Source organism: Perna viridis, chromosome 15 (genome assembly GCF_037379345.1).
Source record: "Perna viridis isolate PV_CMFRI_1.1 ecotype Kerala chromosome 15, ASM3737934v1, whole genome shotgun sequence".
Taxonomy (NCBI): Eukaryota; Metazoa; Mollusca; class Bivalvia; order Mytilida; family Mytilidae; genus Perna; species Perna viridis.
Window position 1 is genome coordinate 2,628,913 of NC_142459.1, and position 108,753 is coordinate 2,737,665.

Genomic DNA, 108,753 nt, shown 5'->3' on the forward strand with positions numbered 1-108,753 from the left:
TTCTGACCCCAACTCATCATTATACAGACTTGTTGCCATCATTTTGGATATTGGTTTCCACAGACTCTTTAAACCAGTTTGTGTGAAAAGTCAAGATGAAGAAAAACGATCATTTCTTCCAATACCGTTTGTCAACAAAGGTATAGATGCAATTAATTTGGCTAACATCCTCCATCACAAAAACGTTACCTAATTCCCCCATATTTCAAAGACAAATCCATACCAATTATTTCATATTCCTATACTTCACCCATTGCATCCAAAATTTCAATTATAAAAGGCTATTACAGAACCTCGAGATTGAGGACTTCAAGGCTAAACCACCTGACTGTTCTGGCAAAAGCTCTGCATTCAAATATGGTCCTTCTGGTCACGTCGTTACGGGAGATTTAACCATTGTCGAAAACGAACTATTCTAATTTTAAATATGTACCATGCCACGCTTAACAATTTTTTGTGACTTTGCAAAAAATGAAAGAAAATATATTGGTGTAATGATAAGCTTTGGTTAAAGAAATGGACGAAATTGTTACAAATGGGGTACCTTGATAATCAAATTAAATTGTCTCCTTATAAATAAAAGAGTGAAATATAATTTCAAACATATTTTATAAACGAACATAAACAAATTATACTAATTTATTTTCAACAAAATCCAACTTAATGACAAAGTAAATTGACGCATACACTAATAAGGGTGTATATTAAATTTGATAAATAGGTCAGAATCCATACCAGTGCCAAAACACTTGTACCGAAGGACAGTATCGATGCTCTGACTGTTCATGTGAGACAGGAGAACTGTCCCTCACAAACCAGCACTGTAAATTCCATTCAGACTACTACTGGAAAAATCAACCCACAATCAAGCACCGCACCATATGAATTAAAAAATGTTTGTCATTAGTCACCGTAACTTTAAGCTTTTATTAATTCAAAGCAAGTTTAACACATTATTTAGTAAATTTTAGAGCCCACTTGAATACTCCATATACTTTGTGAGTTGAATATCCCTATAACTTACACGAGTTCGAGTCCCGCGGAGGGAACGACAAAAATCTGCAGTTCTAACATGGTTGGGAATTAATCAAAATGCTTTTTCCGACAAGTCTAGGTGCTATCACTATAGTTCTCATAGTAATTGGTTGCTTAATAATTGTCTTGGTGATCATTATTATCATTGTTGCTTGCAACAATGAAAAGAACAAGAATATAAAAGAAAGGTTAGAAGTCTAAGGTATGAACATAGACTGATTACGGAACTTGCTTGTTTTAAATGGTAGTTTTATGGCACTGTCCGATGACGTTGAAAGTGTTTAAGATACATGTTTTTACAACTAATGTGGCAGCCATCAACCACAAAACATTTTTATTTTCGCTTTTTGTATACAGTCTGTTATTGGATTCCTTTCCTTGTTGAACTATTATTAAAAATTAATACGCATGATACCAAGAAGACTGTGCTCGGTCTGTTTGAAATGTCAGCGACCAACAAGTAAATTCTACTTTATGGTTAATATTGTGGTAAGGAGAAATCGCAGCAACTATGGAGTGTTTGAGTAAATATTTAGCACGTTATTAAATAACGTGGATATCAAGGTTTGTGGATTAGGGAAGAAATACAAATTCGTGGTTTTAAGGCTTTCATTATACACATCAGTGGGAATATCCTTTTCGTTGGCAACTAAATTTCGTGATTTAACCAACCCACGAAAATCACGAAAATTGGTACCCAACGAACAATAGTACTCTCACAGTAATAAATAATTGGATATAGGTTTTAACGAAAGTAATATACAACAGGCAGTATATATCTTGCGTTATTGTTAAACTGATAATAAATGGATGTAACGTTCATAGTTTTTTTTTTCAGTTTCAGGTACACTGATAGTTGTTTCTAGTGTTTCTTCTCGCTATTTCAGGGAGATAATACATTTAAATCTAGGGATAAACAGGACATTGTGTCGTTTTTTGTGCTAGCTGTTTTATTTGTTTTGTCTAATTAACATTTCCGTCTACTGAACTAAATGCTATCGTTATTATCATTTGTTTCAGAAATAGAGACAAAAAAGAGTGAAAGCAAGAAATCATCGATAAGAAAAATACAATAGATAGTCACAAATCTTTAAAACCAACGAATGCATTACAACTTAAAAAAAAATTCACCACTCCCTCCAATTATATTAGGCGGTCAGTAGGAGTAGACCTAAATATATTTGTTTATTTGTGAAAATAGATACGAACAAAATACAAATTTGTAGAAGGTAAATGTATCAAAATAAGGAGCAAAGAAAATGCATACTTAGTATATTTTATTGCATATCTAGAAACAATATATGAACGTATTTGCCCCTTTAATAATTCCGTAAATTGCAAGCTGGTATCAGTTCACAGCTGCTAACTGCTAATGATTCAAATAATGTTATTTAAGAGTATTCAATTCGTCCCTTGCATCAAACCTCAACCCATTTCAGTCATCGAGCAAAGCTCTAGGTCTTCATATGAATGACTCGTGTAAATACATATACACGGATCGATATGAAAAATGCAAGGTAATACTCTAAAACATCATTTTAACGTAAATAGTATAGCTACATGTGTGTCATGAGTACATCCTCCTTGAATTTCTTGTCTCAATCTGAACTAACTGTTTGACAGAAGCCAAATTTGAAAATTATAGTAACAGTACATGTTTGTGTTAAACCTCACTAAATGGGCTTTCTTCGTATTGTCAATTATTCCATTACAAAACTTCAGTAGTTTTGAAGTACCCTCTAAACTTATGTGTATTTGTTTTCACCTAATGGTGTGCCGGCTTTACTAGTGAAGCATTTAATGTAAAATGTACATTCCCGAGTATAAGTGTTTAGCACATACCATATTAGATAAAAGTTTACTTCTAACTTCCGTATTTAAAATGGGATTATGTGATTCACCTTGAACTGATATGACTGCGTTGTCCTCCATTGAGAACAAATTTCTACATGTAATAATAAATAAATTATACAATTCATTACCACTCATCACTTTTAATGAAATTGATAGTGTCGAATGGACTTTTCGATAAATATCACTGCCGTACAAATATGGAAACTTTACCAATACAAAGATTGAATATCAGGAGCGTGTCAAACTACAGGTTTGGAGGGAAGGGAATGACATTGTAGTAAATACTTTCACTTAACGATATTAACGCTTTAAACATTTCAATATTGAAAAAGCAACATATGTCACTAAATAGTTGACACGACGACACTATAACTTTTGACAAGTTTACTTTTAAATATTAATTCATAGTTGACTGTTTCAACTTTACCAAACTCCTCAAATTGAGAGTTGTGCAGGGAAGACATAAGATAAACCATATATTTCCCTTAGTAGACCACACATTGTATCTTCACATTACATTGCAAAGATACCTCGAATAAAAAATGACCGGCTATATCTGAAAAAAAAAGTAATTCATTTATAATGATAAAACTTGTGTTTATCTGGTGGTTAAATAAACCAGTGATTTTTATCAGTTATGTCTATAAAGAAATTTGATATCTTTCCACATGTAAACTAACGTATTGAAATAGATATCAGACGCGTGCCACAACAGTCATAACAAACTTTCACATTCAATGACTTGAGAACGTACATGTTTTCTGACGGAGAACAATTATCGTAGCTCGTCAAAAATATAGTATGAAAAAGACCTACTTTGATAGTTTATCTTGTGATAAGTATTGGATCATGGTTCTTTTCTTACTAGTTGTGCAGTTTGATCTAAAATCTAACATCTACCTATTTATAGCTGTTAAGAGTGATACTTTCAACTTTGTCTACTGAATGAGTAATCAAGGGAACCAAGGTTATAGCGGTAATCAAAAGAATGTAATCCAGTGACAAAGACCCGACATGGAAAACATACATACACAACAAAGAACATAAAGTAACTAAAATCACACATACAAAGTAACAAAAGTAAATGAGCAACTCGGACTCCACTAAAAACTGGGAGCATGGACCAGGTGCACCGGTAGTGTAAGCGTCCTCTGCTTTTCTAGAAACACCCGCCGAGTTGCTCATAAAAAGTCAAGTCCGGGGTAGACAAACGAGGAAAGGAAAACTCTGACCCGTTGAAAAATCAGTTTTCACGGTGCAGATGGATACACCATAACGATCCACGAATTCATGATGACGACCATAGAACTTCTGTAGTGATGACTTCAATCTTGTAGCAACACAACCCTGTTCCAGAAGCCTATTTGTTAGAGTTCTAGTGCGATATAAAAAGTCTGCGTAGTTTCGGCAAGCTCTGACATAACGTATGAGATGTGATATGAACACTCCATACGCAGGTGCTGAAGGGATGTTGCCACAGAGGAAAGGAAAGTTGACAATTCTGAATGAAAAGTCATCACGTTTGTCGTAAAGTTTGGTTAATAGTTTTCCTTTACCATCGATTTCTAAGTGTAGGTCAAGATAAGAGGCTGACTTCACAGTGTCTGTAGTATCCTTTATCTCAATTTCTTTTGGGTAGATGCGATGTATCAAATCCCCGAAATTAGGATTGTTTAAAGATAATACGTCATCTGTATAGCGGAAACTGAGATTGAAGGATCTAGCCTAACGATATTCTTTCTTTCTGATCAGATCAGCTATAAAGTCAGCCTCATAAGAGTGAAGGAATAGGTCAGCAAGTAAAGGAGCAGAATTTGTTCCCATTGGAATGCCGACCGTTTGTTGAAAAACACGTCCACCACACTGGACAAATATGTTGTCGATTAAAAATTCCAGCATTTTGTAAACAACTTCCTCTATATATTTGCAAGATGATTTTGAATTATTTCTTACAAAGTATGAGGAATCTCTACCCAGAACTATATATTTATATCTAGGTTTACCATCTTTTATGGAAAAACAACGATGTATGATCTTTTTAAGTCGGGGTTTTAACTGAGTATGGGGAATAGAAGTATACAGTGTTGAAAAATCATAGGTTTTAATGTTATTATATTCAGATAATAGTCTTGAACTAATTGTTTCTTTCGAATTTTTCAGGATCCACATTGAATTAATACCACTACGGGAGTAACAAGTGTTGTGATAGCACTGCAGACCCTCTTTGACAGTTGTGAGTATAGAAGTTAAAAGTTTTGAAAGAGGTTTGGTGGTACATTTTGCAGATGTCAAGCTAAAAGTAGAAAAGCTAAGTTTATAGTAGCCAACCCGTAGACATTGTAAGAGTTGTTTCCACCAAATCTTGTTGGACATTTTTTTAACTTCTGTTTGGGTAAATTATATGTGATTATCAGTTGCGTTCGGATGTTCATCTAGCTTACAGAAGAAACGAGAACTTTTTCGAGTCAGAATAAAAGTTATACCCAAAGGTACAATGGTCAATGATTTACTAAGGTATAAGACTTCAAATGTAAATATCGCAAAGTATCGCAAGGTTCACATATACACATAAACATAAACGCATAATCCATAATACACAGACGTATATTAATGATCAATCTTGAAAACCTTTGACGTATAAACCATGGTTGTTAAAACCATTGACCCACAAACTGCAATTTCATTGGAGCATCAATAAATAGAACGATTGGCACATAAATCATAAAACCATTGACGTGAAAACTACAAGAAAAAAACATAAAATATATGTCAGTCACAATTTCAACCTAAAATAAACCTAAAACAATATTTCGTAATGAAAAAGTATTTTAACACTAATCAATCGAAAAGAAACGGGAGCCTTTTGTTTATTTTACACTTATATGAGCCATTTGTTTGTTCATGTTCTAAAACTAAAATTTAACTGTCAAATAAAAACATTACACATGGAAAAATTAAACGTTTGAAAATCAATTTAAACGGTTTTTACGCTGAAGGTGATGAAAACAATGTATTGAGAAACAATCGTGTAGAAAACACACACAATTACACAAAGAACATATTGGTTTCTGATCGGCACAATCAATCAAACACATTCACAAAAAAAACCTTTACGATATAACTGAAGGTTTATCAAAGATGAAATTTATTACGAAAAATATGAATTACATAACTATTTTGGCTCACTAACGGCGCATAAACAAATAATTTCCCAGCACAGACATTCGCGCCAGCAGACAAGCTATAAAGTAATACTAAATTAAGTGCGACATTTCGATCAATTTCCGATAATAAATAATAAAACTTACAATTTACAATATTTCTAAAGTCTCGTTTTATTGTTGAGTTTTCCATCACCATTCTAGAGTAGGGGAGGGTTGAGGGCTCACAAACATGTTAAACGTCGCCTCATACTTATGTGCCTATTCCAAGCCAGGAATCTGTAGTGTATTGGGTGTCGTTTGTTGTTATGTTCATTATGTTCATTTTAATACGTTTTACATATTTCTTACAGATTAGGTCGATTTTCGTCTTTTATGAATAGTTTCATTTATTCTTTTTTTTGTTTTTTACAGGTTTCTTTGTGGTATGAGTTTTCAGACCGTGGCTTGTAGAAATTTAATTGTTTATTGCTTGACTTTTGGTGGATTACTGTTTCGTTGCAATCATACCACGTCTCATATTTTTTAAGATTTAGATTATTCACAAACTTTGATTTAATTTGGTCATAAAGATTTTGAATTAGTTGTCGCCATAAAGTTCTTGCGACAAAAATACTATGAATAACGCCCCATAAAATGGAATTAAGTTTGTAGTAGATATTGCATTGAGAGAGATAAGAAAAGAACAGGAAGACATCGATTCATTGAGAAGCTGATTCAATTGTTGATGTCGTTTATCTTGAACGTATGTGTATAATGTGTAAATGAAGGGAAAAGCCGAAAAAAAAATTCTGATTTTGAAATAAGGCAATATTCTGTCATTCATATTGTCGTTCTCCCGTCATAGTTTTCATTTTTACGTTTGCAAGTTAAGTATCGGAGAGAGTTGAATGTAACATGCTAATAACCCGACTTATAGGTACCAGTATCGTATTGCATATCCCTGAGCAGGTGTACGTCAAAACATGGATGCTATGAAAATATAGTGCATTTTCTTTTTGCCTCTCTACAAACTAATATTTTGTCAAAAGATATGAACAATGACTTATAAAATAGAGCAAACATCACACTGTAAGATGAAGAACTTTTTTAAAAGAAAATCTAACATAATATCATAAAAATGTTCCACTGAAAAGGTTGGTTTGGTGAGTGCAAAACGAAAGTGAAAGTAGGGAAAATGGCTATTTATAGTTCGAGACTACTTTTCTGTCCGATCTTCGTGGACTCACCCTATTTTCTTTGCGGGAAATTATTTTTTCACATGTCCTTAGAAATGCTACATAAGTGAAAGTTTTATTGAATCAATTTACATATTTTTTAAAAAATCCTAAAAATATGCACTTCACTATAGAAGTCTATGGGAAAATTAATACGATACTGAGACCTAGTAAGCCAGTTTTTCAAGTAAAGTTGGATATTCAGCAAGTGGTCTTTACCAGCTAAAAAAGTAGTACCCCAATGCAGGTAACACTTTTAAGATGAATTAGCCAACTTTTGAACCTGATTTTTTATGGTAGCTCTGGTTTTTTGCATTTATGGTTAATCTTTACCAAATTTGGAAATGCATTTTGTTTTCATGAATTTGTATAATATCAGTTCAATAAAATTATTATCTTGACTGTTTATGATGAGCATATCTATATTCATGTAACCTAAAGCAAGTAATACTCCTGCATAAAGGATAGTTTTCAAGTTACAACACATTTTAAGTATGTGGTTAGGACTTGAAAATAGTCATTTTCCATACATTGCCTCTTATATATGAAAAAATGAATATTTTTTTTATTTTTTGTTTTTCTTTCAAATAAATAGCTAAAATGAGTTGCCATATAACTGTGTGGTTGATTTAAACACAGAAATGTCACAAAAGTCAACAGCCAATTTTTTAGTGGACTTTTTTTAGTGGTTCAAATGGACAGATTCTAATGCGGCAAGAAAAATAAAGTTGTTTTTTCATATAAAAACTGAATTTTTTCAAACAGTATCTAAAGCAGACAGTTGTTATTATAATATTTATACCAATAAACTATTTTTCTTGCATCATAGCTATCTGTTTTAAAGAAAAAGTCCTTTTCCTGTCATATTGAGGTCCTTTTGTATCTGCCTGGGATACCAAAATGGCTTAAAATCTGTATTTTCTGCATATGAAAAGCTATATATTTTTTTAAAACTATGATATTGGTATAATTTTTTTTTGATTTATTATAATTGAAATGACCATATCTATAGTTTAAAACAGTTGGTTGTACCAGTCATTATACTTTACTTTAAACAAGAGGCTCCCTTGAGTTAAAGAGAAAATAGGAGGTTCGAATATTAATATTTTCATATATGGAAGTCACAAGTGGGGATTAAATAATGATTTGGAACTCATAGTACAGCTCATGTATCTACCATGTAAGAATAAACCCCAAATTTGCTTAGCTTGACTAATGCAGCAGCTTTTTATCAAAAGTAATATTTTCTGGCTAACACTGAGATATTAGTCTCATGCCTGGAATAGGGTTCCTATATAAAAATTTTAATAGAAAACTCATGTTTATAGCAGGGCAATGATGTTCTGAATTTTCAGTATGAAAATGAATACTCTAGCAGAAAAACAACAAATTTTATGATTATATTGAAATGTTTATTAGTAATAGGTACCAGTATCGTATTGCATATCCCTGAGCAGGTGTACGTCAAAACATGGATACTATAAAAATATAGTGCATTTTCTTTTTGCCTCTCTACAAACTAATATTTTGTCAAAAGATATGAACAATTACTTATAAAATAGAGTAAACATCACACTGTAAGATGAAGAACTTTTTAAAAAGAAAATCTAACATAATATCATAAAAATGTTCCACTGAAAAGGTTGGTTTGGTGAGTGCAAAACGAAAGTGAAAGTAGGGAAAATGGCTATTTATAGTTCGAGACTACTTTTCTGTCCGATCTTCGTGGACTCACCCTATTTTTTTGCGGGAAATTATTTTTTTACATGTCCTTAGAAATGCTACATAAGTGAAAGTTTTATTGAATCAATTTACATATTTTTTAAAAAATCCTAAAAATATGCACTTCACTATAGAAGTCTATGGGAAAATTAATACGATACTGAGACCTAGTCTGATACTAAGATATCAAAGTTAAGTCGATTATAATTTTTATCGGAATCTACCTTTTGACCTCGGAGCATTATTACCCTGTGTCGTGTTCTAATCATCGTCCTTTTTAACCTATATTCATAGAATGAGGATTATTTTGCATTTCTAATTTAAATGTATTGACATAAAAGGTGTTTTGTGTCGATGTTCAAACAAGTTTTTATAAATAGAATTATTTAAGCGAATTTTATTTTTGATATTATGTTTTCCATGTAATGATATATAAACTTCCTGATCAGTTACTTCCTTGACAACAATTGATTTTACTGTATTTACTTGATTCGCTTATTTAAAATTATGTCTACGTAATTGAAAGTTTAATGGTATTTCGAAAATTTTCTGTTACATCATATATAAAATGAGATTCTCTTTACCAAATTCTGTAGATACTACGGTTACAATTTGAACCTAGACTTCAATAACGTAAGTTACTTTTTTGTATTATTATGCAGTTATGTATATTCATAATCATTCGAATGCACAGTTCCAAAACGCTGAATGATATAAATAAGTATATAGATTTCTTTCAACTTGAAGTAGCGAAATTTATGCATTCTTTCATTAAAAAATCAAACTTAAACAAGTTCTAGCTTAAAACAAAAATATCCCAACCGATCAATTTATAAAAGATTATTTAATATATTAAAGTTATTGAAAATATGCCGGACACTAATGCCCCATATGCAGCCGTAAATTTTACGGTTGCTATCACATTTGTCCAATGAAATGCAAAGTTGTAATTTATATCTGTTAGCTCGCCATGGATAAGCATCATTGATGTCACTTGATATCAAAGTGTTCTCAACTTCGACTTGGTCGGAATAAATAAAAGATGTTTTCTACAACAACATCATAAAAATGACAAACAACAAACAAACAAACAAACGAGGATATCTAAGAACCTAAACAAAAATCAGTTGTACAAAAAGAACACTATTGTCTTTTTATAAATATTAGTCAGAGGATATTCAACAAGATAGAAATTATTACATTCCCGTATAATCTTCATATTTATTTTGTATTAACAGTTAATGAAAATGGAACACTTAGTTTTCTATCCTTTAATCACAGTGACGGTGATGGGTTATTGTCTTAAAGAAGTAAGTTTTGTTTGTATTCATCAGTTTTTCAATTATTTTGTTCATAAGTTAAAAACTATTTCTACTGAATCTATAGAATGAAAAAAATATCATATTGAGGTTTCGAGCATATCTGATTATAGTTATTCTACTTTTTTTATACCAAGCAATTATAGAATACGATACTGATAAGATATCCATGAACAATATGACCTATTCTTTATGTTCAGTAACCCGTCGTATACTTATTCCCTTAAGTATAGCAGATATATTGCAGTGTTAAGAGATGCTGTACGGTAGACGCGATGCTTGTTAACAAATAAGTCATACTTCTTTTAAACCAATATGTAGCTGTATTACCTTTGTTTAAGAAAATTAATGAATTGTTCTTCTTATCCAAATCATTTCTTTTTAACTACAAAAAAAAAATTTCCAAAATATAAAAACACTATCCCCCCCCCAAAAAAAAAAAAAAAAAAAAAAAACAAACAAACAAACAAACAAACAAAATACAATGTATTTCGTCTGATTTCAGTGTGTATACGTTTTTTTTTATTCATTTGTTCCCCTGGTCTTTAAGATGTTACACGACTCTCTATAGTTTTTGTCAGTTTACATGATTAAATTTGTCCACATTTCTGCAAAAATACCGAAATGTCAGCATTGGAAAACTTGAAATACCTCAAAATTAAAAACAAAGCAGGGTCTGTACTTGAAAGAGTAATCAAGGGAACTAAGGTTATAGCGGTATTCAAAAGACTGTAATCCAGGGACAAAGACCAGACATGGAAAACAGACACACACAACAAAGAACACAAACTAACTAAAATCATACATACAAAGTTACAAACGTAAATGAGCAACTCGGACTCCACCAAAAATGGAAAAATGGAACCAAAGATGGCCTTCATTTACAGTGTAGCAAATTGAATAAAACAATTTTCTTGAAAAACAGAAGATAAGGAAAACAAGACAAAATAAAGGTAGTACCTAAACACTAGTAATGTGAAATATGTCCTGCTCCATTATATTGCAAGTGAGTATAATCTGGTTATAGTCTAGTGTCAATAATGCAGCCCCATTCACGATTCACAAAGGGTATTTCGTTTACACTGTTAAAGGTACAATTATTTCTTTCATTTTTTTTTATTTTACTAGATTTCATTTTAACAAGTTCGTACTGTGCTAAAAAGTTATTTTTTATTCTGTTAAGGGTTGTTTAAATCATGGAGTGCGGACATATCCATGTCAATTACGTCATATGCATGGTACAAAACTTCATCGTTCGTTAAAAATGAAGTAACCAAACAGAAAACAAAATTGCCGAACACTTATTCGTTCCATAAAAGTAAAAACAAATCGGACAAAATTGATATTAAATCACATATAAGTAGTATAATGACAATGCTGTACATACTCGTCTAAAAAACTTTCTGAAAAATTAGTTGAGTATTTTGGTTCGAAATTTTTTATTGAAGCATAAGAAAGCGAGTATATATGCTACGGAAGATATATATACTAACGTCCTGTTATTAAGTATTTAACGCTAGTGCAGTAAATATATACATTGGATGGTGATTTGTGTAACATATATGGTTCTATACAGGCTGTTTAATATGTCATTGTTAAGTATAATCATGAAATATCATAATGCGCATGTTCATATTGACGTTGCTGCAATAAAAATAATTTTCAAAATTGTCTAAGATAATAAATTCTCAAATTATTTATAATTAAAATGTTCGTATTTCTGTTTCAAAAATTGCTTTTACATAGTACACCAATGTACACCATATCGCAGGTATATTTTGTTTTATGTGAGAAATAAAAACAATATAGGAAATCTGCATACGGTTTTCATGTCGTTTCATTACGATAAATTTGTGCTTGAAAATGCATTATCAATATCCTGCACACCTTAACAGAATGTTTGATTTGGTTCTTGACACACGGAACATGCACCGTTAACCAAAGGGAATGCACGAATGGTGAATGTATTCCGAGCAGTCAATGGTGTGACAGCACCACTGACTGTGGGGATTTATCTGACGAAGATTCATGTAAGAAATTCAAGTGATAAGAATTTATATACTCAATATATATCACAGTCTTAACCTATTAACAATCATCATAATGAAATTTCAAAATCACAGGGCGTCCAACAAAGAGGAAGTGGTAAAGACATCCTGACATTAGCTTTGTGTATAGCATATTTATAATACGACTTTATGTTCTTATCTCCATTAAAGTGTGATTGATAGCCATTTTATTCAACAACAACACAAAAAGTAATTATGCATAAGTAAATAAGAGTTCAAAAGTAATGCGGTGCAATTTTAGAGATTCCTGCTTTGCTATAAAACTTTAAAATATTAAAGTTGCTGTCCCATCAGTTAAAGAAACAACGACGTTATTATCGATAGAAATTGTTGCATAGATTATGTTATATATAAAGATCGGATCATTTTCTTTCATATTGCAAGGTTAATTCCAACACATATCAAAGATTGAATTATATACAATTACAATTCGGTTTGTCACTCTCCTTAACAAAATAATCAATTACTGATTTGACCATTATCTTTCCTTTTATTACTGTTATGAACAAAGGATATTTCACAAAATTCATAGTATGTCAATTTCAATGCAAAATACATTTAATCTACTACAAAACTGTTAAAACACTTTTAAAGACGGTATTAATGTGTGTTTACTTACTTAGTACATTTATAAAGCTTCCAATCATCTTGTGAGTGTAACAGTATATTGCATTTAATTTAATTCTATCCAAAGTTATATTTACACTTCATAAACATTAATTTTTTTTATCATACAGCAAAAGATCGTTTTTTTCTTCATTTTTTCAGCAGAAAAAACTGATAGAGTTTAAATGCGTTTGATAGCGTATCGTATAACAAAGATTTTGACTGAAAAAGAACATTCTTTAAGACACTATCACTGTGACTTAGGGTAGAATAATATCGAGTCGAATATAGTATGGCTTTGAAATTATAGGTTTGGTGACCTCTAATTGTCCTGAAGGTCAACAAAGATGTCATGGAGTCTGCGTTGCTGACAGTAGTGCTTGTACTACACAAAATAATAATCAAACAGACACTAGCTCTACAGATTCTAATAAAACAATTATAGGTATTTACTATAAAATGATTATAAAACATTAATGGTTGTATGTTTTACCTTACCTGACAGGATAAAATAATGAATATGTCTTTGATTTCCTTCTATGAGTTTACAGCTTTGAGGTGTTCAATGATGTACCCAGGTTTGACAATGAGGTGTTACTAATTTTGTTTAAACAGACACGTTCTCCAATGCATATATCAAAACTAAAAGTAAACTTGAAAATTAAAGTAAAACATAATGCTGCACAATGGTTTTAAGTATCGTTTCAAATTTGAAAGTAAAACAACCTCTACCTGTCAAAGATATTTTATTCAGTTCATTATATTGTAAGATTTGTTGGTTTTATAGTATCCAAGGTATTCTATATAAGCATGATAATCCCTTTATTGTTTTAAGTACTCACGGTTTGGTATAGTCCCATGATTTCTCATTTGTTCTGTTATACTCACGGTAATAGATATTCCCATGACTACTCCATTTTATTGTAGGACTCACGTGTTTGTATATTCCCATGTTTACCCCTTCGTTTTTGTAGTACTTATGGTATTTGATATTCCCAAGACTGCCCCTTTATTTCATTAAATAAAAAATAATAATTGTGTTAATTGAATATAAAACACTTATCGACGATATTGTATATTCCAAAGATTACCACCAACTTTGTTTTGTAGTTCTCACGATTACCCCTTTTCTTGTACTACTCACGGCATATTATATACCCATTATTTCCCATTATATTGTAGTATGCAGGGTAATGCATATTCCCAGAATAACCCCCTTTTATTGTAGTATTCACGGTGTTTTATATTTCCATGACTGTCCTTTCCTTTTTGTAATATTTACTGTATTTTGTATTTCCAGGATTTCCCCCTTTTATTGAAGTAATCACGGTATTGTTATTTTCCATGGATTACCTCTTTGCTTTTGTAGTATTCGTGATATTTTATATTTCTATGATTACCCATTTTCATTGTTATACTCACGGTATTTTATATTCCCATTACAGCCCCTATGCTTTGTAGTATTATTTATTGTTTATTCCCTTGATTACCCCAAGTTCCTTTTTTATTGTTGTATTCGCGGTATTTTGTATTCCTAGAAAAAACCCCGTTTTATTGTAGTACTAACGCTGTTTTATATTTCTATGACTGTCGTTTTGTTTTGTAGTACTCACGGTATTTATTATTCCCAAGGATTCCCCCTTTTTATTGTAGAACGGTATTTTATATTTCCAAAATTACCTCCTTTGATTTGTAGTACTCACAGTACAATAAATTTCAATTACTGCCTCTTTGTTTTTAGAACTCACTTTATATTTTTATTCCCCATTTTTTAAAGTACTCACCATTCTGAATATTCCCAAGATAACCTCCATTTTATTGTAGTTATCACGGTATTGTATACTTCATGGATTACCCCTTTCATTATAATGTTCACGGTATTTTATATTCCAAGGATAGTCCCCTGTTATCGTTGCGCTTACGGTAGTTTATATTCTCAGGATTAACACTTTGCTTTTTTTAGTACTCATGGTATTTTATATTCTCATGACTACCTCTTTGTTTTGTAGTACTCAAGGTATTATATATTCCCAGGATTACCACCCTTGCTTTTGTAGTACTCATGGTATTGTATATTCCCATGATTGTCCTCTTTTTGTAGTGCTTACGGTATTGAATATTCCCAGGATAACCCCTTTTATTGTAGTACTCACGGTATTCTAAATGCCCTGAATCTATTTTGTACGCACGGTATTGGATATTCCCAAGATTATTCTTTCGTTTTTTTGTAGTACTCACGGTATTTTATATTTCCAGGATTTCCCCCTTTTATTGTAGTACTCACGGTATTGTATATTTCCATGATTACCCCATTCGTTTTTGCAGTACTCACGGTATTGCATATTCCCATGAATAAACTTTGCGTGGTATTTTTTTTAAATGTATTTCGTACCGATATGTCTTGTGTTAAATGTTTTTAATCAACACATTTTAAAGATGTTTCGATTCATATTGCTTGAAAAGGGTTATAAATCAGTCTTTATTCTGTTACAGGTTTGATTGTTGGAATAACTGTTGTTATTGTCGTTTTATGTATTGTACTAGCATTTGTACGCTACATGCTCAGCAGGTATATAAATTATATAGCTAATTATAGATAAAACTATAGAATTCAATAGAAAATTTACAATTGTGTCAATTGAATTAAAAAATTCTTATCGACATGACCTTTTTTGATAATCAAAACTTTCATTATTTTACTGATATGGCATACCAATGTTGTAAAACACATTCATGTTTCAAGGCTGCAATGGTCGTTATATTTTCAATAAACGTCTATATTGCACTCGAGTGGCTTACTCCAATTTCTAGGCCGGCGTGTTGATAGCTCTTTCGGACAAAAGGTGGTTCTACCAAATACATGTATATATTGACAATTAAGTTTTGTATTGTCTTTGTTTTGTGGGTCACTGTACTGTTATTCTTTTCTTTTTCGGGGGGGGGGGGGTCCACGTCACTGAACTGTTATTCTTTTTCTTTTGGGGGCACTGTATTGTTATTTTTTAGTCACTGTACTGATATTTCTCTGGGGGTACTGTATTGTTATTTTTTTTATTTTTTTGGTTAATATTGTCCTTCATAGGAGAGAATTTGTGTTTCTTTAAATATGTGGTATACATTGACCATTTGACATTTTACGGTATCATTAATTTCAGTGCAACAACGGCCAACTACTACTAATACTGTTAGCGGTAGACAGTATTCAGAGTATGTAGTATGCTATTTACCTTGAACACTATTTACATGCACATGTCTTTCCTTTTCAGACATAGTAACTCAGTGAGCAGTGGGAATGAAGTTTCAAATAATATTCCTCCGAATACTACTCTACATGAATCTGCATGAAAATGTTTGTTTGTTTCTTTGTTGGGTTTAATAGTTTTTTAGGTGGTGGGGTAATGCAGTTTATTTACTACAAAACAATTTCAGTATTGTACCTTTTGAATTTAAATGTATTATTTTATTCTGTTTACAAAATCTGTATCACATGCAGTATCAACCCCAGACTCCTACATCACCTAAAGGGCCACTGTCCCACGGTGCGATATAGTTATATAGGTATAGAGGTTTGACATGTGATACAGATTTTGACATGTCATATACATTACAACTTGTATTTTAACTATACTTCATGTGTGGTCTGTGATATAGGATATGCGATATAAGTCTAGAGGTATGATATAGGGTATGCGATATAAGTCTAGAGGTATGACATAGGGTGTGTGATATAGGTCTATAGTCGTGATATATGATATACGATATAGGTCTAGATCTGTGATATAGGGTATGCGATATAAGTCTAGAGGTATGATATAGGGTATGCGATATAGGTCTAGAGGTATGATATAGGGTATGCGATATAGGTCTAGAGGTATGATATAGGGTATGCGATATAGGTCTATAGTCGTTATATAGGGTATGTGATATAAGTCTAGAGGTATGATATAGGATATGCGATATAGGTCTAGAGGTATGATATAGGGTATGCGATATAAGTTTAGAGGTATGATATAGGGTATGCGATATAAGTCTAGAGGTATGATATAGGGTATGCGATATAAGTTTAGAGGTATGATATAGGGTATGCGATATAAGTCTAGAGGTATGATATAGAGTATGTGATATAGGACTATAGTCGTGATATATGATATGCGATATGGTGTAAACGTTAAAGTTCGTAAACAAACACTTACAACGCATATACAAACATGGTATATTTTGAACTAAATAAATGATATAAAGCGAAAAGTTTGAAGCAAATTGTTTCTTTCCCTTACTGTGTTTAGTAACGTCGCACTTGCCACACTAAATATAGTACCCCCAGTTTTGTTTTTGTCAGAGTTGCTAATTAATTATTAAGTTTCCCTTATTTTACTTTATTTATACAGTTAATAATGATTTGTCTGTTTTCATGTTATCTTCAAAGTTAAATCTTGAAACAAATATATTCTATTTCATTATACACTTTTTCTGCTCACATGTCATGTTTTACGCAAATAAATAGGCCCTCACATTCTGATAAATATGTGTACTTATCTTGTCTATGGAGTAATTATATTGTCTTTAAGTACATTGGCTGTACTATGTTTATATTTTGTCTCTAACAAACAAAAATAGATAATAAGACAAATTTATTGAAAGAAAATAAAAGTTCCCACTAGCCATAAGTAAAGACTTCTGCACATGAAGTATAAATAATTGAAATGTTTCAAATTATTTTTAGCAGGGTTCCAAATTTTCTCAATGTAACTGGTGAAACGTGAGATTTTCTTAACGTACTTTTTTTAATTCTTCAGAAAGGGAATGAATGGACAAGTTCGTATTGATCTATTAGACTTCTGTATTTCATGAATATATCTAGATCACTATGTAAAAGAAAATCAGGAACATTGGCTTCATTTTCATGTTTTTTTGGAGTAATAGAATCACTTTAAAGCTGCATTAGCTGTCATTTTCGTAAATATTCGTTTCTTTTGAAATGTACCTTAACTTTGAATTATATCTACTAAACTGCACTTTTCTTGTACAATTTCATTTGATATCCACAAATTAAATGCATTAAATACATGAAATAGGTGTCTATATATTTATTGTCTTGCAAGACAAAAAATCGACCTAGATAAGTTCGTATGCACGTGACTTCTGGTGACCTTAATCCGCGCATGTGATGTAAGGGTCGCTTGTTTAATAACAAATCTGATTGCAAAGGGAAAGTGGTTATTTAATGGCAACAAAGACCGATGGACTCAAGCCGTAACAGAAAACATAAGAAGAATATAACACAGGGATCATTTTGAAATTAATGTATTGTGATATAATGCGGCTAAAATATGGTTATTATTTATTTAAAAACTAATCAAGAAATAGATGAAAAATTCTTTCGTCTCTGATTAAAGAAAAACATTGTTTTCAAAATAAGTAGGTATTCAATTGCATTACTACAAACTTATTTCATTGAATCAGCAAAATTCAGTAGAATCAAACTTAGCAAATTTGGCAGCTAATGCAGCTTTAATATTGAGGGATTCAAGAAAGTTTAATATAGCTTTAAATAAATAATGTGTTTTTGTTTTCATTCCTTTTAGTGAATTGGGTCAAAAACTATTCAAGTTTACTTTTCTTGTAGTCTTATTGTTTTTAAGTAAGGTATCAGTTGTGTTTCGACAGGGAGAAATGTAAAACTGGTCTTTAAATAATCCGAATACCTGTCTAAACCAGATACTTTTGGAAGTCCCTTTCTTTAAATGTGTTTGAACCCGGTAAACCAAAAACCTGTCTCAAGCAAACACCTGTCTGAACTAAACACCTGTTTGAACCACACCTGTCTAATCCAAACAACTTTTTGAACCAAACAACTGTCTTAACCAAACACCTGTCTGAACCAAACACCTGTCTAAACCAAACACGTGATAACTTTTAAAAGGGGTTCGGTTTTGACTTGTAACTCTATATTTAGTAAGCGAATATTTAGATGGTAATAAAGATTTGAACGTAAAAGACCTCTACATGTCTCGCCATTCACATATCAACGGTTTTTGGTAAAATTTTCGTTTAAAAATATATTGGCTATTACAAAAATCATGTATCAAGAATTATGTTATCAAATGCATACCAATGCATACAAAAATAGCTAGCATGAAATAGATCAACGTTACATTGAAAGCCAGCCAATTTTATGTATGTAATTTCCGTTTCGGAATTCGATGTAAAGAATCTAGATTATTCTAAATTCATAAAACAATACATGTAGGTTCAATATAGATTTTTGTATATTAATAATGTGCAAGGGGTGATGCTGATCGTACATGTTATAATGGGATGTATTAGTACCTTGTGTATACTCCCAACTCATTTTTGATAGCAGTTATCTCAGACATGTAAATACCACAAGTCCATGCTTTGTTGTAGGTATGAGGGTGCAGCTGACATTTTGAAAATAACCCTATTCCAATTTATTTGTAATTTGACAACCATACCCAATAATATATTATTATAATATAAAATATATCTCTTCATAAAATCAGTATCCACTTATATATGTTTACGAATTTTTTTAAATATAAACAAAACACAACAACAAAACCAAAAAGAAAAAAAAAGAAAGAGAAAAAGGAGCGAGGGAGCAGTGTTAGAGAAACACAAATTTCTACTCATATTGAGACTTCGTGCGCGTGTAGAAAAGCCATCCGAATAACGAGTAATTCATATTTATTTAGCCCTCCTCAAATTACGCTCATTCGTTAATTATGACCAAATCACAGGCGCGTAGCTGCCGTTAGGCAAAAAAGCTTTTGCCTGCACTTAATTTTGCCAATTTTTTTTTTCAAAATTTTGAGATAAAATACATCCAGGAGAGGCATAGATGATGCTCTAAAACGCTATCCCCGCGGAGCTTCGGGGGGAGCTTCGTCCCCCTTGACCCCCTACCAGGGCTTCGCCCTAGACCAGCTGGGGGCCTTAAGCGGCTCCAGACCCCCTGCCGTAATTTTGCCTACACTTCAATTTGGCCTCAGCTACGCGCCTGAATCATATATTCAAATATAAACATAAAATGGGTCACTCAAATGACATATCTGTATATACATATATATACATAATAATACTCTCTTCTGTCGTGTGAGCAATATGCTATGTGTTACAGCTCTATATTACGCTGACTTATTTCAAGTCCTTTTCGTGTATCATGCTACAGTTTCTTGTTAAGAAAGAGGGTTATGTTTAATGGTTTAGTAAGAAGTACATCCTTGCATGATATTTTAGTTGTTTGAGTGCAACTAGGATGAATAAAGTTATGTGGTAGAAACTTGGCAGTCTTCGTATTTAGATGAATCGTGATAATGCGTAGGCTGTGGATTGCTATGTTTTTTCTATGTTCAATTATGTCGATTACACAGTGAATACTATATATCTTTTGGAAAAACAAACCGGAATGGGTGTGATTAGAGTTAAGAAACGTTACTTATTTTTTTCTTACGCCGCTTACTGTTTATAAAAAATGATTATTTAGGAGTTTGTAATGCCGAATATCCATAGAAGTGTTTTGTATAATGTTAAAGAATGATTTCATTAATTGAAAGATCAAATGATATTTAAGTAGTCTCGCTTTATCTAGGGTTTCAGGTATTAGGGAAAATACAATAACAGGCCCGGCGAAACATTACAAACATTGATGAAAAACGAGGTTTCATGTAAAAGAAAACCAATGATTAAACTCTATTTTAGGGGAAGGGGCGTATGAATCCGCTCCCACTATTTCAACTTAATTGCAATTTTAGTGTGCACTTGAATACCAAAAAATAGTTGAAACAACGTTTACGTTGTCTGTAAACGGAAAAGAGGGTAAATTCTTAGGTTTACATGGATAACAAAAAATCAAGCCAATGCATCTTGTATTCACTACATTGACTAGTACGTTACTATTGTTTGTTTTACATTTGTTAAGACTAGTCAGTCCTGCAACAGTAACCAGTTTTGGTGTAACGACGGCCAGTGTATAGACATCAACATGAAATGTGACGGAAGTTTTGACTGTTCTGACTATTCGGACGAATCATCATGTAAGCATAGACTACATGTCTTCTTTATTATATATAGGACACAGAATCTATGTAATTCAACTTTCTGTTAATGCCACTTCTAACTGGTCTCACGCAAGATTAGGTAGATTTGATATCAGAGAGATACATGCAATCAACAAACCTTTTCATATATTCTTAAATATAAAGAAGTGGGCTAGTAACACGCCTACTGAAAGCAGTATCATAGTAAATCCTTTCTACATTTATATATCATGGACTGGGTCTAAATCCACGCTTATTGTGGAAAGGTGGATATTGGAAAAGGCGAATAATCGTAAACATCATAAAATTTACAAATTAACCCCCTCTCCACACACACGCGTTTGATTATAATTTCATCTTATAATTCGGATTGGTGTTGTAACCTTCTTTATGAAATATCTTAGGCGAGAAAGATAAAACGTGTCCAGAAGGTTTACTGTTATGTCCAAACAATCGTTGTATGGTAGAATGTCCAACCACTACACAACAGCCTGATCCAACAACACCAGCATCCACAACTACACAACCAAAACAATCATTTCGACGAACTTCACAGACATGTGTAACATCGCGAAAACAAACTACAATTACATGGACTTTAACAGACACGTTACCAAATAGAACAAGAAGTGATCCTCAAGGTGACCAGGGACCAGATGTAAATGGCACAATATCAACAGGTGTGGTCAATTAAATGTGATAAAAATAGCCTCTAAATATTGACAAAGCTTTTAAATCATTTTTTTAACGTGATTGAAAACATGTAAACTTTTAATGCAGATCGTAATCATGTTTAAGTCTGGAAATTAAATGATGATATGTATACACTCCCAGCGCTTGCAATTTTCCTAGAGTATAATAGGCAAAGATAAAAACATAAAACCAGAAAAGCAATACCTAGCTTCCTTTTGGAACACACTAGTATTGCTCTTCATTAATTTTAATGTGACCCAAAATACAAACACATATAATCTAAAGAGTATCTACGAACAGGCATTGACATTTGAATTTTTGTGTCAGTCATTACTGGTATAATTATCAAGAGTACATGACACATTTTACTTTCCCCAAATAATGCTTTATGAAGATTTTTCAGTTCGTAACAGAATACTTGTGTTTGGCTAAACGTTTTAAATCTGTACACGTGTCCATAGCTACTCCAACAAAGGACTTGAAAATTTGGCAATTTTTATTGAACAAATTTAAAATGCCTGAAACGGCTCGTTATGCGCCGTTTTCAATTGATAACTAACATTTCTTGTCACGAATGAAGGAGGTTATTTCTGTCGTTCAACGGTGACCAGAGATCCCCTGCAAATAGTGCCAGACTGCGTACTAATTAACACGTACATTTGGTTATTTATGCTTACTTTCACTTTATTACAGACAACGTGGTTGCACTGAAAAAGGTAAGTTTTATAGGCGATCAGCTATCCTTAAATAAACACACACACACACACACACACACACACACACACACACACACACACACATATTTAAATGATTTATGATACTGTATTGCTTAATATAATATTTTAGATTCAAACCTATAGGCGAAAATTATGGCAAACCTAAGTGGAGAAATATGCAGAATTACCAATATTATATTAAGTAACTAATGTAATATTAGAAAATAACTGATTTTAAATGTAACGACTGGCTGGTTTGGTTTTTGATTGGGAATAATTTAATTGCACAAAGAATAAGTTGTATAATTTGTTTGTAGGTGAAACCTAACATGCTGACTATTTTCAAAGAAAAAGGCAATGGTAATTATTATGATCTCGTATTTGATAGTAATCGCACCTGCTTAACCTTTTAATGGTAATATTTAATGATTTCATAAATCACGATTCAATTATTATTGAAAATTCCCAAAAGGAACATACATATAGATATAACGTCGGGTTACCCATGGTCCCCTATAGGAACATACATATAGTTTTAACATCGGGTCACCCATGGTTCCCTGTAGGAACATACATATAAATATAACATCGGGTCACTAATGGTCCCCTATAGGAACATACATATATAGATATAACATTGGGTTACCCATGGTCATCTATAGGAACATACATATAGATATAACATAGGGTAACAGATGGTCCCCTATAGAAACATACATATTGATATAACATAGGGTTACCCATGGTCCCCTATAGGAACATACATATAGATATAACTTCGGGTTACCCATGGTCCCCTATAGGAACATACATATAGATATAACATCGGGTTACCCACGGTCCCCTATAGGAACATACATATAGATATAACACCGGGTTACCAATGGTCTCCTATAGGAACTAACATATAGATATAACATTGGTTACCAATGGTCCCTATCGGAACATATTAGTAGGTATGCAAAGGGTTAACCATAGTCCCCTATATCAATATATATATATATATATATATATAATACTTCTATACCATTGGATTGTCTCAGAGAGTCAGTTATATATTTTACAGTTTTTATAGTTTGTATTGGATAGCTGGAAAGGTGATAGTTCAGAGGTTTTAGGAAGTGTAAACCGTTCAAATCTATACGTTTCAGACACCTCACTCTAAAACCTGGAGAAGAACTTAATGATCAGGTATTGTTTTTTCGGTTATCATCTTTTTTAATTCACTGTTTCGTTACTCATAGTAAAACTATGCCATACATGCAATATATTTTCAATATGATAGAATAAAACATCTATTACAGTTACCAAAATTTATTTTAGATGTGTACCAATATTATTCCTGACTATTAACTATTAAATGGAAGGTCTTGAATTCATGTAAATGATATACAAAGATGTCATGAGAATATACTTTATGTAAATGGAAAGTTATTCTAACCAAGATCCTTAAATCAAAACATATTCTCATGTCATGTTGTCAAGACACGGTTTTGTTAGTTATTGGTTGTATTTGTCTGAATAACAGTTTTTTTTAAGAATGCGTTTGTTTGGGAGCGGATAGGGTCAAAATTGTTTTCTATATTTTGTGTTTCTACCATCTTTCTATGTTTCATTATCAATTGTATTTATCTTTTCCAGATAATTAATACATATGCATGGATGTTAACGCGAAAGCACAACCAAGTTAAGCAGGTAGGTTTAAACATGCTTATTTACAAATTTGAATGATGGGAATGTATCCTGCCGCCCTTTATTTTAGCTTACGCTTAAAAGAACATGACAACGCCTCCAGCCTTAATACTTTGAAACTTTAGACAGTGAATCCTGCGTACAGGTTACATTTTGAATTCTTGTGCCTGCAAAAGTACTGCGTTTGCTGTAAAAAAAAACGTGCTGCGTACAGAAAAGGGGTACACCCACAATTACATTTTTCATCACCGGAATAATCTTATTGAATCACATTACATTGTTTATGTTAAGTGTGAAGGCTTTGCCATTCTGAATGTCTACCTGAAATGAGAGTTGCAATGCTCTGTTTCTTTTTATAATTTAATCTTCTGTTATTAATTTTTACATTAGTTTAGGAGTGATGTCTATATTCTGTTAAGAAATGCTTTGTGCAATATTTCAGATGGTATTTTGCCTAAACAGTTACATACTTACCGACACTGTCAAGTGCAAAACGTCGGTAAAGTGGTCTAAGAAGGTAAATTTTAACATTGAAATGTATATTTCGGCAGGTGTTTCTAGAAAAGTAGAGGATGCTTACCCTATCGGTGCAACTGTTCCATACTTTTAGTTTTGAGTGGAGTGTGCGTTGCTCATTTGCTTTTGTTACATTGTATGTATGAATTTATTTACTTTATGTTCTTTGTTGTGTATGTCTGTTTTCCATGTCTGGTCTTCCATTGATTACTCTTTCAATAACTGTCGAATTGTACTCTAAAGGTGTCTGTTAAAGGAAATTTGAAATTATTGTTATTTTATATTTATTGTGTGTGATTTAATTGAGGGATCATTGCAGAGAAATTCCATCCATAAAAATAATATATTTTTTAAAATTACATGTGACCTAATTTTCTAACGTTTCATGTGAAGAGACATCGATGTGATTTTTGGTAAAGCTATGTTTTCAATCATCAGGGAAATAATTGGATTAGTGGTAAAAGAAATAAACAAAAGTGACCTTAATGCTGCCATGCATAGAAACGTCTTTGAGGCCTTTTGGAAAACACTAGAGACAATTCGTCCGGGTGAGTATTATGAAGTTTTTAAAAGATTCTTACATTGCAAGTTACATTTTGAAAATTCATGTACAAACTTGATGAAAAAGATATAATCTAATTCGCGATAGAATCATGTTTATAAGTAAAACGCACCACATCTTACTGTCCAAGAAGCATAGTCATGAATTCAGTAACTAGCAGAAGTAATTTATCAATCAAACGTAGGATATCTGCTATTACAAAATATACGGGTGCAGAATCTTTAAAATATAAGCAAATATACACTTCTGTGTATAGGTTTGCTCAAAGGTCTTTCTAACTTTCTCACTGCCCCTCTACCTCTTCCTGTTTTTTTTTTAAACGTCCATCTTCATTCAATTTAGTTGAATAGGATTTTTTTGAACTTTTCACTGTGATAGCATAAGAATGTTCTTCTTTCTTTCGTACTTTTGCTTTCCTGTTTGGAAAAAAAGTATATTGCTTTCGTTTACTGCATTTTTACTTAAGTAAGAAGTGCAGCAGATTGCATATACTTTGTTGAGGGACTGAAGAACATCATATGTAATACAAAGTATTTTTTTTAATATATGACTATGTTTGTCTGGATCGACTTGCATGTACAGCATGGATCTGCACAAAAAAGATCTAACAATCATAATTTAGAACAAAAAATATCAAAATATAAGTAAATACCAAATGCACATCAAAATGAATTATACATTTGAATAGCAAAGCTAATTGAAAATTGTTTTGCACACACCAACTAAACACTAACAAACCAGACGTAAGCCAAAGTGTTCCAAACAGAGGCATGATGTCTGCGATCATATAAAGTAAAAATAACCAGACGTTTCAAAATTTATAAATGCGATATAATTCATACAAGGTAACTTATAACTTCGCACTATTGGTATGAGCCTGTTGACGTTATCTTTGTGATATATTGATTGTATCAAACACACAATGTTGTAAGTCTATTCTAGAATACATACTTCCGGAAATTATGTAATCGTCTAAAGAGCAATGATATTATCACACATTATGTAAAATTGCGTAATGTCATGAAGGTTCCCGTTTTTGTTGTTTAAGTAACTCCAACTATTACAACTAAATCAAACCTTTTTATTCATGGGGCAATGATACAGTATCGTACCTGCGAATGCTTACTCATCTAAACATCTGTGATTCATATATTTGATTTGATATTTGATATTTGATTTACCATGTTGATACAAATAGCTTGGTCATTTCTTGAAATATTTCAAATATACAATGCCTTTACCATAAACAGACATGTTAACCAATATGACCAACGACCTCACTCTCCCATACAATGCAAATGTTCCTTGTTGGCAGGAATTGACATTCAAAACATGCGAAACATGATAAGTAACTTTCAAGAAGCAACTAAGTTCACTCCGAATTTAGATCCTGCTTCATACTTTTCACTTATCAGTGGGTACGTGTTTGTTTTGTGCAATCTTCTCTTCGAGTATTGTCTTTTATTCACATAAATTATCACAGAATAGAAAACGAAGAATCTAGTGGAAATCAAAAGAAAATAATCCAGGGAAAAAGACCAGACATGGACACACACAACAAAGAACATGAAATAACCAAAAGCATGTATGGAATATTTTGTCAAGTACAACACATACTTATGAGGTTAACACTTTTAATATCAATGAATCAATAAAGTTTTATATTGTTTCTATAGTAATGATTGCATTATTTAGCTGTCAATAATGATTGAAGTAAGGCAAAGTGAACGTTTATTTGTTGTTGGGATAATTTTTTTTCTAACCTTATTGCTGGGATAAAAATAACAAAGATATAATGCAGAGATAAGGTATAGCCACACTAAACAGTCAAATAAAACAAACAAAATATATTAAATAAAAATGAACAGAAGAAACAAGCGAAAGCATAATTCATGAATGGTATATATGCGTGGCAGAATCACAACTGTATATACACAAATATTTAGCCTTTAAGTTGCATTTGTTTACTGAAGTAAGCAATACTTATTACTGAATCGGCTTCAGGCTTCTCGTTATGAAACTCTATTTTATTGTTATCTATTTAGACACTTTAGTAATAAATCAGATCTACAAAACGCATAGAGTACTTGTGTTGGATGAACTAAATTTTGTACTTATTATGAAAATAAAATAAAATTAAATAAAATAAAATAAAGAGGTATGGAAGACAGACACACACAGCAAAGAAAACACAATAACCAAAATAATACATAAAAAGCAACAAAAGTAAATAAGCATCTTGGACTCAACTGAAAACTGGGAACATGAACATGGACCAGGTGCACCGGTGTCCTCTGTTTTTTTTTAGAAACACCCGTCGAATTGCTAGAAAAAGACTAGTCCAGGGTAGAGAAGGAACTACCAGTGTTTATAGTGCAGATGGATATACCGTTACAATTCACGAGTTCATCATGACTACCATGAAACTTCTATAGTGATTACAATTTTTGGACAATTTTGTTATTACCCTTCATTCAACTAATGTCTCATATCCGAATCTTGTAACGTATTCATTGTAAGTTAGAATACGACAGTGACGCATTGAAATAATGTGATGATTAAAACAAAGTTCTACTGAAACACCTTGTACAAAGATAACATCAAGATGTATTGAAACTAGAGGTTCTAGAGCCTAAATAACTCACTCGTCAATATATTTTCAGCCTTCTGAAGCAATAACTCAAAATTTTACTTTTTACCCTTCTGTATTTTTGTCATACGAATAATTTAATCAATAAAAAGCATCTTCGTATTCTAGTCGGTTTTCAAATTATAAAGAGATATCAAAGTTATTTTTTCGCTCTTCAATGGCAATAACTCCAGAATCAGTCAACAGATCTTTATGAGATTTTCTGCAAAGGTCTGTCTTACAATTGTGAACAATTTAACATTGTAGGGATTTAGCCTAACGCATTAATTTACGAGATATCACAGACATTCTTCAATTTGACCCCTTTAACCTATTTTTAAAAACAGTGGCCATGTTTTTTGTCAAATCAAACTCCGTATACCGTAAGAAACATTCATTTTGTTATAATTATGTTACAATCCATTCAGTAGTTTCAGAGAAGATTTTCAAAGTTGCAAATCTAAAATTCGTAAAGATATATTTCAGAACCCTATACGAGGATATCCGTTAACGGATCTTTCTGAACATGTCGGCATAGTTCTAATTATATGTTGAATGATTTTAACTCCTGTCAGATTTTAGCTAAACCAAGCTGCTTTTGAGATATTTGCAAAATTCTGATCCCAATTATCTATTTTTAGTAACGACGGCCAACCGTGATATAGTGCAAAAAAAACTTCCATGTTAACTTACAGTCAATTTTGCTCCAGTAACGGTTGTTACGTTTTTAACATTTGTAAAAAGAAACAAACATTCATTTTAAGAAAGATATCCCTCTGGAACAACCATGCCAAGTGTGGTTCCCATCGGTCTGGTAGTTATATATAAGGCTATTTAAAAACGATTTGTTCACTGTCGAATATGTAATGACAATAGCTCACATGGCCTTTTGGTCAAGGTGAGCTTTAAATGTAATCGAAAACCAAAATCTATTTATAGTTTAAGAAAAAACATTCTTTCAAAACAATATTAAACTACCGGGAAATTTCTATTTATATTACAGGTGGGATTTCCGTTGTGTAAAATAAATAATTCATTTTGTTGGAATTTATCGTACTAATACGTATTATAGGCAAGTATGTGAAATAAAGTAAATTTGAATGTTTGGACGTATATTAACATATAATAAGAATAATCCGCACCTAACTGTCAGAAATAAGCAGTATCGCGATCTGTTCTTTCGATAGGGAACTGTTTTTGTGACAAAGAGCAACTGTCATCAAACACAGAGGTCAGTTTTATTAACTTAAAGGTAATATTTAACAAATAGTGTAAATCAAATTAATTTCAAGGGTGATTTAATGTCGGTAATTGCGCCTGCAAGAAATATATTCAGACATAAATTGCCACGAAATTAATCATATGTCAAATCGAAATACCTACCCCGAAACAGCGAATAAATTAGTAGTTTGTACTAAAATGTAAATTGCAACAACATTTGCAAAGCTGTAAATCGTCGAACAACTGGAGTTAATTGTTTTGTTTAAATCTATAACGTTATACAAATGGCTTACTACCATAAACAAGTAGTTAATTGTTGATAAAAGAGAGACAACGCTGATGTATTGCATGGTAATTTTCTATGACAAATATATGTAGCTGAAAGAGGCCACATTGAGTATGAAATGATTTAAGTTATCTTTATTGTCTATTAGATTTGTAATCACTAGCAATCATTATTGAAAAAGCAAATTTTTGAAAGCTGAAAATAAACAGCTTTTTTTAATTTATCGCAAAACACCTTTCTTCCTTCATAGCATAACCATATCTTTAGCAGAAAATTAATATCTTTCTATAAAACATGATTTAGTTAACATTCAACACAAGTATCCGCATAATCTGTTCAGCAAAGTGGAACATTTTATAATAGCCATTGTTTTTTTAAAGTAAGATGCAGATACCAATCATTTGCCATTGGATCTACCAAATGCATCAAAGTACTAAATCGTTACATTACTTGCCATATTTTAAATAGTACCCGAAACACTCGAAATCATATTTTCTAACAACTGACAGAAGATATCATAATATTGTACATTTAGCCAGATAAAGATAAAGATAATTTTGAGCAACTACAATCGCAAACATCTACATAAACTCACATATTCAAAGAAATGTTGAATAGATTTTCCATACTATAGAATATTCCTAAAGTGGTCCGATTAAGAACAATTTGGATTTAAACAGATATAAAGTGAGTACTTTTTGTAGATTGTTTGGATAATCCATTGGAAAACAGAGATATGAAATACAATAAAGAGTTAACATTCATTGGAGTGATGGTCATAGTGACAACTGTATTTAATTCTGTGGTTGGTAAAAATCTCAAGATTAGATAAGTTGTTTCATGTACAATACAAATATTACAATGTAAACTTAAATCCATAATTCATTTCCCAAAGACAAAAATGTGATCGAGCATTGCTAGTTAGTGGCTTTTTACTATCAGAACGTTCAACTAAATTATTGGCGGTTAGTAAACAGAACATAATTTTTAACCAAATGTACATGAATATCGGCAAAAAAGCAAAACACATAAGCGTCATTCAAGTACGTCAAAAGCATAGTCTTAACGTGAAAACATGAAAGAGGGACGAACCGAATAAAAAAAAAAAAAAACAAACACATAAAAAACTGAAGATTAAGAAGAAAATGGACACCAGACGTCACAAACACACACAAACTAATGGTTGAATATTTCATATTTGAATAAATTGCTTCGTTCTTATGTTTTACTGCAAATATTAAAGTTCTATTAGTCAATCAAATTTAAATGCTGTGTCTATATTTGTCACAAACATTAGAGTTCAACCTCTGTAGTCGATTTAAAATGCATCCTGAGTAACATTGAACAATATCATTACTTCACCATGTTTTTTTTCCTTTTACATCAGATTCAAATTCAATATTTGAGATTTTTATATTGATTGCCATGACATGTATTTTTGTACAATAATTAAGTGATGATATGAAGAAGCTAGTCCTATTAGAATCGAAATAAATCACGGGGTTAAATAATGCGACATAAATGGCCAGCCCATGATATGTATTTTTAATTAAACACCTTGTATTCATCTTAATCAGATAAACAAACACAGTTATTGGATGATTGTATTATTACAGAATGGAAACAACTGTACAACTGAAGAGTTCATATGTAAGAATGGCACATGCATTGATATAGATAGAGTATGCGATAATTCTTTCGAATGCCCCGATAATTCGGATGAATCGAATTGTAAGTATAAATTTTATAAAAATTAAAAAGGAGTGGAGAAAATGAACTATACAAGCTTAGAAGAACATATTTTTTTTATTTATGTCGTGTAGATGTCAGGCACGGAGTTTTTTTTATCCAAAACTCTTCTCTTTCACACTTCGCTCCAGATCGCATTCCGTTCCATGATTAGGATTTGCACTTTGTTGAAATCCACGAGGTCGTGGTCTGGTAACCTGAAATGTCGACTTATTGGAATTAAGGGCTTTTTGTAAGATCGTTCCTGTGTCCACTTAAACGTATGTGATAAAGTTGTTGGGAATCGCCAACATATTGGAGCTCACAGACTGGATAGCGAAGTAAATACATCACATTTGCACTCTTGCAGTAATACTTTGTAACGTTTCCCTGTGACTGTGCTAGTAAATGTTGTCGATTGATACATCTGTTTGCAGCATTTACACCTTTTGTCACCACAGAAATAACTTGCATCTGGAGTTAATCTGGGTTAAGATATTTTCGCACTTACAAAATATCAAAATTGTCTGGCTGTCTGAAAGCAATCATAGGTGACTCAGGAAGGATTTTGGATAGTGTGAATTTTTTTCTCGACAGAGGTCCAGTGTTCACAAATGTAATTGTGACTGGTTGTTTATACAAGGGTAGTATGTTAAGACACAAGGAGTTGTTTTACATTTTTTCTTTTCCTTATACTGTCGCAGCAACTTTTTGGGATTTTATGAATTTTTCGGAAACCTTCTTTGATGGTGCTTTTTTTATAACACCTTCTTCATAAATTGTTTTTAGTTGATCCAAACGGTTCTTTAAAGATTCATATTTGGAACAAATGTGCCAAAGCCTAAGAGTTTGAGTAAATGGTATACTTTTAGTCAAGTGCGTTGGATGACAGATCTTTGGAATAAGATATTGGTGGGTTTGTTTTGAGTATAGGTCTGTGGCAGCTCACCCTCTGATAATGTACTAGAGGTATTAAGGAATGAGATGATAGTTGTGGTAGGTGTTTCATTAGTGAACTTGATAGACGATGGTATCTTTTATAAAGGATAGAAGTTTTTCAACATGTGGGCGTAGATCGAAGTCCACGAATACAGAGTTTCTTTCGGTAGGATAACCGTAAGCAGAGACTATTGACCTACCTGGATTGTTTACTTTGTGGATCATTTATCAATACACATATTTTGTATTAGATAAAGTCAGCTAGGTTTTTGATCTTCAGGTTTAAGGTATTCAAATGTTCCCAAGTCGATGCGGTTATTTTCTTGCATTTTGTTTAATTCAATTTTAATTTAGTCAACAAATGTTTGAGTGGGGTCTTCGTTTAATTTAGTATAAAAACGGTCGTCTTTATGTTGACGCTCGGCCTCCTAGATTTAGACGGATTTGTCCATGACCACTACTGCACTGTCTTTGTCGGCCGGCTTTATTATAATTTTCATAAGTTCTTAGGTCTTGTTGAGAGTGCGCTCAACTGTTGTCAATAACAACTTAATCAGTATCGTTGTACAATCCTTTAGACTTTTTTTTTTTTAGAAAATTTGTTTGTTTGTGCTGTACCGTCATGGCTGCATGATTCGATACATATATTGCTATTAAGTTCACTGATTGGGAGCTTGCTTCCTTTAGACATTATATATATAATGTCGCAATGTCCGGCGCCCTTTACCACCATATTCCAAGGATGAAGATCAGATAAGGAAAGAAGTCTAACACAACAACGAACATGAAATTACGAAAATAACACTTACAAAGAAACAAAAGTAAATGAGTAACCCGGACTTTACTTAAAGAGTAATTAGGGGAACCAAGGTTATAGCGGTAATCAAAAGAACGTAATCCAGGGACAAAGACCAGATATGGAAAATAGACACAAAACAAAGAACACAAAGCAACTAAAATCATACATACAAAGTAACAAAAGTAAATGAGCAACTCGGACTCCACTAAAAACTGAGAGCATGGACTAAGTGCACCCGTAGGGAAAGCATCCTCTTCTTTTCTAGAAACCCCCATCGAGTTGCTCATTAGATGTCAATTCCTGGGAAGACAAAAAAAGGGAAAGACAACTTTTTATAGCTGGTCTGATCAGAAAGAAAGAATATCGTTTGGCTAGATCCCTCAATCTCAATTTCCGCTATATAGATGACGTATTATCTTTAAACAATCCTAATTTCGGGGATTTGATACATCGCATCTACCCAAAAGAACTTGAGATAAAGGATACTACAGACACTGTGAAGTCAGCCTCATATATTGACCTACACTTAGAAATCGATGGTAAAGGAAAACTATTGAACAAACTTTACGACAAACGTGATGACTTTTCATTCAGAATTGTTAACTTTCCTTTCATCTGTGGCAACATCCCTTCGGCTCCTGCCTATGGAGTGTTCATGTATCGCGCTAGAACTCTAACGAATAGGCTTCTGGAACAGGGTTATGTTGCTACAAGATTGAAGTCATCACTACAGAAGTTTTATGGTCGTCATCATGAACTCGTGGATCGTTATGGTGTATCCATCAGCACCATGAAAACTGATGTATTTAACGGGTTTTCCTTTCCTCGTTTGTCTACCCCGGACTTGACTTTTTATGAGCAACTCGATGTGTGTTTCTAGAAAAGCAGAGGACGCTTACCCTACCGGTGCACCTGGTCCATGCTCCCAGTTTTTAGTGGAGTCCGAGTTGCTCATTTGCTTTTGTTACTTTGTATATATGATTTTAGTTACTTTATGTTCTTTGTTGTGAATGTCTGTTTTCCGTGTCTGGTCTTTGTCCATGGATTACATTCTTTTGATTACCGCTATAACCTTGGTTCCCTTGATTACTCTTTGACACAATGGACAAATTATGGTGCAGATGAACACACCATAACGATTCACGATTTCATGTTAACGACCACAAATTTTTTGTATTGATAATGGTCATAAATTTCCTTTTCCCGCAAAAGTTTAAATTTGGATTTTAGAATTCTTTTAATATACAAAAAGAAAAGAAAATGTTAAGGATAAATGGGGACGACATTCAATAACCCCTAATTAGGCCAATATCAAAAACATATGTCTGATATTCTGTTTTTATCATGAATTTATTGATTTAGTGACACATGTAAATAACCAATAAGTCATATAACATAAAGGAGAATAAACACAGGAAATTTTTTGGAGGTAATTTAACATATATGTTTGTTGATATCCAACTATAAAGAGATGAAATATGTTTGTACTGAATAATTATGCTTATTGTTGTTTTTTTTTATGATCGTAGGTACCACGACAACTTGCCCTGAAGGATTAACTAAGTGTCTGGATGGTACATGTAGGTACAATTGTCTTGTTACGACGATAGAACTTGCAACCACAAATATAAAATCAACTACCACAGATGAAGTAAACCCAACAACTGATATAGATTCAAAATTCACTACACAAAAGGAGACGCAGTCAACTGAATTTTTCATTGTTCGATCATCGACCATTGACAGTGAGTCGATATCATCAGGAGGGGGTATTTCTACAAATAGTATTAGTATTCCGTCGAACAGAGAACCAAACAATTCTAGTGATAATAATTTGTGTAAGTTATATTTGTTTTTTATCTTTTTTCATATTATGTCAGAATTTGAATTTGTAATAGTAAAACATCCAAATTTTGATATACAGCATTACATGTCGTATTTGGTTTTGTGAGCATGTTTTAGTGTTTTTTGTTGTGTGCCATGATTTTCGTTAATTTGGACATGTTTTGTGAATAAATTAGTTTCGTTTGTCGGTCTTTTATTATCTTTGATAGCGTACATTTTTTTGTAAAATTCAGAGTCCTTGAGATTGTCAAAATTTTAAGATATATTGCAGATATATATAGATGTATAACATCACAAAACGTATAAATTTTCATAACTCTCATATCTTTTCAGATTTTCTCTTCCTTTTAATAATTTTGCCTATAATAATGGCCGTTTTCATAGCAAGATATAAAGAATCCATGCGGTAAGTGCTGAATGAAATAGGCTTAAAAGAAAAGGTAGAAAAAATTCAAATTGGATAATGTCGATAACAACATAAGTGTTTACTGCTGTTTTGTACCTAAGAGCCTCCATGAATGGTTAAAGAAGATTTATTGTATTCTCATCCTCAGGGTAAGAAGACGTCACTGTCCTCATGTCCTCAAACAGCATTGGCCGTCTAAATGTGAAAATGGGTCTTGACTTTCTTTAATTTTCTTTCCATAACGACCTAAACTGTCAACACATTTAGAAAAATATCGCTTTGACAGCCAATACACAACCAACTTTCAAAATAATTTCTAATTAACCATGACTTATTCGTGTGATAAAGTTATGTTTCATTGTCCAAACAGAAACCAGCTTACAAAGGAATTAATAGTAAACATAGTTTATGTGCATTGGTTTTACCGGTTAACACTACTTTAGCAGAAGACAAATTGTCAAAGAAAAAAAGAAAACCTTACATGCTACCCAAAAAGATGCAACATCAAATTTGTTTTGGATACTATTATTTCACAAATATCCTTATGAACAATGATATATTGCGGGTCTGCCAAATGCACAACTGAATCCCTTTTTAAATAAATGTATAACTAACCTTAAACCATTTTTGTGAGTAAGATAAAATTCAAGGAAAGTCAAAGAGGCTATAAAGCATTTAATAGAAAACGTAGAAAACCATTTTGCATGTAATATGATAGTCTGCGGAGAAAATTATGTGCCATAAATTAAATAAAAAAGTAAACGGCTGTTTTAATAAAATTCATGAAGAGAAGAAAATGTCAACGAAGAATTTGTCAAAGTGACAAAAACCTAGCAGGCCACTTTAAAGATCTATTCGATTCAAAGAGTAATCAAGGGAACCAAGGTTATATCGGTAATAAAAAGAATGTAATCCAGGGACAAAGACCCGACATGGAAAACAGACATACACAACAAAGAACAACCTAAAATCATACATACAAAGTAACAAAAGCAAATGAGCAACTCGGACTCCACTAAAAACTGGGAGCATGGACCAGGTGCATCGGTAGGGTAAGCGTCCTCTGCTTTTCTAGAAACACCCGCCGAGTTGCTCATAAAAGTCCGGGGTAGACAACGAGGAAAGGAAAACTAAGACTCGTTGAATAAATTAATTTTCATGGTGCTGATTGATAAACCATAACGATCCACGAGTTCATGATGACGACCATAAAACTTCTTTATTGATGACTTCAATAACTCAAATAACTCTTCTTTGATATTATTTAAGGGATTTCATATACCATTTGAAGAAGGAGAGGAAGAAAGAAAAGAAAGACAACGCATATGCTATAAAAAACTTGGCATAAACAAATGTGATATTCATAAAGGATTCTCTTAAATAGTTTGGTACTATACATTTGTTTCATTTTAAAAGAGATCGGTCTCATGTATGGTATATTATTCTATAATGTTGTATGTGGGAGAAAATTATAGACAGAATATCGTTTTCTTAACCTTTTGACTTAATAATTCATTTTCAGATGTAACACGCTTTATGATTGGAAGAAAAATTCTGTCCATCGTATCATTGACCAAATTTTGTACCATGAAAGTGACTTCAGCGGTCATTGTTATAATGTACTTGTTGAATGTTGATATCAAAACTAAATTATAAAGAATTACTGTTTTTGGTATATTTGAAATATCCTCTTTGCTCGTGAAGCACATATGCAAATTACCTGCTACGCAGCTGATTATTCAGTGTGCACCTCGAGATTTCGATTTCTCTTTATAGACCGAAACAAGCATGTGTTAAATATTTTCATATATGTTGAAATATATTCACAATTACATCGATTAGCAAATAGGTTGAAAACAAATCATTTTGAAAAGAAAGTCAATATGACCAATAGCATAGAATACTGAAACAGAAAAAGCCTGGAAAACATTATTTCGTCATTTTGTATTAGTTTGTAATAGTGTGTATTACATGTTACCTGTCCATATTCACGATTTATGACTAACCATATGTTTGTATAATGTTGTTTATCTTTTCAAACCATTCATTTCCAATTCATGTATTGTTTTGATGATTTATGTTTATGTAGTTAATATTTTTTTCACTTTGATTACACTTAAATGATGTGTCTGATCGGATTGTGGAAATGCATTGCGAAGTGCTCTTTGCTGAAATTTTCTTTTATCATATTACCTTTAAGCATGTATGGTTTTGTTAACACATCTATGTTACTTTATGTACATTTCACTTTAAATGCTTAGTTTAGAAGCTATTCATTATATGGATAAACAAATTTATAAAACTTATATTACACCAATACGCCATCAAATAAAATGAATTAATATTCATTGTACCTTATTATTAGTCATAAAACATTTCGATTTCGATATTGTAAAACATTATAGCTTGAAAATTAAATAATTTATTGTTGTACTGTTCAATAATATAGCGAAAAATGAACCGTTTTTTATTTTTTAAACAACATGTTTATAACGTATTGTCCATGAGCAGGAAATTGTACTTTTCTTTAATTTCACTGAATGTCCAATAACCTTTCAGCTTGATCTGATTAGTGGTGGCAGTATTCAATAGATCCCGATTTTCTCTTTGTGTATCCGATTTGTTTCTGCAATGTTGGGTAGGAATCACATTGTCAGTCTGATTATTGCATATATTCATTAACTTTGTAAGTCATTGAGTCTCTTTTAAAACAAACACTTTTAATGGCATTCGATGAGACTTGTATGAAAATGTAAAGGAAGGAAACGAAATTATTTATAAATGCTTGTAAATAAAGATAATGTAAGTCAATTATTTTTTTCCAAACAAAGTTTAGTTTTACCAACACACACACACAAAACAAAAAAAAAAAACAAAAAAAAAACAGAATTCCTAAGGCTCACTTTCCATTGACCTACTTGAGTATCTAGTAACGCCATGGTCCTGCTTTGGTTCAGACATTTCAACGGACATGTTATGTTAAACCAAGGTTTTTACAGCACGTCACCGATATATTTACACCACAATAAGAGTGAGGCGTGAATATATCAGAAGTGATCATTCTATTGTGCAGGTGTTTATGGCCGTGAGATATTCGTTTTCTACGATGTCGACGTCTCGCGTGAGGACCATATGACAAGAATATTCTGGTGGATTTAGCCTTGATTTCCTTCATATTGAGGTCCTGCAATTCGATTTTGTAGTTTGGATTTTTAGATACAATAGGTTAAGTATAGGAATATGAAATTATCAGTATGGATTTGTCTTTGAAATTATGCTTAATTTTGTTTTTGATTGCTTTATGATAAAGGGTGTTATAAAAAGACAACGTTTGTTTAATTCAAACAAAAGTAACCTGAAGATTCCTCGACTTAATTGATTACCCGCTACTTCAATATGCTGTTGCTGCTTCATATTAAGTATAGTAAGAATACAGCATTAACATGATCCCAGCAGCTCAGAAAAATGTGTATTGACGTATAAAACGCACATTCGGTCCATTCCAATTGATATTGCGAATAGTACGTGGGTTGAGATACCCCCTCCCGTACATACCTCTCCCCATTCATCTAAGTACATTACATTTATTATAGACCGAACGTATTTGTCTTATTTTACGCCAATATAAGCAGTTAAGATCATGTCAATGCTGTATTCTTATAATACTTAATATGAGGCCATTTACCCCACCGTTGCACCTGGTCTATGCTCCGAGACTTTAGTGTAGTCTGAGTTGCTCATTTGCTTTTATTACCTTGATTGTATTATTTGGTTATTTATGAACTGTTTTGTCAAAGTATGTTTTCCATGACTGGTCTTTGTCCCTGGATTACATTCGTTTGATTTCCACTAGAATCTTCATTATTTTGTTTTCAGCTTCTCTTAAACTCCCATTTACGAATCCTTTTGGGCCAAAAAATAAACTGCAGCATTTTCAAGGCAAAAATCAATTTTATTTTTTTATTTTATTCTTCAAACTGTTTCTTTCTTCAAAACAAAGTTAATTGACATTAATAGGTATCAGCATGTTGCATATAGTCTCAGCATTACAATGGTGTCAAGAAAAGTGCTGTTATACGTAGGGTTTATGAGACACATGAAAACAAATGTACTCCTATTCCAACGAAAAAATGGATTAATTTGTCATAGTTTTCAATGTCAAACCCCTAGAGTATATATACCTCAGTACAAGATGTCTTATGTTGGTGTTTGTTTTCTGTTCAGTATTATTAGAATTAATGCTTCTGGGTTCCGACTCTACAAGAAAATGTTTCCGTAACAAGTCGCATACATTCAACTCTAAAAGTTATTTCTCAACTACAACGTCTCACATTTTGATTCACTCGAAAGAAAATTCAATTTTCTGCATAAATAAACCACGAAAAACTTTAACTCATATTTAAGGCATTTATAATTACGATAACGATGTACCCAACATATCTGATCAATTCAGACGCTTTGATTTTCTTTTTGGGGTTACAATTACTATAAAATCGTAAAAAAGGGATTTTTGCAGAATTTCAGAATTTCTCCTGTTATTTTCCGTTTTTCCTTTTTTTTTCTTCAAAATACCGTAGTTTGAACAAGCTTTTCTGTAATACAAATAATTTATTCAATGTGTGTTAGTTTTCAAAAGAGCCCAAATGATAAATATGTTTTGTCAAGTTTGGTGAAAAGTTGCCACAAAATACCTCAACATGAACAATACGTTCATTTTTAGCATAGAAACGATGTAAAAAAAAGATATTGGTAATATATATTGTTTTAATAATCAATGTATCCAGCATATCTGCTCATTTCAGCTGCACATTTCTCAGTTTAAATATGACAAAAATGAGTTTTTCATAAAAAGGGGATTATTCGGAATTTCATATTTTCTTCCATTTCACCTTTAATGTGCAATTGTTTTCAAGTATACGTCTTCAAACAATCTTTTGTATATTGTAGACGATTGATGTAACTAATCTAAATTCAATTGTTACGATATTGTATGATATTTTTTTTCTAGAAATAAATTATAATAGTCGTATTTGATTTGTGTAAACCCTGTTTCACATTATAAATTTCATTTTGCTTCGCCGTTGTAGTGATTGGATTTGTGTTCCTAAAATGTCAGACGGTTTTGATTTCGAGAATGTGTATGTCAAGTAACAAAGCTTTTGCACTAGCTAAAGAGGAATTAGAATCGTACGGGTCCCTTTCAAACTGTTATGAACATGATGACAATGATTCGATGTAATATTCGAATATCCATTGCACCGAAGGCTTGTTGCGGAAAGCATTAGTTTTATTTTTCAAAAATGATGACAATAAACATTTGTAAACCCAAGGGGCATCAAAGGGCCTACAGAAGGACAACAAGTTGAACGCCTTTCTAAATTTTCTAGGGGACAGAAAACGAACACTCAATTTCTATTCTCAAGTGTGTTCTTTTCGTGGTACTGCAAAATCTTTGCTAATTAAGGATTATATTTTCACAAATAAAATTGTTCCCAACAAACACTAACGAACATGAACCTTTCGCATGTGAAGGGAACCCCTCACTATTTTTGCGTATATCTTCTCCAAAAATAAAGCATAAGAATGTTACTGTAACCCAAAGTATAAGCGCCAATATGGGAATCTTGACTGTCCTACTGGAATAGGGTGATAAAGTCAACGGACAGCAGATGATTGAGTACATTACGTACACGGAACAAATAAGGGTATATTTTCAAAAATATACAATTCCCTCGGTGATGTTGTACTATCATCGTTACCACAAAAAAACTAGCAAAGGAAAAATTTGGCTATAAAATCTGCTCTAAATTACTACTTGCGCCCCGCTCAAAATGCACGACAATCTTTCCGTAATAAAACATCTACGGGCACTAGAGTGAGTTTCCCTACGGTGAATGTGTACATAGTTGAAAATAATATAAGAGGTTTAAACATTTGTAGAGATTTTCAGAACGAGAACGGATGAAGGAAACGTATTTGCAAATTCACCCATGTTTGCATCGCTAGCGATTGTCCTGCAAAGCATCTCGAAATTATTCACAATCTGATTAAAGGCCCTAACCAATCAAAATAGCAACAATTTGTTGTCCCCTCACTGACAATGCTTGAAAAGTGGGACAGGGAGTTTTGGTATGATAAAGATAGAGATTTAATTTTAAATGGTATTCGTTATGGATCTTCTGTTATAAACGAACGGTGTACAGGTCTGAAAAAAATACGTTTGGCCACAGAAAATGATATTTTACAAGAAATTAGAAACAATATTTATGTATTTACAAAAAAAAAAAAAAAAAAAAAAAAAAAAAAAAGAAAAAAAATTATACAGTGCACTAGTTGCAATTCAAAAGAAAAACATTATACATCAACTGATAAAGTTTGTTCTATTCTTAAATTAAATGGTTATCTTGTAAAAGTAGATATGTAACAAGCCAATATACATATTCCGATTTCCCAGATAATCAAAGGGATACGGAGTTAAAATGGAAATTTTCAGGTCATTGTTCTCATTTTTGTTCATGTTGAGGTATTTTTTACTAGGTCCAGGGGGCAATTTTGCAATTAACTTGAACATGCAGTCTAAATAATTATTACCTAGATTAATTTAAACGCTAAGACATTATATAAATGATTTGTAGTTTACAAAAGCTTATTTAACTACGGAACTACGGTATTCCGCAAACAATGACAATTACGATATAGAAGATGTTCTGGAGTCATAAAATTCCCCTTTATACGATTTATTTTTGTTTTTTGTAAACACCCCCTTTCCCCATCAAAAAAAAAAAAAAAAAAAAAAAAAAAAAAAAAAAGAATAACTTCAGCGCCTGAATTGATCAGATATGTTAGGCATGCTGTAAAAGTCCTGAAAATCAGTTCAAACAGGTCTGATTCCCTTGTGACAACGGCAATAAAGGAATTGAAAGTAAATTACACAACTGTATAAACAAAGAACTACTGGCAGTTAACTGACATGTCAGATTCAGACCAGTTAGAACCTACAAAAAGCTATGTCACGCACCTATGTAAAATCAATCTCAATCCTTCACATACGGGGTTGAGAATCACAGTACATCATGAGTCATACAATAAGGACACAACCCATGTCAGGAGAACCTTACATACAGTTTGCAATGAAACATGCATTGTCCTTCAATTGCATTCCCTGTATATTTATAAAAAAAAATTCTAAAGCACATAAAAGAATTGTACCCCAAGTTCATTTGTTCACATATTTTGGGTGACAAAAAAATACATTGATACGAATGTACTGTTTAAAGTGTGTCAGAAAGTCCATAACTCATTATTGGAGATATTTGAGAATTTTAGTAAATCGTTGATTTTGACTTAGGAAAAATCTTAATCTATCGTCGAAAATATACATAAAGCATTGTTACAAAGGATATTTTACTAAGCGACTTCCGTGTAACTTTTTACTATAGATATTATTATTATGATTTCGTAGATTTATTTCTATCGAGATATTCAATCGAATCGTCATTGTTTTTTAAGCTAAGCCATTTGATTTATTCATTATAGATATTATGTCCATTCGCACAACGGTAGTCCATTCCGTTAACGTCTAACGCACTTGTGAATGTACTATCCAGCGGTATGAGTCTTTTTATATTCAGTTAACTTACATAGGTCGAACAATACTGAAGGCAAAAACAAATATAATACGCACACATACGAGCAAAACGATCCCAATAAAAAAAAAGATGACATCAAATAATCCAGAAGAGTAGATAGTTCCTGTCTTACCCCTTGTTGGAATCCCTTCATTCTGCTCGTTGAAAGTCTTGTCTGTTTTATTGAAGACCCATAGTGGCATAGCTATAGCTGACTTTTATCATACCGGTAAGGTTGTTGTCTTTGAAAAATCCACCATTCTCCATTCTGGCTGCAATAAAAGAATGAAACACAAGAAACTCGACGACAAATGCAGTTCAGTAGTAATTCAGAAACAGATACACCACAACAATCAACCAAAATCATTATGACAAGCGAGAACAGTTAAAGTTTGGTAACATATCACTGTTCAACAATTATCTTGTTCCTCAATGGTTTATAAACATACAGGGTTTTTGTAATACAATGTTTAAAACAAGAATAGGTATGGTGAATATATCAAAGAGACAACAAACCCACCGGGATGAAAAGGCTACCCATTGGAATTCCATGAATAAGGTAATAAATATGACGGATAAATACCACTGTCCGAAATAACTGACACAATTGCACCCCCGGGTACTGTTTCTTTACAAAATTCGATAATGCATTGTAAGTAGGAAGGGAAAATGTGTATGTAGCCTCTCGATTCCTAAAACACTCTTCACAACTTTATTTTACTTCAAACACGACCGAAATATTATTGTGATTTTGTCTGCCATTTTTACGACTAAGCACAATGTACGAGCTCATTTGTTTGTTTTCATTTTCATGTCACTCAGACATCTGATTGTTTCCATCTGACTATTTTTATGTCACTCAGACATCTGATTGTTTCAATCTGACTTTTTTTGATGTCACTCAGATATCTGATTGTTTCCATCTGACTTTTTTGATGTCACTCAGACATCTGATTGTTTCCATCTGATTTTTTTTATGTCACTCAGACATCTGATTGTTTCCATCTGACTTATAATACCATAAAAATCCAGGACAAAACATTAAGTTTGTATTTATTTAATTTTACTAAAATATTTTCTGGTGTTATTGCTATTCTATTGAAAATGTTTTTTTCAACATATACATGCATTAACATACTGTTTGAAGTGAAAGCTGATATGATTATTGCAATTACATTTTTTTCATGAAGTGGCTATGTGTGTTGAAATTATTTTCTGTTCTTATATTATATCTTCAGAAAATATATGTCTTACATTGTAATACATATATCTTTAAATCTCATATATAAGTATGTACTGAGCAGTAAAATGCACTTATGCAGTAATTGTATTAGCATAATAACGAAAATTATAACAGAATGCAAAATTTCATTAAATTAAGAACCAATATTTGAATGTACAGTTGGGATGTCAACAAGTGTCTATATTGTTAATTTGTTTGTGTGTTGGTTTATGGAGAACAATTAGTTCATGCTTTGAAAGTTCTGATTTCGGTGAAGCAGATGGACAGGAATTAAAAAGCATTATTCATAAAAGCTGAAGACGGGAAAACTGTGACATCTCTATGTATAATGAAAAAATAATTTGAATGAAGGAAATAGGTTTTAATTTTGTAAATCTCTGGCTACATTTATTAATTGTAATGCAGACTATAGCTAGCTTTCCAAAATATAAGATGGTTGTTTTATAATTTAACAGGTTAAAACAACCAGCTATTCAAGGGGATTCACAGAGAACACTGCAAAAGACACCCTCCCCCCGATTTAAAACAAAAACACTAAATGTCCCCATGTCAATATGTCCTTTAAGAGTGAAACAATGATTGAATTGAGAATGAATTACGAGAAAGGAACCTGATTATAATGGCGAAGAAAATCGTGAAACACACGACGAGATATCTATCTTTGGGCTTTATGTATATTATATATTTGTACATCGCACTCACATCATGTATCTTTCAAATCTTTTCAAATCGTTTGTAACATCGTCTAGAGGACCCAAAATTCACCCTGCCTAATGTTCATCAACCACATTAAAGGCGTTGAGTAACTAACAGTCCACCACTCCTTCATCGTCGCTTTAAAATCGCTTCAAACAGTCGAAAATGTCGATTTTGTTCCCTCAACTTTCATATTTGTAACCAATTTTTTTACTACGCTTCACCTTAAATGATGTATAGTATTTTTAGAAAGCTCCTTGTCACTCTTGTCATAAAAGAGAGGGGATACTATTGGGATAAATATAGACCAGGGGTATCCCTTACTCGAAAACAAAAATAATGACGTCCTCCTTTTTGAAAGAGTAATCAAAGGAACCTTTTTGAAACCATCGTCCCGACAATCCGTTGCATCTTTGCTCTAAAACATTTCTTAAGTCTTTGAAAAATAATTATTTTAAAATGTTTTAGCAATTAGTTCTATGAAAAGGGTGTTTTATTGAAAGCATGTTCACTTCCAGTTTCTTAAAAACAAATGCGAAATAAAAATTACTTTATCTTACCATTCCCTGCGTGATCGACAAGTGGAACTCTCCTGTCAGCACGGCATTCCCACTGAATTACTACAGATCGAACAAATATCGGAAAAAGGTGAAAACGGTGAAAACGCTTACAGTACAAACAGCCATAAAAGTTAAAGGGAGACACATATTACGTCATATTACGTCAAAAAAGATGTATGACAATGCGACGAACAAAATTAATATATGGACATGAAAAAAAAAATGTTATATATTTATCCTGCAATAAGGTTATTTGTTAAACGAATAAAAGTATACGGTAATTTTTTTGCTGTATGCATACATTAGCAGGTTATCTACTTTCTGGTTCCTCCCACTCACGTGATCGGTGGAACTACTTTTTTCTGGTATGCGTAAATTAATCATGGCCGCCACCATAGATACAATTAAAACAAATTGCGATTGCGTATCCGGTTAATCTTTTTCTTTGCTGTTTTGTTTTGTTTTCACCTGAATGAAATAAAATGATTTTATGTAAACCAAATGATGATTTTGTTTTTTGTATTTTTTTCACCGTCATATATATGGCAAATCCCAAATCTCGTTCAGATTTGATTCATTATCAGTTTGCAGACGACTCCCCCTGTCATTTCAGTCATGTCGGACTCGGAGCCAGAGTGTCCGTCACAATTGAACATAAACTGGTCCTCACTTAAAGAAATTGAAGCATTACAATATGATAAAACATTTGAAAAATCAAATGACCAGGAAACTGTTATGGTCTTGGATTTATTACTACCTAAACCCCAAGATAATGAATCAGAGGAACATAATATTATAGATCTGCCCATACAACTGCCTTCTCTTCTTCAAAAATCTCAAACAGATAGTTCAAATCCCAGAGAAACTAGTGCACAAATTTCACCACTGAACTCTACTGCCATATACCAAACAGAAACAAGTCAGCTTCCACCTTCCTCGCGAAATTCAAAGCTTCAATGTTCTTAAAATCGACTTCAAAATATTTGTATTTATTGTTCATTTTACTTATTTGTCTTTTGGAATTAAATAAATTTTGATACAATGCTTATTTTTTTCAAACAGCTTTGACGGATTATATGGTGCAGATTGAATTTCAATGTTTATTGAGTCATGCGCCATTCGTATTAATTTTTTTCTTCGGGTTTAACGATCGGGGCTCCTCAGGGGATATGCATTTTAAAATTTTTATTTTAAAACTGACAAAATTGTAGTTCAATATACATAAGATTACACATTTTACATATATATATATATATATATATATATATATATATATATATATATATATATATATATATATATATATATATATATATATATATCAATCTGTGTTGTCTTTTATCTCTAAGAGTAAGGGTGAACAGCCTCCGCTGGTCATAAAAAGTCAATTCCAAGGTCGGCAAAAGAGGAAAGGATATAAAAGTATAACATGGAACAAATCGGTTCTAATAGTGCGGATGGATACACTGTAACGATCCGTGAGTTCATGATGACGATCATAAAACTTCTGTAGCGATGACTTCAATCTTGTAGCAGCATGACTCTGTTCAAGAAGCCTTAAAGTCTAGCGCGGTACAAAAATTCTGCCAAATGATATGATATTGTCGGATACCATTGCTTTACCATTGATTTCTAGGTGAAGGGTGTCTTGACAGTATCTGTACTATTTTTTTTTTATCTCAGGTTCGTTAGTGGAAGATGCAATATATAAAATCTCCGAAATACGATAATGCAAGATAAAATATTACAAACTTTTATTAAAAGTGTGTTTCTTGCATTCTTATCCCGTAACCTTAATCTCTGATAGGTGATAAGGTTACGAATGGCTTTCATTTATTTTCATCCATGTTTTCTACATTTCGTTACTCTTGAATGAAAAATTTAGGGTTAAACGAGCTCGCTGACGGTAATATGTTAAAACACGTTTAACTATCCCGAGTTCAAAACTAATTTCAACTTCTCTGAACAGTTCTTTCAATATAAAGTTAAATAAAGCATTTTATTTCATGTTTTCGTGCCTTTTGATTCTTTATGGGAGAAAATTTATTCGAATTAAGTGTGGCCGTTTTCTCTCCGACCGCGATATATCGTGAAAGTACTTTAATTCGTGGATACCAATTTTCGTGGTTTTTAGTATACACATCAATGGGAATCTTTTATTCGCTTGGAACCAAAGTTATGATTTAACATACCCGTAAAGACCACTATTGATTGATTGATTGATTGTTGGTGTTAAACGTTCAAGCAGCAATATTTCAGGTATATTCAGGCAATGGATATGAAATATCTAAAAATATGAACAGGGAATGATAATGAAATGAAGAAAAAGGATGCAAAAAGGACACAAAGATAATGAGGTCGACAAGTTTTGATTGCCAGTGGAAAGAGGGGGAGATGAATAGGGCAATTAATGCTCCTTTGTCGGATTGCAATGAATACTACTCTGATAAAATACCACAGCAAGGTTCTTTATCGTGCGAAAAACATGACATCTTTCCAAACGTGTTGTGCCACTTTGGTAGGTGGTCAGGGTTTCCTTATTGTAACCTGACGGTCCCATCATGTAATATGCCAGGCGTACCGCATTCCACCACCAAGGGCACACAACTCAGTTGCTCTGTGGGCAGAGCGCCCTAGCCCCCTGTTAGGATTATAAACACTATTAAGTCGCCTTTTCGACAAGCTTACCGCTGCTGCTGGCCTATTATTTTGACACTCTGACCCGCAAGGGGACCAAAACCAAGATAATTGGTACCCTACGAACAATAGTACTTTCACCGTACATTGTAAGCATCTTTTATACGATAGTATATAAGATTTGCTTTTTAACATCTTTTTTGGCCTTTGAAATTAAAATAGGCAATTGATAAACAAAGAATTTACTAACAAGAATTATGAATCACCATCTCAATTCTGGACAACATAAATTAACTGTTTACTTGATCTATTTCACCCATACAGCTATCGTCCCATTATTTCAATGAAATAACAACACAAGAAGAATATCAGTGTTTAGTATGAGTAGGTGCGATACTTGGTGGTCGGGTGTGCCTTACTCATAATTAGATTTACATTCATGCATTTAATTATTTGTGTAGTTTGAAGTTGATATTATAGTTATCTTTTTCCTACATACATTTTTAATTATGAAAGACATTACAAGCATTTTTATCTACGTTCTTATTTTTAATGAAATACATGTCAAACATCTTTTTACGTTTTAGTTTGTCATAAAGACATGTCAAGCATCCATCTACTTTCTCAGTTTTCATGAGAGACATTTAAAGCATCTTTCTACGTTCTTATATTTATGATATATAAATTAAGTACCTTACTGCGTTCTTTTGTTTACCTACATTATACAACTGTAAGCGGTTAAGCACTTGTATGTGAAGTTGTTGTAAGCTAATTTATATTTGGTTTCCTGTTCTAAGTGTGTATGCACTACTGCCAAATTGCAGTATTATGATAAAATTCGAATAAGGTTATAAACATACTAAATTTTATGTTTCACCTTTTATATTCACAAATAATGAGGCTTCTTAACTGGAGTAAACAGAAAATCTAATCATTGTGATTTATTAAACACTAAAAATGAACATCTTTATTTGTGTTATGTTTTTTGTTTTTTACGACTTTACTAATGCAATATCGATCGGAAGTCAAAACTTTGTTTCTTCTAAAGGCGACGACAGATGTGTCGAAAGAGGTCGCTATGATGATTTGAAAGAAACATTAAACCAGGAAAGGTTGGATAAAAACAAACTTGAAGACATTTTGCTCCATTATGTTAGAGGGATAAATGCACAAACAATTAATCAGAACAAATGTGATTCAACGATTCTTTACGATCACCTACTTCTCGAGTTTTCTGAAGAACGGAAGGAGAGAAAGCAACTAGAACAAGTTGTTTATAGTCTACAATCCAGGTTCAATGACACAACAGTTAGCATAACACAGCAAAGTAAAAATAGAACAGCTGGTTATGACCTTAATCAAAATCGTAAATTTCAGGTTTTGCTTAACATGACCTTAGCAATGAAGAATGAACTAGAAGGAGTGAAGGAAAGATTAAGTCGAATCGGTAAGTCATATTAACTTGAGGCAATGTCAATTGTGAACATCATTTGTAGTTAAGAACTATCCGTTGTAAGAATCGGGCAGTGGGTGAATTATATTGGAAAAAAAACACAAATCTTTCCATGCACAGTTGACATTCGTTTCAAAGTGACAGTAATTTCAGATATAAATTATATGAATTCACCACCAAATGGATATAACTCACTTTCCCCTATCATTCCTATTATGGCAACTGGATACGAATTAAGTCAGTAATAAAAAGTTATTAGAATACTTTAATGCCTTGACCAAAAATAAATTGCGTAAAATGTACCTTTTATTGAAAAAAAAAACCCCATGAACTTAATTTAGAGCGAATCATTTTGTGTCACCTGTGAGGATATGAAGAGTGTTTGTTCTACATTAGTACATAAAATATACACACGTCAGAATGAAAAGGATAAATTTTCAATAATTTCCTAAATGATACAAATTCTTATTTATAAATTTCATAGTCTATTCTTTCATAGCAACTTCTGCAGACTTTTAAACCACACTCCGTTAAGTCATTACCTCCTGGCTGTAAACAATTTTCAAAGCATGTTTTCATCAGAAAAAAAGTATGTGTAGCCATTTCTGATAACTTGACTTGAGGTAAAGAGGTTAAGTATAATGGTTTTGATGACGCCTTCGCATATGCCTTACCATAGGGTGCAATTATACGCCTCCTATTTTCTTTTACCTTTATCGATGAAAGTGGTATCAGGTCAGTCCGTTGTTTCGTCTATCCGTAACACAAAGGATACCAGCTTGTCATCACAACTCCTCTGAAACTACTCAACAGAATTTCCTAAAAATTGATATGTAGCAAGAAGATCATATGCATTTGTATTATCAGGAAATGTTGATTCCTGCCTAGGGTTTTGAGCACTTTTTAGTCGCCTTTTACGACAAGCTTAGCCTATTCCTTTGACACCCGGTCCTGCACAGGCACTATTATATTGCAGAAGTAATGAAATATTGTGAGATAATAAAATGATTTTAAGGTCATTTGCATTATTCATAGTACTTTTATATAGGAGTTTTCTTTATTAAGTATCAAACACAGTACATATATATATGTAATTTTTTCCCAATAATACACAAGAAAATATTCATAATTTTGGATAAGAGGTCAAAGTGTTAAACTTCTACATACAAAGTTTAAAGAGACTTTTAAGCTTCAAGATATGAGTATGGAACTGTAAAGACATTAACATTTCCGTTTCATTATGTGTAGGAGACTATATGCTCTTCTTCTATAATAAAATGCGTGTATAAAATTAGCATGTAATTGACAAATCGTTCAATTACACATTACTTTCAATCACATCAGAATTTTGAAACACAAACACTCAAATCCTGATTATGTTTTGTATTTCCGTATCATTTTTATTGCATTTTCCTCAGCAACTATAAATCAACTCTGCAATGCAACCGAGGTCCAGACAGCGATTGGTCCAGCTTGTTCCATCTAAGTGAAAAATGTGGATCTCCTGATGCAATGACTCCCTTGTAGTATGCAACTCCTCTAATAATGCTGAATTTACTTTTGTGAATTAATGTTTTGTTTTCTAGCGAAGGTATTACAAATGTCTATTTTTTCTGTAGGATTTCGGTGATATATTTTTTTGCAAAAGGTTTACATGAAATTTGATGAATGCAAGGAAAATACTTCTCTGTAACACAGTATCGGTATATTGCAACTGATTTTATTTTTCTTTATATAAAGGACAAGTAAAGTGCAATACTAGACCCTGTATCCATGGTTACTGTCACAGCACAAAGTTTGCTGAGGGAGGATCAAAATTGTGTATTTGTCATCCCGGCTTTACTGGTGACGAATGTGATACAAGTGAGTAGAAAAAATCAGAATTGGTTTTTGACTACATGTAGATGTATTAGTAAAAAAGTTAACATTGAGAATAGAATGAAGGCAAATATGAAATCAAATGGCGATAAAATTAGCTTACATTGTTTTAATTTCCGGCATCCATTTTTCAGATGGAGATAATTTCTTTCTTAATACTGTATAATTAACATCTATTAACCGTTAGTGTTTAACGCCCAAGCAGCAATATGTGAGCTATATCCGTTAGATGGACTTGAAATGGATGATAAATTGAACATAATACATGTATTAAGATCGAATGAAAAAAATGGATTGGACACAAGGATAATAGGGTCAACGAATATCAACTGGCACGGGAATTTGGAAGAAGTCGGTGGCGTCGATAATCAAACTCCTGTAGCGAAGCCGACAGAACATGTCGAATACCACAGCAGGGTTCTTTAACATGCTTGGAACGCTGCATTTTCCCAACACGGTGCACCACTATGGTTTGCGATCAGGATTTCCAAATTATAGCCTGTCGACCCCAGCATGTAGCATGTCAGGGAACCCATTCACACCGCCTGGGCACACAATTTGCAGTTTTTGTCAGTTACCCATCCTCATAACTCTACTCGGGGTTCGTTTTTGAGTTATGTTAACAACAATAAAAAGAAAAAAGAAAGAAAAACAAATACTACACTCTCTACAGAGAGCGGGTTTTGTTTAATACCAAACATAGTTTTATTGTCTTTTTGTTACATGACACAGAACATACGTGTACCCAGCCAACGATATCGTTAGCCGGAAAGTGTTATGACCTCCTCAAACAATGTTTTCTTTGATCCAAAGTACCAACATGTGTCAGAACTAAATTACGAAGGTAAGATTAATAAATTTTCTGGGTTCATTCCCTATATACACAGCAGCAGTGTTCTTTGATTGAACGACATTTAAGCAAAAAAAACAAAAAACAAAACAAAACAAAAAACAAACATTAAAAAAAAACTAATAAACACCCCACCATTGTGTTAGATGTGTTTTTTTTTTATTTATTCGATCTGCATATTCTTTTTTAAGTAGAAAAAAGTACAAGTGATCAATAGGTGGACAAAGAATAGATCACAAAAACAGACAAAATGACACAAATCAATAACAAAATACACAATTTAACACAAATTAAGCATAAGAATACACAGGAAGCTAAAAAGTAAATGAGCATCTCGGATTCCATTCAACACTTGAATGTATGGACTAAATACACCGTTAGGGTGAGCTTCCTTTTTGTTTTGATAAATTGTTCATATGATGTTACTACTACGTGGCGACAAGTCTGTTATAATGGCCATACCATGCCAGTTTATGTTGTTGCCCTTTACTATTTTTAAGTAATGACTTTAGTCATGTGGCAACACAGTTTTATCCTTATGTTCCCATCCCTTTTTTTCATTTCGTCACCATTTCATGTTCATTTTATCATCCATTTCATGTTCATCGTCTGAATATAGCTGAAATATTGCTGCTCGGACGTTAAACCCCAACAAACAAACAAAGAAAAAAACTTTTTCCAATTATTTCTAATTTTTCCAGAAAGAAAAAAATTGTCCCCTTTATTATTTCTAATGTGATTGTACTAATATTGTAAAACAGTTTGCTAAATGAAATAATTACGACTAATCTTGAAATATGTTTTTTAATTGGAAAGAATAACCAGAATATGATCACGAGTCCGCAGAACTCCCGGATAGCAAGTATTCGAAACTTGTTCCGCGCACTTGTCAAATCTTCATGTGTTCAATTTTCTGCAAAGTTTGTTGCATTTCAATTTTCTACGTAAATTTTAAAATTTGTGATCGGTGAATTGATATTCGTTTCTAAGGTTTTGTCGGGAAAAATTTATAAGTGAAATTAGAGAATTTATTTCACATTTGAATTATCGAAAATTATCACACACGGAACATTTGATAAATCACTGCTATCAATATAGTGTAGTTAGAAATCATATAATTAATTAAATATACTGTTTAAATTTCAAGATTTTAACTACCTATTGTGAAACTTTTTTCTACTCATAAGGTACAGTGTATCCTCTTAACAAGGATTGTTTGATCTCTACGTCAACAAATCCATTTGTAAGAGGAGTTTATTGTCACTGTGGTCAACAGGAGGCACTGTTGTTCTCAAATCACTCTTTATCTATGTGTGGATGTGAAGGCGGTAAAATGCGGAAACTTGATGGTACCTGCACAGGTAGGATGTTTGCCTTCAGGTATCATACATTTGGTAAAATAATCCTGCTTACGTTTTGCAATGTACAGGAACAACTTACACTTTCTGATGACAGATAACACGTTCTCATCTCAGTGTCCGGCTAATAAAATGTGTAACTCTAGAATAGAAAGAGTAATCAAGGGAACCAAGGTTATAGCGGTAATCAAAAGAATATATAATCCAGGGACAAAGACCAGACATGGAAAACAGACATACACAACAAAGAACATAACGTAACTAAAATCATATATACAAAGTAACAAAAGTAAATGAGCAACTCGGATTCCACTAAAAACAGGGAGCATGGACCAGGTGCTCCGGTAGGGTAAGCGTCCTCTGCTTTTCTAGAAACACCCGCCGAGTTGCTCATAAAAAGTCAAGTGCGGGGTAGACAAACGAGGAAAGGCAAACTTTGACCCGTTGAATAAATCGGTTTTCATGATGCTGATGGATACATCATAACGATCCACGAGTTCATGATGACGACCATAAAACTTCTGTAGTGATGACTTCAATCTTGTAGCAACATAACCCTTTCCAGAAGCCTATTTGTTAGAGTTCTAGCGCGATACAAAAAGTCTACGTAGTTTGGGCAAGCTCTGTCATAACGTATGAGTTGTGATATAAACACTTCATACGCAGGAGCCGAAGGGATGTTGCCACAGATGAAATGAAAGTTGACAATTTTGAATGAAAAGTCATCACGTTTGTCGTAAAGTTTGGTCAATAGTTTTCCTTTACCATCGATTTCTATGTGTAGGTCAAGATATGAGGCTGACTTCACAGTGTCTGTAGTATCCTTTATCTCAAGTTCTTTTGGGTAGATGCGATGTATCAAATCCCCGAAATTAGGATTGTTTAAAGATAATACGTCATCTATATAGCGGAAACTGAGATTGAAGGATCTAGCCAAACGAAATTCTTTCTTTCTGATCAAATCCACAAAGTCAAAGTCAGCAAAAAAGAGTCAACATCCCATATAAAAATACTGATTGACAACCAATTATGTAAACTAGACGTCACATTTAATATTACAATTCATATGACATATATGTAAAGAGACTACTTTCTTTTGGAACGAACTAGTACAAATACAGTTATACCAAAGGAAACAAAAACTGACACAACAAGTCAAGGTGTTGTATACATTATTCGAGATAAGTGTAATATTTGTATGTATTATGTTTTTCCTTTCAACTTTTAGATATGAATTTATGTATGCTGACGGACTACTGTGTACATGGAATCTGTTTGAACACTACGTTAGTCCCAGCCTGTGTTTGTGATGCTGGGTTCACTGGATCTCGGTGTGACACAAGTATGATTATTTAAAAAAAGCCAGAACATAATATCGTTACAACAAAAGCTTACTTAGCTTCTAATCAATTTAATAAGTACTGCATTCTTTTTCCTTGACTAAGAAACGATTAAAAATTTCGCCTTAAATATCTACGTAAAATTGCTTTATTCTGAACTTCATATCTGATACTTAAAATAATAGTGATACATGTATTTAAAAAGTTTTTTTGAGTAAAGATAGCAGAAATTGTTTCCTTCAGAGATAAGCAATCCATCTATTAAATACTGCAACGGTAAAAGATGTGACTACGGTGTTTGTGCCGACACTTTCTGCATGTGTGAGATGGGTTGGATTGGTGAACATTGTGACACATGTGAGTATAAAATATTAGTTCAAACAGTTAAGAAACTAAATAAAAAAAAATGTTCATTTGCAAAATTAACTGTTGCTATGTATTAAATATATTCCTGTGTTATTTTCCATTTTGTTTTCTATTTTATTTGATGCCACTTGCGATATACGTTTTGATAGTACATTGTTATATTGTTATGTATTTCATTTTGATATTTCAGTGCAACATTGCGATAATGGTTATTCACTGATGGGAGTCTGTCGCACTTACGGTATATATTATTCTTAGTGAATCAAACGGGATGTTTAAGAAATGGAAGCAAAACTATCACATAATCTTTTACACTAATGAAATATTGGGTTACGCCAGCGACGAGTATAGGGTATACAATTAAGTAGTACTTCCAATTGATATCTGCCATAGGATGTAGAAACACAATCATTGAAATGGTATGTAATTGCAGAAGGCAGTTTTTAATTTTTTGTTTTCTTTCTTTACAGAGTAGCAAACCTATATATACATGCATTAGACTTATTAGATTTACATGACTTTTTTTTTCAGACAAACAGCCATTTAATGAAAAATGTCATGACTCAAGCGTGTGTCCAACATGCTTTCTTTATCCGTTTTCCAAAGCTGGGGTAATATGTGGTATAGAAGGTGATAAATATCGTCTACTTGATGGCACTTTGGTGCCAATTATAGATGTTCAACATAGTAAGTATGTGTATACTCCATGCACAGAGTTCCTAGTCAGTCAAATGGGACCACATTGGAATTAAATGATTTAGTCTTGTCGACTTGAAAGTGCTTTTTTTTTCGCTTCATATTTTCCGATAGTTTCTATCAACCTCATCTTTAACAGTGAAGTGGCATTTTCGAAAAGGGGAATTAGTTATTGTATACCAATTATGATTTGCAACAGCAGCCTCCAGATGAATAGCGGAGGGACAGTATTCAACCATTGCAAACCCACTCACACACTTTTTTTAAAGATTTCCTTGGTCGGATTGCGTTTTCAATTATCATTGTCTGCGCAGAATATCTGTGGATTGGTTTTTTTGGTATATGTGGGCACTGGGGTGTTGTGATGATAATTTTGTTTCTGATAAATACATGATGCATCAATAGTTCACGGTAGAAGAACCAAAGCATCTAGACTGTATTAAGATAGACAAATTATATTGAATAAGTATTTTCCCTTATTTTAACACTGCATCAGTTTGGTATAGCATTAGTTTAAGGCGAACCAGAATAATGATAAAGGTTACTCGGTTCGTGCTGCAAGATTGATAGTAACTCCTGTTAAATGTTTATCTTGGTTGTGATAAATAATTTATAACAGTTGTCGTGTAGAATTATCACACATCAACACATATCATGATGATAATTTGATAGTCTCTGTAGGAAGTTGGCAGGGGAGAAACGTGGTATGAAAGAAAAAACCCACATTTAAAAAGTTTTATTGTTTACTTTTTACACCGTACTAATCAAGGAAAAAGACAAAACTTTAAATATTACTTTGGTTAATTTAGTTATAATTTCGTTGAAATGCACTGTAAATAACCATTTCAAGGACAGATAACTCATTTTTCTGTCGTTCTATTGAAAAATGTCCGAGCAAATTAATTAATGCACGGATTATATTGTCAGATAGGTGTTTTTTTTAACATGTTTATGATTTATTTAAGGTTCGCATGATTCTAAAAAAACAAGCTTACACTTAATCATTCACATATAGTTACAGCTGGTGGTTGCTTTCCTCCGAATTCGATTGTAATTGGGAAACAAAATAAAACGATTAAAATGGAATTACTGAAAATTGGTGAGGAAATCCTGACAGTTGACGACAAAGGCAATTACGCTTTCACTAAAGTTATTCTGATGATGCATAATGACAGACAAGGGAAGCTTAGGTATCGTAAATTAATGACGGATATTGGGATATTAGAAATTAGCCCAGAACATTTAATATATACGTTGGATGACCGTGGCAATGTCATTGTTAAGGCAGCTGGCAGAATTAAAATTGGAGATTCCATCTTTAGCTTCAACAAATACCTTGGTAGACGTCAAATCGTTCGTGTACTCCAGATCACTGAAGAAAGTAAAGCTGGCATGTACGCACCGCTTACCGTATCTGGAAACCTAGTCGTAGACAATCATTTTGTATCCTCCTATGCTACTTACGAAAACCAAGACTTAGTTCATTTACTATTCTGGCCATGGCGCGTGGTTCATAAAGTGAGTTCATGGATATTTGGAGAGGAGACGTACGCTCCAAAGGAAAACAGAGCTCATTGGTCACTTAAGGGTTTCTTTATGTTTGCAAACTTGAGATGTTACCTTTTCAACGAAGAATACTGTGAATACATGAATTTCTAAATAAATTATATATCGAAAAAAAAAAATGAATTAAGAAATATATATTTGCAATTTTCATATTGTTTCTTTTTTCGCTCTACCCTTTCAGAGATTTGTTTCTTTTATCATTTTGTAGTAGAATGTGCAAGCAATTTCTTAGAAATCGACATGGCTGACAACATATGTTTCCAAAATGCAAAAAGCCGGGTGTTGATATGTATATAACCGTATATAACCGTAGCGATACCTTTCAACGTGGTAGGTCAAGCGCTACTTAGCACTTAAAACAAGGCTGACAAGAACTCTTGAAAGATTTTCTAGCAAAATTAGAAACGTATTGTCACATTACTTTACTTTAATCTGCTGAAACAGTAGATGTGGTTGTTATGCTCTTGACCGCACAGTATGTATATTGATCATATATATGATAAACTAACATAAAACTATGTAAAATAATGTACAAAAACTCCATACAAGCAGTCCTAAAACCTTGTATCTTCAAGACCTACAAGAGGTAGAAAGTTTTCCTCTTTTCAACTTTGAGAAGAAGGTCATTGAAAGCGGCAAATTTGAGTGTGTTATTAGTGGCCTTTATTTCGATTTCGTATTGAGTAGTTGAGACGACTATTATCACTAAATCCTGAATCACTTGGTGGTAAACTATACTATAAAGCGGAAGCTGAAATAAATGTACCAACCCTTTTTTTTGGTTAATGTGTGAGAGGAGTGTTGGAAAAACCAGAAATCAGAGGTACTACATTGGTGGTCATCAGGGTGCTTACTTCATGTTGAAACAAACATCCACTTAACCGCACTAGTCATTTTCCAAGGTCAATGAGATGAAAGGAAGGAGCTTAGAAAGTGTATAGAAGTGCATTTGGGTGACCCAGCAATAAAACGCCTTTTTATGACACTTATCAACTTTAACTATCAAGCTAGATCCTTTCTTAGTACTGGATACCTCATCTTCGTCTTTATGGATGATCAAGCAAGGAAAATAAGAACAAAGAAATTTTTGAATATATTGGATTTGCCATGTGATTTCCAAATGATTTTATCAAACTACTTAATATGTACATGTAATGAAACATAATAATGGTAGTATATGTGTATTGGGTGCTTTTATTTCCTGACACAACACAATGATTTATATGGAGGGTTGATTAGGATTATGCAACATCTGGATCTCTGTTGTTGTTCGTTTGAAAAAGATCAATAAGATTTATTATTACTCAATTACTCGTAACATCCAAGATTGACATTTAAAAAAAAAACCCAATTAAGGTGAAAGTTATACAAAATATTTGACAGACGTCATTTGTTGAGGTCACGAGGGTTATGGTCATGATTTGTAAAATACATCAGTGATGTTTCTCTTAAAAAAAAAACAAAATTTCAAGTAGAAGGTAACTAAAGAATTGAAAGACTAGCAAAATGCTAATACAAACAAATGAATATATATATATATATATATTAATCTGTGTTGACTTTTATCTATAAGAGTAAGGGTGAATGGCCTTCGCTGGTCATAAAAAGTCAATTCCAAGGTCGGCAAAAGAGGAAAGGATATAAAAGTATAACATGGAACAAATCGGTTCTCATAGTGCGGATGGATACACTGTAATGATCCGTGAGTTCATGATGACGATCATAAAACTTCTGTTGCGATGACTTCAATCTTGTAGCAGCATGACTCTGTTCAAGAAGCCTTAAAGTCTAGCGCGGTACAAAAAGTCTGCCAAATGATATGAAAACTGCATACCCAGGTGTTGAATAGTCTTGCCACATATTAAAAGAAACTTGAAAATCCAAAATAGAGAGTCACCGCGTTTGTCGTATACCATTGCCTTTACCATTGATTTCTAGGTGAAGGCTGTCTTGACAGTATCTTTACTATTTTTTATCTCAGGTTCGTTAGGGGAAGATGCAATATATAAAATCTCCGAAATACGATAACACAAGATAAAATATTACAAACTTTTATTAAAAGTGTGTTTTTTGCATTCTTATTCCGTAACCAATCTTTTAATCTATGATAGGCTTTCATTTCTTTTCATCCAGGTTTTCTACATTTCGTTACTCTTGAATGAAAAATTTAGGGTTAAACGCGCTCGCTGACGGTAATATGTTAAAACACTTTTAACTATCCCGAGTTCAAAAATAATTTCAACTTCTTAACAGTTTTTTTATCAATATAAAGTTAAATAGAGCATTTTATTTCATGTTTTCGTGCCTTTTGATTATTTATAGGAGAAAATTTGTTCGGATTAAGTGTGGCCGTTTTCTCCCCGAACGCGATATATTGTGAAAGTACTTTAATTCGTGGATACCAATTTTCGTGGTTTTTAGGTTTTCAGTATACACATCAATGAGAATCTTTTATTCGCTTGGAACCAAAGTTCATGGTTTAACATACCCGTAAAAAACACTATTGATTGATTAATTGATTGTTGGTGTTTAACGTTCAAGCAGCAATATTTCAGCTATAATTCAGGCAATGGATATGAAATAGATAAAAATATGAACAGGGAATGATAATGAAATGAAGAAAAATGATGCAAAGAAGGACACAAGGGTAATGAGGTCGACAAATTTTGATTGCTGGTGGAAAGAGGGGGAGATGAGTAGGGCAATTAAGCCTCCTTTGGCGGACCGCAAAGGTTCCTACTCTGATAAAATACCACAGCAGGGTTCTTTAACGTGCGAGAAACATGGCATCTTTCCAAACGTGTTGTTCAACTTTGGTATGTGGTCAGGCTTTCCTTATTATAGCCTGACGATCCCATCATGTAACATGCCAGGGCACACAACTCAGTTGCTCTGTGGGCAGAGCGCCCTAGCCCTCTGTTAGGATTATAAGCACTATTTAGTCGCCCTTTCGACAAGCTTAGCGCTGCTGCTAGCCTATTATTATGACACTGTCCCGCAAGGGGCCAAAACCAAGATAATTGGTACCCTACGAACAATAGTACTTTCACCGTACATTGTAAGCATCTTTTATACCATATGATATAAGATTTGCATTTTAACATCTTTTTTAGCCTTTACAATTAAAATTGAAATTTAAAACATAGCCAATTCAGAAACAAAGAATTTACTTACAAGAATTATGAGTCACTATCTCAATCCGGGACAACATAAATGAACTGTTTTAACTTATCTATTTCATCCCATACAGTTATCGTCCCATTATTTCAATGAAATAAGAACACAAAAATAATATCACTGTTTAGTATGAGTAGGTGCGATACTTGGTGGTCGGGTGTGCCTTACTCATAGTTCGATTTAAATTCATGCATTTAATTATTAGTGTAGTTTGAAGTTCATATTTTAGTTATCTTTTTTCCCCATATACTTTTTTTTTATTATGAAAGACATTAAAAGCATTTTTCTATGTTTTAATTTTTAATGAAATACAAGTCAAGCATCTTTTTACGTTTAGTTTGTCATGAAGACATGTCAAGCATCTATCTACGTTCTCATTTTTCATGAGAGGGATTTAAAGCATCTTTCTACGTTCTTATTTTTATGATATATATATATTAAGCACCTTACTGTGTTCTTTTTTTACCTACATTATACAACTGTAAGCGATTAAGCATTTGTATGTGAAGTTGTTGTAAGCTAATTTATATTTGGTTTCCTGTTCTAAGTGTGTATGCACTACTGCCAAATTGCAGTATCATGATAAAATTGGAATAAGGTTATAAACATACTAAATTTTATGTTTCACTTTTTATATTCACAAATAATGAGGCTTCTTAACTGGAGTAAACAGCAAATCTAATCATTGTGATTTATTTAAGACTAAAAATGTACATCTTTATTTGTGTTATGTTTTTTTGTTTTTTACGACTTTACTAATGCAATATCAATCGGAAGTCAAAACTATGTTTCTTGTAACGGCGACGACAGATGTGTCGAAAGAGGTCGCTTTGATGATTTAAAGAAACATTAAACCAGGAAAGGTTGGATAAAAACAAACTTGAAGACATTTTGCTCCATTATGTTAGAGGGATAAATGCACAAACAATTAATCAGAACAAATGTGATTCAACGATTCTTTACGATCACCTACTTCTCGAGCTTTCTGAAGAACGGAAGGAGAGAAAGCAACTAGAACAAGTTGTTTATAGTCTACAATCCATGTTCAATGACACAACAGTTAGAAAAACATAACAAAGTAAAAATAGAACAGCTGGTTATGACCTTATTCAAAATCGTAAATTTCAGGTATTGCTTAACATGACCTTAGCAATGAAGAATGAACTAGATGGAGTGAAGGAAAGATTAAGTCGAATCGGTAAGTCATATTAACTTGAAGCAATGTCAATTGTGAACATCATTTGTAGTTAAGAACTATCCTTTGTAAGAATCGGGCAGTGAGTGAATTATATTGGAAAAAGAAACACAAATCTTTCCATGCACAATTGGCATTCATTTCAAAGTGACAGTAATTTCAGATACGAATGATACGAATTCACCACCAAATGGATATAACTCACTTTCCCCTATCATTCCTATTATGGCAATTGGATACGAATTAAGTCAGTAATAAAAAAAAATGTTATAATACTTTAATGCCCTGACGAAAACTAAATTCCGTAAAATGTACCTTTTATTGAAAAAAAATAACCCATGAACTTAATTTAGAGCAAATCATTTTGTGTCACCTGTGAGGATATGAAGAGTGTTCTACATTAGTACATAAAAATATACACATGTCAGAATGAAAAGGATAAATTTTCAATAATTTCCTAAATGATACAAATTATTATTTATAACTTTCATAGTCTATTCTTTCATAGCAACTTCTGCAGACTTTTAAATCACACTCCGTTAAGTCATTACCTCCTGGCTGTAAACAATTTTCAAAGCATTTGTTCATCAGAATAAAAGTATGTGTAATCATTTCTGATAACTTGACTTAAGGTAAAGAGGTTAAGTGTAATGGTTTTGATGACACCTTCGCATATGCCTTACGATAGGGTGCAATTATACGCCTCCTATTTTCTTTTACCTTTATCGATGAAAGTGGTATCAGGTCTGTCCGTTGTGTTGTCTATCCGTAACACAAAGGATACCAGCTTGTCATCACAACTCCTCTGAAGCTACTCAACAGAATTTCCTAAAATATGGTAATAGGAAGAACATCATATGCATTTGTATGATCAGGAAATGTTGATTCTTGGCTAGGGTTTTGAGCACTATTTAGTCGCCTTTTACGACAAGCTTAGCCTATTCCTTTGACACCTGGTCCTGCACAGGCACTATTATATTGCAGAAGTCATGAAATATTGTGAGATAATAAAGGGATTTTAAGGGCATTTGCATTAGTCATAGTTCTTTTATATAGGAATTTTCTTTATTAAATATCAAACACAGTACATATCTATGTATTTTTTCCCAAGAATACACTAGAAAAGATTTATAATTTTGGATAAGAGGTCAACATATGAGTATGGAACTATAAAGACATTAGCTTTTACGTTTCATTATGTGTAAAAAACTATCTGCTGTTCTTCTATAATAAAATGCGTATATAAAATTAGCATGTAATTGACAAATTGTTCAATTACACATTACTTTCAATCACATCAGAATTTTGAATTACAAACACTCAAATCCTGATTATGTTTTGTATTTCCATATATCCACTCGTATCATTTTTATCGCATTTTCCTCAGCAACTATAAATCAACTCTGTAATGCGATCGAGGTTCAGACAGCGATTGGTCCAGTTTGTTCCATCTAAATGAAAAATGTGGATCTCCTGATGCAATGACTCCCTTGTAGTTTGGAACTCCTCTAATAATGCTGAATTTACTTTTGTGAATTAATGTTTTGTTTTCTAGCGAAGGTATTACAAATGTCTATTTTTTCTGTAGGATTTCGGTGATATTTTGTTTGCAAAACGTTTACATGAAATATGATGAATACAAGAAAAGAACTTCTCTGTAACAAAGTATCGGTACATTGCAACTGATTTTATTTTTCTTTATATAAAGGACAAGTAAAGTGCAATACTAGACCCTGCATCCATGGTTACTGTCACAGCACAAAGTTTGCTGAGGGAGGATCAAAATTGTGTATTTGTTATCCCGGCTTTACTGGTGACAAATGTGATACAAGTGAGTAAAACAATCAGAATTGGTCTTAATACTGTATAATTAACATCTGTTGACTGTTAGTGTTTAACGCCCAAGCAGCAATATGTGAGCTGTATCCGATAGATGGACTTGAAATGGATAATAAATTGAACATGATACATGTATTAAGATCGAATGAAAAATTTGGATGGGACAAAAGGATAATAGGGTCAACAAATATCGACTAGCACTGGAAATTGGAAGAAGTCGGTGTAGTCGGTAATTAAACTCCTGTAGCGAAGTTGACAGAGCATTCCTGTCGAATACCACAGCATTTTCTTTAAGATGCGTGGAACGCTGCATTTTCCCAAGACGGTGCACCACTATGGTTTGCCATCAGGATTTCCATAATATAGCCTGCCGACCCCAGCATGTAGCATGTCAGGGAACCCATTCACACCGCCTGGGGACACAATTTGTAGTTTATGTCAAAGTTACCCATCCTCATAACTCTACTCGGGGTTCATCCCTATACACATATCTTATTACAACAGCAGTGCTTTTTGATTGAACGATATTTAAGCCAAAAAAGCAAACAAACAAACAAACAAACACAAGACAAAATAAAACATGAAAAAAAAAGTGTTTTTAGATTTATCCAATCTGCATATTCGTTTATAAGTAGAAAAAAGTACAAGTGATCAATAGGTGGACAAAGACTAGATCATGAAAACAGACAAAATGACACAAATCAATAACAAAATACACAAATTAACACAAATTAAGCTTAAGAATACACAGGAAGCTAAAAAGTAAATGAGCATCTCGGATTCCATTTAACACTTGAGTGTATGGACTAGATACACCGTTAGGGTGAGCTTCCTGATTTTTTGATAAATTGTTCATATGATGTTACCACTATATGGCGACAAGTCTGTTATAATGACCACACAATGCGAGTTCATGATGTTGCTCTTTACTATTTTTAAGTAATGATTTTAGTCATGTGGCAATACAGTTTTATCCTTGTGTCCCATCCCTTTTTTTTCATTTCGTCAAAAATCAAAATCAAAATCAAAATTTGTCGACCCCAACAATTAATCAATCAATTTTATGCTGTTTGATTATTGTGTGCATGATTGATTGATTGATTGTTGGGGTTTAACGTCCGAGCAGCAATATTTCAGCTATATTCAGACGATGAACATGAAATTGATGATAAAATGACATGAAATTGTGATGAAATGAAAAAGGGATGGGACACAAGGAAAAGAGGGTCGACAAATTTAGATTGCCACTAGAAATAGTGAGAGTTGGGTAGGGTCGGGCTATATAGCCTCCTGTGGCGGAGCCCTATGGTTCCTACTCCGGGAGAATACCACAGTAGGGTTCTTTAACGTGCCAGGAACGTGGCATCCTTCCCAACACGATGCACCACTATGGTTTGCGGTCAGGTTTTCCGTATTATAGCCTGACAACCCAAGCATGCAACACGCCAGGTGTACCCCATTCCACCACCTGGGGCACACATCCCAGTTGCTCTGTGGGCAGAGCGCCCTAGCCCCCAGCTAGAGTTCTGAGCACTATTTAGTCGCCTTTTACGACAAGCTTAGCGCTGCTGCAGGCCTATTCTTTTAACACCCGGACTTGCACGGGGAGACTAGAATTGCAATTATAAATGATATTTGATTGATAAAACAGGTTTTAAAATATGCGATTTATTGGGATTTTCCCTCCTGAATCACGTGATCATTTCCTGACATTCATCAACTCTACTGTAAAATGCTTTTGCCCGACCTATAATTGTAAACAAATTTGTTAAAATTTGGCAAGATAATTTGTATTAGTTTATTTATCCTAAATTTTGCTGGAAGAAGAAATGAATCTTCAGATTTGCCAGGAATGTATATTAGAAATATGTTGTGCGGTGAAATTCGTTAATCTGTCAAAGTCGGCGAAAGATTATTTTGTTCCACTATCCCTCACGATTATTTGCCAGATGCAAATATATTCCTTATTTCATTACGATTCTATTTATGTATGACACAAGAAATTCGGGTGATTGGAACAGGTCGGGCGAGATGAAAAACCGACTATTGCAATACAAGTGTGCATGGTGCTGCACATTTCGTTGATTATATATAGCCCTGATATGAGTTGTAAAGATGATGCATTTTCTTCCATTTACACGTCTGTGTACATAATATTATGGATGTTTTCAGCGTTGTAAATAAAGACTGTGGGTAATATTCACATAAAAATGAAACACTGCGAAAATAATTATTCTAAAAAGGAAGGGGTGCAGTGAGACGCTAAAGTTTGTAAACGACGCTGTTTCTCATATATATGGAAAATAATCCGCGCCTATTTAAATCAAAAAGAAATGTGAAATTAGGAAATTTCTTAAGAATACTTAAGCTGAAAACTGACGTGATGCTTGAAACTATATATATACATTTTTTTTTATTTTCTTCCAATGTTCTAAATAGAATTCCGGGAAAAAGTCTGTTTAATGTAAATTAAATGTTATTGCAAGTTTCATATACAATCCATATAAAACTCATCTCAAAACGCAAAAAAAAAAAATGAACGAGGAGGACTTGTGAAGATGTCTATAACTATTTCCAAATGAGCCAATCCAGAAATTCCACTTCTGTTTTCGTAAACAACATTGGCAGCGTTCTCGTAAAGTACGTAATGACCAATCAGAAATCATAACAAAAGCGATCCCAAAATTTCATGCAGTGTCTGCATTGGTCCAGTTGAAGTTAAAATGAATTTTATCGGTTCCTGCTATACAAAATAACGGCAGTTCTGAAGTCCAGACACCAAGCCAAATAGGGCGATTTGTGATGTTCTGTCAAGACGTTCAAAATAACGTTATTCTATTTATCGACGACGTCACAGTCGATTGTACGTAACAAAGTTATTTGAAATGGCCGATATTTTTATTATCAAGGCAGTAGCCTCCAAACTGTCTACACCAGACACTTTTTAAGTGGATTCATAAGAGGTTAATGTGATTTAAGCCTGTTTAAATCGAACATCTCTCTTAAGCGAACAAACTGTAGAGACCAAAAATATTCGGAATAGACAGGCTTCACTGTATATTATCCTTGCATTAAGCTGTCGGGAAAAGTTATCCAAGTGCTTGAAAATAAAGTCATGGTTTTAAATGTGTATTCGAAACATTCCCCTTATTATCAAAATGCAAAAAAAAACCTGTGCCAAAATTGACAATAAAGGTAGCGCCTTCGCTATATTAGATTCACTAGAAACAAATATTGGAATCCTATGACAAGAATAGGTATTGTGTATGCGTCAAATAGACAAAAAAAAAACCCACCGGCATGAAAATGTCAGCCATTATAGGGATAATCAAGGGAACTACGGTTCTAGCGGTAATCAACAGAACGTAATCAAGGGACAGACTAGACGGTGAACCGACTAGACATGGAAAACAGATATAATCAAGAAAATATAACATAGCTGTAAAACATAAAGTAACTAAAAATAATACATACAAAATAATAAAAACAAATGAGCAAGTCGGACTCCACTAAAACTGGGAGCATGGACCAGGTACACCGGTAGGGTTAGCTTCATACTTTACAGTGGACGTACAAAGCATAACACTTATTTATTTTCACTTATTTATATATTTATACATTTAAAAACCATAACAGAAACTTTTTACAACCAATCTAATTTTATCTCTCATTCGTTACTTGAATACAATTTTTGTGTGTTATTTGCTTTCCACATTTCAGAAAAAAAAAACCAATCATTTAATGAAAAGTGTCAGGACTCAAGCGTGTGTCCAATGTGTTATCGTTATCCATTTCCCAAAGGTGGGGTAATTTGTGGTGGGGAAGGTGATTACTATCAGCTAACAGATGAAACTTTGTAACGCATTATTGATATACAACATAGTAAGTTAATTATATATAGTACGCCAAGCGTCAATTCCTGCCTTATTTCCCTTACTATTTAAGAATAGCCTGCAGACAGGAATTTCGAAAATCACGGACATCATGCAAATCAACCGTGTTTTGACAATCGGATAAATCCTTCACTTATGCCCAACTTTAAAAGATTCTTGCAAATTATGAATTTCGAACGTCGGACACGGTTTCGGAGATTGATACCTTATAAGGTATCTATGTGTGTCCGTTCATATTGTGTGGTAACCCCCCCCCCTCCCCCCAAAAAAAAACAAGGAAAGACATTCATACATTTTAAAATTTATATAACGCGTTAATTGTCAAAAAGTAATATTATAATGTCCATGGTAATATTGCGTATTCGGATTCTTAAATGTTAAAAACATAGTTTGTCCTTGAGAAAAAAAAAACTCTCACCATGTTTTTACTTTTAGTGTGATACTGTAATATCAACTGGAATTACTCTGTAGAAGCAATGAATTACTGATAAAGTATTGCTTCATATATGTAAATACCTTAATTCAATTCTTAAAATAAAGGGTCTTAATCTGTGAGAACATAAGTGTATACAATGTTTAAAATATTGATTTTTTTTTTGGAAATCATTAGATATACATATACGTAGAGAAACAAGAGAATCATCACAATGGAGTCATTAAGGGTCGGAAAGGAAATCTTAACAATTGACGATAAAGGGAATCATGCCTTTACTAAATTTATTCTGATGATGCATAATGACAAACAAGGAAAGCTGATGACGGATACTGGTATATCAATAGAAATCAGCCCGAACATTTGATATATACGGTGGATGACCGCGGCAATGTCATTGTGAAGACGGCAGGCAGAATTCAGATTGGAGATTCAATTTTAAGCTTCGATAAATGTCTTGGTAGACGTCCGACCGTTCGCGTACTCCAGATAACTGAAGAAATTAAATGGATGTACGCATCGCTGACGGAATCCGGAAATCTAATCGTAGACAATCATTTCGTTTCCTCTTATACTATTTGCGAAAATCAAGACTTGGTTCACGTTCTTTTTTGGCCATTTGTTTACTAAATGGGTTCTCTGATATTTGGAAAAAAGCCGTACGCTCCCAAGGAAAGAGCAGCTCATTACTCACATAAGGGATTCTTCATGTTCACAAACTTGAGATGCTACCTTTTCAATAAAGAATATTGTGAATGTATGAACTTTTGAATAGATTGATTTTTTCCAAAATAATAAAAACATTATCACCCTTAACGCCCCTTTTTCATTTGTACTGTAGTCGTTTTCAAAACTATCAGTTCATTCCTGAAGATTTTGCAAAAGTAAAAATAAATAACAGCAAATCAAATGTCTTTATAAATAACTATGCATTCAAATCAAAACCAACACACACAGACGAGGGAGTAAGTGACAACAATTTAATCAAACAAAAACAAATGTATTGAATACTTGTGTCCGCTGTGAAAGTACAGTATTTAGGCTTAGTGAGCAATTACTAAAATACTTTGATTTATGTAAATGCCGTGAATTTTCGCATAACAGACGCCTGAAACAGGGATACGAAGAAATACGGTTCTTACAAAATTCTTTTTTAAGATATCAGTCTTTGGTTGAAAAATACTCAGTTTCTTCTAAAACAACGAGTGATGGTTACTTTTTGTACATTATTCTTTGCACTGATATGACCACTGAATTACCGATTATGACACAATAGCACGCAAATGCTATTTAATCACCACCGATGTATTAACGCCACACAGGAAGAGGGAGGTTTTGTGCATAGTAAAGCAGAATCTAGACTTAACCCACCTTTTCGTTTAAAAAGCCAAATCAGAACCATATTGGTACCATATAGTCGATGATGTTAAATTTATTTTGGCAGATTTATGTTGGACTTGATTTGATTATGGATAGGATAAGTGTTGGGTAATTTTGTTGTTACCCTTATTTGTTAAACAAAATAACTATGCCTTAAAAATAAGAAACAATACTTTCTGTCTGCACAATAGCTCTACAACTGAACGAAGAGTTCTGTCATTTATTTTTTTCTAATCGAAATTTAAATGTTAAACGTTTTTTAATTTGTTTTTTTTTAATGTTTATCCGGACAAGAATGCTGAATTAATAGTATCTTTAAGACATACATCTTGAATATAGAAGCCATTGAAGCCAACACAATGGAGCGTGGTTCACGGTACTTGGGACCTTTAGAAAGGATATTACGCAGAGATTCGTTTTTGATTATGTTTAAATCTCCCGTAACGACTCGACCAGATGGACCATATTTGAATGGTGGTTTAGCATTGAAATCCTCAATCTCAATGTTCTGCAATAGTTGATGTATAGGAATATGAAATAACTGGTATGGATTTGTCTTTGAAATATGGGGGAACTTTGTTGTTTACGTTTTTTGTGATGGAGGATGTTAGCTAAATTAATTGCATTTATACCTTTGTTGGCATACGGTAGTGCAAGAAATGATCGTATTTCTTCAGCCTGACGTAACGGTGTGACCGGGAGGACAATATTTGAAAGGGGAGTTTTTGCAAGAACAGTCAGGTGGTTTAGCCTTGAAGTCCTCAATATCGAGGTTCTGCAATAGCCTTTTGTAATTGAAAATTTTGGATGCAATATGTGAAGTATAGGAATATTAAAAGTGGAAGAAATAATCGTTTAAATGATGATAAAAATGAAAGAACTGGATCGGAGACAAGGATAATAAAATGAACGAGTTTAAATTGCAACCAAAAAAAGAGAGTGGTGGTAGATGTCGGGCAATGTAGCCCTATCGATAACTACCACAGCGTTCTTCAATATGCAATGAAGGTTGTATTTTACCAACAACTAAGGTTTGCGGTACCCAATGCAACCACCTGGGAGCACACCACTATGTACGGGTTATGACCATATTTTTATTTGATTTGTACTTTTACACTACTGCGGGACTATTCATTTAACACCCAAAATCTGCAAGGGCTCGTGTTTTACATTTGAAACTATCGGACCCAAACCTATTTACAGTAATCATCAATTTTGTGATTATTTCATATTATGTAATTGACTCAGTAGGATTATAGAAAAAAAGTAACATAAATCATAATTGTATCGGGTTATCATTTATATTTTTGCGTATGTCAGTTATGTATAATTCCTTATTTCTTTTTCCTTTTTTATTGGCATTGTCGCAACAGTACTGGTTAAAATGTCGAATTCAACTCGCAGTTGATATTTCAAACCTGAACTTACCCTTGCAACTATAATTACGATCGGTCAATGATCACCGATCAGTTTCCGAACAGACATCAATCCTAAAAGCGACCTGTTAAATCGGTGATAGCATCACGTGACCACTGCGTAGTAAATATATAAATACGGATTCCGTTTTTCAAATTTCAATATTTACAAATATTTTCTATATGAAATAGATTAAAAATTCAATATTTTTTTTTATATTTGTTTTATTTTTTTACAAAATATGTTATGTTGATTTAATATTTTTTTTAATATTTTAGTTAATTTAATTTTTTATTACATTGTATACTGGATTTGTTCCAATGAAAATTATGAAATTTACATTTACATTTGTCATTATACATAACAATGCTGCGATAAGATCGGTCATCCGTCTTGAAGTCCTCAATATCGAGGTTCTGCAATAGCCTTTTCTAATTGAAATTTTTTTATTGGCATTGTCGCAACAGTACTGGTTAAAATGTCGAATTCAACTCGCAGTTGATATTTCAAACCTGAACTTACCCTTGCAACTATAATTACGATCGGTCAATGATCACCGATCAGTTTCCGAACAGACATCAATCCTAAAAGCGACCTGTTAAATCGGTGATAGCATCACGTGACCACTGCGTAGTAAATATATAAATACGGATTCCGTTTTTCAAATTTCAATATTTACAAATATCTCCTATATGAAATAGATTAAAAATTCAATATTTTTTTTATATTTGTTTTATTTTTTTTTACAAAATATGTTATGTTGATTTAATATTTTTTTTAATATTTTAGTTAATTTAATTTTTTATTACATTGTATACTGGATTTGTTCCAATGAAAATTATGAAATTTACATTTACATTTAAATGTCTTAACAATTTTTTTTCCAGACAGGTCGGACTTGTTCAGACCGACATGGCCGTTTAAGACTTTAACCAAAGTACTAGTGTCTTGAAATCAGTGATATATTTGTATGATATTCAATTTCACCTAAGCCTTTCAGGCTTTCCTTTGAATAAGCATGAAGTCAGTCCATGTTACTTTGGTGAGATTGATGCAAAAAAGTAAATACAAACGATCCGATCCAGTGATTTGTAGGAGTTGTGTCCCTTATCCTAGGTCTACATCCTTAAGTAACGGGACTTTGAAAAATGTCACACATGCAGGTTTTCAGACCATTTAGGGTTCCATTAAGATAGGTTACAATGAACGAGTTTCTCAAATGTTTGTAATCACTGTATACTTTACCACTAGTATACAGTGCAATTTCTCAAATAAACGACTTGATAAAGGGGCATAAACGGTGTGTATCAAATTCTGTCCCGAAAATGATAACAGTCAGTTTAGTATAATATGTACTTACTTTGCGAACAAAAGTTTTTGCAGTTAATACGGAAACTTAAGTGCTAAATGGAGCCTAAAGGTATCCATTCTTAAATATTGAGGGAAATTATCCATTCTGAAATATTGAGGGAAAATACTTGATTTCCCTGCATTTTTCCTTGCAGCAGGTAAATTTGGGAATTCAAATATTCAAACAAGTAAACTACGCATTTTTAAAAACAACTTTAATCCTGACTCAAAAAAAATATACATCGTTGTTACTCTAATAACCGATTCGATTGGAAACCAAATGACAACTGGAAACCTTAATTTTTTTTCTCTAATACGTTTTGAGTTACTTACGTTCTTTTATACATTATAGAAGTAGTGGCGACAGGAGTTATGAAAGTTTAAACGTGGAGGAATCCAATATTATTTAACAGTTCTACCAAAGGACTTATGTTTGCACACACAAACATGTAGATATTTTAAAAATAGTAGCTTGTTCGTCGTTAAGTCGCACATCTTTTGATTTCACATTAATTTATTCGATTAATCTATGAATTATCTCCTTTTTGTGCCTTTCAGAGAGCGGTCGTTGTGTAGCTGGAAAATGTTACAATGGAGGCACATGCGTCGATCATAAAAATGGCTGGTCATGCACGTGTAAACCTGGATATACTGGGATGCATTATGGACATGGTTAATTTAACTCTCATTGAAGTTTCCTTATGATGATTGATAATTGTTTCCGTTTCTATAGTATTATCGATGGTATTTCATTCTTTTATCCAAACAATACATGATATAAGTACGTCTAATAACATGTCTTCGAAACTATTCCAATTTACATGAAAAATCAGAGATTAGTAGTGGGTATGTCACTCTTTGAATTTCCCTCTTCATAAAATGTTGTTTAATTCATCGGTAGATTCTTAATCAACAAAACACCAATACAAAAAAAACAAAAAAAACAAAAAAAAAACAAACCTTTTTTGCTGAATGAGAATTTTTAGATTGGGAACGTCAAAATTACTATGAAAAAGTTATAATAAGGGATGATATATACTGAATATTATATGTCAAAATATGTATCACATGTAGTATCAACTCCTATATCACCACCGCGGGCTGATATAAGGTCATGTTAATACTGCATGTGATACGATTTTGATATATTATTCTCATTATATCATATATTTTAACAATACTTCAAGTAAGGATTAGATTAGGGTATGCAATATATGTCTAGAGGTGAAATATGCGATATAGGGTAAACCAAAACCAGGTGTATCGAGGTATAAGAATATTGATACAGATTTTTTTATAATAACATAAAACATGTTTCAATAATTTCTAGAAATATGAATGCTTTGTTCGATTAATTATATTGATGTCACAATGGTAATCAAATTATACATCATTTTACAAAAACTGTTGATAAATTTTGCGAACACATTTATATCCGAAAATGACACCCAAACTCAAGATACAACCTCTATTTTCACATATGATAATCCATGTTATATATAAGGGTTTTTTTTTCTAAATGTAGAGTTGTTTCCTTGTTGTGGATACAATTTTGTTGCCAAAATATGTTCAGAATGTGAAAAAAAAACAAAATAAACCGAAAATCTGGACTACAGTGACTTTAAGCAATTCTTTCGCCCTTTAAGTGAAGAAATTTTGAGAATTCATTATGTTCTCTTATTTGGTGTATGGATGTAAGTCTTCGAATTCATCACAAACAATCTAACCAATTGACAATAAAATTTCAGTTGTATTTTAGGCCAAAAAGAACTTTTATCATTTATCCATTTATTTTGTCATCGAATTTTCAAAACGAGTCCTGTGTAAGATAATTGTACTTAATGTTCTAGGCGACATTCAATAAAATAATTTGTCATTTTGAGTAATAATGAGCTCATATGGAATCTGGTATACTGATGACGTCAGCATATATGAAATGATGTTTGGTTGCTTTTTAATTATTCATTTATTTCTCTGGCTTTAGATATAAATGAATGTGACAGCCATTCATGTGAGCATGGAGCTACTTGTAATGATCAAGTGAATAAATACACATGTACCTGTGCTAAAGGCTACATTGGAAAGCATTGTCACAGAAGTGAGTTGTTTGTGAATGTAAAATTTAGTATATCAAGGTATAAAAAATCTGATAAAGTTTTGGAGTATAAAATTCTAAGCTTTAACTTTTGTCAAACATGTTCATGTTATATATCGGTATATTGCTTTGTGTTTTGTGTTTATATCCCGTTTCGACTATCATGGATTTCAAAAAAAAAGATAAACCTTATCCTACCGGAGCACAAAGTCAAAGCGACTGCGACGAGTCTGGGTTGCTTATTTGATCTTGCTTTGTTGCCAAAAAATCTATATTTATTTTTTCCTTTACTTGAATTTGACTTATTTATAATACAGACACTGATGAATGTGCCAGTAACCCATGTAAGAACCACGGAACCTGTGTTGATGGTGTGAATAAATTTACTCCTCCAGGTTTTAGCGGCTCTGTGTGTCATACAAGTAAATCCGTGTTCGACTATAATAAGTGATTTCTAATCAGCATACCATAATATAATCGTTGTAATATAATGTTGTCTGGCTAAAATGATGCTGTCGATATGGGTTTTTCCATTTGGTGATAACGATGTATTTGAACCATTAGTGATGCAATGGAACGTTTCAGTTCTGTAGTATTAATTGTAAATTCGAAATTAAGAGGAGTATGCTTTTTTCTACTTTTAAACTCAATTTGAAATATTGTATTTGTCTAGAATATGTTGACGTATGTACACGTATTAATGTAATGTGTTAGATATAAATGATTGTGCCAAGAATCCATGCCAGAATCACGGAATCTGTATCGATGGAATTAACAGATTTACATGCAGATGTGTGGCTGGTTTTATTGGCGGTGTTTGTGAAACAAGTCGAATGTGTATAAATCAAATGCATTACTCGTGTAAATGTATCTGGTATATTTGAAACTATCACACAAGGTATTTTATTTCGTTTTTGAATAAAGAATAGCGTAGCTGTAGACAACCGATATGAAAAAATCATCTCATTCTTATACGAAAAGGAAGGTGGGAAAATTGGAATGGAAAACTAGGTTAGATACCATTTTTTCACATCATAATTATATTTGATCTAATCGAAACCTTTGAATATTGAAGAATTTGAAATACATTTATCTTGGTTATGTAATTATATGATAAAGAAATGTGAGATACAGTATGATCTGATTGTCATTATTTTCATTAGTATTGATGTTATATGATGTTTGCAATGTTAATGTGAAAAATGTCCTACTTTAATGAAAATTTTGAGATGAAAACGAATGTGCCAGTAATCCGTGTAGGAATCATGGGATATGTATTGATGGGGTCAACAAGTTCACGTGTCGATGCCCTCCAGGCTATGGTGGATCAGTATGTCAAACAAGTATGCTTCTATAGACATGTATGATACTACCTTATCAGTTATATCCGTATAGATTTGACCGCAAAATACCTTTTGCCACGTTGTTTGATTTTATGTCTAAAGATAATGAAATGCACTTTATGACTTTTTAAAGAGGTAGACTTAGGGCAAAGGACATAACTCCTACAAATCATTGGAACGTTTGTATTCAGCATTCTACTTCAATCCTATGTATACTTTGAATATGATTAAAACATGTCACTGATTTCAAGAGTTATGTCCCTTACTTAAGGTCTACGTGCTTAACCGTCCTAAAGGATTTCGGTTTAGACAGGTTTCACTGAAACATTGTAATACACGTTATCTTTATATGGTTTTACCGTATTGTACATACAAATGAATGTGCATCTAATCCCTGTAAAAACCACCGGAACTGCCATGATGGAATCAACAAATACTCCTGTAGTTGTGCCCTGGGTGATGGAGGGACTCAATGTCAAACTAGTAAGTTTTCCATTTATGGAATTAGTGTATGGATTTTTTTATGTGTCAAAATAATCTCAACCACGACGCGTAAACACACTAACACGCGTAACAGGTTAAAAACAATTGACACAATTTTGTATTAGAATCAAAAACGCAATTTTTAGAAATAGAATTATTAAGAAATTTTAGAACAAAAACAAAATTGCGTGTGTTCAATTTACCTATAGAGTTAATGGAAAAATCTAGCATTATTTTGAAAAAAAACAGCAGATTCATTGTCTGTTTCCTATACGTTCTTTATTACGGTATTACCAAATTTGTAAATATAAATGAATGTGCACATCATCCCTGTAAAAACCACGGGACATGTCATGATAGAATTAACAAATACACCTGTAGTTGTATCCCGGGATATGGAGGAACACAGTGTCAAACGAGTGAGTTATACAGTTGAGGGTGTAACCCAATAAGTTGTACATTTCAAAAAACCTTTTCGCGGGTATAATTTATGCTGATCTGCCAACCGCAAAAATTACGAATATATGTTCATGTTCACTATACAAGGTTGAACATTCTAAATATCCTGACAAGGCAGATAAGCTTGAAACATTAACTTCAAATGCCTATGAACATATGTTTCATGCAAAGAAGAAAAGCAAAGCAAAAAAGCAAAAAACAAAACAAAAACAAAAACAAAAAACAAAAACAAACAAACAGGAACAAATTACCAATCATATTAGAATTGCAAATTTCGGTATGCCCTACTCGTGTTTAAATATGTAAACTCTCACTGGAAAACGATACTGAAGACTGTCAAGATTTAGAAAGAAGTTGTATACAAGGAGCACTAAAAAACAAAGTTATTAAAATAGCAACCCAAATCCACCTCCGACGAGTTCTACCTAAGTATACAATACTATATTGTAGCCAACGATAAATACAAAAAAAATGAAGTCACTGCTTACCTCACAAAGTTGTTTATTTTAGTTAGTACATATTTGTAGATATAAATGAATGCGCACATCATCCTTGTAAAAACCACGGACATGTCATGATGGTATAAACAAGTACACCTGTAGTTGTGTCCCAGGATATGCAGGGACTCGGTGTCAGACAAGTGCGTGTTTTCATTGGAGGAGAGACTGTCATAAGTATTCTGTCAATATTTATATCTCAATTACGACAGAGCTCATCAATTTATCGCACATACATGGGAACAATAGTTTTGTCGAAATAAAAATAAGATTTCGTTAAAAGATAACTTTTGTAACAAGAACAAGCTACGACTATAAGTCTTTATTTTGATGTATTTGAGTTATTTCAACATTCAAAAACCGGATTAAATCCTCTTGGTATAAATAATCTGTCAGATAATCAGGAGAACCAAGATTTGAGTGGAAATCAAAACAATATATTTTAGGCATAACGAATTGACAGATAAAATAAACACACCCAACACAACGCAATGAAATAACCAAAAAAAAAAAAAACGCACAAAAAAAGAAAAAAAATAGCAACCCAAGCTACACTGCAATTCATATGCTATACATAACCTGTCCCGATTATACACGTAGTTTGTGGATATTACATCTGTGTCTTCTTTCGTCTACCCCGGACTTGACTTTTTATGAGCAGCTCGGCGGTTGGTTCTAGAAAAAGCAGAGGACGCTTACCCTACCGGTGCACCTGGTCCATACTCCCAGTTTTTGTTACCTTGTATGTATGATTTTAGTTACTTTATGTTCTTTGTTGTATATGTTTGTTGTCAATGTCTGAACTTTGTAATTAAACATTAAATCGTTTTCATAAGAAAATTCACGTTGGTTTCCTCACTGTTCATGAGGACCCACATGCTTAAATCCCTATACATAAATATTGTGAAATAATTATACTGTCTCCAATATTTGTCATTAAATAAATAAAATTCTCACAAACAGAAGAGAGTATAAACAGAAATGGGGAACATGTGAGCACCGGTACCTTTTAAAGTAAATACAACAAATATCAAACATCTATAAGTGATTCACTTATCTCACACATTTGTATTATGTATTATGGAGACGTATTTCGAGATTACATGAAACTCAGGTATTGAAGATTGAAATTGAAACAAACCTAGCCTGCAACATAATACATGACAAATCTTAAAAAAGCATACACTTAGATCGTTGAAAATATGAAAATGTATTTTATTCAAACTCATAATTTACAAAACAAATCTGATATATCAATTGTTCCTCAGTTCAATGTCTATTATTTTAATCAAATTATGGTATTTATAATGTTGTGGTTTCTGTGTTTACTTTCTATGTCCTCTGAATATTTATCTGATCTGTTCCCGTCTTCTTGCTTTTTCTCTTCACATTTGTTTGTTTTATTTTATTCAAAAAATTAAAATAAAAAATTAATTGGAAAATGTATTCGTACTTTGCAGATATAAACGAATGTTTACACAACCATTGTAAAAATGGCGGGAAATGTCACGATGAAATTGCGAAGTATTCGTGCATTTGTCCAGATGGTTATACTGGAAGCCTTTGTGAATCTGGTATTGCATTTCTTATGCACTTTAAATCACAATTGAATACAATACATTACATTTCATTTTAACTGTGTTAAATATACTGTAATCAACTTACAATGAAATGACTGCAGACAGAATTGGTAAAAAAAACCTATATTTTACTATTGTCATATACTTAAATGACAAGATATCTAAAATTCTTAAATACTTTATTTTCAATGTGCTTATTGTAAACTCGTAAACATTGGCAGACTTTTTGTCATAATTTGATATTAACTAACGTGCTCCACATCCCTGTAATCATAATAGAACATTGACGACAGTTTTGTCATATTTTAGATATAAACGAATGTGCTTCACACCCCTGTAAACATAATGTAACGTGCCATGATGGCGTCGATACATATACATGTTCCTGTTCACCTGGATTTGCTGGTCATAATTGTCAAATTAGTAATTGATTATTTTTTTATTTGATTATTTTTGCGATTGCTTTTATCTACTTTTATTTGCTTTATTCGTGTGATATATGTATCTAAACAATTATGTTTTGATTTTATTTTAGATGGATATTAAATTATTTATTTATTTATGAACATTTGACTACAAAATTATTGTTATACATCATATTATACTGCATATGTTTTTCTCAGATATCATTGAATGTTCCAGTAGTCCATGTCAGCATTTGTCTATCTGCCACGATAAAATAAATGGGTACACGTGCACTTGCCAGGCTGGTTACACTGGAGTTCATTGTGAAATAGGTTAATTCATTTCAATCTTTTTTGTCTTCTTTTACATTTTCTCTTTCATTCTAACAGACAATTTTATAAAAGAAAATGTTATTAAGACAACAAATCATAGATTGGATACTGTCATTTACAACAGACATGTTTTGAAATGTTGATATTTATTTTCAAAGGTGAACATAGACGTATAAAGAAGATATTTCTAACAGGTACGATAATATTCAATTGACTTTTTGACAGAATTAAAAGTGTACCTTGACATTGTATTGTGAATCCTGTTTAAACTGACCCTTCAATTAACAGGGAGAGAATTATTCTATGTTTAATTCCAAACAAAGTTTAAGACTTTTTGAAATTCGTGGCTGGGATTTACATAATGTTTTTTTATATATATAATTGTTTTTATTTTCACTTAGTTATTGTTCATATCTTCTATTTTGACTACTGATTTTACCAATTAGATTGGTGGTAACTTGATGCTGCCTATCTGTGTTGAAATATACAGGAAATTATGATCCGTAGTGGTAGTAGGAGGTTAGGCGCGCTCTAAAACCTTGTTTTACTCACCTTTCATTTTGAAATGCTTGTAACAAAACGGAACATTGCGGAGGTTTTCCAACTTTAAGGTTTTTTGCCACGATACTGCCAAATGTTATACTGACTATATTTGTCTAGATTTGATCATTTATTTTGTTATCACCCTTTATTTAATGTACTCGGTTAACCTCGGTTAAGACAACATTTGTATTTATTTGTAACATCTTCAAAATATTTGTTTATCAGGATTCGGTTAAAACAGGTTTTACTGTCTTTAATGAAAAGTTAAATAAAAACAACCTGTAGACATGGTGGATCATGTTTGGATCTTGTTGATGCATTTAATTGTACTTGTCTTGCTGGATATAGTGGACATCTCTGTGAAACTGGTAAGGAATCGATCAAATTAAATGAAGATATATGGTTGCTGTTGTCTGTAAATCAAGTAAATAGGTCTAAGTGTTAGTATTACATTTTGGGTGAACGCGGATATGCCTTCACTAAAGTTTTAATCATAATAATGTGTTTTGTTACATTAGTTTATTGTTAATTGTCAACCTTTCCACTAGTTTAGTGGAAATAATATGTAAGTTGTCAGAATAGGATCATTATTAGACCTATAGGTTTTCGGCAACTTTTTTTTTTGTTTCACATTTTCTTTTGATGTGTTTTTCTACGCATGGAATTATGATCGCTGTGTATAAACAACGTCTGTTATCCATTAAAGTCAATATATACGACATTTTTTGTTTTCATTTATTATTTCAACTTTTTATTAAATGCTGCTTTGAAACGTTGATGTATGTATCTTGCTGTGTCATTCAATACTAAAAACCACATGCTAAATGTTGGATAAATATTTTAAAACTTCTTTAATTCGCAAACAACAAAAATGTAAACAATTTATCTGTAAGATGAAGTACAGTTTTTAAAAGTCAGATTTAACGACTGAATTTCAGGTTATCCTTATCCTAAATTTATTGTACAGAATAAGCGTACTTTGATTTGCTTAAAACAATGGTCATTTCTTCGACATTTGATAAATTATTATAGATTATGTTATGGTCTAGGAAATCCCAAATCCAATAATCATAAGATATAAAAGTATCATTAAATCAAATCATCATTTCCAAATCAGTGGCTACATGCACTGTTATAGATGTCAAGGGTACATAATAGTTGCATTAAAACATCATGGTAAAGTAATAAACTTATTTTAAAAATATGTTTACGCTAATAGTGTTTGAAAAAATCAATCTGTAATAACATGTTTTATAAACAATGAACTATGCTTATGCATCCGTTACTTTTGGTAACCTTTTAGAAGAATTTAGTAAAGTTTTTGGAATTTATCAAAGACACTCTTAAAATTATAAATAGAAATATTTGATAAATAATGTCCTTGATTTTGATTTTAGCGGACCCTTAAGTAATAAACATAAAAAAAAATGTGCAGCTTACAAACATTGTGTCATTCCTTTTATTGGCACTTTAGTAAATGTTTTGTAAGAATCAGACAAAATGAAAAAAATCAGAATCATGCATGTCAAGAATCCACCGAACTGACAATACAATTTTACCTAAGGATGCTTTAAAAAGACCATTATTTGAGCTCTGCATTACTTAATTTGCTCAGAAATTTTTCAATGGAATGTTAAAAAAGAAGTGGAAGTTATCTGCCCCTGGAATGTTCATGTTCAATAAATCTCAATGAAATAATAACTCAATTTACCAAAATGATATGGTAAATTTCGTCTTTTCTCTTGATTCTAATAGTTCAAATATTAAATTAATCTTTCAAAATATCTTTCACCCACTGCCCGATTCTTTCGGATATTGGCATTTAAATGGTATACCTTCGATTTTTTGCGAATATTTTTCTGGCAAAGGTCGTTGTTATTCAAATACCACTATCATATAATAAGCTACTACAAGGAGGACTTACCAATATAATTTCATGTTATTAAAACTTTAATTTTATGTTGTACCTCTTACTATTTATTATATTTATAGTAATTTAAACTAATATTTTAAGAAAACATAGAAAATGCTCAGAAAATATTAACTTTTGATCAATGCTGAACTTAATGTTCAAATTCAAATTCTCGGTCATCTTCTATTCTAAAATTGATAAGGTGACTCATTTTGTTTAATATCACACAGGTCAAAACACTATTAAGAATAAATTCTATTTTTAGATATAAATGAATGCATCAGCAACCCATGTCATAATGCAGGTGATTGTCATGATAAAATAAATGGTTTCTTGTGTGCTTGTAAGCCAGGATATACTGGACGACTTTGTCAAGTTAGTAAGTGTTTTTTTTAACTCGCCAACACAACATGTCTTCACTTCTTCAGTCTGTTTCGTTTTTGATTTGTTTTAAAAAAAAATCTCTCTTCTGATACCATGTTCATATAAAAAATAAGACACACACAACAAAGAGCATAAAAACAAAGTAATATATACATAGTAACATAACATAATAACCTATTCATTAGAACGAGAAATTAGTTTATAATATCAAAGTTATTCTATAGCGTATTGTTGGGTATTTGTTGTTTGGTTCATGTCAAATTTGATACTACAGGAATAACTGGTACATTTTTGGGGTCTATTTGTAACAATCTCAATACCCGTTGTGCACACTTGACAATAACCAGCGTATTTGTACACCACGTACTTTGTCTATTTCTTTATAGACCGAAACTATATAATATTCATTTCTTATAATACAATTTATGTATCAAAAATTTAACGAGACAATCATCAAAAAATGATGACATCAGAGTTACATAATAACATTTTGTCTAAGAGATGATGGTCATTGTTTTATCCAATCAGGAAGCGTCTTACTACTTTTAAAAATTGTATACCAAAAGATATAAAATGAAAACTTTATTGCCTTAAATTATTAAAGCTTCATTTTCCCATTTTAATCAAAATGAAATTCATTTTCGGACTATTGCAAAATGTTTCACAATCTGTAAATAAAAATAATTGAGACCTAAGTAAACGAGTAGCTCGTAGCATGTAATAACACAATCTATATTAATTATAGCAACATTTAATAAACAAGGTTCGGGTGTTAAAAGAATAGGCCTGCAGCAGCGCAAAGCTTGTCGTAAAAGACGACTAAATAGTGCTCAGAACCCTACCCGGGGGCTAGGGCGCTCTCCCCACAGAGCAACTGGGATGTGTGCTCCAGGCAGTGGAATGGGGGGTACCCCTGGTGTGTTACATGCTGGGGTTGTCAGGTTATAATATGGAAACCTGACCGCAAACTATAGTGGTGCACCGTGTTGGGAAAGATGCCACGTTCCTCGCACGTTAAAGAACCCTACTGTGGTATTCTCCCGGAGTAGGAACCATAGGGCTCTGCCCGACCCTACCCATCCTTCCCTATTTCCAGTGGCAATCGGAATTTGTCGACCCCATTGCCCTTGTGTCCCATCCCTTTTTCATTTCATCATTTCATGTTCATTTTATCATCCATTTCATTTTCATCGTCTGAATATAGCTGAAATATTGCTGCTCGGACGTTAAACTCTAACAATCAAACAAATAGTATGGTTATAATCAATTTTCGTTCTATACTGAAAGAGTAATCAAGGAAACCAAGGTTATAGCGGTAATCAAAAGAATGTAATCCAGGGACAAAGACCAGACATGGAAAACATACATACACAACAAAAAACATAAAGTAACTAAAATCATACATACAAATAACAAAAGTAAATGAGCAACTCGGACTCCACTTAAAACTGGGAGCATGGACCAGGTGCATTGTTAGGGTAAGCGTCTTCTGCTTTTCTAGAAACACCCGCCGAGTTGCTCATAAAAAGTCAAGTCCGGGGTAGACAAACGAGGAAAGGAAAACTATAACCCGTTGAATAAAGCAGTTTTCGTGGTGCTGATGGATACACCATAACGATCCACGAGTTCATGATGACGACCAAAAAACTTCTGTAGTGATGACTTCAATCTTGTAGCAACATAACCCTGTTCCAGAAGCCTATTTGTTAGAGTTCTAGTGCGATACAAAAAGTCTGCGAAGCCTTGGCAAGCTCTGGCATAACGTATGAGTTGTGATATGAACACTCCATACGTAGGAGCCGAAGGGATGTTGCCACAGATGAAAGGAAAGTTGACAATTCTGAATGAAAAGTCATCACGTTTGTCGTAAAGTTTGGTCAATAGTTTTCCTTTACCATCGATTGAAATGCCGACCGTTTGTTGAAAAACACGTCCACCACACTGGACAAATATGTTGTCGATTAAAAATTCCAGCATTTTGTAAACATCTTCCTCTGTATATTTGGAAGATGATTTGGAATTATTTCTGACAAATTATGAGGAATCTCTACCAAGAACTATATATTTGTATCTAGGTGTACCACCTTTTTTGGAAAAACAACGATGTATAATGTTTTTAAGTCGGGATTTTAACTGAGTATGGGGAATAGAAGTATACAGTATTGAAAAATTACAGGTTTTCATGCTATTATATTCAGATAATAGTCTTGAACTGATTGTCTCCAAAAGATCTTTCGAATTTTTCAGGATCCACATTGAATTAATACCACTACGGGAGTAACAAGTGTTGTGGTAGGACTGCAGACCCTCTTTTACAGTTGTGAGTATAGAAGTTAAAAGTTTTGAAAGAGGTTTGGTGGTACATTTTGCAGATCCAGCTATGAAACGTTGTTTGTATGGATGCTTGTGGAGTTTAGGAATCTAGTACATAGACGGTAAATCACAATCATCGTTCGTGGTAGAGAGACCAAAAGAGGACATCACAGATTTATGGTTTTCCACAATTTCTTCTTTGGAGAGAGTGGTAGCAGCATCTTTTTATTGGTAATTAACAAATGTCAACCTAAGATACAATACTTATTTTAGGCTTCATTTGGTTATCAACTTCTCTCTCTAGGACTGTGTTAGATGTCTACACATATTTTAAATCTCAATAAATGATTTCCATCCGTTAATTTGATTTACGATTTTTTCTCCCAGATATTAATGAGTGTTTAAGCCATCCATGTCAGAACAACGGAACATACCATGATGGCGTTGGCAAATATACGTGTAACTGTATTGCGGGTTTTACTGGTTCCAACTGCCAAATAGGTTTGTTTAGCAACTGCTTACGATAATGGATCCCATCCCAAGTTTTCTCTGGTGTTCAGTTCCAAAGGGACCGTTTAAAAAAAATGCAAGTAACTTAAATAATATAGTGTGCTCGAAAGTTCCGAATATTATGTGTTAATGTATCTTTGATTAGTTCAAGCAGGACAGCCTGTAAATGTTTATAATAATACAATACTGGAATAAAATCCTTGCGCAAGTATGATACCATTTATATTTAAAAAAACTAAACCAAAAACAACAACAGAATTAAAAAAAAATTCAATATTGTCTTATTCTTTCATTTAAGCTGAATATTGAATTCCCCTCAAGATGTCAAAATTGATATCTTGATTAAATCTCGATTGTTACTTACCAAAAAAGCTATCTTATCATTCTTCATGAAATATATAACGCAGTGATTTATGAATTTTTTGTGGAATGATGAACAAGTAAAGTATTGTAATTTTTTTGAACGCCTTTCTAATTAAATAAATAAAATGTTTTTATACAGATATAAATGAATGTGTATCAAGTCCTTGCAAGAAGAATGGAACATGCGTCGACCATATCAATATGTATAGATGCTAGTGTAAACCGGGATACACGGGTGTTAACTGTGAAATGGGTACGTATAATTGCAATATATAAAAGAGACAAAAAATTGATTTTTTGGTTGTAGGAGTTTAACGCCTGAGCAGCAATATTTTAGCCATATTTAGGTGATGAACTAAAATAGATGATAAAGTGAACATGAAATGATGAAGAAATAAAAATGGGGCGGGACACAAGGATAATGGGGTCGAGAAACTTTGATTGCCACTGAAAATAAGGAGCGGCGGGCAGGGTCGGGCAATTTAGCTTCCTTTGACGGAGCCCAATGGTTCCTACTCCAGAATGCCACATAAGTTTTCTTTAACGTGCGAGGAGCGTGACACCTCTTCCAACATGTTGCACAACTATGGTTTGCAATTAGGTTTTCTGTATTATGGCCTGACGACCCCAGCATAAAATATGCCAGGGGTGCCCCATTCCACCACTTCGGGCACATAACCCAGTTGCTCTGTGGACAGAGCGCACTAGCCCTCCGGCCTGGTTTCTGAGAACTATTTAGTCACCTTTTACGAAAAGTTAAACGCTGCAGCCGGTCTGTTCTTTTGACACCCGGACCCGCACTGGGTTGATGTTGAAAGTGCCAAAAACTATGTAATATATTGGTATGTCAGGATAAAACAAATTATTTCTCATGTCCCACCTACCACTGGATAAACTCAGCATCTTGGTTTAACTTCTGTTTTGTATTTAATAAACATCTGAGAGTCACAATGAAAGTAGAAAAAGTGTTTTACTAATACAATACTTGTGTATTCATCCCTAGTCACGGTCTATTGACTTTTAAAATTTAGTTGAAGATATTTTGATATTAAATTCTATGATTACGTCATTTCAACATAAACTACCCGTTGTCATTAATTACTTTCCATCACTTTATTACACACCTTTATTTGTTAAAGTAACATGCCCTGGTAGTCACTATCAAATATTGAACCACAATATGCAACAAACGTGACATTGCTTTGATACCAGTATATTTTATATTTATTACATAATAAATTTAACAGATTTAAATTAGTTTAAGTTAATAACATTTATACATAATTATAGATATTCAAGAATGCGTAAGCCATCCTTGCCAGCATGGAAAGTGCCATGATGGTATCAATAGCTATAGATGCTCTTGTAGCAGGGAATATGCTGGAACAAATTGTGACAGAGGTATGCGTTTGTAGGATTTATGTAATATTCATAAAAAGTTTAGACAGCAATCGTTTAAACAGTATTTAATAGTTTTGTGATTAATATACTATGTACAATTAGGAATATTTTAATCATGGAATGAAAATAAATTAATATATTGGATAAAAAACTATTTGAATTAAAACAATAATATATTTTTGTTGGACAAAGCAGACCTAAATTAAACAGAAAAAAGACATTCTGCATTAAATTTTTTGCACCTTGTTTTGAATCGAAATTTACAGGTATCTCCTTTCCTTTGTCATCCTATGTTTAAATTGGTTGGGTAGAAATTGGCTAGTTTTGGTCAGCATATTTTATTACCAAGATCAACATCAATTAGAAAAGAATTATATATACATCTCACAGATATTAATGAGTGTTTAAGCCATCCATGTCAGAACACCGGAACATGCCATGATGGTGTCGGCAGATATACATGTAACTGTATCCCAGATTATACTGGGTCAAACTGTCAAATAGGTATGTTTAGCATATGTTGATATTATATATCAATAAAGCCACATCTCCGGTGTTCTGGGTTCTAACTGTTCTAAATATAGATATTGGACTTTTTTCCTGACCTGTCAAATTGTAATGTATATTATTTATATCATAAAACTGTATCACATTAATTCTGGCTTTGACATCACAATTTATTATGAAAGTTTAAAGAGCTGAATATATTTTTAGAATGATAAACTCTTAAGCATTTGATAAGATTTGCAATGAACGTTAACAGTTTTCTCGAACTGAAGTTTTGTGGCGATTGATAGTTCAATCGATTAGATAGATGTCCTTTTACAAATGCATGTGTAATTTTGTTTTTGTTACTTTGTATGGATGATTTTAGTTACTTTATGGTCTTTGTTGTACATGTCTGTTTTCCATGTCTGGTCTTTGTCCCTGGATGACATTCTTTTGATTACCGCTATAACATTGGTTCCATTGATTACTCTTTTACTTTCATTCGTTTTTTTTTTCAGATATAAATGAATGTACGTCCAGTCCCTGCCAAAATAATGCAACGTGTGTCGACAAAATTGATATGTATAGATGTCACTGTATATCTGGTTATACAGGTGTTGATTGTGAGACAGGTAAGTATAGTATCATGACCTAGAAAAATTGAAAGTGAGATGGGTTCATTTGCATTCTAAGCAGTATACCGTGCGACAAGTACATGCACAATATAGCAGGAAATTTCGCGAGGTTCTAAATTGGCTAATCCGTGATGCATCAGAAGTCGTAAAAATAAAAGCTCTCCAAACTTAAGTCCAGATTGTTAACAATAATTTCAATTCCAAAAGATCTGAGGACACGAAAAATAAAGACTACGAAATTTAGCACCGCTGTTCATACAGTAAATTGCTGTTTGTTTGTTTGTTGGGGTTTAACGTCCGAGCAGCAATATTTCAGCTATATTCAGACAATGAACATGAAATGGATGATAAAATGAACATGAAATGAAAAAAAAAAAAGGATTGGTCACAAGGATAATAGGGTCGACAAATTTTGATTGCCACTGGAACAAGGGGAAGTGGGTAAGGTCGAGCAATTTAGCCTCCTGTGGCGGAGCGCAAAGGTTCCTACTCCTATCGAATACCACAGCAGGGTTCTTTAACGTGCGAGGAACGTGGCATCTTTCCCAACACGGTGCACCACTATGGTTTGCAGTCAGGTTTTCCGTATTATAGCCTGACAACCCCAGCATGTAACATGCCAGGGTAACCCCATTCCACCACCTGGGGCACACATCCCAGTTGCTCTGTGGGCAGAGCGCCTAACCCCCGGCTAGGTTTCTGAGCACTATTTAGTTGCCTTATACGACAAGCTTAGCGCTGCTGCAGGCCTATTCTTTTAACACTCGGACCTGAGTAAATTGCAATATGTGACACCAGCGAAAATTACCCGTATGATGGACTTGCCTTCTTTTTTCTGTTGTTTTTTCTTTACTTTATAGTGTTCAATAGTGAGATCTTTTTCATGTAATACAAATTCATAATCTTTTCCTGTATATTTAATAAAAAGAGAAATCTGACTTAACTGAACTGTGAATAATCCTTAAACCTTTCTATACCAGACACTTATCTTAGTGTAATTTTTAATCACGTGTATTTAAAACTTTGGGAAACGGAACCAATTCATTTGTCCAAAAGTGGTTCGATATAGACATGTTTTACAGTATCTTTTCGTTACGAATTTTAAATCAACAAAATTTCTAAACTGTCTTTGATGTGATTAACTTACTGATATTATTTTTTTTTACTTTTGATTAAGATATAGATGACTGTTTAAGTCAACCTTGTAGAATCGGTGGAAGCTGTCATGATGGCATCAATATGTATACATGTTCATGTCCCTCGGATTTTACTGGTAGTAACTGTCAGACAGGTAAACTACTTGTAGTATTTGTCCATTGGTTAAAATTCCTTTAATTGCCTCAAATTCTAACTTTATTCATGCATACAAAGGCAGTTTTTATGCTCTTTTATCAACTACAAAAAATCTTGATTCGAATTTATACCTTGAACTAAATTAAGCATACGAATATTGCTCATACGTCACATTGTATGTTTTATGTTGGTTATTTTATGTTCTGTCTTGTGTGTGTCTGTTTTCAGTGTCTTGTCTTTTCCGCTAGAATCTTTCTTTGCTTGATTAATCTTACCAAGTATGTGGATTTTGTTTGTTTGTTTGTTGGGGTTTAACGTCCGAGCAGCAATATTTCAGCTATATTCAGACGATGAACATGAAATGGATGATAAAATGAACATGAAATGAGAAAAAAAGATGGGTCACGAGGATAATAGGGTCGACAAATTTTGATTGCCACTGGAAAAAGGGGGATGGGTAAGGTCGGGCAATTTAGCCTCCTGTGGCGGAGCGCAAAGGTTCCTACTCCTATCGAATACCACAGCAGGGTTCTTTAACGTGCGAGGAACGTGGCATCTTTCCCAACACGGTGCACCACTATGGTTTGCGGTCAGGTTTTCCGTATTATAGTCTGACAACCCCAGCATGTAACACGCCAGGGGTACCCCATTCCATCACCTGGGGCACACATCCCAGTTGCTCTGTGGGCAGAGCGCCTAGCCCCCGGCTAGGTTTCTGAGCACTATTTAGTCGCCTTTTACGACAAGCTTAGCAATGCTGCAGGCCTATTCTTTTAACACCCGGACCTGCACTGGGCTCCAAGTATGTGGAACTAAACGACAAAGATTTGGTAAAAGCCATTACTCATACATTTCAAGATACCACCAAAATGAAAGGATCGTCAGCTACAGTTTGTGTTGAATATTCTCATTTATTTTACACTGCGCGAGGAAAAATCGTTTGTTCTGTCCATATCCTACATGGTAAAGATATACCTTACACAGGCTCATTGACTTAACATTAAAGTATCTACAGACAAAACCTGACACGTGCCTGTTACGTATAAAATGAAAGAAGGTGAAATTGGTTTACGTTAGATAGATTCACACGACGGGTATTTCTGGGAAAGCAGAGGACTCTGTTTCTTTAAACCTGCTTTTTTGGTTATTTTATGTTCCTTGTTGTCTGTTTTCCCTATTTATCCTTTAATTATATAGTTTTGTTTGTTGGGGTTTAACGTCCGAGTAGCAATATTTCAGCTATATTCAGACGATGAACATGAAATTGATGATGAAATGAACACGAAATGATGATGAAATGAAAAAGGGATGGGACACAAGAACAATGGGGTCGACAAATTTTGACTGCCACTGGAAATAGGGAGAGGTGGGTAGGGTCGGGTAATTTAGCCTCCTGTGGCGGAACACTATGGTTCCTACTCCGGGAGAATACCACAGTAGGGTTCTTTAACGTGCGAGGAACGTGGCATCTTTCCCAACACGGTGCACCACTATGGTTTGCGGTCAGGTTTTCCGTATTATAGCCTGACAACCCCAGCATGTAACACACCAGGGGTACCCCATTCCACCACCTGGGGCACACATCCCAGTTGCTCTGTGGGCAGAGCGCCCTAACCCCCGGCTAGGGTTCTGAGCACTATTTAGTCGCCTTTTACGACAAGCTTAGCGCTGCTGCGGGCCTATTCTTTTAACACCCGGACCTGCACGGAGCTATAGAGTTTTGAGTTTTGCTAATGTGTGCTTAATATTTTACAGATGTTGATTAGTGCTTAAGCATACCATGTCAGAATAATGGAACCTGTCATGATGGTGTCAACAAATACACGTGTAACTGCTTGCCTTAGATTGTCTGGTCCAAATTGTCAAATAAGTAAGTGTTCAAGTAATACCATGTTTAAGAACAGATCTAATTGTGAACCATGTTAGAAATCTAGAAACTTTATTATAGTTGTGGATTGAGATGTGCATAGACGAAATAAAACAATAACCCTAATAGGGAGCTCTACTGTGAAGGTATTTTTATTCGTGGGTTACAATTATCGTGGTTTCATGAAACTGTGTTGGTTCGTGAATTCTTAAATTCATGGATTTTGCATTTAAAAATTCGAAAATGTTGCTTTCTGCTCTTTTGGATTTATCTGTAAGATGAAATGTTCATCTACAATGTATTATTATGTGATCACTTCAGAAAAACCTATTAAAAACAGCAATATCAACACTAGTGAAATCAAAACTAATGATTTTCTTGAAAATATTTTAGTTACTTTTAATAGTTGCAATCAACTGTGAATGGTTACAACTGTTTTTTTATTACGCTGTAAACAAAGACAAACTGGCTATCTGTCAATGCTCTTCTAAAATAGCAACACATGCTAAGACTTTATTTAAAAATTGTTTGATGTCAGTGGTAATTAAAGGTCCTTAAATAGATGTTAGAACAACATTAAAACTTCGCATTGACATACAATGATATTTTGCGGCTACTTTACACAATTGTAAAATGAAAATTCTTTCACAATTGTTTTTATGTAATACACTTCAATCTTTGATGTATGCATGATCATTTTATGAGATTGATTGATTGGGTTTAACGCCCGAGCAGCAATATTTCAGCTATATCCAGGCGATTAATATGGAATGGATGATAAAATGAACATGGAATGATGATGAAATGAAAAATGGGATCGGCAAATTGTGATTGCCACTGGAAATAGGGGAAGTTGGGTAGAGTCTGATAAATTAGCCTCCTGCGGAGGAGCCCAATGGTCCCTACTGCGATAGAATGCCACAGGAGGGTTCTGTAACTATTTAATCGCCTCTTACGACAAGCTTAACGTTGATGTGGGTCTATTCTTTTGAAATGCGGACCCGCAAGGGGCTATTTTATTACACCAATTCAGCTTAACGAAGCTGGTTAGCATCCTTCGGAATACGCATATCTAAAGCACAAGGCAACAGTGTCATAGGTGAAAAGCAAAGTTCTAGACCTGGTGTAAATATTTGGATTCTTAAATTCGTGGTTAAGCCTTTCCATTAGACCCACGAAAAATAATACTTTTACAGTATATAATTCTGTACATGATGATTATATAAAATGAATAATGTAGGAGGAATTTTTCCAATAGAAAGAATATAGGCATTAAACCAGAAATATTCTTCTTGTCCAAACTAATTAAAAGAAAAAAAACTTGCTTCTCATGTTTTAACAGACCCATAACAAGAACTTATTTGAAAAATAAAGTCTAGAATGATAGATTTTGCCAACGATGTGCCCGGTTTTCAGAAATAACATTCCTTAACGAAAAGTGGACACTTTCATGTCAATCATAAGAAGATAATAGCGATAGTTGCCACTGAATGCCGTTCAACTAAGATTGGTTTTACCCTACCAATGGTCTCCATTAGCCTAGTATTAAACTATTTAAGTAGTCCTTGTCGGTCTATTAGATGGAATTTGCTTATGATAATTTGAACTACACATTGGTTTCTTTGCATTCGAGTATTCCAAACATATCATTTAACGACAATAACAATTGTTTGCTGGAATAATTTTAATCTTTGTAGATATAAACGAATGTGCATCCAGTCCATGTCAGAATAATGCAACATGCATTTACCATATTCACATGTATAGATGTCTTTGTATACCTGGATATACAGGTGTTAATTGTGAAACAGGCGAGTACACTTTCATATCGTAATTATGAATTAGCCGAGCATGTCGTCTCGTGTAAATTTAGAGACAGGTGAGTACACTTCATGTCGTAATTGTTAGTAAGTCGAGCATAATTTCACGTGTCAATTTAGTGACAGTTGAGTTCACTTTCATATCGTTTTTATTGGTCAGTTAAGTACAATTTCGAAGGTTAATTTTGAGAGAGGTAAGTACATTTACATGTTTAAATTGCGAAACGGGTTAGCGCAATTGTATGTGGTAATATTTGGACATGTAAGAATACCTTCATGCGTTCGCAGGATTGTTATAGATGATATGTAATATGTCTTGGTTATGAATTTTTACTGTTACTTGTTTAAAGTACCACGTGCAAATTGGCTTCTGCATCGTTTGTTTTTGCCATGGATTTCTTATTTTCATATTATGGATTGAACTCATTAATCTAAACATCAGTTTGCAATGAATGACTATAAACGCAATCGATAACAAAATACTATTATTAACAAAATAAATTATTTTTCTGAACAGTATTGTATTTTAATGCATTATACCTTTTAATGTATTTAGATACATTTTGAGTCCATATGTGAATGAGTACAAACCCGTAACCGATATGAATTATTTCATAAATAATATGATTATTATATAATGCCTATTATATTTAATCTTAAATATATTTGTAATCTTTGAAATATGATGATTGTAGGAATGGTTTTGTTCTCTGTAGTAATAAATCAGGTTTGGTCAAGGTACTCATAATTCAATTAAAACCTTAATAAAAAAATATCAATAATAAAGATTTTGTTATACTGTTCATGTGTGTCAAGTAATACTGTCTCATCAGAAGCATTCGAACTAAAAACTTGTTAATATACGTCGACAGGATATTATCGATTCTTGTATTTATTTCAGGGACATTTCCACCAAATGCACGTCAATTGGGACATTATCTGGTGTTTGAGAATGCAAGTACCGCTGATAGTGGATATTATACGTTAATCGTGTTGGGAAGGATATTAGAGCAATTAATATAATTAATCAAAGGTAGATATGAATGTCTTCTCAAATGGGTAAGTAAAGGTTCATTACGACATTAATCGACTATAGAACTATTCGGGGAAAATTGAGAATGAGAACATAATATATTAATGAATCACTGGAATTAAATAGTTTTATAACACTATTCATGGTTATTTCATGATAAAGATATTTCATTTTACATAGATAGTATAGAGCATTACATGTACTATCAAAAGTAAATCGCGATTTTCAATATTGGAAGGGATAACGATATGAAGATCAAGAGAGACTTTCCTAGAGTGAGCATGGAATGTAGACATAATTAAATATGTATATAATCGTATATCAATTAATTTCTATGTACTTAGTATACTGTAAAACATGTATTGTTCTAATCCTGAAAACCTGTGTAAAACGTTTTCAAGTAAACTAAACCAAGTTCCTGCTTTAATCGAAAATATACTTTAATACTTTAATAAAATAAATGCATTTTAATTTCCTAGGCAGTAAATTCATCAATAATGCCCTCTATATTAGCAAACTTGTGTTCATATCAACAAAGAATACGAAGCGTCTGATAATTCCTTCGTGACATTTTACACGCTTCAATAAAATACCACATGACCATGTTTAATCAACAAGAACAGCCCAATCCTCTCTAAAATAAAATATTGCATGGTAACATTATTGATAGCGTTTAGGTTATTTGTAGAACATCCTAACTATGTTGCCCTTCAGATAACATCACTAGATAGAGTGGCTGCAGAGTATGGGAAAGACGTCAGACTAGTCTGTAATGTAACTGGCAACTCAACACCAACAGTGAAATGGTTTGTTTGTTTGTTTGTTGGGGTTTAACGTCCGAGCAGCAATATTTCAGCTGTATTCAGACGATGAACATGAAATGGATGATAAAATGAACATGAAATGAAAAAAAAAGGATGGGACACAAGGATATTAGGGTCGACAAATTTTGATTGCCACTGGAAAAAGGGGGGATGGGTAAGGTCGGGTTCTTTAACGTGCGAGGAACGTGGCATCTTTCCCAACACGGTGCACCACTATGGTTTGCGGTCATGTTTTCCGTATTATAGCCTGACAACCCCAGCATGTAACACGCCAGGGGTACCCCATTCCACCACCTGGGGCACACATCCCAGTTGCTCTGTGGGCAGAGCGCCTAGCCCCCGGCTAGGTTTCTGAGCACTATTTAGTCGCCTTATACGACAAGCTTAGCGCTGCTGCAGGCCTATTCTTTTAACACCCGGACCTGCATGGGGCAACAGTGAAATGGTATTATCAGGTCTGTACTTAGCATCTCCAACAGTTGTTGGTATTATCAGGTCTGTACTTAGAAACACTAACAGTCAGTTGGCATTATCATGTTCATACACAGCGAAACAAACATTGAAATGGTATCATTAAGTCTGTATAATGCATTTATAGAAAAAATGATTCTATCAGCTCATGTCCATAACATCATAAAATGGTATTATATCAGTATGATCTTGATTGCTAAACAAATATTATTTCCTCTCTATGTTTGACGGAAGATTAAAAATGAACTCCGGTTTTTATTTCAAAAGACCTAACTGAAAAAAGTGCTGTAAATATCAATATCATTATACCCCATGCGTTGATAGCAAGTGATAAACATCAAGATGTCCATTCGATTGCAATTTTTTCGCTACAGCGTTATAACTATTTTTGGTCACATGATTTTGATACTTTAGCCCCGTGCAGGTCCGGGTGTTAAAAGAATAGGCCTGCAGGAGCACTAAGCTTGTCCTAAAAGGCAACTAAATAGTGCTCAGAACCCTAGACGGCCCCCGGACCTGCACGGGGCCAAAGTGAAGAGAAATGAAAAATCAAGTATAAAAGCACAAACCAAAGTAATGAATAAATATTCTGATCCCATATTAGATAAATAAAATAATTCAATTGAAACAAAAACTCAACGTTATTGAAGACAAAATTTTTAAAGTTTAAAAGTTTCTCCATGATGAAAGTAGAGGTTTTATAGTGATAGGGGGGCCGTCTTTCCTTCCTAACTACATTTTTGTTTCAATATCAAAGTGTCAAAGTGTTAAAATCAATAAGTTGCAGAAACATGATATCTAATAATACTATTTGACGGTGTAGTTTACACATTTCTGTCACAACAATGTCGAAAATATAAGGTTTCAACATCTGTGTAGTTTCATTGATATGCACTGCAATAGAACATTAAAACGGCAGATATATCTGTCAACAACCGCGGATTTCTAACATTCTTTTAAAAATTTCAAAACATGTCTAGTCATATGATGTTAAAGGTTTTTCCCATTTTTACTTGATTCTTAAAACGACGTGTACCTGCGAATCAGAATTATAAATAAAAGTGAATATATATTTGTGGTTTGTTTATCTACCTGTTACATAAACTTTTGCAGTAATGATTCTTAAAGTCACGATGCTTTTTTTTTCAATTCCACCCAAAATTGTTAACATCCCGCTTGCCTACTCTGGGGAATCGGGTTCTGCAAAAAACTTTACATGCAAAGCAACATGAGTTCCCAAACCTAGCACATAATAATTTGAATCCGTAGGTATTGTGATCATTTTTATGTGAAGGTATACTTTGTCACAACATGTGACGGAAGAAAAAATATAAAGAACATTAAAAAAATAAATAAAAAATAACCGCAGAATAAAATATTGATAAACATTAAAAACGAAAATAAACACAGTCTGCATCTTACTTTTGTAGTTAAAAAGGTGTAGCAGTCTATAACATTTAATGTTAAAATGTATCATAAAAATATTAGGCACAATCATGGTATTATATGAAAGCTTTTTTGCGATGTTGTTTATAAAATGCACTTTGGTGTTACATGTGCAAGGGACTTTAAATTTAACGCTAAAATTGATAATTAAGATGTATTAAGGAAATGTCTCCAATAAGGACATATTCAGTAAGGGAAATTAGTGAAAGATTAACTTACCATAAGTATTCATATTTAATATAATATTATATCAGTCATATAAATCATATCATTCATATTAGTTATATCTATCATATCAATCGCGCCAATCATATTAATGATATCTATTTAGCTGTCAAATGAACCACGTCCCCTGCCATCACATGTTCTTTATGAGAATGGTGAGGTTATGACTCTGGTATGGTCGTTTGTACCAGCAACTGTCATCGTTCAGGAGACCAGTGGAGGTATATTGTAAAATAAAAAACCATCAAATTATTTAGTATTGGTACTCCCGGTGAACATAATGACATTAACCTATAATGGTGGAAATAATAATAAACAACAAAAACATGTTGAGAAAATTTAAAAGTAAAAAAATGTTTGAAAAAAGAGACAACACAGTTCCAAATAGTAATCATGGCAACAATGATTATAGCTGAAATCAAAAACATATAATCAAGGGACAAGACAGGAAAAAGCAGACACAACAAAAAAACATCCAAATATCAAAATGGTACGTACAAAGCAACAAAAGTAAATGAGCACTAATGGACTACACTAAAAACTGGGAGCACGGACCAGGTGCACCGGTAGGTTAGACGTCCTCTACTTTCATAGAAATACCCGTCTTATAAAAAGTCTTGTCCGGGTAGACGGAAACTATTACACTTTTAACAAATCGGTTCTCATTGAGCAGATGAATATACCGTTACGATCCACGAAATTATAATGACGACCATAAAACTTCTGTGGTAATGACTTCAATTTTGTAGCATCATAACCCTGTTCCAGAAGCGTAATTGTAAAAATTTGGGGCGGTACAGAAAGTCCGCGTAGTTACGGCAAGCTCTGGCATAACGTATGAGTTGTGATACGAAAAATCCATGTACAGGTGCTGAAGGAATGTTGCTACAGATGAAAGAAAAATTGCCAAATACGAAATAAATAGACATTGCGTTTTTCGTATCGTTTGGTCAAATCAATCTCTTAGTGTAGCTCAAGATGTGAGGCTGACTTCAAAAGGTCTGTAGTATCCTTGATCTTAAGTTCTTTTAGGTAAATGCAATGCATAATATTTCCAAAACCAAGGGGTATATTTACATTAAAATACAAAAGTATTAATCAAATAAAATTGCTGTATGCGTGCATCCTAACTTCTCATCGGCAGCACCATGACCAAAATCTTCGGAAAATCAAGATCCACTTATAGTTTATATCAGAATTACTCAAAACCGAAGATATCGCAAGAAGAAAGTGAGATATTGTCCATCTTAACCTGGTCAATCTATTACAAAAACAAAATTACCGATATATCGAAAGGAAAGTGTAATCAAGAGAAACAAGGTTATAGCGGTAATCAAAAGAATGTAATCCAGGGACAAAAACCAGACATGGTAAAGAGACATACACAACAAAGAACATAAAGTAACTAAAATCCTACATACAAAGTAACAAATGCAAATGAGCAATTCGAACGTCACTAAAAACTGGGAGCATGAACCAGGTGCATTAGGTACAGGAAAATAAGTTTCCAGCAATATAACTTTGTGTTTTGTTTGTTTCAGTGGTTCCAATAATAGGATGACATGTTCAACTCAAAGTCGAACAATGCAGGAAGTTACTATACAACTGTGATAAAAATGTATTTTATTAACATTAAATATGTCTATTCAATTTTCCAGGAAATACGATCTTCTATGGAATATCGGCAAAAAGATAACAGAAACAGCAATAACAGGACAATTTGAATACGTCATTTAAAAAAAATGGCCGGAATGTTAATAAAGGAAACAAAAACGCACTGAATAAAATAGATAACATATAAATGCAGACGACAAGGAAATCAATACGTAACACAAAAAAAACTTTATTAATAGCAATATGAATTGCCATACCAACTGGAAGTTACATCAAGTGCTCCGAAAGGTAAAAATAGATTGATCGATTGTTGGTGTTTAAAGCCAAACAACAGCAATTCAGCTATGTCCAGGCGATGAACATGAAGTGAATGATAAAATGAACATGATATGAAGATGAAATCAAAAATGGGATGGGCTGCAAGTATAAAAGGGTCGACAAATTTTGATTGCCACTGGAAATAGTGAGGGGTTAGGGTAGGGGAATTAAGCCTCATGTGGCGTAGAATAAAGGTACCTAATCCTATCGAATACCACAAAAGAGTTCTTTAACATGCCAGGAACGTGGCATGCTACACAAACACGTTGCACCACTATGGCTGGCGGTTAGGTTTTTCGTATTACCGCCTGACCACATCAACATGTAGCTTGCCAGGGTTATCCCATTTCATCATCGGGGGCACAAAACCCAGCTGTTCTTTGGCAGAGCACCAAAGCCCCCTGCCAGGGTTCTGAGCACTATTTAGTCGCTTTTTTATGGCAAGCTTAGAGCTGCTGCAGGTTTATTCTTTTGACACCCTGACCGGGCCGAAAGGTTAAGATTCGCCAATGGCACCTGTTACATTGCATGTACAACTAGTCTGGCAAAAATAAGTCAACCCGCAAACACAATGTGGTCACATCAAAAACAGTTCATTCACATGGTAGTAACATCATTCAATTCAACAAAGTATCATGCCTTTAACTAGATCCAGGGTAGACAAACGAGGAAAGGAAAAGTATGACCCGTTTAATAAATCAGTTTTCATGGTGCAGATGGATACACCATATCGATCCTTGAGTTCATGATGATGGCCACAAAACTTCTGTAATGATGACTTCAATCTCGTAGCAACATTACTCTGTTCCAGAAGTCTATTTGTTAGAGGTCTAGCGCGATACAAGCTCTTGTATAACGTACGAGTTGTGATATGACCACACCATACGCAGGTGCAGAAGTGATGTTGCCACAGATGAAAGGAATGTTGACAGTTCTGAATGAAAAGTCATCACGTTTGTCGTAAATTTTAGTCAATAGTTTTCCTTTACCATCGATTTCTACGTGTATGTCAAGATTTCCCTTATCTCAAGTTCGTTTCGTTTGGTAGATGCGATTATCAAATCCCCGAAATTAGGATTGTTTAAAGATGATACGTCATTTATATAGCGGAAACTGAAATTAAAAGATCTAGTCAATTACAGATCAAGATATCACCAAAAGCTATTCAACATGTACAAACACACCGTCAAGTAAGGCTCTGAAAGGGCCTGACAACGAAGGTAACAGAACGACGACACTTCTTCAACTAAACAAACTAAAAATTAATATAACGACATGAATATACAATAATGACCACCATCTCCTGCGTAATGACTGTGAACAGGCACATGTCTGTGGTGGGTTATACAACTTATTTATAAGGCCTTAACCAACACATCTTTAATGTAATTAAGACAATGGACTGAATGGCCTTTTGTAGTTTTTCTAACACATTTTGACCATATCTACATATTTAGAATGTAATAATGAATTTGAGTATTGATTGTCAGGTCAACAGTCTTTTAATCATATCGCTTACAATATTATTTAGAATATAAACGGATAATTTAAATTTTGTTTTAGTTACTTTGTATGTATTATTTTAGTTACTTAATGTTCTTTGTTGTGTACACGTGTATGTCTGTTTTCCATGTTTGGTCTTTTTCCCTGGATTGCTTTCTATTTATTTTCGCTACAACTTTGCTTCCCTTGATTACTCCTTCGTAAGATTGATACATCGTGTATCACCTGTTAAATGTATTCACTGTTTTGTTAAAGTATAACAAACATATAGGCCAATGAATAAATCGTAAAATCGTTTTATTGTTTTTGTTCAAATGCTTAGTTTGTCTATTGCTTGTTTTTTATTCTTCTATCTCAATGCGTAATATGAAACGATACTTTTTTGCATATTTTTGCAATAATTTTCTCGTTCAACTGAGAGTTTCTTCAAGTGTATATTTTTATTTTAAAAAGATACTATAAATCAGTTAGATACATGCTAAATTTTGCCAAGCAAAGTCAATTTCAGTGATTTTGTTGTCGTGGCCTTTTAGAGTTAACTGGAAAGTGTGCTTACAACTGTTAGGACCTTGTGGTGATCTCTGTGGGTATTTACTATTTTTATCAAGGTTAAGTAGTTGTGCACATATCGCGTTTAGCCATTTCCATTCCCTTTTTCTTCTAATATGTCACTTATTAGTTCAGATTCCAACTGAAATTCGTGTTTTACAAGATTTAATATTTGTATAAATTATTCTATACTTGCTGAGTTATGTTATATAATAAGGTATAGTGGAATGGGACATGGGTAATGGGGAATGGAAAAAAAGTTAATTTACCTGATAGAAAAAAATTATACTTGTTTGTGTTTTAAATTATATGCATCGATATATTTGTTCAAATTTATCTCATAAAATACATATATATTTTATATAATTAAAGATGCATAGAGATAAGGGGACAAAATTGTCAACATAACGGTAGGTAAAACCTACAGAACTACGACACGGTGCTAAATATAAATCAGTCACGGATGTATGTTTTCAGATTTCATTTATTTTAAACAACACACACCGTGATATTTAGGAGGGATTACTTTTTATCAGGTAAGTTTTTTTGTGTGTAATATAATTCGTTGTATAGGTGTACAATTATTGATATGTTGGTATTCACTTAAACTTATAAGTTGTATTTATTTATAGATTACCCTATATATATTTGAGGACCTGTCGAAAATTGACGAGAATTGAAAATATATCAAGGACAAAACGATTAGTCGGTACAAGTAGTTCATTGCAACTATCATCAATTGAACTCATGAATACACAAACTGTGACATACTTCAGGTTAATGTGTTAACAGTCTAATGTTACCGTATTATAGTCAGACTATGTGCACACAGAGAAAGATATGTAAAATATTTCTTGTTTGTTTGTTTGTTGTGGTTTAACGTTAAGATATTTCTAACAACCTCTTCAAATAGATATCAAATACACCAAACTACATATAGTCTTTTGTATTCTTTGTTTGACAGAAGCAAATGTTAAAACGATGTATTTTTTGCGCTATTTCTCAACTATTACGACGTTTTAGATGACAACAGTCTTATCCGTTAAAAATATAAAACAAAAATGGGGACCATTGCGGTTTCAAATTTCGGTTTTTGTCTTAATATTACTGTCTGTAATATAGACTTTCCTTTTTGACTATTCATTTTGATTATTGCCTAGAATATCAATTCGGGGATTCGTTATCATCCTTCATTTAAGAAGAAAGACCTAAGATAAGGGCCACAAATCTTAGGAATCATTGGAACGTTTATATTCAGAATTTCATATCAATCTCATGTACGCATCAAATTTAAATTTGCTTGAATTGATTTCATTCTGTTTCAAATAAAAGCTTGATAGGTTTTCGTTAAAATAAAATATGATACAAACATGTCACTGATTTCATGAGTTATCCTAGTTAATATCTTTAAGAAGGTATAGCTATTTTGTCTTTTTAGGTTGTAAGTCCAAACAGTACAGCTTTCAGATAGGCAGCTTGTGAAAAAGGGATCTTCCATATAGTGTAGCAGTCATAAGTTGATAGATCAATAATGCAAGCCAAAGAGTAAGTATTTAACATTGATAAAAAAACGTTGCTTATAAAAATAATAATCATCCACTGGTAATACCTTTACACCTTAACAATAATGTGCTCACTAAATGGGCAACCTGGTAACCAAAACACCACCAACACATGTAAAGTAGGAAAATATGATATGAAGGACAAATATCGTTGGTTTGAAGTTGGAACAACATTACGCGGTTTATAAACTGCCCAAACCATTAGAAAAATTAGAAGCGATTTCTAAGTGTAAACTGCCCAAACCAGGTTATTTCATATGACCTATTAAAAATTAAAAGCATTTCTAATGATTTACTTCCATATGTGTATCATACCGAATATTAAGAATTGATTCGTAATTAAATCATCGTTATTTCGGTTGGAATTCTTTGAATTGTGGACTGTCCATAGTCAATGACGTCATTATGCCATGTCAGGTTATTACAAAAAATGAAAACAACCGATCAGAACTCTTATTACAAATCAAATGTAATCGAATGAAATATGCACAAGAGTATTCACATCATCATTTTACCAAAAAGACTCGTTTTCTCAATATTTCTTGAGGTTGTATATAAAATTCAAATTTGAATTGATTTTTGGAAGAAGTACATATGTAAAACATACATGGGTATAGAGAAACTATTAAAATGTTAATACTTTAGATGTCATTACTTGGTTAATAGCATTTTGCTTTAAGACTTTATACGACATTTATCTTTGCAGCTTGGAACTTCGGGAAGATTTTCCAATGTACCCTTATCTTGAATATAAAGGGTGGGAATTCCCCAGACTACCGCCTTTAGAGGCAAAAGGAATTAGAGAACATTTCAAGGACATTAAAAACTACAGTACTAAAGAAGATGATGTTATCATTTGTACAGCTATGAAAACAGGTAAGTTTTTACTTTGTCATACAATTACACCAATCTGTAGACGGACGTAATATGTCATTAAAACGGTAAAATATGTCGCCGCTAAATTCAATAATATCTGAAAAAGTGCAAAATACTATCGAGATTATGACATTCTTTAAAAAACTGTAATAAACCAGACTAGATTTTGAATTGTTAAAGGTTCCCATTGGATCCATGAAATTGTATCCATGTTATTAAACCAGACAACAGAGTACAACACGTTTGGGCCGTTCTGGGAACTTAACTTTGAAAATATGACCCAGTCAGACAAAATACAACAGATAACAGGTACCAGGGTCTTCCATACCCATCTTCCATTTAGTTTTTTACCAACAAAACATGTGCAGAACGGATATAAAATAGTTTACCTCAATAGAAACCCAAAAGACAGATTCGTTTCACATAAATGTTTCATGGATGGAAAACTAGGATTCCCAAAGTTCACTTGGTCCCAGTACTTCGAGAAATTTGTGATAAACGGTATGGTTATTAAAAATTAGGTTTATTCAAATAGAACGTCAATGTAGTATTTCGTTATTTTAAGAAAACACCATCATTTAATTATCTCGATTAGATAAATCTGATGTTTCGCTTGTCATTTTTTCATGTATGTGATTTTTTTCTGTACAGATAAATGAATCAAATTTAGCATGTCCTTTGCATTTTCAGTCACATTTGCCTTATTCCATTTTGCTTATATAATTCATCCATTCTTTCATACACCCGTTCATTCATTTTTTTCATTCTTCCACACAAACGTCCATTTCCGAGAAACAATTTGACAAATATGAGATACGGTATTTATGATCTGGGGTAAATGTTCTATTTTGTTTTTCATTGTTTTAATTTTTTGTATTGATATCACAACAAAGGATCATCACTGTTAATATTTTCATCTGAAGCCTTAAATACCACAAAGGAAACACATGAAATAGCTTTTGTTTTCATCTCATTCTGCTAATATCTAGAATTGTTTTCTCAACTTTAAAAATACAGCTTAATTTTAACAATGCAGATAAACTTTATACTGGATGGTTCAACTACACAAAAGAAATGACAACAGCGATCAGTAACAATGCGGCAAACATTTTTCCAGTCATGTTTGAAGACCTTATGATTGTGAGTAAATATAAAGTACCATATAAAATCCATAAAGAATTCAGACGTTGCCTGTGGTAGAGGTAATTCACTGTGCAGAGAAACTTTTCCGAAGAAACGAAACTTTTTAGCCTACATATGCTATATTTCTTCTAAAAACTAGTCCTTTTTCTATCTCAGTATTTTTGAGAATACCTTACATCCATTTCCTACATAAATCAAGTATATTGAACGATACATCTGGCATAGTGCCACTGCTATATACAATATGCTTATTATGTATCTTAAAAGAACAACAGCCGTTTGACAAACACAATTTTTGTTCTGTAACCTTTTCTGGCCCCGTGCAGGTCCGGGTGTTAAAAGAATAGGCCTGTAGCAGCGCTAAGCTTGTCGTATAAGGCGACTAAATAGTGCCCAGAAACCTAGCCGGAGGCTAGGCGCTCTGCCCACAGAGCAACTGGGATGTGTGCCCCAGATGATGGAATGGGGTATCCCTGGCGTGTTACATGCTGGGGTTGTCAGGCTATAATACGGAAAACCTGACCGCAAACCATAGTGGTGCACCGTGTTGGGAAAGATGCCACGTTCCTCGCACGTTAAAGAACCCTGCTGTGGTATTCAATAGGAGTAGGAACCTTTGCGCTCCGCCACAGGAGGCTAAATTGCCCGACCTTACCCATCCCCCCCTTTTACCAGTGGCAATCAAAATTTGTCGACCCTATTATCCTTGTGACCCATCCTTTGTTTTTTTTTCATTTCATGTTCATTTTATCATCCATTTCATGTTCATTGTCTGAATATAGCTGAAATATTGCTGCTCGGACGTTAAACCCCAAAAAACAAACAATTGACTGTTTCTGAATTATTTCAATGCACGACTCATCTCTTTTAAGACTGCCACTCAATAATTGAGTTCAAAAACATATTTCCGATGTTACAGATTCTGTGTATGTATACAACAAAAATACATTACATAGTTGTATTTTATCTAACAAGCAAATGCAAGTTTTTTTTTTCATCCTGAAATGTTTACATATGAAAACAAAACAAAACAAAACTGCTCATTTTCTTCATATCCTGATTTTTCCGTTGTTTTAACTTTTTCTCTTTGCTGAGATTTTTTTCAGTATTTTCATTCCGTTTTAAGGGGTTACCGCTATGCTATTTTTTTCCAGAATTTCAATACCCCCACTTTAAGTAAGGTACTTCATGGCTGAGATTTTTTCAACATTTTAATATCCCCACTTTAAGTGAGTTACGAGTTCATCCATCCGTTCACAGCAGTTAGCGAGTACTTATCACAGCCACTTCATATTTCAACACATGCTTTACATAGGTATTGCACAACCAGAGATATTATATAATCAAATTCTTGTTTCACTTATTTTATTTGTTAAACACATGGCTAAGGAGTGGGTGTGACGGTCAGTGAGCTTTGTTCAGTTTGTTTGTTTGTTTGTTGGGGTTTTACATCCGAGCAGCAATATTTCAGCTATATTCAGACGATAAACATGAAACGGGTGATAAAATGAACATGAAATGATGATGAAATGAAAAACGGGATGGGACACAAGGAGAGTAGGGTCGACAAATTTTGATTGCCACTAGAAAAAAGGAGGGATGGGTAAAGTCGGGCAATTTAGCCTCCTGTGGCGGAGCGCAAAGGTTCCTACCCCTATCGAATACCACAGCAGGGTTCTTTAACGTGCGAGGAAAGTGGCATCTTTCCCAACACGGTACACCACTATGGTTTGCGGTCAGGTTTTCCGTATTATATCCTGACAACCCCAGCATGTAACACACCAGGGGTACCCCATTCCACCACCTGGCGCACACATCCCAGTTGCTCTGTGGGCAGAGCGCCCTAGCCCCCGGCTAGGGTTTTGAGCACTATTTAGTCGCCTTTTACGACAAGCTTAGCGCTGCTGCAGGCCTATTCTTTTAACACCCGGACCTGCACGGGGCAGCTTTGTTCAGAGTTTTTTTTCTGGTTCTTTGATGTATGTATTCTTATTACACCCCTTGCAAAGTGATAGCGCTATCCGTCCGTACTTCCTTCTTCCTTTTGTAAATTACGCAGAGGGGCCCAACTCCTATCCGCTACTCCGCTGAAACCATTGAATGTATTTTAATGGAATTCAGATGGCAAAACATGTGTTTCGTCAATTATGAATAAGGGGTCGTGGAACCTTTCTCTTAACCGTTACCCTCCTTTACAACTGTAAGGAATTTTAGTGAAACTTTCACAGAATATTTATTACAAATATCAATTGTGCAACTCCTGTTTTTGATTTTGACCCAAATCAATTTGGATATCAAAACATGAATGTCATCAAATGGGGAAGTGGGGGGCATCAATTAGGTGAGCATTGATCAGTTTTTTCTACTTTAACCTTGTTTTCATTTGATCAATGTGAAGTTTGCATACTTCCTTTGTTCATTAAAATAGTTTGATTTTTATTACAAATACCTACCTTTAAAATGGGATCCACTCTGATTAAAAGACATGCAATCAAACTTACAACACACTCATTTGTGACCTAATCAAAAGTATTCATTACAACTACCAGGTTTAAAAAGCATAAACACGTTTTTACGAGTTGTATATATCTGATTTTTTTCTGGTGTTTTTTTTATGTCGTTTATTGTTTCTCTTTTAGTCTATAATTCGTATTTTGCACATAAATGGTATGTTTTCGATTTCACAAATATTTGCCTGTTTTTTTTTTACTTTTTTGTCAGAATCCTAGAAAATATTACAAAGATCTTGCTATATTTTTGGAGATGCCATGCACAGATCATTTCATAGAAGAAATTATAGAAAAGTGCAGCTTTAAGAATTTAAAGGACAACAAATTGAATTGCTCAGCTGTCCTTGATAGAAATAAGAAGCAGACATTATTTAGGAAAGGTTTGTCTTGAAAGAGTTTTGAAAACAAGAAAACACTGATAGTCATTTAAATAGGTCCTTATACAAGTAATGACTCTGATATAAATCGCTTTCATTATTCATTCCCAGAAAATGTAATATACACGTTGGCTGCGGTCAATAAATGTTTCATTATTTTTATCAAGCTTTTTTTAAAGATTGCAATCTTCAGTTCATGTCTGAAATGTTTTAACAGGAGTGATTGGTGATTGGAAGAACTGGTTTACAGTTTCACAAAACGAGAAATTTGATGCCTTGTACAGAGAACAGATGAAAGATGTTGACGTTAACTTTATCTACGAATACCCAAATAATTAATGTTACTTCATTGTGTCATATAATATGAATTAATTTACCCGAGACTACGCAGTATGGACTTGCGTAACTCAGACTATTTTGTTAAAATCATGTATCTGATACTATTAATGTTTAAATTTGAACCTGAGACTACTATCATTTGCAGTCATTTATCTGATACTTTTTTTGTTTAAAGTCATGTACATGAGACTATTTTTGTTTGAAGTTATGTACATGAGACTATTTTTGTTTGAAGTTATGTACATGCGACTATGATACGAAATAACGCAAAGTTCTCATATTTCAAAACAAACGATAAAGAGGTTAATTATCTATCTTTAAACGTAGGTGATGATCTTCGTTTATCATCTTAGACAAAGTTCACGTTCTATAAAAAGACAATTATCTTTATCTTCGATTATATATACATCACATTGGCGAGTTGTTCTTGTGTGTAATGTCTTCACATAGGTTAAGCGATGCTCGCCAGTTCAAGTGATGTCCAAATTTGATTTCACACTTTGGCAAACTTCAGTTAACCTCATGTGATCTCGGAATTGACGGAAGACGGTTTTTTTCTTAAGCTGCCCAGGATAACAGGTACCAGTTCGTATTGTGACGGAGTGAGCTTCCACCACAATACAAACCACAGAAAATCAAAACAATCAATCCACCAGTAAAATTCACGTCACAAAACTTATTATTTGAATTCATGTACGTTAGACTTATCCTGATTGAATAGTGTATCTGCCCTGTTATGCTCTAGGGCTTCCATATCTTTAAAGTGGAAAACAAATAGAATGAACTTTTTACGCCGTATCTTGTATGAAATTGAAAAAAAAATTCTTAAAAGAAGGGAGCTTAACCACAAACTCCTTGGACCCACCATTGATAAGACTTCTTCATGTATAAAAAAAACTTATTACTACATTTAATTTTACAGATGTGTGTATATTATCCTAAACTAATTGTGTTGGTATTGGAACTGAAAAAAAATTCTATGTACGTTGGGAGGTAGCATTTAAACACTTAATCATATCAGAGTTCCGCCTACGTTGATGGTGAGTCCAACCATGTTAGAACATTCAATTTTTTTGTCGTTCCCTCCGCGTGACTCGAACTCATACCGCTGTGACATCTATGGCAACACCGCCTGAACGACGTCCAGCGCCCTATACCACTCGGCCAGCTAGGCTATATATAAAATATAGCTTTCGCTGGCCGGGCCATT

At 33.2% G+C, this 108,753-nt stretch overlaps 6 protein-coding genes and 2 long non-coding RNA genes across 29 annotated transcripts; all 8 read left to right on the top strand.

The window, feature by feature from the left end:
- The first annotated feature begins 9,457 nt into the window (after positions 1-9,457).
- On the top strand, positions 9,458-17,231 carry LOC148596510 (uncharacterized). Its single transcript, XM_088563106.1, has 6 exons — positions 9,458-9,622; positions 10,228-10,299; positions 12,224-12,338; positions 13,294-13,428; positions 15,477-15,552; positions 16,250-17,231. The coding sequence occupies exons 2-6, from the start codon at positions 10,231-10,233 to the stop codon at positions 16,326-16,328; spliced, it is 474 nt and encodes a 157-aa protein (XP_088419232.1). The 5' UTR covers positions 9,458-9,622; positions 10,228-10,230; the 3' UTR covers positions 16,329-17,231.
- Positions 17,232-20,089: 2,858 nt separating this feature from the next.
- Positions 20,090-37,535, top strand: LOC148596511 (uncharacterized). 4 transcript variants are annotated; one of them, XR_015918935.1, is made up of 8 exons: positions 20,090-21,040; positions 21,448-21,723; positions 22,430-22,452; positions 22,770-22,812; positions 23,519-23,643; positions 24,094-24,147; positions 25,099-25,208; positions 26,706-26,889. XR_015918935.1 is itself a non-coding variant. In XM_088563105.1 (7 exons), exons 2-7 carry the CDS (start codon positions 25,154-25,156, stop codon positions 36,710-36,712), a joined length of 768 nt encoding a protein of 255 aa, XP_088419231.1. In that variant the 5' UTR covers positions 24,584-24,661; positions 25,099-25,153; the 3' UTR covers positions 36,713-37,423. The 4 variants fall into 4 exon arrangements, 3 of the variants coding, with proteins under 3 accessions (XP_088419231.1, XP_088419229.1, XP_088419230.1); XM_088563105.1 differs by lacking the exons at positions 20,090-21,040; positions 21,448-21,723; positions 22,430-22,452; ... (2 more) ...; positions 24,094-24,147; positions 26,706-26,889 and adding exons at positions 24,584-24,661; positions 30,063-30,163; positions 30,975-31,089; ... (1 more) ...; positions 35,003-35,075; positions 36,598-37,423; XM_088563103.1 differs by lacking the exons at positions 20,090-21,040; positions 21,448-21,723; positions 22,430-22,452; ... (2 more) ...; positions 24,094-24,147; positions 26,706-26,889 and adding exons at positions 24,702-24,796; positions 30,063-30,163; positions 30,975-31,089; ... (1 more) ...; positions 35,003-35,075; positions 36,598-37,535.
- Positions 37,536-48,614: 11,079 nt separating this feature from the next.
- On the top strand, positions 48,615-57,496 carry LOC148596512 (uncharacterized). 2 transcript variants are annotated; one of them, XM_088563685.1, is made up of 8 exons: positions 48,615-49,286; positions 51,033-51,155; positions 53,208-53,381; positions 54,607-54,720; positions 54,962-55,075; positions 55,275-55,325; positions 55,616-55,771; positions 56,796-57,496. In XM_088563685.1, the coding sequence occupies exons 1-8, from the start codon at positions 48,797-48,799 to the stop codon at positions 57,437-57,439; spliced, it is 1,866 nt and encodes a 621-aa protein (XP_088419811.1). In that variant the 5' UTR covers positions 48,615-48,796; the 3' UTR covers positions 57,440-57,496. The 2 variants fall into 2 exon arrangements, with proteins under 2 accessions (XP_088419811.1, XP_088419812.1); XM_088563686.1 differs by lacking the exon at positions 48,615-49,286 and adding an exon at positions 51,903-52,014.
- A 156-nt stretch (positions 57,497-57,652) lies between these two features.
- Positions 57,653-75,216, top strand: LOC148596513 (uncharacterized). Its single transcript, XM_088563707.1, has 5 exons — positions 57,653-61,721; positions 63,427-63,549; positions 72,588-72,701; positions 74,014-74,127; positions 74,442-75,216. Exons 1-5 carry the CDS (start codon positions 61,664-61,666, stop codon positions 74,573-74,575), a joined length of 543 nt encoding a protein of 180 aa, XP_088419833.1. The 5' UTR covers positions 57,653-61,663; the 3' UTR covers positions 74,576-75,216.
- A 479-nt stretch (positions 75,217-75,695) lies between these two features.
- On the top strand, positions 75,696-80,563 carry LOC148596514 (uncharacterized). Its single transcript, XR_015919114.1, has 3 exons — positions 75,696-75,950; positions 76,937-77,648; positions 78,367-80,563. It is a non-coding gene; the product is annotated as an uncharacterized LOC148596514 (long non-coding RNA).
- A 1,387-nt stretch (positions 80,564-81,950) lies between these two features.
- LOC148596515 (uncharacterized) lies at positions 81,951-84,953 on the top strand. The gene is made up of 3 exons (XR_015919115.1): positions 81,951-82,057; positions 84,435-84,606; positions 84,763-84,953. It is a non-coding gene; the product is annotated as an uncharacterized LOC148596515 (long non-coding RNA).
- A 434-nt stretch (positions 84,954-85,387) lies between these two features.
- Positions 85,388-92,961, top strand: LOC148596516 (uncharacterized). The gene is made up of 6 exons (XM_088563708.1): positions 85,388-85,501; positions 86,539-86,649; positions 87,657-87,770; positions 88,951-89,064; positions 90,822-90,936; positions 92,631-92,961. The coding sequence occupies exons 1-5, from the start codon at positions 85,498-85,500 to the stop codon at positions 90,830-90,832; spliced, it is 354 nt and encodes a 117-aa protein (XP_088419834.1). The 5' UTR covers positions 85,388-85,497; the 3' UTR covers positions 90,833-90,936; positions 92,631-92,961.
- Positions 92,962-93,614: 653 nt separating this feature from the next.
- LOC148596517 (sulfotransferase 1B1-like) lies at positions 93,615-107,695 on the top strand. 18 transcript variants are annotated; one of them, XM_088563699.1, is made up of 9 exons: positions 93,619-94,592; positions 96,859-101,272; positions 102,175-102,281; positions 103,005-103,174; positions 103,355-103,675; positions 104,211-104,248; positions 104,294-104,314; positions 107,039-107,207; positions 107,422-107,695. In XM_088563699.1, the coding sequence occupies exons 3-9, from the start codon at positions 102,268-102,270 to the stop codon at positions 107,541-107,543; spliced, it is 855 nt and encodes a 284-aa protein (XP_088419825.1). In that variant the 5' UTR covers positions 93,619-94,592; positions 96,859-101,272; positions 102,175-102,267; the 3' UTR covers positions 107,544-107,695. The 18 variants fall into 18 exon arrangements, with proteins under 18 accessions (XP_088419831.1, XP_088419832.1, XP_088419825.1 ...); XM_088563701.1 differs by having other exon boundaries at positions 103,355-103,483; XM_088563696.1 differs by adding an exon at positions 101,369-101,512 and having other exon boundaries at positions 93,623-94,592; positions 96,859-98,732; positions 104,211-104,314.
- The last annotated feature ends 1,058 nt before the right edge of the window (positions 107,696-108,753 follow it).

Coding starts and splice junctions, on each gene's coding strand:
- LOC148596517 (XM_088563696.1), top strand. Junction 103,175..103,354: donor TTGTACAGCTATGAAAACAG/GTAAGTTTTTAC, acceptor GAATTGTTAAAG/GTTCCCATTGGATCCATGAA. Junction 104,315..107,038: donor TGTTTGAAGACCTTATGATT/GTGAGTAAATAT, acceptor CTTTTTTGTCAG/AATCCTAGAAAATATTACAA.
- LOC148596513 (XM_088563707.1), top strand. CDS start 61,664: ATGACCTTAGCAATGAAGAATGAACTAGATGGAGTGAAGGAAAGATTA. Junction 63,550..72,587: donor TGGTGACAAATGTGATACAA/GTGAGTAAAACA, acceptor TGTGCCTTTCAG/AGAGCGGTCGTTGTGTAGCT. Junction 74,128..74,441: donor TGGAAAGCATTGTCACAGAA/GTGAGTTGTTTG, acceptor TTTATAATACAG/ACACTGATGAATGTGCCAGT.
- LOC148596511 (XM_088563103.1), top strand. CDS start 24,717: ATGCTTACCCTATCGGTGCAACTGTTCCATACTTTTAGTTTTGAGTGG. Junction 25,209..30,062: donor ACTAGAGACAATTCGTCCGG/GTGAGTATTATG, acceptor TACTTTTTGTAG/ATTGTTTGGATAATCCATTG. Junction 35,076..36,597: donor AGATATAAAGAATCCATGCG/GTAAGTGCTGAA, acceptor ATTCATTTTCAG/ATGTAACACGCTTTATGATT.
- LOC148596516 (XM_088563708.1), top strand. Junction 86,650..87,656: donor TGGAACAAATTGTGACAGAG/GTATGCGTTTGT, acceptor TTTTTTTTTCAG/ATATAAATGAATGTACGTCC. Junction 87,771..88,950: donor AGGTGTTGATTGTGAGACAG/GTAAGTATAGTA, acceptor CTTTTGATTAAG/ATATAGATGACTGTTTAAGT.
- LOC148596512 (XM_088563685.1), top strand. CDS start 48,797: ATGAACATCTTTATTTGTGTTATGTTTTTTGTTTTTTACGACTTTACT. Junction 53,382..54,606: donor ACTTGATGGTACCTGCACAG/GTAGGATGTTTG, acceptor TTCAACTTTTAG/ATATGAATTTATGTATGCTG. Junction 54,721..54,961: donor TGGATCTCGGTGTGACACAA/GTATGATTATTT, acceptor TGTTTCCTTCAG/AGATAAGCAATCCATCTATT.
- LOC148596510 (XM_088563106.1), top strand. CDS start 10,231: ATGAAAATGGAACACTTAGTTTTCTATCCTTTAATCACAGTGACGGTG. Junction 10,300..12,223: donor TGGGTTATTGTCTTAAAGAA/GTAAGTTTTGTT, acceptor ATTTGGTTCTTG/ACACACGGAACATGCACCGT. Junction 12,339..13,293: donor TTTATCTGACGAAGATTCAT/GTAAGAAATTCA, acceptor TTGAAATTATAG/GTTTGGTGACCTCTAATTGT.